We start from the raw sequence: 144,179 nt of genomic DNA on the forward strand, positions 1-144,179 counted from the left end.
AAATTAGAAGTGCTGGAGCTCTATGGAAGGCCATCAGGAAAGATGAATAAATAAATAAATAAAAATAAAATAACTATTACAATAATAAAATAATTAGCAACTAGTATATTAAATGATTATTATTATAATTCAATAAAAATTTAAAGACAAATAAAAATTTAATTAATTCTTAAATTAATGATGAATAACTAAGTAATGAAATAAAATACCAGACATCGTCTTGTTTGGGGGCTGTAGCTAAAATTACAATTTAAGAACTAAGCCGAGCATTAGATAAATTTAGGCTTTTGATGAGCAAATAATGTACTGTTTACCAGAGTATATATAGAAATTTGGTTATGTAGCCCATTCTTCTAAAACGACGTTCCGTAGCTACCTTCCACCACCAATTCCTTTTTTTTTTTTTCCAGTTTCGGTTTATTCGGTTACAGCAAAGCACACTAGGCTATTGCCTACGGGGAGGGAGGCCTTCGTGTAGGATTTTTTAAAGGGAACTGACTCATATGCAAGTTACACACGGGAATAACAATGAAAACGCCCGTGCAGCTAGCCGTTAGCCAGGAATTGAACCCCGGACCGAACTATTAGTGCTCAGCAACTTTACCGCTCGAGCTCTGGTGGGCTCTTTTTTTTTCATTCGCAGTTTGAAAAACGGGTGTTCACTTTACGATAAAGTAAGCACCCGTTTACTTCAATTAAAATGAGTTAGACGATATGACTCTTCCTACTTTAATCTCACTTAGCTTTTGATTTCTAATATTGATTCAATGTTTTCTGTAGACAAAGTATTCTGATTAGAATAATAGATTTCAAACATGTTCAAAAGTTGTGTATCTGAATATAATTAGGTTTTTATAACATAGGGCACATTTTATTAGTTTCACATAGTTCTAAAGCAATTGAACCACAGCATCGCTGTTTTGAAAGAAAGTAAAAATGTGAGAAATGTATAATGAACATTAATATACAGGCTTTATTAAAAGTAGTCAGCCTTTTAAAACGTGACCGTCTATGCTTTTAGAGGATTTTTGGAGCTCTGTGCATTTGCTCTGGCATCTTAAAAAAATGATGTTCAATATCAACGTATGTTTATGTTCTCAAAAATACAGGTTTCTTTCAGAAAGCGACCTCTTAGAAGTCGTCAATAAATGATTCAGTATAGTTATTTTCTAACAGACTATAGAATAAATTTATTTTAACATCAATTTAAAAATGGCTGCTTGTACTAAGAGTTAAGAGCAATAAGACTCTAATTTTTCTTTCGCAATTAGCTATCATGCCAGCTGAATTGTTTTCTGCATAGCCTTTATTGTGTATAATTGAAATCTTTAGCTATGCATTCAACAAATATACAACAAATGTAAGACAAATCATTAAAAAAATTAAAATTTGGAACATTAATGATAATTTTTTGTTATACATAAAATATTATTAATGAATGATGAATTTATATCATATTATATATAAATCAAAATTTAAACTCCTGTTCCTTTATAATAAATTGAAGAAAAGCTATAAAGTGAATTAATTTTTAAAAACAAAACGAAAATTTAAAAAAAATATTTTTCATATACCTAGAATCTAAAAATGACGAATACTGAATTTTACGACTCATGTGTGTATGGGTGTATTTAATTATGGCAAGGTACACTATGGCTATCTGCCTAAGGGGGAATGCCTTCGGGGAGGACTTTCTAAGGGAAACTGGCTCGTATACACGTTACACATGAAGAAAACCACGAAAACACCCATGTAGCCGTACCGTTCGCCGGATTCCAACCTCGGACCGAACTACCAGTGTTCAGCGACTTTACCGCTCGGCCACGTGTGGGCCGTTTTACGGCTCATATAATAATAAATGAATATTCATATTGTAACAGAAATTTTATTAGAAGTCTAGCATATGTATAGTTATTTGTGATCTTTTAAAACTGTCGTAACATGATGCATATTTATCATTATCGTGAACCAAAACAGTATGCTTTACATCCTTACAAATATACGTGATAGATTTTAATATTTATTTCTGCATATACTTACGTTTCCCAAAGACACGAAAGCAAGTCAAGCAGATTTTTGTTGTATTAAGCAGACTTAAGTTTTCTGTTAGCTAGTGTAACATAATTTCGGATGTTAGTATAACATAATTTCGGATTCTATGAGCCTTCCAGAATTATTAGCAAAATAGTGGTCTTTACAAAGTGTTTTTATAAGCAAACAGCAGATGTACACTGAGCAGTGATCAACTGATATATTTCTTAAATGATTTGGTTTAGTTGATTATGACAAAATACACTGGGGCTATGTGCCTAAAAGCAAAAATGCCTTCGTAGAGCACTTTCTTAGCAAAACTGGCTCGTATGGTACGTGGTAAGCTGGCTTGTAAGCTGGTACGGGAAAAAACCACGAAACGCTTATGAAGCCAACCCGTTTGCTTGAGATCGAACCCAGGTCGGAACTACCAGTGTTCTGCGATTTTACCACTCGACCGCTGGTGGGCCATTTCTTAAATGAATAAAGGTATACTCATAGCATTATGAAATAACCCTGATTGAAATATTTAGTGCTTCACTATTATCTCTAATAAAGTAACATAAAACTTTCCTTACTTTTATAGATTTCTAAATTTCTTTTAAGTTCTTATTCGTACTTAACCTATACATTTGCGAATGTTTTTATCGATTTTATTGTTAAGTGTAAAAAGCAAGTTGATATTTATAATATAGCATTCCTTGTCTCAACAAATAACAGTCTCAACAAGGAGTTTTTGGAGAGGGGATGAATCGGGGAAATTTCACCTTTTCGTCATTAGCGGTTCTGATGAAGGGAATGGGGGAAGCAGCAAACGAAATAACGAATAACGGACAAATAACGCAAGCTAATCTTTAATGCGGTCTCCCAGTTTCTGTATTTGTATTTGGGAAAGTTTTATGGTCATTATGAAAAAGTGAAAATTTGGTATGGATTCCGCCTGACTTCCTTCTATGACTATTTAAATTATGCTTATTTTTTCTGCACTTCATTTAAACTTATTTCCTCGAATTATTCTAACTCAATTAAGCGATACCCGAAGGCAAGTTACAAATGGTATCAAACATTGCAAATTTTGAAACTAAATTTCCCGGTCAATCTTTGTCCTACGGAACTCAAACTTCTTGTATTTTTAATTTTTCATAACGAGTATAAAACTTCGCCAGATATAAATATAGAAACCAGAAGACGACATTAAAAGCTAGATTTCATAATTTGTCCAAAATTAATTCTTTTTAAAATCTGACATTGACAAAATATGGATATTTTCGTCATTTAAAATACTTCTGTATTTTTGTTGCACCGTATTTAAACTTGCTTCCTCGAGTTATTGACATTAAATTACATTAATTTCATTACCTATCGGAAAATAATCATATCTAATCATCTATTTACGACATCTCTAAGAGGTCACTTCTTAAGAGATCTCTGTTTTTGGGAACATAAACAAACATTGGTAGTGAACATCACTTTTTTAAGACCACCACATGTAAAATCCTCTAAAAGCATGAATGGTTGCATTTAAAGAGGACCCATTACTTTTAATAAGGAATGTAACATTAATCTTATTTATATATGTTTTTGATGTGTGTGCCAAAATAGTTATACCGTACTTCTGTTGCTTTAGAAATGTGTGAAATTAAAAAAAAATGGATACTGTATAACAAAAATGTTATTATATTCAGATACACACCTTTTGAACACGTCTGAAATTCATTATTCTGCTCAATATAATTTGTCTGCATAAAATATTAACTAGTATTAAAAAATCAAAAGTCGAAGTAGAAACAGTCATCTCTTCTAAACCATTTTAATTGAAGTAAAGAGACGTTCGCCTTATCGTAAACACCTATTTTTCAAACAGCGGATAAAACGGGAAAGAGGGAATTGATGGGGGAAGGCAGCAAACGAAATAACACTTTTTCAAGCTGGGGATGAAATGACGAAGGACGAAACGATACTAAGCCAATAAGACAAGATCTGGTATTTTACTTTATTACTTAATTAGTCATCATAAATTTAAAAATTATTTTAATTTTTATTTGTTTTTACATTTTTATTAAAATTTACTCATAAGTATTCTATATTTCAGTTGCTATTTATTGTGTTACTTTAATTATTCATTATTTTAATCACTATTTTTAATTATGTTAATTATTAAGTATTTTAATGAGTAATTTTTTATTATTTTAATTACTAATTAATGTTATTATTGTAATATTTATTTCCTTTCTTTCTTTCTTTTTTATTTTATTTTTTCCTCTTTTCCTGACGGCCTTCCGTAGGCGCTTCTGATTTTAGAAACTAAGCCCTGACAGCAATAGAAAATTTAATAATGAATCATATCCAGTGCACAAAAAAAAAAAAAAAAAAAAAAAAAAAAAAAAAAAAACCCACAGCCAAAATAAAGTGAATTATTTCTACCCAAAAATACGACGCAAAACTCCTTATCGTAGCACTACTAAGTTCCCGCGGGGTAAAATAGCTCACGTGATTCAATGCGATGCGACGTTTCAAGGCCCTTTTTAGGGCCGTAGACCGATAAAATAGGCTCAGGATACGGATACCGATCGATTTTACCGAAAGTAACGAGTAACGATACGATAGTAACGAGTACTGGTTCACCGAGTAACGAATACATACGGGTACACAATTTCTCGTTACTTCTACAGCACTAGTAAAGATACATTCGATATTCACGTCACGAGATTTCTCTGAGTTGTAGTAACAAAACACACAAGCGTCTACCCCAGGGGTCGGCAACCTGCGTCTCTTTTGATGTAAAGTTGCGGCTCTCCAGTTCCATACAGAAAAATTAATAATTTATTATGAAAACCCTTAAAAAATAAGAAAATATATTTTTAAGTACCTAATTTCTCAATAGCTTCTATTTATCATAGTCGTTAATTACGCTTAACATGACCGTGATGAGATAAATTTGAGCATTAATACTGTACTGTTAATTTGAACTATTGTTCATTTTTTCAGCTCCGCCGTCAGCATGGCAGCTGGTAAAAAAAGAGAACTGAAAAGAAAACCGAGAATTCAATCAGGATTGGGCGGAGTCCTTTGCATTCATATGCAACACAGATGGCCTTCCGAGTTGTGTAGTTGCTTGCAAAGTTCTTTTTATAATAATTTAAAAGGCAAAAAGCAAAAGCAAGAATGTATTTTTTTTCATATATGACATCTTTATTATTCTTTGGGCACAGCTTTAGTATTAGTCCTTTTTGGCGCGATTCTATTTGGCGACTTCTTTTCGCGCGATTAATGACAAATTATGGTAACCCTGTTGTTTACTGTTTATTTATGGTAATCCTAAAGCAGGAGTCCTTGATTTCAGTTCAGTACTCCCCATTTTTTTTCTGTGCAGTGAGCTCGGGATCGTTCGATTGGGATTTTTATTATTTTTTATGGTTTGTATTTCAGGTAAGTTTTTTCTATTTTGTCAGTATGCCTTCCGTTCTAAGTGTGTTTATTAAGTATCAGGGTTTGCTACAGAGTACGGTTAGTTGGACTTATTCCAATAACAATCCAACTTTAGGGAAACAGAGGTTTCCAAATAGGAATTTTGTTACGGCTTTGTGTAACAACAGGGATGTATTTCTTGACTTTTTGAGGGAAGCTGATTTAGTGAAAAGCGATTTAGTATGTTTGAATTGTGGAGGGCTTATGAAGCTTGGTCCTAAAAAGACCGTTTCAGATGGTTGTGCTTGGATTTGTAGGAAAGTTAACGAAGGAAAGGTTTGTGGGGCTCAAAAGTCCTATAGATATGGCTCTTGGTTTTCATGCAGTAAGCTGAAGCTGGAAGAGATATTTCATTTAACGTTTGAAATAGTTAGGGGGACGCGAACGTGAGATATTGTTGACGATTTTGGCTTCTCGTCAGCTACTCTTACGTCATTTCGTTAATGAAGTGAATCTCGATCACGTTGAGCTGACGTCCGAGAAAATAGGTGGTGTAGGCAGGATCGTTGAAATTGACGAATCTAAATTTGGCAAGAGGAAGTATCATAGAGGGCATTGGGTGGAGGGTCAGTGGGTTTTTGGCGGGGTGGAAAGAAGATCAGGTAAGATTTTTCTAGTTGCAGTACCCGATCGAACACAGGATACATTATTAAATGCAATCAGAGAATGGATAGAACCGGGTACACTAATTTACAGTGACTGCTGGAAGGCATACGACGTTATTTCAAGGGAAGGTTTTGATCACTTAAACGTGAATCACTCGATCCATTTTAAGGATCCTGTGACAGAGTGTCACACGAACACAATAGAAAGCACATGGAGGCATGTGCTTTCCATTGCCGTCTTATAAGTTCTTTGCCGTCTTATAATCGGCAAAATGACTTCTCGTTTTATTTAGCTGTGTACATGTTTAGGCATTCGTGCAAGGAGAAGAATATAAATGCGTTTATTGCATTTCTGGAAATTATCAGGGAAGTAAATTGGGAGAATTTTAGGTATGTCCTTTAGTGGGGTATGATTTGATAAATTTCATGTTTACATTTGCTTTCCATTGTACTCGTGATTAAATGTGATAATTTGTGCAATATTATAATCAAGAGTTTGTTTTTTAAGATTGTTATTTAGTATTGATCTAATTTGTGTTGGCATTCCGCTATAAATGTGATAATTTGTGCAATATTATAATCAAGAGATAATTTTTTAAGATTGTTATTTAGTTTCATTGGCGATCCTCCCCGTCAATGTGATATTTTGTGCAATATAATCAAGAGTTTATTTTTACAAAGTCCCGAAACGGTATTTTTACTTTGATAATTTTTGGAGTATATAATCAAGAGCTTATGTTTTAAGAATGTTATTTAGTCCAGATATATCTTTCGTTGAACGGTTGTGTTGACGATCCGCCATTTTTTCCAATCGTCATTGTCGGATCTGCCTCGGCGACAAAATTTTGTCGCCAAATCAAAAATTCGCCAAAAGGACCTATACTAAAGCTGTTCCATTCTTTGTAGCGCTCACTAACTCCTTATTAATTTCAGGCATGACAACCTTAGAAACTAAACTGAAACTAAAGGTGAAGTGAAAGTCGTTATTATCTAGTAGAAGTAGTTGTAGCTATTATGGCCAATAATAATTGTTGCCTACATCACTCCCCTACCAGTAACAAAGTTACGTAACTCTGAAAACATGGTGGGAGAGAAGATACAAATATCTATACAAATAACACTGATACAAATATATAAATTGAAATAATGTACACAAAGAAAAACATAATTAAGTTTTAAATTAATGTAAAAGAGTTATAAATTCAAGAAGAATCAATAACATCATTGAAACGAACCTAAAGTTTTACTTGTCTTCCACAGCGTGTTGATTTTTTAGGTTGTTCTAGTTGCTGACTTGGCACTGGTGTTTGATTACTTGGCACAGATGTATGATCACTTTTTGAAGTTGGAGACAAAAGTTCGTTAGGTTGTAACACATAAGCTGGTTTTAACCTATCCAGAGAGATACTAAGTTGTTTATTTTTAATTGATAGAAGAAAATATTTCGGGGTTCTCTGCAGTACCAAAAAGGGCCCTTCATGTGGGGGCTCCAAAGGTTTTTTTACTCTGTTAACCCGCTGAAACACATGCGAGCATGTGTACAATTGGTCAAAAAAGTATTCGAACACCGGTACCCTATCAGAAAATGACAAGATTGCGTTTTTTTCTCTCTTTCCTTCTTGTCTTTCCATCCTAGGTGTTTCTTCTTTCCCCATCTTGGAAGAACGGAACATGACCGCTTACCACGCTTCTCTCACTCTGTTTGAAACGGGAAACCATTTTTGGGGGGACTTTGGAAGTCTGCACCCCGCTGTTTTTTTTTCTGAATTCAGAAAACCATTTTGGGGGGAAACGGACTCTCTGATTTTGGAGAATTGAGGGGGGGGGAAATGAACGCTCTACGTGATCTTTCCCTGTCTCTTTGAATTTAGAAGGTATTTCGGGACCTTCTAACCTTGAAGAATGGAAATGAACACTCTATATACCCTCTCTCTGTTTTTTTGAATTGGGTAGCCATTTTAGAGGATTCCCCCCTTAACCTTGGAAAACTGGAAATGAACGATCTACACGACCTCTCTCTCTCATTGAAATGGATCACCATTTTTTTAGACTCCCTAACGTTAGAAAAAAATTAAAATGAACGCTCTACACCGATTTCTCTCTGTCTTTGAAATGGATCGCCATTTTACTACTCCTTCTCCCCCCCTAAACTTGGGAAAAAAACTGAAATGAACGCTCTACACAATCTCTCTTTTGAAATGGGTCGCCATTTTGCGACTCCTTCTCCCCCAAACTTGGGGAGAAAAAAAACTGAAATGAATGCTCTACACAATCTCTCTTTTTTGAAATGGAAGACTTTTTTTGAAAAGTCATATTTTTTTAGGATTCTTCCCCCCTCCTTCTAACCTTGGAGAATGGAAATGAACGCTCTACATCCTCTTTCTTTGAATTAGGTAACCATTTTGAGACTCTCCCATCTTGGAAAACTGAAAAATGAACGCTCTACACGCTCTCTCTTTGAATTGGGTAGTCATTTTTTAAGATCCTTCTTATCCTTGAAAATGGAAAAGGAACGCTTTACACCTTCTCTCTCTGAATTGGGAAACTACCAAGATTGGTATCTATAATTTTTTTTTATTTTTATCATGACCCTCTCACAATTTGTTACAAAAAATTATTTTTTTTTGTTTACAACATTTCCGATGTGATTTCAGAAATGCAACCCCATAACAGTTCAATTTCCTCCGAAGATAATTAATCTAAACAATTTTTGACCCACCCATTCGTATTATTATTTCCTTCTTCTTCTTCTTCAGGATGCATCCAACTTTGTAAGTCCATATAATCTTTCCATACGGGAAAGGCTGGATCCTCCCCAATTTGTCTTGAAACTCTTGAAGTCTCTTTAGGATGAGTGGGAGGATCCACGATGTCTGAACCCGGCTGAGATTCTATTTCCATGACCTCTGGACACGTTGGAACTTCTGGACCCGGCTGAGATTTTATCTCCATGACTTTTGGACATGTTGAAGCTTCTGGACCCGACTGAGATTCTATTTCCATGACCTTTGGACACGTTGGAACTTCTGGAGCCGGACGAAGTTGGACGACCTCCATAATCTCTGGACACGTTGGAGAAGAAGAAGAAGATTCCAGGTTCTTGGATGAATCTTCCCCGTCAGGCATGTTACGATAAGTCGACCGTTTTTTAATCGGTAATTTTTCTCTTCTTCTTCTCCCTCTTTTTCCTCCTCTTTCTCCTCCTCCTCCTCATCTTCAATGGTGATGATTTCGATTACTTTCCGTTGACTCGTTCCGGGCCAGGACGGTTTGATCCATCTGCACTTATCATCTAAAGGAGGGATGGGAGAAAGTGGCCGTGGTTCCTCTCGAAACATCATCGGCGTTTGAAAAAGAATCTGTTTTTTTATTTGTTTCCAAAGCGTCCACGGGCATCGATCCACGAAAAAGAGGCTCTTCTGGATCGTGAGGATGAGGCAGCACGTTTTCGGAAGAATGACATAGTTTTGGAAAGGTCTTAAAACATCTTTCTTAAATTTCGTCCTGTCGGCTATGTTAAAACTTCTTTCCTGGAGATGGAGCGACGAGGATTCGTAATAGACGATGGGGGAAGCTGTGGTCTGAACAATATGCACTTCGTCCTTGGCCGTCGTTCTGACTCCAAACGTAAAATATCTTTTCGTGAGAAAAATATTCCTCCATCGAAAACTCATGCGGGGATCCGTATACCTCCGATCTGTTTGAATAGGCCGTCTCAAAGCTCGATTCACCGGCTCCAAGAGATGGGAGATTCCTCTTTCGTTTGTTGAGATTGGAAAAAATTCCTATACAGGTTTTGAACAAGCAAGTCAGAGGATCCGACATCCTGCTTGAAAGAGACGATGGCTCGATGAGTGGGTAGATATGGAATAAATTTGGCAGAATGACATGCCAGAAAGATTTTCAGGTTTGTGATTTCCTTGAGCGTTTTCAAATCCTCTACACCCGAAATGGGTTGAGTCGGAAAAACATCGAACAGCGACATGGCTCCTAATAGGGAAAAAAATTCATCTCGCTCAGTGCTCTCCGCCTTCTTATATATACACACACACACACGTAGAATCTCTATGACATCATAGTTTCATTCATTGTTTTTAGTTTGAGTGGGTCGGAATGCGGAAGTGAAAGTCATCATGAACTTACCATGAACTTCCCGAATTTATTTTTTCAGTTACCCTTTCTCTATCCCAAGGACGTCCAGAGATATATATAGAGAGAGGAAGAAGGGGGGAGGGAACTCTCTCTCTCTCTCTATATATATATAAAATAGAATAAGGAGAGTCAAACAGTTGTTACGTTTTTTTTGGAGAAGTCGATCATCATGAAGAATCCCCAGCTCACCACATGTATCCATATCAAATATAAAAATTTTGAACTTTCTTTTTATATCATCTAAGCCGTTCTTTACTTGAAAGCCTCCGATTTTTCAAAATGTGCGGGATATCATATCGTGGGGAGCTACCACAAGATGCGGCATTACTTTCTGGCCGACGAAAAAATTTTCATGGCTCGTGAAATTTCAACTTTGGATTCACAAATTTTGTCGATGAAAGGAGCCAAATATCATTATACGTCTACCTTTCTAACCCTCCCGCAAATGAACCATAACGTGAATTGTCTTCAGAAGAAAAAGGGGATTCTCGTTCATTTTAGCGATTGGTTGCCCAAATTTCTGCACGAAACTCTCTCGATCGTGAGGACTGGGAAGAATCCATATTATATTCTCGAGAACAATCATCTGAACGAGACCACGACTTTTCAAAAAATTATCGAGCAAGAAAATATAGAATGGTTGAAAAGCTACCCTATCTCTCTCACCGATGATGATGAAGATGAGGAGGAACCTGTTCAGAAGAAGAAAAAGTCTATCCTTATCCATGAGGAAGAGGACACGAAGGATTCTGTTCGGATTCATCTCCTTCCTTTGTCAAACCCCCTCGAGAACGAAAAATCAATCCCTTTGTCAAGACCCCTCAAGAATGAGGAAGGACCTGCCCTCCTTTTGTCAAGATCTCTCGAAGAGGAAAAACCTCTCGATTTGTCAAGACTCTTCGAGGATAATGAACCGAAACTTTTCTCCCTTTGACAAGACCCCTCAAGGAGGAGGAGGAGGGACCACTCAATATCTCAAAACAGGATTCTCCTATATCTCTTGAGGATCCGACAGAAATCATTCCTACTGAAAAACAATGTAGGGACGATCCTCAGAAAAGACCCTCTGATGAAACTAGGCTTCTCTTCCAAAAACGACTCTGCAATAATAATAATATGACATCTTCTTCTCAACACGATCCTAGAGAATTTGCAGATAAATGCATTCAAACCAATCCCTTTATAGTAACATTTTTGATTGGAGAACCTCTGTATTAGCTTTGGGAGGGAAGGAAAAATGAGATTCTACAATGTTTGTATGACAGTTTAGGAAAAAAAGGGAGGAGATGGGAAGTAAAATGAAAAAAACTTGTGAAAATCAATGGGTATGTCTGGCTCAGAATGAAAAAAAAGTAATAAATAGATCAGGAAAAGCTCATTCTTAAAAAAAAGGTGCTGTCTTGCCAATCGAAAAATCGAGTCGGCTGGGAAAAAATTTCTGACAGACAGAAAAATATTTTCTCTGGCTCAGATTTAAAAAAAACAAAAAACAAAAACTTTTTGTTAATTTTTATGATGTCTTAGACATCATAAAAATTAACTTGACATCCCCTATTTTGGATCGAATCAGGTCTCAACATGTTTCAACATGCTTCTAAAGCAGATTTCCAAGAAAAAGATGACTCATTCTTTTCTTAGAAATCTATTTTTAGAAAGGAGGGACATCATTCCCAGGTTAGACATAAAACAGAGTTTCGTTTCATTCAGGAATTTATTTAATGCGAAATGGTGTGATTAATCAATGAAGTCTCAGTAGTAACCCGGGGTACTCGGTAGGCGGAAGTGACGTCACAGAAAAGGGGCGTGGCCTCCGCCATTTTGAATTTCTCCGGAAGTGACGACACCAGCGCCATCTTGTATCACGTGTTGGAATGACATCATTAAACTTTCGTTTTTATGGTGTGGCAACGATCTTTTCAAAGTTTTTATTTTTTGTGGCATCGTATATATATTTTTTAGGCTTTCTGGCAACGAACTCTTGAACCACGTGTTTGGAATGACATCACTTTTAATTTATTATTTTTAATTATTTGACATGTGATTAATATTATTTTGTTATTTGATTAATTTTTAATACGTCATTAATTTTAACTTTTTAATTATTAACTATTTAGTACATCATTATTTTACTTATTACCTTTAATGAATTTTTGTGGAAATTAATATTATTTTCTCTGAATTTTAAAAGTAACTCCACCGCTGGGATTCGAACTCGCTATCTCTAGGATGGGAGTCTAGCGCTTTACCGCTCGGCTACCCTGTCCTCTTATCAGACTTGTTATTTGAAACTCTCTTTGTCCCTTTGAGTTTTTGCACCATTGATGACATAAGGCTGAAAGTCTGCGCATGCGCTTTGACATGAAAACCGCGTCACACATTTGTTTTTACACGACGGCTAGGATTTCTTTTGGCTTCTTAATCATTACTTTATTCATTGCTGTTTTAAATGTAAGATTTTCCCACGGTTTAATTTTTTTTTATTATTAAGATATTTTTAATTGTTTTCAATTTTCATCTCATTCTTACTTTTTTTAAGTTATTAGTTAATTTATTAATTTTTATTTTATTTTTTTCCCTTTCCCAAACATAAATTTTATTTTTAACTTCAACAAAAGTGAATTTAAATTTTCTTTTTACTTTTTATCTTGCAAAGTTTATTTTTTTTTATATTTAATTTTCTTTTTGGTTTTACAAAAGTAATATTTATTTTTATGAATTGAATTTTTCCTTTTCACTTTTTTATTTTGCAAAAGTTTTTTTTTTTTTTTCCAAAATTTTTTCCTTTTTGTATTTTTACTTTATTTTAATTTTTTGTTTAACTTTGTTTTTGGTTTGGTCAAAGAGGGGGCAAACCTGTTTCTGATCGCGCCGGTCTGTAGGCTATATTATGAGAATTTTGGCCCGGTTTTAGAAGGTTAAATCGCACTAATGAGAGTCAGTAAAGAACAACTAATGTCGGCAGTATAGTTATTTTCTATGAAAGTTTAGTCTATACAATTCGTTACACAAAGTGTAATTAGCTCCCTAAAGCTACTTGCAATAACAAATTTTAATCTTAGAAAATATTATATACACTACTGTGAACGTTCATGTCTTGTGAGAATAAATTAATGCCATTAGTTTTTATGATTTTAGTTGGATAACTTATAACACAAAATTCTTTTAATATTCACTGAACTATTCCGAAATTAAAAGTTCAAAATCAGAAGTTTCAAAAATAAATTTCTGAATTTTTGATCGAATAGCTTATTTGACTCCCTTTCTATTTCTTCACCTGACACAAATGCCTCACCTGCCCCACCCCCGTCCGGCCCTTCTGAGAAACAACTTTAATGTTTTTGTTTTTTGCATACTTTGTTGTCCTCTTGGTTAATTTTTAAAGCGTTTTTCAACTATAACACTTGATTTCTAGCGAAGTATCGAAATGATTATTTACTTTCCACTTTTTCCAAAGAATTTCGTAGACACATATGTTCAGTACAGAATATTTTCCTAACTTAAAAATATTATTACCAAAATAGAAAAATATGCAAAATTTTCCTAAAAATTTATATATTTGTTTTTTAAAAACATGTACACGAATATCCACATTTAATTACTTAATGTGTACTTTCCTATATCAGAACTAAAATTTCGAAAGAAAATTTTTTAAATAATGTCATATTCCATAAAATTTATGTCTTTGTGATGTCATCGTCTTTTCGCAAACGTTTTGAGAGTAGACGTTTAGACATTTCGAAACTGTTTTCTCTTTGCTATTGGAAACTATTTTATCTTTGCTGTTGGTATATGCCAATGAATTCTGGATACTTTTTTCTCTTGGTTTATCTTCAGCTTATGAGTTATTTAAATACTTAAAAATATATTTGTAGATCTTTTATGTTGACACTTGTGATAGATTTTTTTTTGGACGTTTTTGGAAAATGTATTTTATTCACGTGAATGAAACTGATGTTTTCTTAAAATTTTATTATTCAGAGTGTTTGTCAATTACGATAGAATGCCGGATTTGTTCTCTTTATTCAACATTCATATGAACTTCGGTATTCCAAATCCCTCACGCAAAATGTAATTTTTCTATCAGTAATAGGAAGACGAATGGAATAAATGCAGGTTAAGCAGACATAAGATAAAAAATCTGGAAGTAAAAGACATTCTCCAGATCTAAACAATTCAGTAGAATGTGCAAATATTCATCCTATTCGAAGCTTATTTTTTCAATTACATAGAATATAAAATGTAAATTTAATAAAAAGAGATATAATGAAGATCAAGTATTCTGCAAAATCTGGATGGTAATTATACAAAATTAGTTATAGAGCAGGTTTTCGTAAAAAGCGGTTCCAACGAAGGAGACATGCCAGCAGTCTCCTGAAACTCCAAGTGGTCATTTGAACTTCGCTCTTACGTAGAATTTACAATTCTACTTAGCTTTTGTAAGAGCAAAGATCAGGTGCTCACTTAGAGCTTCAGAAGACTGCCGGCGTGTTTCCTCCGCTGGAGCCACTTTTTACGAAAACCTGCTCTATGACTAATTTTGTATAATTACCATCCAGATTTTGAAGAATACTTGATCTTCATTATAACTCCTTTTATTAAATTTACATTTTATATTCTATGTAATTCAAAAAATAAGCTTCGAATAGGATGAATATTTGCACATTCTACTAAATTGTTTAGATCTGGAGAATGTCTTTTAGTTCCAGATCTTTTATCTTATGTCTGCAAAACCTGCATTTATTCCATTCGTCTTCCTATTACTGATAGAAAAATTACATTTTGCGTGAGGGATTTGGAATACCGAAGTTCATATGAATGTTGAATAAAGAGAACAAATCCGGCATTCTATCGTAATTGACAAACACTCTGAATAATAAAATTTTAAGAAAACATCAGTTTCATTCACGTGAATAAAATACATTTTCCAAAAACGTCCAAAAAAAAAATCTATCACAAGTGTCAACATAAAAGATCTACAAATATATTTTTAAGTATTTAAATAACTCATAAGCTGAAGATAAACCAAGAGAAAAAAGTATCCAGAATTCATTGGCATATACCAACAGCAAAGATAAAATAGTTTCCAATAGCAAAGAGAAAACAGTTTCGAAATGTCTAAACGTCTACTCTCAAAACGTTTGCGAAAAGACGATGACATCACAAAGACATAAATTTTATGGAATATGACATTATTTAAAAAATTTTCTTTCGAAATTTTAGTTCTGATATAGGAAAGTACACATTAAGTAATTAAATGTGGATATTCGTGTACATGTTTTTAAAAAACAAATATATAAATTTTTAGGAAAATTTTGCATATTTTTCTATTTTGGTAATAATATTTTTAAGTTAGGAAAATATTCTGTACTGAACATATGTGTCTACGAAATTCTTTGGAAAAAGTGGAAAGTAAATAATCATTTCGATACTTCGCTAGAAATCAAGTGTTATAGTTGAAAAACGCTTTAAAAATTAACCAAGAGGACAACAAAGTACATATATAAATTATTTTGCTAATCGGTTATGAACTTTTAAATAGGATATATCCAGAATCTTCAAAATTAATAATGAAACGATCAATTTAACCCTTGAAATTTTACTAAAGAACTCTCTGTAATAGTAAAATGCTGGTTAAAATTGTGCTAACAGAAGGAAAAAATATGCTTTTTTTAAAATATTCGCATGATATGTAATAAAAATGAAAGCATGGCCCCGGTTGAGCAATGCAATACAAGGCGTTAAGGAAAAAAGTTTCTAAACTGAGTTTTTTTATCACGTACGAAGTGTATTGAAAGAGCGAAAATTAGTAATATATTAGCAGTGGATTAGGAAACAAATTTTCAAAGATAATACTGTGGTATGAAAATTAATCAAAAAGTATAATATGTAAAACTTTTTCTTCGTAATAAGTTATGAATGTTTTCGTTTCAGTAGAATGAAGTTAGAAAGTACAAATTTTGTAATGAAACACTCATTTAAGCTTTTAAGATTTTATTAAAATATGCAATAAAACACATTCACTTTGAAATATAATGCAGTAAGGTAAAATATAACTCTGGTTCATCAATACAATATATTAGTTATGTACAATTAATTGTTCATTTCGAATATGATAAAGAAACTTTTGCGTCAAAGAGAAATATATTTACAAATTAGTGATTCTTATTTTATTATTAATTTAAATCAAATCTGATGTTTCTTATGAAGATGAGGTATTTTCTTAGACATGTTTCTAAAGAAATTAGTATATAAACTTTTAAGAAAGAAATATATTTCACGAGAAAAACGTCTATGACAATGCAAGTCTGTCATCGTGGTGACTTAGAGAAAATATTCTAAGTCTGTATGAGCTGAGTTAAAAGTCTCTATTATCTACATACGAATACGTCAATGTCAGAGAAAATTAATCTATCCCCATAGAATACTAAGATAACAATTAGATTTCTTTTCTTAACTTCTGGTTTAGCGTGATAGTAAAGTTAAATCTTCCAAACGTGTAACAAAATTATTAAATCGAATGATATAAGTATTTAGTAAAAATTTGTTCTCAAGACTTTACGAGGTACTGTAAACGATAAAAAAAGGAAAATATTTGAAAATTCAATGATTTGCAGTGGCAGTAAGGTAAAAAATGGTAATATTTAAACTGTTCTAAAGGTTACCAATAGGGTGTTTCACAAAAACGGTTTATGAAAACACGAACACATCACAGCCACTTACAAATAACTTCTGTCAAAAAACTGAAACTTCTACACTCAAAATTTACTTTGAATTCAGGAAAGAAACATTAGGGGTTTCGAAATGAAGGTACTCATGTAAACTTTCCGGAATGAAATGTACAGTATTTCAGGAAATATTCATTTAACTTCTAACTTGTTCGTAATTTTGTTAAATCATATGTAATGAGCGTATGTGAGACACGAAAATGCATTCGTATGCGAAAAAATAACAAACATTTAACTATCTGACAATGAATCAAATTTCATTTGAAATGTAATAGCATGAAAAGTAGTACAATATATCTGTATGGAAAATCTTGATGATAATTTCTGGTGAGTTTTTTTCGAATAAAAAAAATAGTTAAAGGCTCCTAGGTTAGTAATGAACTACTAAATTCAATTATTAATTAAATAAAATCATATTAAAAATTCGGTCAATTTTCATCGAAAACGCCGTCGCCGTAAGAAGTTCTCCGTACTGGTAAAATATTACTTAAATTCTCTAGCTTTGTGACTTCCCTCAGACATTGGCAAGACCAACGGCTGTCTGGTCAATACAAGATAACTATGTGTTTAATAGGTTACTTCAAAGCTATGAAAGAAATAACAGTTGGGTAAAATTATGGACATTTTCAAGAAACAAATGTTCTCTTATGTCCTTTTGTTATTATATTTATAAACAAAATGCAAAAATTTAGTAAATACATAGATAAAATGTTAAATTAACATGAAATGTTTACTTAAAGTCTATGTAAAGTTGGTGATCGTAATACATTTGAAAAATAGTTCATATACAGTGCATTAAAATTTTGCACCCCATCTATGAATTCATGAAATTCAGCCCAAAAAGTCATTTATCACGTTCGCTTGCTTGCAGTATATTCTCTTGTCGTTTTAATCTTTTTGCTTTTGAGTTGTAGTATTTCTGAATTTGAAGCTTTAAAACACAAAATCACTCTGATTTATCAACTTAGGTCTGAATGTAAAGTACAGTCAACCAAAATGGAAGATTTTAGCATAAGTAAATGTACTACAGACAAAATAAAATTAAAAATTCATCATTATTTTTCATGCTCTGTTCATGAAACTAGTCCTGACTTAAACCATTCGGAATATTTTCAGAAAAAATATTCGTTTCTTGTTCATGTTTTTGCATACTCAGATACTAATTTTGTTTGAAATATGGGACATTCTTATTCCCTTTTATATTTCACTGTTAAAAGTCTGGCTTGGAAAATTGTTTTCCTTGGAAATGGCATACTTGTTCTATATGTCTGTGACTGTTCTAATAAATTACAGTACTAACAAGTGTGAATAAAATCCCTAGTTATACAGGAATTATCTTGAATGTTTCCTTAATCTGAAATGCAAAATGTAACCCATGTGCAAAAATAGAGCAAGTTTATCTTAAAAAAGTTCTCCACGAATACATCTTTTTCTCGGTCCTTACATGCTTTTGTGTATTTTTCACTCAAGTTCATTGTGTACCTTTCTTTCATCTAATTTGTGAAGTATTCCTCTTTGAATACTAACATTTGAATTTGTTTAACTGATTTTAAAGTACATGTATATTTTGGTCAATGCGTGGGGAAATGAGGAACTGTGGCCCTGAGTGTTCTAAGCATTCCATACTGCAATTTTCTTAAGAGTACAGTTCAGTTAAAAAGAGAAATGTGTTTCGTACTTTGTGAAAATTTTATTTACTTATTATGTGTCATGCTCATGATAAATAAAGATGTTATGCATGTGCGCAGGACTGCGTGGCTCCAATGTTTAATTAAAATAATGCTTTTCAAAAAAGTGTGGTCTTTCTTATATTAGAAATGCGTTAAAATTTTTAAAGTTGGTGACTATAGTAGATCATTATATGGACTTTCTGTCATTATTACATATTTTGTATAATTATTTGTGTGTAATTTTATTTATTATCTATGAGAAGTTAAATGTCAGTCAAAAAAAGCTGTAAAAGTTCATTAGTAAGCAATGTCAGTTTGAAATTTCTATCTTAAAATTACTTGTGTTAGGTCTTTTATGTTAATTACGTTGTTAGATCATTATTTGGAACTCTACTCAGTATTTCGTGTAATGTATCATAACTATGTAGGAGTCATTTGTCAAGTATGATAAATTAAATTTCCTTCTCAAAAGGCTGTAAGAGTTCAGTGCTAAATAAATTATTGACAATGGGAAATATGAGTATTTTTCAGTTAAGTTACAATGAATACGTTAAAAATATTCCAAGTTAACAAATTTTTATATTCCAAATTGGGAAAAAGGCGATAAAGTTTCATTTCCATGGCTGAATATTAATTCCATGTGTATTATAGACTTTAAGTTCTCCTTCACAAAATGTGATTATAATTCAAATTTAAAATAATTCATTACAATGTGGATATTCTTCTCTGTAGTTAAAATATAATTCAATCTTCTGTACCTTGTTAAGAGAGTTAGGCTGTGATAAGTTCAAATAGAGTAGTGTTTATAAAGTTCTGCGGTAAATGGTGGAATCATATTAAAAATCCGAGTGACGTTTTCACATGAAGCAAAAATCAAGGTTCAGTGTATGTTTGGTGATTTAAGTAGGATGTGTGCAAGAAAATACAAGATATTTTCGTAAAATATTTCAAAGAGTTAGCAAAATTTGTGTTAGTAGTATAAATGAATCTTACTGAATGAAAGGGAGTGTTCTGAATATATATGTATAAATATCTGTAGAGTAAAATAAGAAAAAATGAAGTACTATTGGTATGTATTTAAACTTAACTGGGTAGAAATGCTCCATGCATTGGTTTGAGTGGGCTTCATACCATGAAAATTTATTGCTCCTTGTAAGATTTGTTTTAAAGTTAGTAAGTCTTACAATAAAGAAACATGTGTAAGTCTGTATTTATTGTGGGAAAAAGGAATCAGAAATACAGCATGAATTTGTTTTATAAGTTAAATATAAGGGTAAATGTGTAAAAATTACATTTGCCAGACATAGTTTGGCAAATGTAGACATAGTTTGGCAATTAGACATCCTTTGAATAAAAGTAAGACGTGTAAAAGGGAATCAACAAAGTTTTGTATAGTTGGCCAAAAAAGTTAATACAGGCATTAATAGTTAGTACAATGCATTAGAAGGAAAAGTTCTGAGTATCTCCAACTTAGTAGTAAAAAAGGTAAGAAATGTAGCATTCCAGTTAAACTATATAGTGGTGTGGTGTATTTGATTATGGCAAAGCACACTAGGGCCATCTGCCTAAGGGGAGGGATGCCTTTCGTGGAGGACTTTCTAAGGGAAACTGGCTCGTATACACGTTACACATGGGGAAAACCACGAAAACGCCCATGCAGCCAGCCCGTTCGCGGGATTCGAACCTCGGACCGAACTACCAGTGTTCAGCGACTTTACCGCTCGGCCGCTGGTGGGCCCGTTAAACTATATAGAAAGAGCATTGTGTATATTGGCTTAATGTTACAGAAAATATTATCTAGTGAAGTTATATGCATGTAAATTCCAGCTTAAAATTTCAAAGACACAGAAATGTAGGTAAGTTTACTTTTGGAGAAATGGAAATGTAACATCGCATTGTATTTAAAACAAGGGAAAAAAGTTAAGGGTAAAATAAAAATGTAACAAAAAAACATTTGTGTAAACAAAAAACTCAAAAAAAAATTAAAATTATGAAACTAAATATTACTTTTGTAAAAAAATTAAGTTAAAAATGTAGTAACAACTTTTTTTAAAATAAAAAGCGGAAAGGAAAATTAAATTTGGAAAAATAAATATTTCTTTTGTAAAACCAAAAAAAAAAAGTTTAAACAAAAAATTAAAATAAAGTAAAGTAAAAATACGAAAAGGAATAAATTTTGGGGGAAAAAAAAACTTTTGCAAAATAAAAAAGTGAAAAAGAAAAATTCAGTTCGTAAATAAAAATATTACTTTTGTAAAACCAAAAAGAAAGTTAAACAAAAAATTAAAATAAAGTAAAAATACAAAAAGGAAAAAATTTTGGAAAAAAAAAAAAAAAAACTTTTGCAAAATAAAAAAGTGAAAAGGAAAAATTCAATTCGTAAAAATAAATATTACTTTTGTAAAACCAAAAAGAAAATTAAATATAAAAAAAAAATAAACTTTGCAAGACAAAAAGTAAAAAGAAAATTTAAATTCACTTTTGTTGAAGTTAAAAATAAAATTTATGTTTGGGAAAGGGAAAAAAATAAAATAAAAATTAATAAATTAACTAATAACTTAAAAAAAGTAAGAATGAGATGAAAATTGAAAACAATTAAAAATATCTTAATAATAAAAAAAAATTAAACCGTGGGAAAATCTTACATTTAAAACAGCAATGAATAAAGTTATGATTAAGAAGCCAAAAGAAATCCTAGCCGTCGTGTAAAAACAAATGTGTGACGCGGTTTTCATGTCAAAGCGCATGCGCAGACTTTCAGCCTTATGTCATCAATGGTGCAAAAACTCAAAGGAACAAAGAGAGTTTCAAATAACAAGTCTGATCAGAGGACAGGGTAGCCGAGCGGTAAAGCGCTAGACTCCCATCCTAGAGATAGCGAGTTCGAATCCCAGCGGTGGAGTTACTTTTAAAATTCAGGGAAAATAATATTAATTTCCACAAAAATTCATTAAAGGTAATAAGTAAAATAATGATGTACTAAATAGTTAATAATTAAAAAGTTAAAATTAATGACGTATTAAAAATTAATCAAATAACAAAATAATATTAATCACATGTCAAATAATTAAAAATAATAAATTAAAAGTGATGTCATTCCAAACACGTGGTTCAAGAGTTCGTTGCCAGAAAGCCTAAAAAATATATATACGATGCCACAAAAAATAAAAACTTTGAAAAGATCGTTGCCACACCATAAAAACGAAAGTTTAATGATGTCATTCCAACACGTGATACAAGATGGCGCTGGTGTCGTCACTTCCGGAGAAATTCAAAATGGCGGAGGCCACGCCCCTTTTCTGTGACGTCACTTCCGCCTACCGAGTACCCCGGGTTACTACTAGTCTCTTTTATAGCAGTACAGATTATTATTCAATTCTTCCAAGTATAAATTGGGATTTCTAATAGAATTTTATATATTTACTTTGTCTGCCAATTTCGCCATTTTAATTAACAAATGCTAATTTTTATTGAAGATGATTGGCAATGCCAAGAATCTTCAATAGTATTCAAATTCTCTAGACTAGCATTTCAAATAAAGCTAAAAGCAAGCATAAATATTTTACACAAAATTTATCTCTCGACTTCACTTTCAACATCAAATATTCTCGAAATCTTTATCCAGTGGAGGAAATGTCCCTTATGACAAAAAATAATAGTTTCGATTTCAGAGAGCATTTAATATGCTGTAGAAAGACACAGTTTTATTTTTTTTTTAAATAAATCAAACGTTTAGTCGGAATATTTAAGGAACTGTGTTAGGAATGGCTGTGCATACACGTACAAAACGAATTAAACGAATGTTTAATTCCTTTTATATACTTATTTAATAGAAACAAATTATTTTTATTAATTTAACATTTTTACTAATGAGTCAAAACTAAATATAACTACAAAAATACTAAAACAAATAGAAAGGAAACCATATTTTTCCAGTTCCAATACTAATAATGTCCGAGTTAGGACTAATTTCTTTCAATTAAGTGATAATCTTTCAATTAAGTGATAATTTAGTTTCTATGGTTTGTAATATTTATGAACAATTAAATTCTTGAATTTTTGGATAGTTTAAAATTTTTTGACTCACAAGATATTAAAAAAAGCAATACAGTATAACAGTTTTCTTCAAGTATTTAAGTAATCACGAATTAAAAGCTACATTTAGGGCATAACATTTCTTTTTAGAACTTAGAGACATTTGTGTAATTAAAATGGGCCTTTCATTTGGAACATTCAACAAGGTTCAATATTTGAAGTCGAAGCTTTATCACTTGTACACTATACAGTGTACTATTCTGTATCGTGTTGCCAAACTCTTAACAGCTGCTAAACTATATATTATTAAAACGGGTATTAATTTAGATTATAGCTCCGCGATATTGTAAGTTAGACTGATCGTGGATTAATTGAGCCCCCGTTTTCTATACAGGGTGATACTAAATTGTTTTTACAAATTAAGAAGAATATTACCAACTAACTGAATATTATGAACTTACTCCAACTTTCACTGAATGCCGAGATCAGCATGAAATGTTCAAGCCGCGTTCTGGCCGTCAGAACTTCGTGTCCCATAGAAGGGTGCTTCAAGTAAAATGAGCGCAGAACAGTATGTCCAGGAGGAAAAGTTAGAAGGTGGCAAAGGGCAAAAACTGATACTTTGATATCAAGGTATTCAGCCCCTGATTAGATAATTAACTTGTTGCAATCGTTTGCGAGGTTGAGATCTTTATGAACCAAAGATGTGCATGTGAGTGTTTGTCATCAAAGTTTGAGAACGAATTAACACTTGAACGCCAAGTTTTCGGTTTTATCCGTTTTGTGCACTCTCTGGGAGTTTTTCACTAAACTCATTAAGCAACTTATGGTCTCGTTCATTCACTTTCCCAATATTGTTGTAAGATTAGGTTGAAATTCTAATATTCCTCTTTTCTGCCTCAGAGCTTTGAATGCGACCCAATGTTCTATGGTAATTATTGCTCTTCTGGATGAGTACTATAATCCCTTCTAATCTGTCAAAACTATTTAGAATCACCCTGTATAATCACAGGGACAAAAGGTAGATTAGTGCTTCTAATGAAATGCAAAATTTTACAAGAAGCTCACTCACCCTATATATTAAAACAAAACGGAAAACTTTATGTACGATTACCCGATCATGCCTTATTATGTAAATGATTCATGATGTGTTAACGCTCTTAAGAACATTGTATGTCTTTAACACGTCTTTCACGAAAGCATTCTTTTCTCTAGGTAGATACATAGGCCCTACGGACGCTTTTCTACACTGAAATCAAACCAAAATGTTTTTGGTAGCAATTATAAATATATTATGCTAAAAGTGAAGCAAAGTTACAGGATATGATATTTGAAACAAAGCACGCAATCAGCTGCAAAAAACAAAAACATTAAAGTTGTTTCTCAGCAGGGCCGGACGGGGGTGGGGCAGGTGAGGCATTTGTGTCAGGTGAAGAAATAGAAAGGGAGTCAAATAAGCTATTCGATCAAAAATTCAGAAATTTATTTTTGAAACTTCTGATTTTGAACTTTTAATTTCGGAATAGTTCAGTGAATATTAAAAGAATTTTGTGTTATAAGTTATCCAACTAAAATCATAAAAACTAATGGCATTAATTTATTCTCACAAGACATGAACGTTCACAGTAGTGCATATAATATTTTCTAAGATTAAAATTCGTTATTGCAAGTAGCTTTAGGGAGCTAATTACACTTTGTGTAACGAATTGTATAGACTAAACTTTCATAGAAAATACTATACTGCCGACATTAGTTGTTCTTTACTGACTCTCATTAGTGCGATTTAACCTTCTAAAACCGGGCCAAAATTCTCATAATATAGCCTACAGACCGGCGCGATCAGAAACAGGTTTGCCCCCTCTTTGACATTTTCCTAATGAGAAAAGTCGTTAGTCCCCCTCCATGGATGAAGTAAAATTTACATGTTTGTCGGACGCTTACGTCCCATAGTGAAGGGGTTGCTAGATTTGCAATTTTTTCGTTGATTATTTTGCTTTCATTTAAATGAAGTTCTAAATAAATAGTGCATAAATAAATATGCAGTAATGGATGCATATCCAGTGCACAATATATTTAGAACAAAATGTAGGTAATGTTTACATTTCACTCACTATTTCTAATCAATCTCGTAAATAATTTGTGAATTTTTTAACTTTGTTTTAACTCTTCATTTATATTCGAGTATTTTCGTATTAGAAATTAGAAAGCGAGAACAAAATTTAACAAAATATAGTAAATACGGACTAGATTTGTAAGTCTGCAGGCTGGAATGCGATTTTTAATAACATATTTTCATTAATAAAATAATGTTAATGACTAATTAATTGAAATAATAATACTTATTACCATTAGGTGATTAGAATGAGATTCAATACAATTAGATTTTGAGATGAACTTACAGCAATAATAAAGCTTTACATAACAATAACAGAGATTTAAATCTTCTTTTTTCGATAATTTTGTTATTATAATATAAAAATCAAAATCCGAGATACATTGGTTGCGTTTAATCATTTAACTTTAACAAATATTACATTGGACTATCAGGCAAAGAAGGTATATCTTTAACGATAATTTTTCTTTGTAAAATTGGCTTTTGTTTATGTTAGCAGAGAAAAAAAATCCGTGACCTATACATGCAATCATCAAAAGAATTTTGAGAACAGTTTTAAATGTTCATGAAGAATTAATTATACGTGAATTTCTTTTCATAGGTAGAAATTTCGTCTAAAACCATCGTTATATCCAAAGGTTGAAGTCTATTTCATTTTCAACGAATATTCTATTTGCACATAATATATTTTCTAATTTATTTTAGAAAGAGTAATCTTTCACGTTTTCAAAAGAATAAGGATATACTGAGTGTTGACACAATGTAGTAAATCTGTTTTTCATATTTCTTCCAGTAATGAAAACGATTACCCTGGAATATTTTCAAAGCAAAATTAAGAAAACCGTTTAAGCCAAATTTTGCATAAAGTATCTTCTCGCGTATTTTTTTATTTAAAGTGTGGAATTTTCTCTTTGAAAATATCAAAAATCATGAACGGAGCAAAATTAATTCATGAGAAATAACTTTGAAATGCAATAATTCCATCGTAATATGAAATAGTGGAGAAAAGTGCAATACAGTTTATTTATTCACAAATAATCCCCCTCATATGCGTAATTTATGTACTGTCGACTGAGAAATATAGGTTAGTAAATTAAACCGGTTATTTCAATACTTTTCCTTTATGAATATTTTTACAGGTTCTTGAGTAGAGCGGTAAAGTTGGCTAAACACTTGTAGCTCGCTTGGGTTTGAATCCTGGCTAAGTAGTTGGATTCACGGTTTTTGTGTAACGTAAATGCAAGCCAGCTTCTCTTAGAAAGTCCTCCGCGAAGGCATAACTCCCCTTATACAGGTAATTGTTGTGTGCTTTGATGTAATTCAGTAAGCGAACAAAATTAATCCAATCAAACCCGATGAACGGGTTGATTACATGTGGAGTTTTCCACCAGGAACGTAAATGCGAGCAATTTTCTCTTAAAAAGGTTTACACGAAAGCATCCATCCCCTTAAGATAGCGTTCGCGTTCTTTTCCGTAATCCAATCCTAATTTTTATACATTTAATAGTAAGTTGACATACACCTTATTACAGACAAAATAACAACATTTTTTAAAGATATTTTTTTTATTAACTTTTCTGAATTCCCTTTATCTCTTGAGGACTATAAGAATTCCAGCAAATAAAACTGGCCGAAATTTTATACAATGTAACTGATGTTTTGATTCAATTTAGAAGTAACGTGAGCTTTACTGATATTTAAATACTTTTTGGCAGATCTCATCCTAAAAGAGGGTCTAAATATAAATTGATTTTATTTAATTTACAATCAATGAAAATCATTGAAAGCAATCACTGAATGAATGAAAATCAGAAAAACTATTATGCATACAATTGTCTCTTATTTATCTCCTGATAAATCAGACAAAATTGCCTGCATAATAGAAGCACTTTGAAAGAGTTGACAGTTCTTAAGGGTTTTATGCACTCCACAAAACAATGTCAAAATAAAATCTTATTATTCATAAGTATGAAAAGAAAGTAAACGATAAAAGCGATTTTACCTATTTTCTAGAAGGGCATTAAATCTAAAATATTAATCTATTCTTATTTGTTATGATTAAAAAACATTAAATATGGTAAGCTTAAAGAGCGTGCAAAATCGCTGACGTTTTAATCATAGCAAAAGTCAGTACTAAAAAAATTAGCATTAAAGTTATGAGACAGATTGAAAAAGACATGGCCTCTATTTGATTTTTAAGTATAATGGCGCGAGACAAAACCTGCCATTTTTGCCAAAATGTAGCCAAACTGATAACAAGAGGGAAATAATGCGTAGCCAGCGGCTACTCTGGAGCAGCGACAATGGACCACCCAGAGATCTACAGATAGGCGATTCTCTAAAATGGGCAGACTGAGACGGTGTGCAGAAAAAATGTCACCCGGAAAAAAAGGAAACGGAAAGAATGTCCCCGGAAAATAAGGAACGGAAAAAATGTCACTAGGAAAATAAGGAACGGAAAAAAAAGAACTCTAAAATCTCGCCAAATAATGTCGCCAAATGGAGTTGGGGAAAACTGCCAAATTCTAATTTAACCGGCAGGGTTATAGCGGGCTCTCTTGAGGGAGTTGTTAAGGGTAAGCGTTGAGTTGGCTGCAGCCGAGCAAGGTCATTTCGATAGCAGGTTTTTCCAACTTGCCTGCGGGAAAATCGTATGTTCTCCCCCGAGTTTGCTTCACCCGCTTCATTTAAGAAACCGGTCCACGTCACCCGGAAGGAAAGAATTCATGGGAAGCAAATGTTTTTCCTCTGTTGATACCAATGATTGCCGGTCTTTAAACTAAATTTCATCCATTCCTAACTGGAAGCTAACAGCTTGTTCACATTAAAGTGTTGATATATGACGACTTGTCAGTAAAGACGGCACGCGAAAGCTGCTTGTTTGCAGGACTAAATAGCTTAATAATTTGATAAGCTGTAAAAATTTAAACAGAACTATTGGCGTAGTATAGTCTGTTATTTTTTATTACGGTTTAACGAATCTAGCAATAATATTATATTATGCATTCCGTTATTATTTAATCTATCTGTAATATGAAATATAATTTTCTAAACAGTAACGGTTTATCATCAGTTAATTTATAAAACGACAGGTATTTTATAGTGTCATTTTTTTTCCCACTTTAACGGTTTATCATTAGGTGGTTTTTTTTTTTTTTTTTTTTTTTTTTAAGTCCAAAGAGACTTTGATCCTGGAGGACTATTCTTTTCGTTTTGCGATTTTGCGTTGAATCGCTATAAACGGCGAATCACTTTTCAAACTGTTGCCAACAAATGTTAGAGTCCTGCATTATATTCGAAGAAATTAAATAATGAAAACTCTGCATAAAAATATGCATATTTCTCGCATTGTGATAAAACAACGGTACATAGAGCCATCGAATTTTGAATGACGTAATCCTCCTGCGAATATGGGCATCTGGAAGCCCAAATTTGAAATTTGTTTTATTATCTATTTCATATTTTGTAAAACTTTAACGAATTTTTGATTAACAAACTCAACGATTTAAAAGCGAGGAATGGCAACACTATACGAAAAAAAAATTATCTCCAGCGCGCGGAACTGTGTATTGGAAATTCTTCTAAAGATATGCTTTTTTTTAAATTCTTTTGCGACATTGCTATTTAAATGAATTTTATGGTTGAAGTGCGAAGAACATGATATTTAATAAATAAAGGTAGCACACAAAACGTTAAAAAAAAAAAAACGCCCCCTTTGGACGTAGTTTAAAACCTGAAACCTTTAAGATTTTTTTTTTGTTTGTTATTAAGTTTTTTTTTTTTTTTTTTTTTTTTATATGAATGATGGTCCCTCAGCCGACTTCGACTTGACCAGAAGCAGTTGTCGCTTTATTATGCAGTCACCTAATAGGTGGGCCACCTTCGCCTCCTATGAAGGGACGGTCCATTAGAACTATGCATTCCCCTGGATTCGAACCCAAGCCGTAAGGTATCGCAATTGGCTCCCCCAATCACTACACCGTCTGAGCGGCATTTATCATTAGTTAGTTTATAGAATATGATATTCTATACTAATTAATATAGTTATTTTAAAATTATTAGCTAAACCGGCTTGGCTAGTTCCCCCCCCCCCGGTAAATACTTTATTTGAGGAAATAACTTTATTATACGCTTTAACGGTAACATATATTTTACACTATATTTATTTTATATTAAAATTTTTCCTGTATATAAATAAATACGGGGATACACGCAATCGAATCGGCTTAATATATTTTCATTTATAGAATAATGCACTTCAGAATGTGAAGAGTGAACTTTCTTCTGGTGATTATCTTCCTATGATGATCAGTATTTCTGAGACTTGTGCTGAGAGCTATTTCTCTAATTCGCAAAAGTCCAAAATCTTATGAACCTGTGGTCATCTTAGAAAGGGTTTACTGTACTTTCTGTCTCTAACTGTGGCAATTTATTGGTATGAAAAAATTTCTTGTAGTAGAATATAATCCATTCATGCAAGCCCTGTTATAAGAATAATTTAATAAAAGAAGCAAAATTATCATTTTATTCAAAATTGCATTTTTCGACCGAGGTAGTAAGGAGTTCTATCGGTTAAATGTTGCTATTTCCGATTTTAACTTGCTAATTTAACATTTATTTATTTATTTATTTATTTTTTACCTTAAAGGGGCGTTAGTACCAAAGGGCTATTAGTCTCAAAACGAGATTTTACGTGGTTTCACTTTCTGCGTTGATTCATTTTTCAAACTGTTACTACAAAATATTATTGCCATGCATTATATTTAAAGAAACTAAATAATGAAGATTCTGCATAAATGCATGAATGTTTCCGCATTTTCAAAAAACAACAGTACCTAGAGCCATCCAATTTTGAATAACGTAGTACTCCAACCAAACATGAGCACTTGAAATTCCGAATTTGGAATTTGTTTTATTAGCTATTCCCAATTCTGTAAAATTTTAACGAATTTTTTAATTAACAAACTCATCGATTTAAAAGCGTGCAACGGGAACACTGTACGAAAAAAGAAATGTATCTCCAGCGCCCGAAACTGTGTATCGGAAATTCTTAAATTTTGCGCTTTTAAAATATTTTGTGATATTGCTGCGTGGAATTGAATTTTATGGTAAAGTGCGAAGAACATTATATTTAATAAGTAAAGGTACCACACAAAACGTTAAAAAAAATCCTTTTGGGCGCAATATGAAATATGAAAGCTTTCAGATTTTCCTTTAAATAATGAAAAATCTGCATAAATGTATGTATATTTCTCGCATTGTGATAAAACAACGGTACATAGAGCCATCGAATTTTGAATGACGTAATCCTCCTACGAATATGGGCATGTGGAAGACCAAATTTGAAATTTGGAATTTGATTTATTATCGATTTTATATTTTGCAAAACTTTAACGAATTTTTGAGTAACAAACTCAGCGATTTAAAAGGGAGCAATGGCAACACTCTGCGGGTGGGAAAAACCTTTTTGTCTCCAGCGCGCGGATCTGTGTATCGGAAATTCTAAAGATATGCTGCGGCATTGCTATTGAATTGAATTTTATGGTTTAAGTGCAAAGAACATGATATTTAATAAATAAAGGTAACACACAAAACATTAAAAAAACATAATTTGGACATAATTGAAAATCTGAAAACTCAGATTTTTTTTTTTTTTTTTCCCCAGTGGCGTGGTAAAATGAATCATTAAAAACGAAGCTGAGCTTCTTAATTACATTTTGCAGCTTTAGAATGATACCGCTAATTTGATTATCCAGAACTCGAAGTATTGAATAAATTTGAGTTAAATAAAATTCAAAATTAATGCGAAAGAATTTGTTTTAGCAAATTTCGTGAGATAGATTATGTTCTTCTGTTCTGTAATTTTTAATTAGGACCGTAAAAGAAATGTTTCTTGACGAAGAGGTGAAAATTGTTGAAAACAGTCAATTCCCTATTTATGAGAAAACTTTATTATGACTTTGGAGATTAAAAAGTACATATAAATATTATAGTTCTCATTTTTCATGTTTAAATAATTAGTAAGAAATATGGATTCTAAGGCAGCAATTGTAGTGTAATTCTAAATGAACTATTTATAACATTGTTATCAATGAAGCAACAATCGTATAATTAAAAAAATGAATGCAAAATTCTATTATTATTGTTTTGAGCTCAAGTTCTATGTTTCAAGAGCTTTCAAGTCTGAATTAATTACTTTTCAGACTTAAAATTGCAGTATAACTTTTGTATTTAAAATTTTGTTAGCAGTTTCTTAGCAGTTCTAAAACAAATATCATGCAGAATTTTAGCAGTATTAGAAAAGGACTCAAAAAGAGCTGACAAGGAAACTTCCTATCTTTTGGCTTTTTTAATTGTTCAAGTGTATGGAGTCAAAATTAAAGCTACTAACCAGTTTTTAAGGTTGTTATTAATTAAAATATCTGTAATTTTTAATAAGCATCATGTTTATGAGGAAATGGCAATTCGAATTATCGTTTCCTAGTCATTCCTAGTATCATCAGGGCCGGTGCCAGAGCATATGCAATCGGCGCGGCCGCACCGGGCGGCAGAATTGAGAGAACGCAAAATTTTTAGAACTTTGGAAAGAGCTGGGCGGCAGAATTTTGAAGGCACCGTGCGGCAAAACGTCTAGCGCAGGCCTTGAGCATCATTCCAAGTCTTAGTAAATCAGCTTAGAAACTTAGTAAATCAGAACTTACTAAAATAGTCGATTTGTATAATTCCGCTAAGAGCTAGTATTGCTTAACTTAAAACAGTATAAAACTTGTTCTTTTCCTGCAGTGATAACTTTAAAAGTATAAATGAATTATTTTGTACACTTAAATAGAATTGATGCTCGTTGATTGAACACGTTAACTTATTTTGTTATTACACATTGTACTGTAATTAATTTAAACTTTTGTTACCATCAATGCTTAAGTTAATTATAATGTTACTGTACTGAAATTAATTGCTTTTTCGTAGTCTGTTGTTGCATCTGCACTGCATTGTTAATAGTGTTACGAATTTGGTATTTAAAAAGCTAATGTTAGTTCAGTTATAAATTAAATGGTTTTATTTCTCGCGCAGTGCAGCGCGTGACGAATATTAAAAGAAAGCTAAGCCGGAAAATTGAAAATACAAGAGCGCGTGCATTAAATAAATAAATATCTCTTTTTGATTTCGAGAAAGTACTGGAAAATTCTAGCGCGTGATTTTAAAATCTTATAAAAGGAGGAAAACATCTCAGTTTGTAGTAGTTGCTTAGTTTGTTGTTGTTTAGAAAACTACTGTTGTTGATTGTAGCGAATTCGCGGATTAGCGTTCTTTAGCTGTTTTGAATTACGTTCTATTGGACATTTGAGTAGTTAAAAGAAAACTACTGTGAGATATTGTAATACTGCGTGATAATTTGAGAAAATTTAAGCATTTTTGTTGTGATAATAATAAATTTTTGTTCATTTTTTTTTATCGGACTTGTGCATTCATTTCATAACGAACCCGTACGCACGCAACAATTTTTGGTGTCAGAAGTGGGGTTTTGAATGCCAATTACAAGAGCGATGGAAGAACAATTCAGGCAAATGATGACTGCATTTTCTGCTTTCCAAGAAAAGATGGAAGGGGCCGTCAACTCCGTTAAGGAAGAAATGAAATTGAGCCAGGAATCCGTTAAGGACGAAATGAAAGCAGTTCAAGCTGGTCAAGAAAAGATTGAAGCACATCAAGAAGAAATGAAAAGAGAAATTACCTGCATAATAAAAAATAAATTTGAAGCTATAGAAGGCAGAATTGAGACAGTTGAAAGTAAAGTTGGACAAATTGAAGAAAAAGTTTCTTCCGTAAAAGATCAAATTGAAGAAAGAGTTTCTTCGGTGAAAGAAGAAATAGAAGAAAAAGTTTCTTCTGTAAAAGAACATATAGAAGGGAGAGTTTCCGCTGTGGAGGAACGAATTGAAGGAAGAGTTTGTGCCGTCGAACACCAAATCGCACAACAAATTGACGATAGGGTTTCTGCAGTAGCCAAAGAAGTGGATATTTTAAAGAAATTCGTAGCGAAGGCAGGGAACAATAATGATGGTTTTAAATTCTTACCGATGCCTGCTCGTCCGTCTCGGAAGATATCCACATATGATGGGAAGACATCCTGGCAAGTGTATAAGACCCAATTTTCTATCGTTGCGGATGCGAATGGATGGGATTCCCAAGCTAAGGCCTGTCATCTCGCCGCTTCTCTGATAGCAGACGCAGCGGATATCCTGCAGACGCTTCCCGAAAACCAGAGACTAGGCTTTGAAGCTCTAACAGGCGCATTGGAGCTGCGTTTTGGTGAAAAGTGTTTGAAAGACTACAGCAGGCTTCAACTAAAATCCCGTCAGCAGAAGCCCACCGAAACACTTCAGGAGCTCGCCACGGATGTTGAAAGGCTGTCACATCACGCCTTTTCGGAGTCCCCGACAGAAACAAGAGAAATCCTGTCACTGCAATATTTCATCGACGGCATCTGGGATCCTGAAATACAGAAAGCTCTTCGAATGACAGATGTAAAGGACATAAAAAGCGCTCTGTTGTACGCCATGAAGTTCGAGGCAGCCCAGCAAGCAACTAGTAGAGATCGCTACCCAGTTAGAGCTGTGCGAGTCCATGAGCCAGTGGATAAACTGATGGCTCGTTTAGATGATTTAGCAAGACAAGTCGACGCTTTGATACGGAATAGGAGCGAGAAGAAAGTGGCTCTAAGGTGTTGGAGATGTGGAAGTGAAGGTCACCTACGACGGCATTGCAGAACACCCCAGGGCACGGATCATAAAACGAATGAGTTGACAAGCCTAATGAATGCTTTAAGACGGAAAAGTGGTGAAAAGAAACCTACGCTAACGTGCTGGAATTGAGGTATTGAAGGCCACCTACGAAGGAACTGCAGAACAGCCCAGGCCACGGAAACTAAGGCATACGATTTAAGCAGACAATTAAATGCCACGGGAAAGAAAAGGACTGACAAGAAACCAAAGTGCTGGAACTGTGGAGCTGAAGGCCACGTACGAAAGAATTTCAGAACACCCCAGGGTACGAAAATTGAGACCAGTTCCCAGCAACAATACAGAAAACAAATTAGTGACTATATCAAGGAACTGAGGTTGCCACAGAATGAAAAACCTTGTTTTAAAGCGCTTAAAATTTATACAGTGAGTGGCAAGAGTAATTGATTTTCCATTAATGGGAATATCGATGGAGTTTCTTGCAATATGATCATTGACACAGGAGCTAATGTTACCATCATTAGGAAAGATTTAGCTGAACAGTTTAAAGATAAACTTATTTGGACGCCATCCTGTGTTACCCTTCAGACTGCGTCTGGTGATAAGATCGACATAACTGGGAAGTTAAACGTAAGCATTACGTTTGGAAGTGCCGCCTACCATCACACGACATATGTGGCGGATATCACAGATCCATGCATACTCGGATTGGACTTTTTAAGGAAATACAATTTTTCCTTAGACTTGAAAAACAATAAACTGCTTTCAGCATCTGATGGCATGACTATCCATCCTCAAAAGGGATCCTCGCCTGGAAATGTCGACGCCTTGTCCGAAAGATCCAGCTCGGGAAGCTGCCGAAATCATACCAGGGTCGAAAAGAAACGCAAGCTATTCTCCATCTCAGATGCTCTTCGGTCGAGACCTTCGTCTGCCTTGTGACCGCCTGTTTAGTCGCCCTACGGATGCGCCTTCATCGCCTGAGGAACACATCCAAGATGCCCAGGCCCGGTTTGAGGGGATGCACCGTTCTGCACGAAAGCGAGTCAACTTAGCGACGGAGAAAATGAAGACCAGATGCGACACAAGAGCTACTAGACAGAGATCCAAAAAAGGAGACAAGGTGTGGTTGTGGAACCCAATTCAACGAAAAGGACTGAGTCCTAAATTACAGTCACCTTCGGATGGTCCATATACAGTGCTGAACACGAATGACGTCGTGGTTCGGATCCGTGAGTCTTCGAACTCTTACGACAGGTTAGCTCATTACTATGGCCATAGTACATAATGTAAATAATTGTAAATAGTATAAGACCATGGTCCATTTTATTTTTAAATGTGTATTTGATTTGTATTTGATAGCATTTGATTTGTTTTATGTATTGCATTTATTGTTCATGTTGTTTATTATTGTAATGTAATGCTTATTAATGCATTTATGCCACAGTTGTAAGTTTAGCTTCCTGTCCAGGGATTGTACTGCCCGGGACGTGCAGTCCTTGGGAAGGGGGAAGTGTTACGAATTTGGTATTTAAAAAGCTAATGTTAGTTCAGTTATAAATTAAATGGTTTTATTTCTCGCGCAGTGCAGCGTGTGACGAATCTTAAAAGAAAGCTAAGCCGGAAAATTGAAAATACAAGAGCGCGTGCATTAAATAAATAAATATCTCTTTTTGATTTTGGAAAATTCTAGCGCGTGATTTTAAAATCTTATAAAAGGAGGAAAACATCTCAGTTTGTAGTAGTTGCTTAGTTTGTTGTTGTTTAGAAAACTACTGTTGTTGATTGTAGCGAATTCGCGGATTAGCGTTCTTTAGCTGTTTTGAATTACGTTCTATTGGACATTTGAGTAGTTAAAAGATAACTACTGTGAGATATTGTAATACTGCGTGATAATTTGAGAAAATTTAAGCATTTTTGTTGTGATAATAATAAATTTTTGTTCATTTTTTTTTATCGGACTTGTGCATTCATTTCATAACGAACCCGTACGCACGCAACAATATAATTAAATAATTTATTGTGTCTTTCTTTCTTAAATGAAATCTAATTCCATTGCATTGTATTTTTTCTACGTGAATTCCTTTGCATTTCAAAAGCCTTATATTTTATTTCTTTCTGTAATAGACAGAGTTTTATGGATTTTTTATGGTAAGCCTGACTGGCTCTAAATCTCAGCGTGTGATGAATTTTGTAAGAAAAATGCTACTTTAAAAACAGGCAAAACTTAAACGAGAAAGGTCTGAGTTTAGTAGTAAAATTGTATGCATTTCAAAGAAATATAGAGTAACTGTTGTAATATAAAGTACATAATATAGAGTACATAAAGTTATTGGATTCTGCACTTTAACTAGTAATTTTATAGAATAACGATTTCCTAATCGTTAAAGAATTAGAAAAGACCCTTCGTCAAGTTGTTAGTAAATGCCTAATCGTAAGTAAAGATGGTGTTAAAGCGTTAGTAAATGACGAATTTTTAATAAAGATGGCACGGGAAAGCCGCTAACTAATATAGCAATAATATTATATGTTCTGTTTTTCTTTATTATTTATAAATTATTCTATTCGTAATATGAAATATATTTTTGGAGAGAATTTTCCGCTTACCATTAGTTAATTTATCAAATAACGAACTTATTTTAATCTCAAATTGTTTATTTTTCACTTTACCGGTCTATCATTTGTTAGTTATAGTATAACTAATTAAAGTGTGAAATTATTTATCAATTACATACTTTAACCGATTGGCTAGTTATTTCATTAAAAATCAAGTTTTTCAATGAAACAACTGAATTATACGCTTTAAGGGTAACATATATTTGTGAAGTTGCATCATTAATAACGTCCACTCGTAAGACAAGATTCATGATGCGAAACTTAGTTGAAAATATCCTAGTCCTATCTATTTTCATGGTTTAAAATTTTAGCCATTTATGGAGGAATATTTTCAATTATAATGTATTCTTGGCAGTTATTAATTATGAATGAAATAAATCCTAATAATATCGGAAATACGGAAAATAAGACCATTTCCCAGCAACAACGCAGCAAACAAATTAGTGACCATATCGAGGAACGGAGGTTGCCAGATAGTGAAAAACCTTGTTTTAAAGCTCTTAAAATTTATACAGTGAGTGGCAAGAGTAATTGATTTTCCATTAATGGGAATATCGATGGAGTTTCTTGCAATATGATCATTGACACAGGAGCTAATGTTACCATCATTAGGAAAGATTTAGCTGAACAGTTTAAAGATAAACTTATTTGGACGCCATCCTGTGTTACCCTTCAGACTGCGTCTGGTGATAAGATCGACATAACTGGGAAGTTAAACATAAGCATTACGTTTGGAAGTGCCGCCTACCATCACACGACATATGTGGCGGATATCACAGATCCATGCATACTCGGATTGGACTTTTTAAGGAAATACAATTTTTCCTTAGACTTGAAAAACAATAAACTGCTTTCAGCATCTGATGGCATGACTATCCATCCTCAAAAGGGATCCTCGCCTGGAAATGTCGACGCCTTGTCCGAAAGATCCAGCTCGGGAAGCTGCCGAAATCATACCAGGGTCGAAAAGAAACGCAAGCTATTCTCCATCTCAGATGCTCTTCGGTCGAGACCTTCGTCTGCCTTGTGACCGCCTGTTTAGTCGCCCTACGGATGCGCCTTCATCGCCTGAGGAACACATCCAAGATGCCCAGGCCCGGTTTGAGGGGATGCACCGTTCTGCACGAAAGCGAGTCAACTTAGCGACGGAGAAAATGAAGACCAGATGCGACACAAGAGCTACTAGACAGAGATCCAAAAAAGGAGACAAGGTGTGGTTGTGGAACCCAATTCAACGAAAAGGACTGAGTCCTAAATTACAGTCACCTTCGGATGGTCCATATACAGTGCTGAACACGAATGACGTCGTGGTTCGGATCCGTGAGTCTTCGAACTCTTACGACAGGTTAGCTCATTACTATGGCCATAGTACATAATGTAAATAATTGTAAATAGTATAAGACCATGGTCCATTTTATTTTTAAATGTGTATTTGATTTGTATTTGATAGCATTTGATTTGTTTTATGTATTGCATTTATTGTTCATGTTGTTTATTATTGTAATGTAATGCTTATTAATGCATTTATGCCACAGTTGTAAGTTTAGCTTCCTGTCCAGGGATTGTACTGCCCGGGACGTGCAGTCCTTGGGAAGCGGGAAGTGTTACGAATTTGGTATTTAAAAAGCTAATGTTAGTTCAGTTATAAATTAAATTAAACAATATATATATATATATATATATATATATATATATATATATATATATATATATATATATGCATATTATTTATAAACATAAAGTCTTTTTTGTCTTTGTTACTCTAATTATATCAACTATTTGACATTTACTTCTCATTCACAAATTTTACAAACTGGCCGTATAAACACGTGTATTTTGTATATTAGCTTTCTGTTTAGATATTTCATTAGTTAATGCAATAAAGTTTCCTTAGAATCAAAAGGTATTACAATAAATATGAATTCTTCACAATGTAATTTTCCATTTTAAACATTTATAATCTATTTTTGTAATGAAGGAATGAAAAAAACTTTAAGCATTATAAATCTGAAAACGTATTATTTTCCAGACCAGCGTTTTTGTCAAAAAATTATTAAATGTATAATTAAACTGGACCTGAAACATTATGTTTTGTTTTATTATTTTTTCCGAAAAGACTTACGTCTCCGACACGTATTGCAATCTTAAACACTGGGGATCAAATTCTTCTAGTAATTGTTCGATGTAGTATATTTCTGCTTCTCCTTCTTCTTCTTCAAATACACGTCGATAATTATTTGCGCTGAAATATTTTTATTTCATTAAATATATATGTTCATATGTTTGAATTAATTAATTTAATAAATGATTACTTATACGTTTTTTGTCAAAAGTAGTAAGTTACAGTTTGAGAACATTTTTACAGATTGTCAAAGATTTCTAAACGCTCTATGTTGTAAAATATCTTTACTTATTCAAAATCTTTAAAAAACAATAAATATGGAAATGAATATTCGTCTTATTAACCTAAATTCCATTATGAGGATATACAGGTATAATAGGAAATAAAGTTGCTGGCACCAGCAGCTCAAGATGCCATATTAAAAGGTCTGATTGACACCTATCATCTCAAATCAAACCTTGTAATGAGGGAAATAATTTCCAAACACGTTTTAATAAAATAACAAACAGGATGGGACGAGGCAGATACAAGAAGATTGCTCGACGGTTACCTCCCGCAAGTATCCCTATAAAGAATAAATTTTTTCTCCAATTAGATTGGCAACAAGTCACGGAAAGTTCCCATTTTATTTCCAGAGATTCTTAAGAAGCACGTAAAATGCGAGCGCGAAAAACCTGCAAAACTAGTAAAATTTAAGCTTTATAAATGGCACACTTCCTTACTTTCCCTTCTTAGAAAAAATAACCAGGATTTGCATCAAAAATTCCAGAGAAACGTTTTTCTACAATATGAAGTGTGTGTCTGCACTTCAACAATTTATGAAATATATTATTGAAAGTGAAGGAACCGTGATTATAAGTATCTAGTCATATTACAAAAGTGAATAAGCATATATTTAAGAACAAGAAAATTTTTTAAACGGTGGCTTCCGTTGACCATGCTGATCAAATTTCCAGTCGAGCGCAATTAATCAATGTTTGGGATCTCAACCTGATGGCTGCGTATGCTGAGTCGATGACTGATCAGTCATTTGGACAATTTCCGCACAGGATTAAAAATTGCCTTCCTACAGACTTCTTCACTTAACGGGCCATGCGTTCAAAACACAGATTTACACGTTAACTGAAATGTATAAAAAAATTAGCGAAAACAAAAGAAGTATTTAAACGCAAAATATCTCTTCGGATCTTCCTATGTTCCTGATTATTACATCTGCTGAAAACAATTTAATACGTTTAAATGCAATTACACTTCTTTGAAGTGATCTATTAATTGTTTAACAGTTTTCTGCTGTTGACTTCAATAAATTTATGATGTTTGGTATTTCATTTGTTTCCAGCAACACCTAGTCTCCTTTGCAAAGAAAATTAATATTAACTTTTGTAATTAAGAAATGATTTAGATGAAAAATTAAATTGGACTGGAGGTAATGTCTCGGTTGTTTTCGTTAAAAGAAGTTGGTGCTTTCTTAATTCAAAAAATATCTCCATATATATACATAACATACATGTAATTAATTTACACACTTAAAAAAAGTATTCTTCACATGGTATCTTCAAATGGGTAGATACGATAGCTGAAAAACAAGTGTCGGACAAAAGCGGAGCTGCAAAGAGCGATTTGTTGTACTGATACTTCCGTTTATATAATTCTTGTTATTCGATGCATGTAGTTTTGTTGAAATTCGTGTTACAAATTGCTTTATTCTCTGATGTAAAAGGAATTATCCCAAATTTTATTCAGAAGATTTAAATAACGGTTTTGATCACAATACGCGGCAGTTACTAGAAAAATATCTGGATCAGTGACTATTTGACGTCATTTAAAACGCTTAATTACAGGGCCGTAGTACAATTCACAACCGGCCCCAACCCCACGGGTATAGCGATATACAATAGTGACGTGATCGAAGATTCTTTGGAAATAATCGCTGTCATCGAATGACATGCATATTCTATTTAAGTAATCATAGTCATCAGCTTTTAATATTCGTTGTAAATAATCATTGTCATCGAATAATCATTGTAAAGAATCATTCTCATCGGATAATCATCGAAAATAATCTTTGTCGTTACATAAAGGGGCATAGTAGCTGATGTATAAAGAATTGTACTCAAATTCTCATCAAAACAATCGAATATGTATTGCAATTTATCATATGATCATTATTTACAGCAATGATTCTTAAATGTCTTCGACCTACGGCTCCTAATGACGCCGAGGAAAACTTGCGCAAATGTGACAAAAAGAATATTTAAAAATACAATAAAAGCTTGAAAGGTAATAAAAATGCCTGAATTTAATTTCCTTTTATTTAAATGAAGCTTAATGTTTTAAAGGAAATTGAATATTGTACACAGGAATCAACAATATAAATATCTGTGGATTTTTGTCTCCTTGTTTTCTTCTTCGTAGCATCATATCTCCGGAACGGGGAGTTTGACTTTGGAAGGAGGTACTCCCGGATTTCAAAACTTCTTGGTAAAACTTTCCGACTATTGTTATCTTCCTACGACTATCACTCGAGATATTATATAAAATTTCGGAAAACGGTAATTTTTCGTATTTAATTTTCCAAGTGGCCGAAGTCTAGCGCACTGGACATCAAAATGCTTTACTTGGAAAAATGTTGGCCCTTCTCACTTTCAAATCGTAGAGTTTGTTTAAGAGATATTTTTAAGTTAAAAAAAATATGAAATAAATAGTATTGCCAAACGTGAAACTTATTGTTATTATTATTTACGGTTATATTCTGAAGTTGAAGAAAGCACGTGATTCCATATAACGTCATTGTATGTCGAAAATCTTTCGTTAATATCAGTATTTTAAATGAATAGCTGCTTTTGGCAACTTTTATGTTTCACCTGTGGATACGTGACACGATATGCTATCGCTACGTTAATTCCTTTATTGAGATTTTGAAAATTTGTTATATTGAAATAAATTTAAATCATAACTTTCAATGTATTACCTGAAGTGTCAAAGGTCTTTGTTTCCTGAGTTGGCAAGAAAAATGTATTTACGAATCGCTGGTTGCTTGGAAAGAATGAATACATTTTCTTCATAATGAAATGTTTCTATGCATTTTCTTCATAATGAAATGTTTCTATGCTATTCTAAATTTATTTATAAAAATTTAATTTCTTTTATTGTATACTTACTTTCTGAGTAGAAGTTTAAACATCTGTAGATATTTAACGTATTTTAGATGCAATGTTACTTTACTACAGTTAAATAATTTTTTTTTCCCAATTTACTAAAATGTCTGAACGCAAGAAGAGAGCACAAATGGTACAGCGAGCTACAGAAAAATGAAGTAAAAAACACTAGGAGACTCAACAGGCAAGTACAATAAAATTTGCGAGCTTCAAAAATGAATGAAGACACAACTAGAAACTCAGCAGGCAAGCATAATGACAAGAAAGCTTACGCATTTAAGAAAGTGAAGAAGAAACGAATAGGAGTTCCAGCAGACAAGCAGCAACTCAAGAAACTTCGCGTGCTCAAACTGTATCAGAAACTAGTAGAAAACACAAAAGACATTCAGAAAACCAAGAAACACTGCGTGCTCCGGAAAGGGAAGCAGAAGGGAAACGGAGGCCCATTAGGCAAGTGGAACGTCAACAGACTATGAGCAATGAATAGAAGTAGCAAGTAAACGAAGGATACAAGACTCTCCGCGTCATCGTCAGATTCGACAGGAAATACCAGAACAGCTCAAGAACCTATATAAACAACTCAAGACGCTGCAGTTTACGGACAATTTTTGTTCGAAGAGGCAGAGCGTATACGAGGGAACAAGCTTCTCATGAACGCATCAAGACATACACGTAGTACTCTTCACAATGCAGGAAGTTTACTTTGAGCAACACACTGTATACATAGAGCTCGTAGACATATATAGTAAAGATTTTGCTTTGGCAACAGCCCTCTAGTAAAATGTATGAAGTTTATATTAGCATCTCACAATACCTGAACGAAATTTTTCTATTTACTTCTTCATTTACTATTTTCTGAAATTTTTTATCAGTAATCCTGTCTATATAATATAGATATCAAAATCAGAAAAATTTAATTAATTATCTTTAAATGTATCTAAGTAATGAATACTTCGCCCCTGTTCATACCGAAACAACATGATGTAATTGTAGATAGCTAGAAAGTAAAATGTATTCAGCAGGCTGTGCAGCAAGCGACATCTATAAATGGTGATAACACAATAATATTATATAATGTTATATACTGGCAGAGTTTTAAATTAAGAACATATACATCAGTGTTTTAATAATAAGAATTTTGCATCAAATTGCAAAACAAATATCTTAACTTCTGTCTTTTCATGCATAAGAGTTTTCATGCATAAGAGTTCGGAAAATTATATTTTCGTAAATGGTTTAGCAAAAATAACGAAAATTATTGCCCTGAGAAATGGATAAGCTTGGTATGAATCCGAATTACGCCAAGACTACCCGTCAATGGTTGTTTTGAACACGCCCTTAATGAATATATATAACCCTTAAAAAACGTAAAGTCAGTGAATCTACTATCCGAGTGTGTCTTTATATCTTGAGTATTTAAGAAATGCATTTATCTATCTGGATAAAGCTAACGCTATTGCCTGAATAACAACGTTTATTTAACATTTGATATAACCAACTTCATATACATCTTGAAATAAAACATAAATTTCTTAATAAGATACTAAAAATTGCAGAAAAAATACAAAAATAATGGAATTTCTAACAACACTACAAGTAACATACCGAGGAATAAATTGCGCAGCAAAACTGATGCAATCTACAATATGTATACCAAAAAATTTATGTACCGCAATAGAAATGCAATAGAATGAGAAATGAAACTATCATGAGATTTATAATGAAAAATTTACCATAAACTATTGATATATGTTAATAAATATATACTTTTAATACTATTCATTTAAATATGCTGAAACTTTCATAATATTCATTACTTACGAACGCTTTTTCATCCATCGAAGCATAGCACAAGCCATTCTCAATTCAGTGCTGGTGCACGTCAATAAAATAAGGATAAATCCAAATTTTTACAAAAAATCAATCGCCTTGACTCGTTTCTCAGAAAACGTATATCTACAAATGCAGTATTAATATATCACATCAATATAATTCGGGATCATAAAATCTCCAAACAACGCATTAAACGCAAAAAATCGCATTAAGGCAGAATGAAGAATTTTCACTCTTACAATGGCTTTTACAACAATATACAATAGAATCTAATTTCTAAACTAAGTGTTCATTGTTACACCATATTTCACTTTTGTGGAATCTTTCATGGTTGTTCAGTAATTCTAACTGTTAACGTGTTTAAATAGAATTATGATTTCATATATATGCACAGACTTATATATGTATATATTAATGCGTATGTGTAGTAACATACATCATCTTATTATATGTAGGCGTATAATTCTAAATTAATTATACTAATCAACATAATTTATATATTGATAGCATCAGACTTTTAAAATTATTTATTACTATCTGCTTGCTACCGATTATATAATTACGTACAGTGGTACCTCGACATACGTGTTTAATTCGTTTCGTAACCTTGCTCGTATGTCAAATTGCTCGTATCTCAAAGCAAATTTCCACATTGAAATTAATCGAAATGCCATTAATCCGTTCCAGATCCCAAAACACGACCTCAGTTGTTTAAGTGTTTTTAAGTAAGAATCAAAAACAAGAAGAAACATTTATTTATAAATAACAAATACATATTCTATATAAACATAATTAAAAGAAAAAGTGAAGTGCCTACGGAAGAGCTTAATTTTTGTCACTGGTCTTCGCTTTTTTCGTCATGATCTGCTTATTTCCACCCGCAGATCATTTAAAAAAACTTTCCAAGGAGGTTTGTTTCTTCCTCCGTGTCTAGGATGCACGACTAGTTGCAACGTTTTCGCGGTGATTTTTATCCACGAACTCTACAACTTTCTTCCACATTCCCAAGACCTGTTTTATATCTCTTGTAGCGATAACATGCTCCACCTCTGGCTCCTCTTCAAAACTAATTTTTCGTTAACCCAACGTATGCTGCTGCAAATACAGATCGTGTAACTCCTCCGTTGTCAGCTCCTGAGACTGTTGTTCGACGAGTTCGTTCACATCTCTCCCATCCACCTCCAGACTCATGGATTTTCCCAGAGAAACAAGCTCCTCTACCTATGCCACTTTGGGTTCCAGTCCTTCGAAGGCCCTTTCAGCAACAGCCTCAGGCCACAGCTTCTTCCATGCAGAGGTTAAGGTCCTCGTTGTAACACCCAGCCAGGCCTGATCAATAATTCCTAGGCATATGACGATCTTAAAGTGGCCTTTCCAGAACTCTCGAAGGGTAAGGTTTGTGTTCTCCGTCACCTCAAAGCAGCCCCAAAAAATGTGCTTGGTGTACAATTTCTTAAAATTAGAAATAACCTGCTGATCCATGGTCTGCAGGATAGGAGTGGTGTTGGGTGGTAGGTAGGGAAATTTTATAAACTTGAACTATTAGAGTAAATCATCTTCGAGATTTGGTGGATGAGTAGGGGCATTGTCGAGGAAGAGAAGGGCTTGCATGGGTAGGTTGTTTTTCTGTGGGTATTTTTTAACAGAAGGGCCAAACACCAGGTTTATCCACTTCACAAAGAATTTCCTGGTGACCCAAGCCTTCGGATTTGTCCTCCACATACCTGGCATATTTTCTTTTGAAATATTATATGACTTAAAGACTCTGGGATTTTCCGAATGGTATACTAGCAGAGGCTTGATTTTACAGTCGCCAATCTCATTCGTGCAAATTACTAGAGTTAATCTATCCTTCATGGTTTGTGACCTGGCATCGTCTTCTCCTCTGGCGTTATGTAAGTTCTATTCGCCATCCTTTTCCAGAAAAGTACTGTCTCGTCACAGTTAAAGACTTGCTGGGGGGATGTATGCTTTGGCTAGTATCAGTTCGGAAAACATTTTGATGTAAACCTCAGCTGCCTTCACATCGGAACTTGCTGCCTCACCATGTCTGACAACGGAGTGAATGCCGGTACTTTTCCTAAAGATGTCAAGCCAGCCCTACTGGATTTAAACAAGTCTTTCGATTCCTCATTTTTAGAAGTTTGTGGGATCTTCTTTAGCAAATAACCGTAAATTGCTCGTGCCTTCTCACATATGATGCTTTATGTTAAGGTTCCTCCTTGAAGCTGCTTTTCTCTCACCCACCCCATCAGTAGTTTCTCCATCTATTCACGGAGAGAGGTCCAGAGTTTAGACATTATTTTATCGGCCTTAGATGGCGTTATACCCTTTATCAGCTCCTTTTGTTTAAGCACAGTACATATCATTGATGTGCTACGACCGTACATAATCGCCAAGTCAATTACTCGCACACCTTGCTCATGGTTTTCTATGATTTCACGCTGTAATTCAATAGACATCATCTTCTTCTTTGGACCCATGGTTATAAAAATAAATATGATAATGTTTTCTAAATGTACAAAACGTAAAAAGCGCCAACCCAGCTTATCAAAGATGCTTCCAAAACGAGGGAAACAAGCACACAGACTGAGATCTTGTCTGAGGTGGGAGAAACTGATAGACGCTGCATCTAAATATAAATAACCATCGTCTTCACTGCCGAAACCCTCTAATCTATTCTATAAATCACTATCATATCAGCTATAAAATCGTCATTAGCCAAATCTATATCATCATCAAAATCATCTAAATATTCCTCACCACACAAAACACATCATCATTTTAAACCATCGTATCTCTATCACCATCGTCAGAATAAAATAAACCACCATCACACAAATTACATCATCATTCCATACTAATCAATCGAAACTATATATCATATACACATATATCATTGAAGTCGTCAAATAATAAAATCACTTGAATACAATTTACTATCACCTAAAGTTTTATTACCATCATACTCATTTAATCACATTCTTCATCACTATAACATATAATCACGATAACTTAAATAAAAAATAATCAGCAGTTAGTATAAATCCTCATCCTTAAAATACCAGCTAAATTTTTTAAATCAAGATTTTTTTTGGTGTTTCGCTAGTATAACATCAAAACGAACCAGTTTCATTTAGGTACAGACATGTACAGGTAAAAGTGTTGGAGCTTCATTAAAGATTGCACAGGTATACATCCCAATAACTAACCGAATACAGCACGGAGGGAAGGCCAGAAGAGGAAGGATCCTACTGGTAGTTCTTTAAAGAGAGATTTAGAAGTTAGTTTTTAAGTGAGGAGGACAAAAAGGGAGAACGGGTTATAGAAGAAATGAAGAAATCTAGAAAAAGGTTCATTAGAAAGTAGTAATAATATTGTAGTGGCTAAATCAATTATTAGCCCAATGGATGAGTCCAGATCTCGAAACTTTGTGCTGTTGGGAAAGGAGGGAAATCTAATAAAACAAGTTTCATATCAAGCTTGTGCAGAATACTAGCAGCTTAGCTGCCAGCCTTCGTCTGGCTTTTAAATGTACCGGGAAAATGGCTGAAAGAAACACCAAACTTTAAACTTGAAAACAGCGTAGAATTTAACTCTGCAGAACAACTTCATAAAAAAAAGTTATTACGTGTAACAAAATTACCATGAAATAAGCAATATCCCTTAATTCAAATATTAATGATCCTAATAAATAAATTAATCAACTTCCCTTTGCAAAATCTTAAGAACTCAAATGGTATAAAGGAGGTTAAGAACTTTGTTTCCTAAAAAAATCACTCAAAACTTTTCAGTATCTTAAAATCAGTGAAATGAGCAACAAAGAACACAAAAGAATACAAAAAACAAAAAAATTCTGGAAAGCAAAGTATAATTAATGATAATGCAAAGTATAATTAATGATATCCCTTGTAATGTTGCGCGCTTCCAACCTGCACGCAACAATAGTGGTGACTGCTAAGAAGTGGAAAGTAGACAAATTCTTGAGAAGGGTTTAAATCCCTTTTCATTCAACTTTAGAAATTACAAATGCGTGCTCTTGACGCTCGCAAACTACGCCGACCCGGCGGTAAAATAAAAATAAGAAACTAAAAAAAGAATAATAACCAGTGACTAACTACGAGGATCTCTAAACGTAACTAACCTCACCTCTTTCTAAGATACCGCTGATAATTCAGCAAACTTCTGAATATTACGTTGAAAAATTAACAATCTGCCGAGGCAAGCACACAGGCCTAAACGCGTGGTTCTTCAATTTCTAACTAGCCACCTCCACGCTCGTGCAGCAAGAAACACACTTTCGAACTCGTTTCCCTTCTATTTAACTCAGATTACTTCCGCTGACAATTTGAATCCTTTGCGCGTTCTACTAAAAGTTACATACTCTGGCATTGGCAATTCCAGGGGAAAGTAAGCCTTAACAGGAAAGATAGTTTAAACTTAAAATAAATGTTAGTTAAAATAAATATAAACCCTACATTTGCCGCTGCCAGAATTTGGAAAACTTGGAAGCAGGTCCTAGAAACGACCTATTGGAAAGTTTCCACAATTCTGATCTAAATTTTAGGAGCCTCGTTGACATAAAAAAAAATCTGTTATCTCACAAAAGGTAGAACAAATTTCTGTAGATACTTATTTAATTCTCTCTTGTTACAGCAACCTTTCCCGGACTTCAGCAATCAATCTGTTCTCTTCCTTCCAGTATCTGGAAGGAATAAGTATCTGTATCTTTCTAAATACATTATACTTTACACTTTCTTGACACTGAATAAGTTTTTGTTTTTGAACGATTTATTTTCCTTAGTTACTGCTTAATTCACATTCATTCAAGTATTCAAACATGAATTTAACTTTACCCTGGCTCACCACCATGTGTGGTGTCAAACGGGAATATTCGTGTTTTAGTATTGCAACACTTCTCCTAACCACAATGATTTGTTAGAATTCAACGACCAAATAGACACACCTTACTCGACATTCTACAACTCGATGAGCTACTTTAACATTCTTAAAATTCAAGTGTAGGTGGAGAACCCTACAAAACACTTTCATTCTAAATTCCCCCTCATTTATCTTTAGACATGCAGGCTTTCGCTCTAAAGCATGATTTTATCTACAGTTTAATACTTAAATTTGAATTCATTGCTTTTGAGCATTTACTTTTAGCATCTAAAATTTTATGCTTCTAGATTAAATTCTACTTTTACATAACTTTCAAGCATTTACGTATATTTACCAAATTCTAATACATATGATTTTTACAATTTACCATAAAATGAATAAGAGAAAAATAAATTTTTACTTTACTCATTCTTCGCCAAGCTGGAGGCACTGAAACTAAAGTTGTTATTAATACAAGAATACGAAGTTATTTTTATCTTCGGCCAAATTTTGGCTTTAACATAACAGAATTAGTCTTTCGACCAACAGAAACTGCTTGTTCCTAGATTTTATACTTAATGAAAATAATACTTTTGCCTTAGCTAAATAAAGTAAAAGAAAACTAAATCTTAACCGAGACACATTGACTTCCGTCAAAACATAGAACTTTGTATTTACGCATAACATTTCGGAACAAAAGAAAAAAAAAATTATAGAAGATTTTTAACTTATCTTTGATTTTTCGATGATTGTAACTCCGACATCCTCTTCTGGCAGAACTGCTCCCACGTTATAGATTTCATCGACGTCAGTCGTCTCCTTAGGGTCCTTCGAGTGTCGTCCACGTTCCTTCTTCTTTTTCGCCCTCTGCATGCTGGCCTCTTGGAGTGGTAGTCGTCGGGTTGCTGTCTTTTCCGTTTTGCCCCTGGACGGCTGGTCTTGGCGTCCTCCGGTCTGGAATAGTGCTTGGATTTCTTCTGTTGGTGGTGGTCTTTTCGTTCCTCCTGCTGTCTTTTCGTTCTCGGGAACGGCGGCCTTGTTTGCACCTGACTCTCTGGCCCTGGAAGAGTTCTCCTCGATGTAGACTTTCTACTGCGATAAGTTGTAAGTGGTGTTTTCCTCTTTACCAAAGAGTCTTTACGCGGCGGCTTTGCTTTCTTGTATTTCTTAAATGCTGGAGTCTGACGTTTTCATTTCTTCTCTTCGGTACCGTCGCATGACTTATAGAACGGCTAGGTTTCTCTTCTTGTTCTCTGCTTCTTGGGTTGTGGAACGGGTGACGTTATTTCTGGACCTTCTACTTCTTTTACGCTTGAGTCCTGCAAGAAACTTTCAAGGATTTCAAAATCATTTTGATTATAATATTTTCACCTGGTCGGGACTTGCTTTACAGATTTCCCCTCTCTCGTTCTTAAGGTACAATACGACTCCCTTGATTTCCTGAATTACATAGGGCCTTCAAATTTTGGAGCTAACTTTGCAGTAAAATTGTCTGGGGCACTTGATAAAGAAAATTTCCGCTTCAACACTTTATCTCCAACTTTAAAATCTGCTTCACGGCGTTTTCTATCATAGTATAACTTTTGCCTATTTCTTGCCGTATCCGATCTTTTAACCGCCTGGTCAATAAGTGTTTGCACATCTTTCTGTTTAAATTCTTGGTCTCTTTGTTGCACAAAGAATAATTTATCTAATGGCGTAATTAACTTTCGTCCTAAAAATAATTCTGCTGGGGTTTTCCCGTAGTATCGTGATTTGCCGTTCTTAAAGCATAAGCTAACATATTTATGTAGCCATCCCAGCGCTTGTGATGTGTGCTAACATAACTTCGAATTATTTTTACAATGTTTTTATTAACTCCTTCTGCTATGTTTGCCTGTGGTCTATACGGAACCATTTTGATATGGCGTATGCCAAGTCCAGTGCATATGTTTTCAAATATTTGGCTAACGAATTGTTTACCGTTATCGCTATGTACATTTTTCGGTGCACCGTATTTTAAAATGTATCTGTGTAAGAATGCATCTGCGACTGCTTTGGCTGACGCGCGTTTAAGTGGAAGAATTTCTGGCCATTTTGAAAAATGATCTACAATTACTAAAAGAAAACGATTTTTATTTAACTCACTCTGGGGGAAAGGACCAAGAAGATCTATGCCTAAAATTTCATTCGGAAATGTAGCGCGAATGTACCGGCCAGGCTGTAATTAATATCATTTATTAACTGACATTTATTGCAGGACCTGACATACGCAGTTACTATTTTGTATAATTTCGGGAAATATACCGCTTCGCGTACCCTTTTTAAAGCCTTTCTGACCCCTAAATGACCCACTGTTTTCGCGTCGTGTAATTCCTTCAAAATGCTTATACGAAGCGAGGCTGGGATGACTGGTTTGTATTCCAGGTTTTCGTTTGTTGTTTTCGTATAAAATAATAAATTATCTATTATTTCATAGTTTTCTGCTCTATTTCTTATCTCATCGATATCTGTGTGTTCAAAGATTTCGGGGTCTTTCAAATACGCATAGATACTTCCAAATTCAGGATCAGCTTTAAATTCAGCAATAATTGTATCTCTAGAATCTAAAATTTTTGAAGTCAACACAGCGCATTTAAGTTCATTGCCTTCATCGTCCAGTTTTATACGAGAAAGTGCGTCAGCTACATTGTTTTCCTTACCCGGTTTATATTTGATTATGAGATTATATTCTTGGAGTTTTAAAGCCCATCTTATTAACCTGGGCGTTAGGTTTTTCCCCGAGTAAAGTCTACCAACAGCCGCATGATTCGAAAAGTCTGTTACTGGCGCTTTGCCGAAATAAACTCGAAATTTGTGTACAGCCATTAATACGGCTAATGTTTCTCTCTCTGTAGCTGTATAATTCCTTTGTGTATGATTCAACGTTTTACTAAAAATTGCCAAAGGATGGCCATTTTGCATAAGAACCGCACCCACAGCATAGTCCGACGCATCTGCTGCAATTTCCAGGTTTTCGTCCCCCTCCGGGAATTTCAAAACAGGGGCATTGATAAGCGCTTCTTTTAACCTTTCGAATGCGGTATTTGCTTTTGCTGTCCACATGAATTTACTTTTCTTTCTTTTAATTACTAACAAGGGTTCAACAATATTAGCAAAATCTTTTATGAATGGCCGATAATAAGAACATAACCCAAGGAAAGAAGAAATTTTCTTGGCGGTGTTGGGAGGTGGGAAATTCTTGATTGCTTTTATTTTTGAATCTTGAGTTTCTATACTCTTTTGCGAAATTTTATAACCCAGATATTTAAGTCTTTAGTTGCGAACTTGCATTTTAAGGCGTTAATTGTAAGACCGGCCTCTTTTAATAATTTAAAAACTTCTTCTAGATCTTTAATATGTTGTTCCAAGATACTACTCTTTATAATTATATCATCTAGATAGATTAAAGTCGATTTTCCTAGGACAAGCTTTAGAACAATGTCCATAGCTCTCTGGAATGTTGATGGGGCCCTACACAACCCAAAGGACATGCGTAAAAATGCATAAGTGCCCGATTTTGTTATAAACGCGGTTTTATGTATGTCTTCGGGTCTCATAGCTATTTGATAGTAGCCAGACGTTAAGTCCAAAGCAGTCATGTATCTTGTAGATTTAATCTTTCTAATAATTTCCTCTAGAACCGGCAAAGGGTAAACTGGGAATTTAGTAATACTATTAAGTTTTCTGTAATCGATAGCAAACCTCCAAGCCCTTTTATCCGAAGGAGGAAACTCGTTCTTTTTCTTACATAGTACGACTGGACTCGCGTACTCACTATTTATGGTCGTTATTATTTTGTTCTTTAACATTTCCTGAATATGTTCTTCTATGATTTGGTCTTTTTGTTTATCATAGCGGTAAGGTTTAGTCCTACAGGGTTTGTCGGCAGTTAACTGTATCTCATGCGTAACTATTTGACAGCTACCAGGCCGTTCTGAAAACAAGTTTGAAAAAGTACTCACCACTTGCTGGATGGCTTGACTTTCATGGTCATTCAAATGGCTAAGGTCAACTTGCGGTTGTTCCACTGGTTCCACACCCTCCGATCCATCTCCAGCACGATAGAACTTTCCTGAAAATTCAGTTTGGCCTTCGCGGCTTTTAAAAACTCCATACCTAAAATAAGTGGATTAATTATTAATTTTTTACTACAAAAATTAATACTTTAAGGCTTTCGTTTTGAACTTGAATTTTTAAAGATAGTTTTCCAATACAATGATAAGTTTGTCCTTGCGCTGCTATGATTTCTGTGTTTTTATTTTTAAATAATCGAAACCTATTAAAGTTCTTAAAAAAATATCACTCATAAAATTACCTTCTGCTCCTGTATCGATGAGGGCTTCTACTGCTACATCGCCAACCAGGACTTGTATAATTGGTAACTGTGAGTTCTTTACGATGACCGTATTTAAGTGTCTTCCTGAGGGTTTTTTCGAAACTTCCGGGGTCTGAACCCTCGCTTTCACAGGCCCCTCTACTCGTTTAAAGCTTTTCTTTCAACTTCTGCCTTCTGGGTACGCGGACGGTTGTTTTCAAATTTCCTTTTTGGGCCTTGACCTTCGAGCTTCGATGACCTTGCTTGATAGCTCTTTCCCCCATAAGAGCGGTTGCATTTCTGGTCTGCTCATTTGGAGATTGCCTTCGGATACTTTGAGAATACGATGCCCCTCTAGCTTTTTCCGCTATTCTGCGATTTTGGAACTTGACCGCTAATTCGAAGAGCTCCTGCAATGTGCTTGGATTTCTAATTTCGAAGTAGTCTTGAACAGCAGGTAACAATCTTGGTAAGATTATTTCAATAATCTCCGCGTCGGGTTTCTTCCCATACAGCATATCCGTCAGCTTAATTTTTCGCAGAATAAAGTCCGTCAACTCTTCTATATTCCGTTGATAAAAACTATACAGTTCGGCTTCTAGCCTTGCTCGATCTTTCACTATGGGGAAGGCCTTTAATAACGATTTTTTGAAATTTTCAAATGTATATGTCTGGCCTCCGAATTCCCCTAATAAAAATTTGCCTATGTTCTTCCACCATAGCGCGGCCTGTCCTCTTAGTGCACATGTGGAGATGGCAACTTTTTGTCTTTCAGGCACAGGGTAGAGCTGGAAGTGATTGTCGAGTCATTCTAGAAATATCGCCACCGAATTTTTTCCTTCGAAATTGACGTTTGGCTTGATTGACGCTGTCATCGTCTGGACCAGGTATCCAAATCCTTCCAATTGGCTTGCCATTTCTTGTTGTTCTCCAGCAACTTCCATCCAATTTTCGGCCATTTCAGTTCGACAAGTGTTAAGGCGCTAATGTTATGTTGCGCGCTTCCAACCTGCACGCAACAATAGTGGTGACTGCTAAGAACTGGAAAGTAGACAAATTCTTGAGAAGGGTTTAAATCCCTTTTTATTCAACTTTAGAAATTACAAATGCGTGCTCTTGACGCTCACAAACTACGCCGACTCGGCGGTAAAATAAAAATAAGAAACTAAAAAAAGAATAATAACAAGTGACTAACTACGAGGCTCTCTAAACGTAACTAACCTCACCGCGTTCTAAGATACCGCTGATAATTCAGCAAACTTCTGAATATTACGTTGAAAAATTAACAATCTGGCGAGGCAAGCACACAGGCCGAAACGCGTGGTTCTTCAATTTCTAACTAGCCACCTCCACGCTCGTGAAGCAAGAAAGCACACCTTCGAACTCGTTTCCCTTCTATTTAACTCAGATTACTTCCGCTGAGAATTTGAATCCTTTGCGCGTTCTACTAAAATTTACATACTCTGGCATTGGCAATTCCAGGGCAAAGTAAGGCTTGACAGGAAAGATAGTTTAAACTTAAAATAAATATAAACCCTACACCCTTAATGCAAATAATTATTATCCTAATAAAAAATTAACCAACTTTCCGTTGAAGAAAAAAAAATATGCAAAACTTTTCAGTATTTTACAAACAGTGAAATAAGCAAAAATTAACATGAAAACAACTCAAAAAGCATAAAATTCCGCGCAGAATTTTACTCTAAAGAACAACTTTATCAAAAAAATCAATAAAAATGTATTATATATATATATATATACATGACAATGAAATATGCCGATTTCTTAAAAACAGTGACATAAGAAATACGATGAAAAATTGTTGCCAAACCCTTATTTCTAAAAGAATGAAACTATTCAAAATGATGCGATTTCATCAAAAATATATCAACAACAATATGACAGGAAAATTGTTGCCAAAATCACATTTTTAAAGATGTGAGATGTGCGAAGTGTACTCGGAAGCTTCATTTAAACATATTTTTAAAAGTACAAAATATTATCAGTTTTCCAAAATTTTTATGTAAAAGCAGGCGTAAGGATGAATGCTTAACGTGTCCAAAAATCAAAGAAAAATAAACTGTACATTTTTAAAAATAAACTTTTTTAGAAAATATCCCGTTGAAAATGTGTTAAGCTCCATTTGTTAAATAAATTCGTATTTAATCGATTTATTGAAACAAGAAATTTATTTTAAGTTCGTAAAATATCTAAGTGCTTACGTTTCATGACGATTTGAAAATGGAGTGTGTAGAGTAAAATCTCGCTTTCCTATAGCCCATTATGTCTCAAAATGACGCGGTTTCGTCACAAAACATAAAATAAAAAAAAAAAAATTCGAATTCGAATTTCGAAAAAATCGCTCCGAGGTGCACTGGCCCTTGTCTAGATACACCTCATGTAGCAAATTTTGTAGCCCTGTGTCTATTAGCTTACGCGCAGCGCGAACGAAAGAAACACACACAACACACAGACAGACTCTTTCTTTTATTATATGTAGAGATATCATATGGCAAATTTGGAATAATTCTTAAAATAGAAGAAAAATATATGTAGAATAATACATCAAGTATACAATAACACATAATGTGCCATTATAACAAAATTTTGAATTTTCCAAATTTGGAATAAAATGCTAAAACAGAATATATCATGACAAATACTGAATAATACTTAAAATATGGGAAATAAAATATAGCTTAATACATAAAGTATAGAATAGTACATAATATATCATATAATAAAATTATAATTTTGAATAAAGTGCTAAAGTATAGGATAATATATGATATATCATATAATAAAATTAATAAAATAGAAGTATAACATGTAGAAGAGAATAAAATTGTATTTTAGAGTTCATGATCACAAATAGTTTTCAGTATTCATTAGGCAGAGTTCATAAGTCACTAAAGTGTTCATGATTACAGAGATCATAAAAAGTTTCTCGTTTAAATTCATATATTTTACATGACTCATACAATATTCATAGCTCATTTTTGTCATGACACAGCAAATCAATATCATGACTCACCTTTTCAGTTCTAGTTTACTCTGACGACTCAATTTTTATATTTCATTCTGTTTATTATGGATTTTGCAAGGCTTTTTTTATTACGATTAGTACAAATAAGTATTTGTGACAAAGATCGATAATTATCTTAAAATTCTACAAAGGTGAAAATTAAATATCTTGTTATATTTCGTCTGTTGTAGATGGGGTTACTCTGCATAGATTTAATCCAATTGTGTTAAGTTTTGGCGAATTTGTTTCATATTAGAATGAAGATGTTGAAGTTTGCTGATCGTTCTTTTGAATTATATATCAATATTTCTGGGTGCGCGAATATGAAACGTTTTCTTGAGAGGAGATGAGAAAAGATAGTGATCACTGTCTCCTTTCTAGCAGCATATACAGAAGTCAGTGTCTATTAAGTTTCTTTGATGAAAATAAACACGATATGGCCCATGGCCAGTAATATTAATGTTAAAAAGGATTATGTACTCTTGGTGTCAGTATTGCAATAGGGGTAGAACTAGTAATTTCATCGACCTGTAGATGCGTTATTCCATTGTTCTTGGCACATTTGGGTAATTTGTTCTTTTATGGGCAGTCGAAGATAAGATTTGGGAAATTTCGTATATAGAAAATTGCTTTCTTGATTAGGAACAGCTTCTTTGCAAGTTTGTCAAATGTTAAGTTACCGACATTTCTACTATGGCCTCTTATCCATGATATATGAATTTTTAAATTATCTGTTGTTTTAGAGAGGTTATTGATGTCATAAACAATAGAAGTCTGATTTTCTGGGTTAGAGACAGCATAGATGGCAGATTGGCGGTCAGTATTAATATTTGATTCTATAATTAAATACTTCAATTGAACTGTTTTTAGTTTTAGTGTTTATTGCTGTTTTTATTTTTGTGTGTGATACAGCAGGAGATGTCTATTGTAAGGAGCAGGGCACATTTCGTAATCCTCTGTGATGTATATGGTTTTGTTATAAGTAATATTATGGCGAAGTTCATATATTGTAGAATCAATTGCTTCCTGAATGGATTCGACATGGAGTTGAATAGTTCCAGCTAAGATATTAAGAGTAGTACTGGAAGTATTTCGAAAGCCTCTGGAAATATTAAGATTAAATTGTCGTTGTGTTGAGGTAAGAATTTTTTTTTCTTGTGGTTATAGGGAATGCCCAGATAGCAGAGCCGTAGGTAATCATTTTGGTTATTACTGTACGATATAGTAATTTGGTGATATGGCGATTTAAACCCCAGTTTGTACCATGCACATGTCGAAGATTTTGACTTATAGAATGTGTGCGAATTTTAAGTTCTTTGAGATATTCGATAAGATGTTGTTTTCATGTATTACAATTTCCTAGGTATTTGATTGATTTAGTATGCTTGATTTTTTTCGCCATTTATTTTAACAGAAAGTTGCTTAGTAAGATTTTATCCAGGTTTATTATTTGTCATGATTCTAAATTTGAAGGATTAAATTTCAAGCTTAATTTTCTTGCATTTTTGCTGGAATATGGCTATTATTTCTTGACAATTTCTTCGAAGGATTAAGTAGGACCTTCCACTGATAACAAATGCGACATCATCGGCGAAAGCAGTAATTTTAGGAAAAGGAAGCCAGGCACTTTTTATAATTTTATTAAATGTAATATTCCATAATTCTGCGCTCATACATGCGCCTTGTGAACATCCACGAACTTGTTTTCTTCTGATTAAAGTATTATTATATAAAATGAGATTATGGCGATTATCAAGGAAATTATTGATTATTTGATAGGAATTATAATTACATTCAATATTTCTAAGTGCTTCTTTAATTGAAGGCCGACATAATGAATCAAAGGCTGATTCAAGATCTAAGCTGATTATTGCGGAGTGTAGGTTATTGATTTTATTAACATCGATTTGATTTAGGACTGCACTGGTTGCATGAATGGTAGATTTTTGTTGCCTAAATCCATACTGATTTTCCTTGATGAAATTTTGATGTTGAAATTGGTATTCAAGTCTTCCTATAATACAACGTTCAAGAATTTCTCCAAGAGCTTTTATGTATAATTTGAATGCAGATTCTATCTGGTCCAGGAGCATTTTTGTTATTGAGTTTTTCAATAATTCGATTGAGTTTCATGGATGTAAATGGGATATCATTTTCGTGGAATTAGATTAAAACGAATTAATCTTTGTTCAGTTGAATCATCATATATGGTTTCGTTTGGTAGAATAACATCAGGGATGTTTTATAAAGTGATCTTCGTAACATTTTTATCATTATTTCCCGTATTAGTGACTGTAAGTTGCGTTGGGTGGAAGATTTTGTTGGTTTCAATTTTGTACAATGAGCCATACGTATCCTGGTTGTTTGAACAATAGTTGCACCATGCTTAACGTTTTTCAGATATTATTTGCTTTTTATATGAGGCTTTTCGTTTTTTGTATTTTTGAAGTAGGTTGAGTCGTTCTTCATCAGTTTGCGATGATTTGAGTTTTCTTCGTAATGCTCGTGTTTTGTGTGTTTCTTTGCGGAGTTCTTTCGTCACCAGTTGATTTTTATAATGGGAATTGATGATCTTTTGAAGAAGGTACGTTCTTAGGTATCTTGAAACTTTCTGATAAGTTCCTTGGTAATATTATTAAGTTCTGTTTTTGTTGTACACAGAATAATAGAATTTAGAAAGTCATTTGAAATTGAATTGAACTTTCGTTGAAATTTCTTTTCTTTGTTATTATTGATTTTATATCTTGTAAGTGCAGTAAAGGACGTATATTCAGTTATATCAAAAGAGATATATTTGTTATCAGATTCAGTGTTCATCTAGTATTGATCTGTTGTTAATTTTATTATCAAGATGTGTTGTAGAAATAAGAAGATCAGTCCAATCTTTATTGTAGGTATTATCAAAGGTAGGTCGGTCAGTAAAATGATTATGTAGAATGAGATTGTTTGCATTTAAAAATTCTTCAAGTATTTCTCCTCTGTGATCGGTTTGTAAGTATCCCCATTAAGTACTATGGGAGTTAAAGTCTCCACTAATAACATGCGGACTATTATTATTGTTGTAAGATTTCATTTAGTATGGATAAGGTTTGATTTGGATTTTTGACGGAGATATATAGATACTAGTAATAAGAAGCTGAGATGCATTAGTATTGATTGAAATTGTGATTATATCTCGAGTATTAATCATTATTGTAGAATTCCATTTATTGTTTGGAATGAATATGGCTGTACGAGGAGATAAAACACCGGTTGAAGCATGACGTTGAATAATTGTCCAGTTATTTGGAATTCTTCCTACTTTGCCAGTGATGCAATAAGATTCTTGTGTTATAATAAAATCTGCCAGATAATCTACTTGATACTGACTTAGTTGGTCGGTGACGGTCTTCTCTCTTTGAAGATTTATTTTGAGAAAGCGGATGACATTATTATTCTTTTTATTGATGGAAATGGTCTATATATAGTCTGAAGGATCTTGTATTATTGTTGATAATATGTATTGGATTTTACTCGTCTAACTTCTGTTTGATATGTGGACGAGGAAATAGCTAAAGCTGGATGTTTACACTCAAAGTTTGCTTCATACATTTCATTGTTAATCCAGCAGTTTATGCAGTACGGAGTTTGGGAAGAACGCAAGAAACATGATAATTTCCGATGAAGAATGAGCATTTTGGTTTGTTTGTCTTATGGGAGAAATCCTGGCAGATTTGACATCTGCGTACACCGGTAAACTCGGTTATTTTATTGGTGCGCCATCCAATATATATTTGTTTTTTACTCATAAAATTTTGGAAAGTTTTACCGTGACATTTTATGATCCATTTATTATTTTGATCATTCAGTTTAAATAAAGGTCTTAGCTCGGAAATATTATGTTTCTTGGGCGATAATTTGAATCAGTTCATCAGAGTTGAAATTTTTTGGAATATTACGAATTGTGCATTTTGGTATTCTGGCTTCAGGAAATTTTATGTTAACTATATGTTTTGCATCTGTTTTGGCAATGAGGTTATAACTGATTTTTTTCTATATCTTCTGGATTATGACAGTGTATTGCAAGGCCCCCTTGAAGAAGGGTGTTTACTTTTTTGACGTTGATATTTAATGTTTGCAGTGCTATTATTTGCAGTGGTATATGATTTATTTGTTCTAATTTTCTTTTCCGGTTCTTGCTTCGTTTGGTCATTAAATCAATCGTTCTACAGTCGTTATCCAGTTCTGGCTCTTTTCGCAGTTCATCCAGTTTCCTTTTCGGGTTTGACAGTTCTTTTCCGGTTCCAGCTTGTTTTTCAGATTTGGATTCTTTTCCGTTTTTTGCTTCTTTTCCAGGTATTGCGTCTTTTCTGACTCATCTATATTTACCAGTTCTGGCATCTTTTCCGGCTCTTGCTTCGTTTCCTGTATTTGCATTTTTTCCAGTTTCTTCTTCGTTTTCAGTTCTTCTTTGTCTTTTATTTTTTGCATTTTTTCCAGTTTCTTCTTTGTTTTTTAATTTTTGCATTTTTTCCAGTTTCTTCTGCCTTTTCAGTTCTTCTTTGTTTACTTGTTTTTGTATCTCTTCCAGTTGTTTCTGAATTATTAGTTCTTCTTTCTTTTCTAGTTTTTGAATCCATTCCAGAGTTTGCTTCTTTTTCAGTTCTTGCTTCTTTTCTAGTGTCTGTTGCTTTTCCAATTTTTGTTTGTTTTTCAGTTCTTCCTTCTTTTCCAGTTTTTCTTCTTTTTCTGCTCTTGTTTCATTTTCAGTTCTTGCTTCTTTTCAAGTTTTTGCTTCTTTTCCTGCTCTTGCTTCTTATTCAGTTCTTGCTTATTTTCCAATTCTTGTATGTTTTCCAATTCTTGTATCTTTTCCGGTTCTTGCTTCTTTTCTCGTTTTTGTATCTTTTCCAGCTTTTGCTTCTTTTTCAGTTCTTGCTTCTTTTCTCGTTTTTGTGTCAATTCCAGTTTTTTCTTGTTTTCCAGTTCTTGCTTCTTTTCCAGTTTCTCCTTCTTTTCCTGTTCTTCCTTTTTATTCAGCTCTTGATTCTTTTTCAGCTCTTGCATCTTTTCCTGTTCTCGCTTCTTTTCTAGTTCTTTCTCGTTTTCCAGTTTTTGCTCCTTTTCATGATCACAAGGAGGGTTTTCCAATCTACAAAATAATCAGTATGTCTTTATTTCAGTAGTAAAAGAGTGAAAGTAATGCAAAGAAGATCACGTTTAACATGTACAACACTTCCATATTTAGATACTATATAACACTTTTGGCTCAGTTTCATAGGGAAAAATCTAACCGTAGATTCATTGCCTGACAGAATGTTTTTCTACAAAGGGCGAATTTTTAGTTTTTGTTGTTAGGACCTAAAGCCAAGCAGAGAAATTAACTCTTTCGCATCGAAGTCGCCCGAAACGCGCGTCCATTCAGGCAACAGCAAACCGCCGCAACGCCTCGTTTATTTTCTACCTAGTTCTTTCCCCTCCACGTTAGTATGTATGGCTCATTGGTTTCGCGAGTTGTTAAAAGGCATGTCAATCATTCTTTTGAAGCAAATAAAGGAGAAAAAAGGAAAGCTATTGACGTTCGCAGGTGCAAACCGGCCCTAAGGTGAAACTGCACACAATGGATGAAACCGGAGGGGGAAAGGAAAACTATTCCAAGACAAATTCGTAAACACGGGTGTTTTCGATGTTTATTGAAAACAGATTTGGTCGTCCCTCGATGCGAAAGAGTTAAAGCATTTGGCATGATTTGTATGCAATAAGCGACCACCATGAATCTCACGTAGAGCGTAATAAGTTGCAAAGTTTTAGTGCCTTACTTTTCCTTACTTAATTTTTACATAAGTTGTAATATAAATAATAGTACTAATAAACAGGTGGCTTAAAAGCAGAGGGAAAGAATGGCGAAAATTGCAAAATAGGAGGAAAAAATGAAACTGAAATGAAAAATGAAACAACTACAAACAAAGGATGGAAAAAGCATTTTAGAAGATATACAAGTAACGTACTTTCTGAATCAGCAAAATCTGTATTTAAACGAGTATAAGTTTGAAAGCTTTGGATTCATTTACATTTTTGAATCAATTACTATTTCTTACGCATGCCAGATATATTAAATTTCTTCAATTTTTGTATAATTTACTTACGTATTTTGTATTTTAACCTTTTCTTATTATTATCCCAGTAGAGGTAACCTGGCACCTCATTAAATTATCTCCGAGTTTCCTCATTTAAGTCATCTTCCTGTCAGATAAATCTCTTTGCATCGCTGGCTGCAAAGGTTTCAAATTTTTTCTCGTTATTCCAAATTCGGAATATATTGCTGGTCTATTTCGTGGTACAGCAGAGGAGCACTAGGGTTTTTGCCACCATTCGTTTTCAATTGAAAATTTTATTCTCATTCTTCAGTTGCATTCTTAAAGTTTTAATTATTTATACAGGAAGAATGAAAGAAATCAAAGAAAGCAAAATAAATTACGAAAAGATATATCTGTTTTCTCCTATATTTATTGTTCCCTGTAATTTCTTTTGTCTGTTCCATTAAATTTATTGAAGGAAAATTTGCGAAGTCTTACAAAATGTATTTCCTAAATCCTAAGCGAATTAAGCCTTTCTGAGCGTTTCGGCTACACTTTAATGGCTTTTAAAATGTAATGTTAGAATATTGACAGCTGCCTATACTGAAATATTTTCTCCATAGTCCTCGAAAAAAGAAGAATTAAAGTTCCAGGAGGTTATACAATGAAGGACACACATTTCTTATTTGAAGGGCAAGAGAAAAAAAAGATATTTTCGGATGGGGATATGTAGCATTTTAAACACTATGTTTGTAAATTTCATGATATAGTAGTAACACTTGAGTCATAGGTAATTATGCACATATATGAGAGAGACGACGACGACGAAAAATGAAATGGCAAAACATGACCGAAAACACTTTCCTGGTCGGTACAAACAACACGAAACACAAGAAAGAACGGACACCAGTTATGCTTAGCACAAGAGAAATTAAAAAATAGGAACAAAATTAGACACTTATGGACCTCAATGAAATTCTTCGAAATTACGACCTGAACCCTGATGCAGGTATCACATCTCTCGCACATCAAAACATAAGATGTTCTGGAAAATACCGTGCACCCCCAGGACTTTCCCAGCAGCTGACACGATATGTGCCACAAGTTCCTGTTGGAGTTCTAACGGGGGTTTCGTGCACTAATGTTTTGACGTACCCTAGAGGAAGTGATAATGCAAGTGAGGGCTCGTGATCTTGCTGAACAATGCACTGGACTACCCCTACCAAACCCATGTCTAGGATACTTCCCGAAGGAACTTTCGAATACTTTTCTTGATGACGATCCAATGTTTTTGTTCTTATTTCTTAGTTTCCGCTGCGCTAAGAATAACAAACAAATATCTTTACACTGTTCGTACCCTATTTTTCTTGTGTTGTCTCTCGTCACTATGGCGCCAGGAAAGCGTTTCCGACAATGCATTGCAATAAACGATTATATATATATATATATATATTCTGTTTAGATATATATATATATATATACCATTAGTAGATGGTGAATGTCGACATTTACCGGTGTAAGTCAGAAATAAGAGTATTTGAAAATATTTCGGACATACAACAAGCGACTATGTGAATGTTGACATTCACCGGTAAAAGTCGACATTCTCCAGATTTCGGTGTTTCACCGTAACATATATACGATAAACGTATATATATATATATATATATATATATATGTATGTATATGTGTGTGAATTAATGTTAGGAATTCTGATCGCACATGTTGATCTATAATACAGAGCAAATTTGGCAGATGAATAAGATAAAATATTCAGATTTATTTCAATTCACATTTGCGGCCCCAGTTCATTTGAAATTCCAAACTTACCTATTTCTAGAATATTTATATTTCTCATATTGTTGGAATAGGAATAAAGTAGTACGACGCCGTGTCAGCGGTGACAGAGATAGAAAAAATGTGCATAGTTCGACAATATTGTGGTTTAGTAAGAGAAATATTTGATTCAGGAAATTTTATATTCCCACTTAGCTAAGTCATCATCTTTATGTAAAAATCATGTGATGGGGATATATATATATCTACATAAACATATATTTTAATTAATTAATTTTTATTTTTTAATTTGCTATTAATTCAAAATCATTTAATATTACATATTAAAAAGAATAATTGCAATGTAAAGTTAGAATCTCGAAATTTTTATTATGTTTGATGAGTACATTGTCAAAACTCGAGCTAAATAATATTATAAATCTCTGTAAATGTAGAAATATATAGTCTAACAGAAAGAGGTGAGGAGAACAATTTATATTAGATTTGTTCCGAATAGAGTATGGGATGGATTTCAGTGTTTACTTAATTTGTTTTACATATATATATATATATATATGCATATTATTTATAAACATAAAGTCTTTTTTGTCTTTGTTACTCTAATTATATCAACTATTTGGCATTTACTTCTCATTCACAAATTTTACAAACTGGCCGTATAAACACGTGTATTTTGTATATTAGCTTTCTGTTTAGATATTTCATTAGTTAATGCAATAAAGTTTCCTTAGAATCAAAAGGTATTACAATAAATATGAATTCTTCACAATGTAATTTTCCATTTTAAACATTTATAATCTATTTTTGTAATGAAGGAATGAAAAAAACTTTAAGCATTATAAATCTGAAAACGTATTATTTTCCAGACCAGCGTTTCCAGACATTATGTTTTGTTTTATTATTTTTTCCGAAAAGACTTACGTCTCCGACACGTATTGCAATCTTAAACACTGGGGATCCAATTCTACTAGTAATTGTTTGCTGTAGTATATTTCTGCTTCTCCTTCTTCTTCTTCAAGTACACGTCGATAATTATTTGCGCTGAAATATTTTTATTTCATTAAATATATATGTTCATATGTTTGAATTAATTAATTTAATAAATGATTACTTATACGTTTTTTGTCAAAAGTAGTAAGTTACAGTTTGCGAACATTTTTACAGATTGTCAAAGATTTCTAAACGCTCTATGTTGTAAAATACCTTTACTTATTCAAAATCTTTAAAAAACAATAAATATGGAAATGAATATTCGTCTTATTAGTCTAAATTCCATTATGAGGATATACAGGTATAATAGGAAATAAAGTTGCTGGCACCAGCAGCTCAAGATGCCATATTAAAAGGTCTGATTGACACCTGTCATCTCAAATCAAACCTTGCAATGAGGGAAATAATTTCCAAACACGTTTTAATAAAATAACAAACAGGATGGGACGAGGCAGATACAAGAAGATTGCTCGACGGTTACCTCCCGCAAGTATCCCTATAAAGAATAAATTTTTTCTCCAATTAGATTGGCAACAAGTCATGGAAAGTTCCCATTTTATTTCCAGAGATTCTTAATAAGCACGTAAAATGCGAGCGCGAAAAACCTGCAAATCTAGCAAAATTTAAGCTTTATAAATGGCACACTTCCTTACTTTCCCTTCTTAGAAAAAATAACCAGGATTTGCATCAAAAATTCCAGAGAAACGTTTTTCTACAATATGAAGTGTGTGTCTGCACTTCAACAATTTATGAAATATATTATTGAAAGTGAAGGAACCGTGATTATAAGTATCTAGTCATATTACAAAAGTGAATAAGCATATATTTAAGAACAAGAAAATTTTTTAATCGGTGGCTTCCGTTGACCATGCTGATCAAATTTCCAGTCGAGCGCAATTAATCAATGTTTGGGATATCAACCTGATGGCTGCGTATGCTGAGTCGATGACTGATCAATCAATTGGACAATTTCCGCACAGGATTAAAAATTGCCTTCCTACAGACTTCTTCACTTAACGGGCCATGCGTTCAAAACACAGATTTACACGTTAACTGAAATGTATAAAAAAATTAGCGAAAACAAAAGAAGTATTTAAACGCAAAATATCTCTTCGGATCTTCCTATGTTCCTGATTATTACATCTGCTGAAAACAATTTAATAAGTTTAAATGCAATTACATTTCATTGAAATGATCTATTAATTGTTTAACAGTTTTCTGCTGTTGACTTCAATAAATTTATGATGTTTGGTATTTCATTTGTTTCCAGCAACAACTAGTCTCCTTTGCAAAGAAAATTAATATTAACTTTTGTAATTAAGAAAGGATTTAGATGAAAAATTAAATTGGACTGGAGATAATGTCTCGGTTGTTTTCGTTAAAAGTTGGTGCTTTCTTAATTCAAAAAATATCTCCATATATATGCATAACATACATGTAATTAATTTACACACTTAAAAAAAGTATTCTTCACATGGTATCTTCAAATGGGTAGATACGATAGCTGAAAAACAAGTGTCGGACAAAAGCGGAGCTGCAAGGGCGATTTGTTGTACTGATACTTCCGTTTATATAATTCTTGTTATTCGATGCATGTAGTTTTGTTGAAATTCGTGTTACAAATTGCTTTATTCTCTGATGTAAAAGGAATTATCCCAAATTTTATTCAGAAGATTTAAATAACGGTTTTGATCACAATATGCGGCAGTTACTAGAAAAATATCTGGATCAGTGACTATTTGACGTCATTTAAAACGCTTAATTACAGGGCCGTAGTACAATTCACAACCGGCCCCAACCCCACGGGTATAGCGATATACAATAGTGACGTGATCGAAGATTCTTTGGAAATAATCGCTGTCATCGAATGACATGCATATTCTATTTAAGTAATCATAGTCATCAGCTTTTAATATTCGTTGTAAATAATCATTGTCATCGAATAATCATTGTAAAGAATCATTCTCATCGGATAATCATCGAAAATAATCTTTGTCGTTACATAAAGGGGCATAGTAGCTGATGTATAAAGAATTGTACTCAAATTCTCATCAAAACAATCGAATATGTATTGTAATTTATCATATGATCATTATTTACAGCAATGATTCTTAAATGTCTTCGACCTACGGCTCCTAATGACGCCGAGGAAAACTTGCGCAAATGTGACAAAAAGAATATTTAAAAATACAATAAAAGCTTGAAAGGTAATAAAAATGCCTGAATTTAATTTCCTTTTATTTAAATGAAGCTTAATGTTTTGAAGGAAATTGAATATTGTACACAGGAATCAACAATATAAATATCTGTGGATTTTTGCCTCCTTGTTTTTTTCTTCGTAACATCATATCTCCGGAACGGGGAGATTGAGTTTGGAAGGAGGTACCCCCGGATTTCAAAACTTCTTGGTAAAACTTTCCGACTATTGTTATCTTCCTACGACTATCACTCGAGATATTATATAAAATGTAGGAAAACGGTAATTTTTCGTATTTATTTTTCCAAGTGGCCGAAGTCTAGCGCACTGGACATCAAAATGCTTTACTTGGAAAAAATGTTGGCCCTTCTCACTTTCAAATCGTAGAGTTTGTTTAAGAGATATTTTTAAGTTAAAAAAAAATATGAAATAAATAGTATTGCCAAAAGTGAAACTTATTGTTATTATTATTTACTGTTATATTCTGAAGTTGAAAAAGCACGTGATTCCATATAACGTCATTGTATATCGAAAATCTTTCGTTAATATCAGTATTTTAAATGAATAGCTGCTTTTGGCAACTTTTATGTTTCACCTTTGGATACGTGACACGATATGCTATCGTCAACAGTCCATGCGCGATGAATAGAAGAAGTAGCAAGTAAACGAAGGATACAAGACTCTCCGCGTCATCGTCAGATTCGACAGGAAATACCTGAACACCTCAAGAACCTATATAAACCACTCAAGACGCTGCATTTTACGGACAATTTTTGTTCGAAGAGGCAGAGCGTATACGAGGGAACAAGCTTCTCATGAACGCATCAAGACATACACGTAGTACTCTTCACAATGCAAGAAGTTTACTTTGAGCAACACACTGTATACATAGAGCTCGTAGACATATATAGTAAAGATTTTGCTTTGGCAACAGCCCTCTAGTAAAATATATGAAGTTTATATTAGCATCTCACAATACCTGAATCAGTAATCCTGTCTATATAATATAGATATCAAAATCAGAAAAATTTAATTAATTATCTTTAAATGTATCTAAGTAATGAATACTTCGCCCCTGTTCATACCGAAACAACATGATGGAATTGTAGATAGCTAGAAAGTAAATGTGTTCAGCAGGCTGTGCAGCAAGCGAAATCTTTAAATGGTGATAACACAATAATGTTATATAATGTTATATACTGGCAGAGTTTTAAAATAAGAACATATACATCAGTGTTTTAGTAATAAGAATTTTGCATCAAATTGCAAAACAAATATCTTAATTTCTATCTTTTCATGCATAAGAGTTCAGCATTCGGAAAATTATATTTTCGTAAATGATTTAGCAAAAATAACGAAAATTATTGCCCTGAGAAATGGATAAGCTTGGTATGAATCCGAATTACGCCAAGACTACCCGTCAATGGTTGTTTTGAACACGCCCTTAATGAATATATATAATCCTTAAAAAACGTAAAGTCAGTGAATCTACTATCCGAGTGTGTCTTTATATCTTGAGTATTTAAGAAATGCATTTATCTATCTGGATAAAGCTAACGCTATTGCCTGAATAACAACGTTTATTTAACATTTGATATAACCAACTTCATATACATCTTGAAATAAAACATAAATTTCTTAATAAGATACTAAAAATTGCAGAAAAAATACAAAAATAATGGAATTTCTAATAACACTACAAGTAACATACCGAGGAATAAATTGCGCGGCAAAACTGATGCAATCTACAATATGTAAAGCAAAAAATTTATGTACCGCAATAGAAATGCAATAGAATGAGAAATGAAACTATCATGAGATTTATAATGAAAAATTTACCATAAACTATTGATATATGTTAGGAAATATATACTTTTAATACTATTCATTTAAATATGCTGAAACTTTCATAATATTCATTACTTACGAACGCTTTTTCATCCATCGAAGCATAGCACAAGCCATTCTCAATTCAGTGCTGGTGCACGTCAATCAAATAAGGATAAATCCAAATTTTTACAAAAAATCAATTTCCTTGACTCGATTCTCAGAAAACGTATATCTACAAATGCAGTATTAATATATCACATCAATATAATTCGGGATCATAAAATCTCCAAACAACGCATTAAACGCAAAAAATCGCATTAAGGCAGAATGAAGAATTTTCACTCTTACAATGGCTTTTACAACAATATACAATAGAATCTAATTTCTAAACTAAGTGTTCATTGTTACACCATATTTCATTTTTGTGGAATCTTTCATGGTTGTTCAGTAATTCTAACTGTTAACGTGTTTAAATAGAATTATGATTTCATATATATGCACAGACTTATATATGTATATATTAATGCGTATGTGTAGTAACATACATCATCTTATTATATGTAGGCGTATAATTCTAAATTAATTATACTAGTCAACATAATTTATATATTGATAGCATCAGACTTTTAAAATTATTTATTACTATCTGCTTGCTACCGATTATATAATTACGTACAGTGGTACCTCGACATACGTGTTTAATTCGTTTCGTAACCTTGCTCGTATGTCAAATTGCTCGTATCTCAAAGCAATTTTCCACATTGAAATTAATCGAAATCCCATTAATCCGTTCCAGATCCCAAAACACGACCTCAGTTGTTTGTTAAGTGTTTTTAAATAAGAATCAAAAACAAGAAGAAACATTTATTTATAAATAACAAATACATATTCTATAAAAACATAATTAAAAGAAAAAGTGAAGTGCCTACGGAAGAGCTTACGTTTTGTCACTGTTCTTCGCTTTTTTCGTCATGATCTGCTTATTTCCAACCGCAGATCGTTTAAAAAACTTTCCAAGGAGGTTTCTTTCTTCCTCCGTTTCAAGGATGCACGACTAGTTCCAACTTTTTCGCGGTGAGTTTTATCCACGAACTCTACATCTTTCTCCCACATTCCCAAGACCTGTTTTATATCTCTTGTAGGGATAACCTCCTCCACCACTGGCTCCTCTTCAAAACTAATTTTTCGATAACCCAACGTATGCTGCTGCAAATACAGATCGTGTAACTCCTCGGTTGTCAGCTCCTGAGACTGTTGTTCGACGAGTTCGTTCACATCTCTCCCATCTACCTCCAGACTCATGGATTTTCCCAGAGAAACAAGCTCCTCTACCTATGCCACTTTGGGTTCCAATCCTTCGAAGGCCCTTTCAGCTACAGCCTCAGGCCACAGTTTCTTCCATGCAGAGGTTAAGGTCCTCGTTGTAATACCCAGCCAAGCCTGATCAATAATTCCTAGGCATATGACGATCTTAAAGTGGCCTTTCCAAAACTCTCGAAGGGTAAGGTTTGTGTTCTCCGTCACCTCAAAGCAGCCCCAAAAATGTGCTTGGTGTAATATTTCTTAAAATTAGAAATCACATGCTCATCCATGGTCTGTAGGACAGGAGTGGTGTTGGGTGGTAGGTAGGGAACTTTTATAAACTTGAACTATTGGACTAAATCATCTTCGAGATTTGGTGGGTGAGTAGGGGCATTGTCGAGGAAGAGAAGGGCTTGCATGGGTAGGTTGTTTTTCTGTGGGTATTTTTTAACAGAAGGGCCAAACACCAGGTTTATCCACTTCACAAAGAATTTCCTGGTGACCCAAGCCTTCGGATTTGTCCTCCACATAACTGGCAGATTTTCTTTTGAAATATTATATGACTTAAAGACTCTGGGATTTTCCGAATGGTATACTAGCAGAGGCTTGATTTTACAGTCGCCAATCGCATTGGCGCAAATTACTAGAGTTAATCTATCCTTCATGGGTTTGTGACCTGGCATCGTCATCTCCTCTGCCGTTATGTAAGTTCTATTCGCCATCCTTTTCCAGAAAAGTACTGTCTCGTCACAGTTAAAGACTTGCTGGGGGGATGTATCCTTTGGCTAGTATCAGTTCGGAAAACATTTTGATGTAAACCTCAGCTGCCTTCACCTCGGAACTTGCTGCCTCACCATGTCTGACGACGAAGTGAATGCCGGTCCTTTTCCTAAAGATGTCAAGCCAGCCCGACTGGCTTTACACAAGACTTCCGATTCCTCGTTTTTAGAAGTGTGTGGGAACTTCTTTAGCAAATAACCGTAAATTGCTCGTGCCTTCTCACATATGATGCTTTATGTTAAGGTTCCTCCTTGAAGCTGCTTCTCTCTCACCCACCCCATCAGTAGTTTCTCCATCTATTCACGGAGAGAGGTCCAGAGCTTAGACATTATTTTATCGGCCTTAGATGGCGTTATACCCTTTATCAACTCCTTTTGTTTAAGCACAGTACATATCATTAATGTGCTACGCCCGTACATCCTCGACAAATCAATTACTCGCACACATTGCTCATGGTTTTCTATGATTTCACGCTTTAATTCAATGGACATCATCTTCTTCTTTGGACCCATGGTTATAAAAATAAATATGATAATGTTTTCTAAATGTACAAAAAGCAAAAAGCGCCAACCCAGCTTATCAAAGATGCTTCCAAAACGAGGGAAACAAGCACGCAGACTGAGATCTTGTCTGAGGTGGGAGAAATTGTTAGACGCTGCATCTAAATATAAATAACCATTGTCTTCACTGCCGAAACCCTCTAAACTATTCTATAAATCACTATCATATCAGCTATAAAATCATCATTAGCCAAATCTATACCATCATCAAAATCATCTAAATATTCCTCACCACAGAAAACACATCATCATTTTAAACCATCGTATCTCTATCACCATCGTCAGAATAAAATAAACCACCATCACACAAATCACATCATCATTCCATACTAATCAATCGAAACTACATATCATATACACCATCATCATTGAAGTCGTCAAATAATAAAATCACCTGAATACAAAGTACTATCACCTAAAGTTTTATTACCATCATACTCATTTAATCACATTCTTCATCACTATAACATATAATCACGATAACTTAAATAAAAAATCATCAGCAGTTAGTATAAATCCTCATCCTTAAAATACCAGCTAAATTTTTTAAATCAAGATTTTTTTTGGTGTTTCGCTAGTATAACATCAAAACGAACCAGTTTCATTGAGGTACAGACATGTACAGATAAAAGTGTTGGAGCTTCATTAAAGATTGCACAGGTATACATCCCAATAACTAACCGAATACAGCACGGAGGGAAGGCACAGAAGAGGAAGAATCCTACTGGTAGTTCTTTAAATAGAGATTTAGAAGTTAGTTTTTAAGTGAGGAGGACAAAAAGGGAGAACGGGTTATAGAAGAAATTAAGAAATTTAGAAAAAGGTTCATTAGAAAGTAGTAATAATCATGTAGTGGCTAAATCAATTATTAGCCCACCGGATGAGTCCAGATCTCGAAACTTTGTGCTGTTGGGAAAGGAGGGAAATCTAATAAAACAAGTTTTATATCATGCTTGTACAGAATACTAGCAGCTTAGCTGCCAGCCTTCGTCTGGCTTTTAAATGTACCGGGAAAATGGCTGAAAGAAACACCAAACTTTAAACTTGAAAACAGCGTAGAATTTTACTCTGCAGAACAACTTCATAAAAAAAGTTATTACTTATAACAAATTACCATGAAATAAGCAATATCCCTTAATATTAATATTAATGATCCTAAATATTAATGATCCTAAATAAATAAATTAACCAACTTCCCTTTGCAAAATCTTAGGAATTCAAATGGTATAAAGGAGGTTAAGAACTTTGTTTCCTAAAAAAATCACTCAAAACTTTTCAGTATCTTAAAATCAGTGAAATGAGCAACAAAGAACACAAAAGAATACAAAAAACAAAAAAATTCTGGAAAGCAAAGTATAATTAATGATAATGCAAAGTATAATTAATGATATCCCTTGTAATGTTGCGCGCTTCCAACCTGCACGCAACAATAGTGGTGACTGCTAAGAACTGGAAAGTAGACAAATTCTTGAGAAGGGTTTAAATCCCTTTTCATTCAACTTTAGAAATTACAAATGCGTGCTCTTGACGCTCGCAAACTACGCCGACCCGGCGGTAAAATAAAAATAAAAAACTAAACAAAGAATAATAACAAGTGACTAACTACGAGGCTCTCTATACGTAACTAACCTCACCGCGTTCTAAGATACCGCTGATAATTCAGCAAACTTCTGAATATTACGTTGAAAAATTAACAATCTGGCGAGGCAAGCACACAGGCCTAAACGCGTGGTTCTTCAATTTCTAACTAGCCACCTCCACGCTCGTGCAGCAAGAAACACACTTTCGAACTCGTTTCCCTTCTATTTAACTCAGATTACTTCCGCTGACAATTTGAATCCTTTGCGCGTTCTACTAAAAGTTACATACTCTGGCATTGGCAATTCCAGGGGAAAGTAAGGCTTAACAGAAAAGATAGTTTAAACTTAAAATAAATGTTAGTTAAAATAAATATAGACCCTACATTTGCCGCTGCCAGAATTTGGTAAACTTGGAAGCAGGTCCTAGAAACGACCTGTTGGAAAGTTTCCACAATTCTGATCTAAATTTTAAGAGCCTCGTTGACATAAAAAAAAATCTGTTATCTCATAAAAGGTAGAACAAATTTCTGTAGATACTTATTTAATTCTCTCTTCTTACAGCAACCTTTCCCGGACTTCAGCAATCAATCTGTTCTCTTCCTTCCAGTATCTGGAAGGAATAAGTATCAGTATCTGTCTAAATACATTATAATTTATACTTTCTTGACACTGAATAAGTTTTTGTTTTTGAACGATTTATTTTCCTTAGTTACTGCTTAATTCACATTCATTCAAGTATTCAAACATGAATTTAACTTTACCCTGGCTCACCACCATGTGTGGTGTCAAACGGGAATATTCGTGTTTTAGTATTGCAACACTTCTCCTAACCACAATGATTTGTTAGAATTCAACGACCAAATAGACACACCTTACTCGACATTCTACAACTCGATGAGCTACTTTAACATTCTTAAAATTCAAGTGTAGGTGGAGAACCCTACAAAACACTTTCATTCTAAATTCCCCCTCATTTATCTTTAGACATGCAGGCTTTCGCTCTAAAGCATGATTTTATCTACAGTTTAATACTTAAATTTGAATTCATTGCTTTTGAGCATTTACTTTTAGCATCTAAAATTTTATGCTTCTAGACTAAATTCTACTTTTACATAACTTTCAAGCATTTACGTATATTTACCAAATTCTAATACATATGATTTTTACAATTTACCATAAAATGAATAAGAAAAAAATAAATTTTTACTTTACTCATTCTTCGCCAAGCTGGAGGCACTGAAACTAAAGTTGTTATTAATACAAGAATACGAAGTTATTTTTATCTCCGGCCAAATTTTGGCTTTAACATAACAGAATTAGCCTTTCGACCAACAGAAACTGCTTGTTCCTAGATTTTATACTTAATGAAAATAATACTTTTGCCTTAGCTAAATAAAGTAAAAGAAAACTAAATCTTAACCGAGACACATTGACTTCCGTCAAAACATAGAACTTTGTATTTACGCATAACATTTCGGAACAAAAGAAAAAAAAAATTATAGAAGATTTTTAACTTATCTTTGATTTTTCGATGATTGTAACTCCGACATCCTCTTCTGGCAGAACTGCTCCCACGTTATAGATTTCATCGACGTCAGTCGTCTCCTTAGGGTCCTTCGAGTGTCGTCCACGTTGCTTCTTCTTTTTCGCCCTCAGCATGCTGGCCTCTTGGAGTGGTAGTCGTCGGGTTGCTGTCTTTTCCGTTTTGCCCCTGGACGGCTGGTCTTGTCGTCCTCCGGTCTGGAATCGTGCTTGGATTTCTTCTGTTGGTGGTGGTCTTTTCGTTCCTCCTGCTGTCTTTTCGTTCTCGGGAACGGCGGCCTTGTTTGCACCTGACTCTCTGGCCCTGGAAGCGTTCTACTCGATGTAGAATTTCTACTGCGATACGTTGTAAGTAGCGTTTTCCTCTTTACCAAAGTGTCTTTACGCGGCGGCTTTGCTTTCTTGTATTTCTTAAATGCTGGAGTCTGACGTTTTCATTTCTTCTTTTCGGTACCGTCGCATGACTTATAGAACGGCTAGGTTTCTCTTCTTGTTCTCTGCTTCTTGGGTTGTGGAACGGGTGACGTTATTTCTGGACCTTCTACTTCTTTTACGCTTGAGTCCAGCAAGAAACTTTCAAGGATTTCAAAATCATTTTGATTATAATATTTTTCACCTGGTCGGGACTTGCTTTACAGATTTCCCCTCTCTTGTTCTTAAGGTGACTCCCTTGATTTCCTGAATTACATAGGGCCTTCAAATTTTGGAGCTAACTTTGCAGTAAAATTGTCTGGGGCACTTGATAAAGAAAATTTCCGCTTCAACACTTTATCTCCAACTTTAAAATCTGCTTCACGGCGTTTTCTATCATAGTATAACTTTTGCCTACTTCTTGCCGTATCCGATCTTTTAACCGCCTGGTCAATAAGTGTTTGGGTAAAAGCGCAGAATAGGCAGCATCAACAAAGTTCAGTAGGAGGAGCTTCGTGACGTCATTAAATGGGTGGGACTCAGCTTATGACGTCACAATGTAGTCTCACATTTACACTATGTGCACTTTCTATTTTCTCTTTAAAATAACAATAATAAATTGTTTATTATTGTAAATTAATATCAAATTCTTTACTTTTAATTTACATTTATAACATTTAAGCTTAGGCGTTACTGATAATAAGTATAATAAATTGTTTATATGTAAAATTACCATGATACAGTGAGCGAATTCTACCAATTATTAAAACGATAAACAACGTCGCAGTCTCTAATAGTTGTATAGCTTCAATATATTCAAAGATTTTTATTAAATTATTATTATTTTTTTTATTTATACAAATTAACTTTTTTTTAAATTTAAATTCATATTGTGGAACATTTCAATTTTATCATTTTTACAAATTACCTTCTTGCTACGTAACGACATAATTCCTTACATACCAATAATTAGACAATTTTCATTATTTCTAAAAATTTTCAACTTTACATTAATAAAAAAAGAATATTTTTTATTGCATGTGAACATCATTACACTGCTTTCATATCAGTTTATAAAATTCCTAAATCACGCCATATTCTGTGTAGATATGCTACAATTCTACGCATTAATAAATAAAAAAATCTAATTTCTCAGAACATCTCTCAAAGAAAATAATATAATAAAATAAATACTACAAACTTGGAACTCTAAGTAATGCTTCACATACGCACACACACACATATTATCAATGAACTCATATTATCAAGTGCAATTACGATACCAAACACTACGTATTAAAATATGAGGTAAACGTTACTTCAAGAGTTAAAGTTTACAGTTTTGCTACTGTTGAGTCGATCGTCGAACTATCCATATATATCGTAAGTCGGAAAGCGTTATAAACATATCAAAAAACAAAAAGTTAAAAATACAATTTAAATGAAAAATTATGTCTTAAATATAATTCACAATTAAAACAACAATACAAATTTAAAATACACAAACGATATGTTAAACATTGCACGTAAATAAAGTTACATTACTCCTCGACATCACGCACAACCTCGTTTTCCCTTTTACACAACGATCAGTATTCCCTCGAAAAACATCAAAGAATTCCACAAACTCGGTGTCCATGTGCTCATTTATCTATTTTCACTTGAAGAAAAATCAGAGAATTGCTCAAACTCGGCATTGCGCACCACATTGGCTTTGCCCATGTGCACATCGATCTATTTTCACTTAAAAAAACATCCCAGAATTGCACAAACTCGGCATTGCGCACCACATTGGCTTTGCCCATGCGCACATCGATCTATTTTCACTTAAAAAAAACATCCCAGAATTGCACAAACTCGGCATTGCGCACCACATTGGCTTTGCCCATGTGCACATCGACCTATTTTCACTTAAAGAAACATCCCAGAATTGCACAAACTCGGCATTGCGCACCACATTGGCTTTGCCCATGTGCACATCGATCTATTTTCACTTAAAAAAACATCCCAGAATTGCACAAACTCGGCATCGCGCACCACATTGGCTTTGCCCATGTGAACATCGATCTATTTTACTTAAAAAAATCAGACATTAAATAAATTCTCCATTGCTCATATACTCAGAAATTTACTTTCACTTTAAGAAATCAGAGAATTTCAGAAACTCGCGCGGAACCAACTCCATTGATTCGAGTTGCAAAAAATGTGTCCAGAAAAATTATACAAAACAAAAATAAAGCTGCCAGAATAATGCAACTATCAAACATCCAAACTGCCATATTAGAAAAGCACCCAATATTTTACTTAAGTCAATAATAATAAATGAAACTTACCTTCAGTCCTCTCCTTTTGCAGAATATATGGCTGTGATCTCACTGAGAAATATACGCATCAGTTGGCTGGCGTCAGATTTCTTGTGTTTCCTTCTCCAAATATATTCCGCAAGATAGGAATCAAACTGTCCTTTTGCCTTACTAGAGCCACGGAAACTTCTTTTGATTGCCGCCCAAGTTCCTTCAATACTATTGGTATACGCACCTGTTTCTGGATCTTTAAAACTCAAGCTATGATTGACTTTCAGGTGCGCATACCCTTCGAACTCGAGACAGTCGTACGCTTTCCAACAATCGGATATAATAATCGATCCTGGTAGAACATTCTCTTTAATGATTTCTAGCAATGTTTCGGCACCTCTGTTTTCAACAACTCTAAAGACGCATTTATCTGTTCCTCTCTCAACCAAACCAAAAACCCATTTTCCTTCGACTCTTTTCCCTCTATGATACTTTTGCTTGCCAAACTTGCTTTCGTCGATTTCGACAATGACACCTTCCCCACCCAACTTAACATTCTCCTTCAAACATAACTCCATGCATACTTCTCTACAAAAACTTTTCCAATCTGTCACCGTATTTTTAGCAATACGTAATTCCGTTCGTATAAAATCATTCCCACACTTACCCAACCACATATAGGTAACTCGCAAAACATCACACATGCTCAATTTACTCTTCGCAAACCAGGAGTTCTTTCGAACTGACCTTGAAATTTGATGCCTACATTCGCCTCCAGTAACTCTGCACATCCACTCAAAACCGTCTATACGGTTTTTTCGCTCTACTAGTTTCATATTTGTTCCACAAATCGGGCACTTATACGATATTGCAATCAAACCTTTCTCCATACACCACTCAATTACGCGCTTTTTGCTTCTTCGCTCCAACTGATTAAAAAAATCCAGATTCAGATACTCATCCATTCTGCAGTAAGCACCGAATTAGACACACTCATGAATAATCAAAACATTCTTTAAGCAAAAGAATTCTTTTCTGTATTTTCAGAAGTTACGGTTATAATTTTTAATTCATGCATTCAATATTTTCTAATGATCATTTTCAATCGTTTGGTATCTTAATAATACATTTGTGAGAGATAATTCGTTGCGTTAAATGCTAACAATACCACAAAACACACAAAAGTAGATTTATAATTTAAAAAATCTCGCACATAACATTTTAAACCTACCATTTCAACTTAGTTAAAATATAATTTAAGTTTTCTTTAAATACGAAGCTATAGCATACTTATAACTTGTTTTGAAGAAGAGGCGTAACCAATATTACGTCATAAAAAGGCGTGTCCAAGCATAAGAGAAGTAAACACAGCATCGACTGATGCAGCCTATTCTGCGATTTAACCAATGTTTGCACATCTTTCTGTTTAAATTCTTGCTCTCTTTGTTGTACAAAGAATAATTTATCTAATGGCGAAATTAACTTTCGTCCTAAAAATAATTCTGCTGGGGTTTTCCCGTAGTATCGTGATTTGCCGTTTAGTTGCCTTGAACTAAAAAGCATCAGCTTTGTATAATAAACTTTATTGTTATTCTAAAACATAAAATTCTTTAAGAGAAATATTGCCTGCAGCGCAGTGCGGCTAAGAACGCTATTCTACTGAAACATAAACATGAACAACTGTTGCCATTCACACAAACTTTATAGTAAAATAAAGCACGTTGCCAGTAACAAGATTATTGCAAAAATCATAACATAAAATTAAGCAGTGAGGAAATAAAATATACGAAAAAAAAAAAAAAGAAATGCAAATATTAAATATGCATCCAACATTAACTCCCACCCTTGCCATTGCATTAACATAGATCATTCCCGATGCAATGGCAACGGTAAAAGTTTTACTACGGGTATTTTAAAATAACCATTAACAGTTTTCACTGTAACAACTCTAATATTGCCATTAATTGATTACTAGATGACAATTTATATCTCTGACAAACAATACATTTATGGATAAAAGACTGAATAAGTTTCTTACCATTTACAATCCAATAGCTTTGCTTTAAAATGTTAGCTAGTAAACTGGGCCCTGCATGCATATAAGTTACATGATATTGTTTAACAAGCAACAAAGCAATCCTGTGTTGACCTGGTATAATTATGGGATGCTTAGCATTGAATGACAAGTCAGAATTTTGCAGCCTACCTCCCACCCGTAAATCACCATCATCATCTAGAAAAGGAAAAAGTGAGCTTAAAACACTTTTAGGACTTAAAGATGAATTATTTTTGAGATCCTTTATATCTTTATGGAAGTGCACAAACTGGATCCATTTAATGATCAACTTCATAGCTGCTTGCCTTTCATTAGATGAAGGTACTACTGCAGGACTTTTTAACCTATTATCTTCAGAACCAAAGACCCGTTCTTTGCACCTAGAAATAAATCTTAAACAAAAAGAAATTACATTAACTATTTTAGATAAAGAAGAACAGTTCTGAAATAAATTGTCCAGAGTGTTATTAGTCAAATAAGCTGTTGTACAAAAAATTGATTTTGTCCTTTGTTCAGTTAAGACAGTTGCATCGCTGTTAGTCTCATTACTGACAGAACATTGTAGAGGCCACTTTGAACTGTCGAACGCTAAGAATGATGGCCCATGCCACCATAGGGATATGTTCGGTAGAACTTTAGGATCGATTCCTCTAGAAGGAAGATCGGCAGGATTCTGTTTCGACGAAATATAGCTCCACTGTTGATAGGGAACAGCATCTAATATTTCTGAAGTCCTGTTTGCCACAAAAAGCTTCCATTTTAGAGGATGAGCTGCTAACCAACAGAGAACAACCTTAGAGTCAGTCCAAGCGTGAAAGGAAATTTCAGTGGTGGAGAAGGCTTTACGAACAGCTTTGATTAATCTGGCAAAGAGCAATGCACCTAGGAGTTCCAGTCTAGGTATGGACACTTGTTTAATGGGAGCAACTTTGGTTTTAGCAACCACCAAATTGACTTCATTTCTGTCGTGAGATGTTGGTTGAACACAGTAGATAACAGCAGCGTAAGCAGATTCTGACGCGTCACAAAAACCATGCAGATAGATGTGGTTAGACGTAGTTTGAAGCCACCTCGAAATTTTAACATTTTTGAGAGCCTTAAGATCTTTTTGAAGTCGCTGCAACTTCTCTTCCCATTCTTTAGGCAGTGGGGCATCCCAGTCAAGTTTTAAAAACCACAATTGCTGATAAAACATTTTCAACTTGACTGTACATGGTGATAGCAAGCCAAGAGGATCAAAGATTTTAGAAGATTGAGAAATGAACATTCTTTTAGTAATTTCAGTCCCAAAATCCATAGAAATGTTAAATAAAAATACGTCTTCTGTAGAGTTCCAAAACAGCCCTAAAGCCTTGGCACATTCATCTGAGTGAACTTCCAGGTCATCTTCTTCATGATTATCAATGGATAAATTTTCGAGAAGCTTTGAGCAGTTTGACCTCCATTTCCTTAAATTAAATCCACGTTTCTGTAATAGCTGTGAAAGCTTAGAGCATAGGTCAACTGCTTCCTCTAAACTGTTTGCTCCAGATAAACAATCATCTACATAGAAATCATTTTTAAGAACGGAGGATACATGAGGATGATCCTGTTCTGCATCCAAAGCAATTTGCCACAAACAGCGTGTTGCTAAAAATGGTGCAGATGCAGTGCCATAACTAACTGTACATAATTTATATGTCTGCATTTTTGAATTAACAGATTCTCTCCAAACAATTCTTTGTAAATGTTGATCCTCATTATCTACTAAAATCTGGCGGTACATTTTTTCTATGTCAGCAGAAAAAGCTATTTTATGTATATAAAAGTTGAGCAATATTGAAAATATATCTCGTTGTAGTCTTGCACCTACCCCTAAAACAGAGTTCAAAGAAACTGAATTGTTAGGTTTACATGAACCGTCAAATACTACACGAAGTTTAGTGGTAGAGCTACTTGGTTTAACAACAGCATGATGCGGTAGATAATATACTTGCTTATTTTCTTCATTCTCAACAACTGGAACCATCTGATACATCTGATGAAGTTATCCGTGGATTAAAATCTCTTGGCGAAAAGGCTTCGTCTAGAGAGGTTTGGCTAATTTATTTTTTGTTAGAAAAAGTCGATCCAGAAACGCGCCATTTATGGTCACAAAAAAAAATGGTGAAGAAGAATTTCCTACCTTGGAATGTTTTTTGGAATTCTTAAACTCAAGATGTGTTTCACTTGAAATGTTAAACACTTATAATAATGAAAAGCGAGTATCGCATAAAAATCAGTGCTCTGTTTCGAAGAATGTTTCACATAATAATAAAAATTCTGTTCTAAAATGTAAGCATTGCAATGGTTCTCATTTTTTATCAAAGTGTTATAAATTTAAAGGTGCAGATATTACGACTAGGAAAAATATCATTCGCAAGAATTTATTATGCTTCAATTGTTTCGGAAATCATCAATTAAAATTTTGTTCATCGCAGAATGTGTGTTCTATTTGGAAAGCAAAACACCATACTTTACTGCATGAAGATATTAAAAGTGTTAACGTAGTTGTGTCAAATTCATCTTCATCTGATGAACAAATTTCTAATTCAGACGAACAAAATAATATTTCGAGTTTTTCTATTCAGGGTCAGAGTACTTCATTTTTACCAACGGCGGCAGTAATAATTTACGATTCTGCTGGTCAAGGTCACGAATGTATCATTCTTTTTGACAGTGGAAGTGAAGCTTCTTTCATCAGTGAATCATTTATTCGACAATTAAATATACGCAGACAAAATGCCCGTATTTGCGTAAAGGGACTTGGTGATTCTGAAACAGCTTTGACTCGTGGTTATGTAAATGTAAAATTGTTTCCGAAATCTGAGTTGAAAAAAAATGGTGTTTTAATACAAGCATATATTCTTAAAAAATTAACTTCGCATTTGCCTTCAGTAAAGATTGACAGCGAAGACCTTGATTATTTGAATTCAATTAATCTTGCAGATCCGAATTTCAGTACGCCGAAGCAAATAGACATGATAATTGGAGCTGACTGATTCTTTTCTCTGCTTCAGCCAGGACAGATTGTTGGCTATAAAAATGTATTTGCGCAAAATACTATTTTTGGTTGGGTTGTATCGGGCAGAATTAAAACAGAAGGGAATACTCCGCATCCCATTAGTGTTAATCGCATTAGTTTACATATTGAGGATAACGTCGATGCAACACTTAAGCGTTTTTGGGAGTTGGAAGAATTAACGTTCCAAAATCAGAAATCAACGATTGAAGAAGAGTTTTGTGAGAAGCATTTTAAAGAAAATTATCGAGTAAACGGAAATGGCAGATTTGTTGTCCGACTGCCCATTTTCAGTAATGCTGAAGAGTTAGGCGACTCCAAACCTTTGGCTATTTCTCGTCTTCTATCCATGGAAAGAAAATTTGATTTAGATAAAGAACTTGGTAGGCAATACAAGGAGTTCATGCAAGAATACGAAACTTTAAATCATATATATAATAAACTTTAAATTATATCATATAAATATATAATCAACACTAATGGGATGCGGAGTATTGCCTTCTGTTTTACTTCTGCCTGATACAACCCAACCAAAAATAGTATTTTGCGCAATTACATTTTTATAGCCAACAATCTGCCCTGGCTGAAGCAGAGAAAAGAAATAGTCAGCTCCAATTATCATGTCTATTTGTTTGGGCGTACTGAAATTCGGATCTGCAAGATTAATTGTATTCAAATAATCAAGGTCCTTGCTATCAATCTTTACTGAAGGCAAATGCGAAGTTAATTTTTTAAGAATATATGCTTGTATTAAAACACCATTTTTTTTCAACTCAGATTTCGGAAACAATTTTACATTTACATAACCACGAGTCAAAGCTGTTTCAGAATCACCAAGTCCCTTTACGCAAATACGGGCATTTTGTCTGCGTATATTTAATTGTCGAATAAATGATTCACTGATGAAAGAAGCTTCACTTCCACTGTCAAAAAGAATGATACATTCGTGACCTTGACCAGCAGAATCGTAAATTATTACTGCCGCCGTTGGTAAAAATGAAGTACTCTGACCCTGAATAGAAAAACTCGAAATATTATTTTGTTCGTCTGAATTAGAAATTTGTTCATCAGATGAAGATGAATTTGACACAACTACGTTAACACTTTTATTATCTTCATGCAGTAAAGTATGGTGTTTTGCTTTCCAAATAGAACACACATTCTGCGATGAACAAAATTTTAATTGATGATTTCCGAAACAATTGAAGCATAATAAATTCTTGCGAATGATATTTTTCCTAGTCGTAATATCTGCACCTTTAAATTTATAACACTTTGATAAAAAATGAGAACCATTGCAATGCTTACATTTTAGAACAGAATTTTTATTATTATGTGAAACATTCTTCGAAACAGAGCACTGATTTTTATGCGATACTCGCTTTTCATTATTATAAGTGTTTAACATTTCAAGTGAAACACATCTTGAGTTTAAGAATTCCAAAAAACATTCCAAGGTAGGAAATTCTTCTTCACCATTTTTTTTTGTGACCATAAATGGCGCGTTTCTGGATCGACTTTTTCTAACAAAAAATAAATTAGCCAAACATCTCTAGACGAAGCCTTTTCGCCAAGAGATTTTAATCCACGGATAACTTCATCAGATGTATCAGATAGTTTTCTTAGATTAACAGAATCAGAGCTAGTAATTTTGGGTTGCTCAAGAAATGTTCTGACAAGCGACATTACTATTTGATTTTTTCTATCATAACGATTCATCAATTTGTCCCAAGCCTCATCGTATGTAGTTTCGGAAATCGGAATGTGCTTAATAATAGCAGCTGGTTCGTCTTTTAAAAGTCCTATCAAATATTGGAATTTCTGAATTTTCGCTAATGACTGATTGGTATGAACTGTCGCCATGTACAGATCTTTAAAATTAAGCCAATCAGTATATTTACCATTGAAACTCGGAATGTTTAACCACGGAAGTTTAAAGCTAGCTTCAACTGCAGTGGGATTTGAAATCAAAACATTTCTGGCCGTTACGGATTCAATGGCGGATTGATACATTACTTTCGTTTCAAAATATTTAGCTTCGAATTCAGCAATTTCAGAAGCTTCTTCGGGTAAAGCAGCATCATATTGATCAAATTCTTTAAATATTTGTTCAATTCTTTCTAATCGTGCTTTTAATTCCGTTAAACTTAACTGATTACTGAAACTATTGTGAAGCCGCGTTAGGGTAGATTTCGTTCGTCCTCTTAATCTTTTAAGATCAGATTCATTTAATTCTGTCATTATTACCATGAATAATGATTAATAATCACAAATAACTTCAACAAGATACTTAAGCAGCAAAAAATATTTCCGCTTATCTTTCTGACGTCACGCAGACGATTCGCAGTACCAGTACTTAAAAGTTCGTTAAACACAGTTCTAAAGCATATAATAATAACACATTAAATAGCATTTAAATGCCTCACCTGGGGAACCAAATAGTTGCCTTGAACTAAAAAGCATCAGCTTTGTATAATAAACTTTATTGTTATTCTAAAACATAAAATTCTTTAAGAGAAATATTGCCTGCAGCGCAGTGCGGCTAAGAACGCTATTCTACTGAAACATAAACATGAACAACTGTTGCCATTCACACAAACTTTATAGTAAAATAAAGCACGTTGCCAGTAACAAGATTATTGCAAAAATCATAACATAAAATTAAGCAGTGAGGAAATAAAATATACAAAAAAAAAAAAAAAAAAAAAAAAAGAAATGCAAATATTAAATATGCATCCAACACCGTTCTTAAAGCAAAAGCTAACTCATTTATGTAGCCATCCCAGCGCTTGTGATGTGTGCTAACATAACTTCGAATTATTTTTACAATGTTTTTATTAACTCCTTCTCCTATGTTAGCCTGTGGTCTATACGGAACCATTTTGATGTGGCGTATACCAAGTCCAGTGCATATGTTTTCAAATATTTGGCTAACGAATTGTTTACCGTTATCGCTAATGACTCTTATCGGTTCACTGTATTTTAAAATGTATTTGTGTAAGAATGCATCTGCGACTGTTTTGGCTGACGCGCGTTTAAGTGGAAGAATTTCTGGCCATTTTGGAAAATGATCTACAATTACTAAAAGAAAACGAGTTTTATTTAACTCACTCTGGGGGAAAGGACCAAGAAGATCTATGCCTAAAATTTCATTCGGAAATGTAGCGCGAATATACCGGCCGGGCTGTAATTAATATCATTTATTAACTGACATTTATTGCAGGACCTGACATACGCAGTTACTATTTTGTATAATTGCGGGAAATATACCGCCTCGCGTACCCTTTTTAAAGCCTTTCTGACCCCTAAATGACCCACTGTTTTCGCGTCGTGTAATTCCTTCAAAATGCTTATACGAAGCGAGGCTGGGATGACTGGTTTGTATTCCAGGTTTTCGTTTGTTGTTTTCGTACAAAATAATAAATTATCTATTATTTCATAGTTTTCTGCTCTATTTCTTATCTCATCGATATCTGTGTGTTGAAAGCTTTCGGGGTCTTTCAAATACGCATAGATACTTCCAAATTCAGGATCAGCTTTCAATTCAGCAATAATTGTATCTCTAGAATCTAAAATTTTTGAAGTCAACACAGCGCATTTAAGTTCATTGCCTTCATCGTCCAGTTTTATACGAGAAAGTGCGTCAGCTATATTGTTTTCCTTTCGCTTTGCCGAAATAAACTCGAAATTTGTGTACAGCCATTAATACGGCTAATGTTTCTCTCTCTGTAGCTGTATAATTCCTTTGTGTATGATTCAACGTTTTACTAAAAAATGCCAAAGGATGGCCATTTTGCATAAGAACCGCACCCACAGCATGGTCCGACGCATCTGCTGCAATTTCCAGGTTTTCGTCCCCCTCCGGGAATTTCAAAACAGGGGCATTGATAAGGGCTTCTTTTAACCTTTCGAATGCGGTATTTGCTTCTCCTGTCAATTTTCCATGCCTATTTCAATGTCTATTTAATTTTCATGCCTCACGTAAATTACGTCAGACTTCTAGCACATATTTGGTTATATATTTGGTTAAAATCAACAGGAATGGCTTATTCATTTTTATTTGGATTTTCACTTAACTTACATTGTGATTACATTTAGCAGTTGTTAATTTGACTAATATTTCAAAAGGTTAGGATAATTTTGAATTTTAACCCGTTATGTTGTGTGTTCACAGTTTTTTTTTTTTTTTCCATTGTAAAAAGGTTTACCCAACTCAAGCGAACATTGTTTGTAATTAGACTCCTTATATTTTCTACTATCTGAGGTTAAAAATAGAATGTGATTTCCGAGCTGATGATACAACATATTAGACTAAAACTGTGTTAAAAATTAGCATTTCATAGGACGAAGAGACACGAAGACAAAGCTAGCGGTCTTAATCTATAGGCCCTTGGTGAAATTTTTGCGACCAGCCAACACATTTTTCGTTCAGTTAATTTGCATTATTATCATATTAAGTATTATGACAATGAATTGTAGAAATTTTAAGATTTTAGTGGTTTTGTGTCTTCTTTCACATTAGTTTGATTATCATTAAAAATGAACACGAGTAACGTCTCTGCAAAATATGCACTTTGTATAAGATTACAATCAGAGCTATAAATCTTATTTAAAGATATGAAGTCACCTGTTTGATTATTTATGCGACCTATCATTATAGTCGTTTTTAGAATACAGTAAGACCCCGCTTAACGCGGGGGATACGTTCCATCGAAGTAGAGCGTAATGCGAAACAGCGCTAAGCGAGGCTATCTTAACATGTAAATAATGGGGTTAGGGGAAGACGGATAAAAAATGGTTAGGCATTAAATTTAATAATGTTTTTTTAATAAAAATAAAATCAAACATTTATTTCTTACAAGAATAAAAACAATATAAACGCATATACTTTTAAAAACAAATAAAATTCTCAGTCAGATCATTCAGTCTATTCTGGGTTTCCAATTTTCTGCCTTTTTGTTAAGAAGGCATTAAAATAGATTGGCTTAATGGCATATTTCGTTCAATTTCGTCGTCAATCCATATAGACAGTCGTTTTTCCATTTCCTCTATAATGTTATTTCTAGAACGGGTAATTCTAGTTGCAGAGCTTGACGTAGTTGCAGTTGCCGATGATAGTATTTTTTCTTTATTCTTAAGAATTGTCCTTATTGTTGAAGTTGCCAAAATCAATGCAGCACTAATTTGAGATTGACGTTCACCAGAATCTAATCTCTAATCACTTGCATTTGAGTTTCCAGTGAAATGCTTTTTCTGGTTGCTTTCCTTTCTTGTTTTTTATTATCACCCATGATAAAAACTAAAGATCATAATATTTGTCACTGTATTAATCGTTATAGTATTATACAAATTTAAACTTACAATAATGTCAACAAATGTTTCAAATGATAAAAATGCGTCCACCAAGCAAGAAACACAACTACACTGTTTCGGATATGTTATTTGGAAACCTAGCGCTGCGCACAATTTCGGAGAATCCCCGGGTTACTGTACTTCTTTTTCGGCGGGGTTTTTATGCTGTTTAATGTCGTATTGTGTGTACTTTGTATCATTGTACTGTTATGTTTTGTATATTTTGTGTTGAACTGTGTTTTCTCTATGTATATTTATTTGTCATGTATTTCAAATGTGTGTGCTTAATTATGTATCATATTAATGTGTAATGTGTATATGTAATAATGTATGTATATAATGTGTATGTAATTATGTATCATATTGATGTATAAGTAGTATTTTATGTGCAAGCAGCAACCCAAGTGTAAGCAGTAATTTATGAGTAATAATATGTAATGTAATGCATATATTTAAGTATATTAATGTGTAAGGTAATGGGTATATGTAATTATGTATCATATTAATACGTAAGCAGTATTGTCTGTACAAGCAGCAAATCATGTGTAAGCAGGAATATGTGTGAGCAGTAACTTACGTGCAAGCAGTAATTAATGAGTATTTTTGTATCATACTAATGTGTAAGCAGTAATTAATGAGTATTTACGTATCACACTAATGTGTAAGCAGTTACTTATGTGTAAGGAGTAATTTATGAGTATTTATGTGTCATACTAATGTGTAAGCAGTATTTCATATGTAAACAGTAACTTATGCGTAAGCAGGAACTTATGCATCATCAGTAGGCAGCAATTCCTGTGTACGTAGTAATTTACGTACAGTGCAACTGAATATGTATGTAATCTTATACATGTAATTTATGCATAAGCTGTAACAAGGTGCAAGCGTAGGCAGTAATGTATCATATTAATGTGTAAGCAGTATTTGTATTATATTAATGTGTTATCATGTATCATATTAATGTGTAATGTAATGAGTATATATAATTATGTATCATTTAAAGTGTAAGTAGCATTCTATGTGCAAGCATTAATTCAAGTGTAAGTAGTAATTTATGTGTAAACAATAATACGCAATTCATGAGTACGTAGTAATTTATGTACAATGCAACAGAATATGTATGTAATGCAATGGTATAACGCAACTATGCACAATGCAGCTATGTAATATAATCCCTGACTGAAACAGCATGCTGTTTCATACTCCGCACTGAATAACCAAATACGTGTAAACTGTGATCCGAATGTTGCCATATGTACAATGCTATATGTAATAATGTATCATATTAATGTGTAACCAGAATTTTAAGTGTAAGCAGTAACTTATATAAGTAATAATTTATGTGTCATCAGCAGGCAGTAACTTATGTGTAAAGTAGCAGTTATGTATAGTGCAACAGTATATGTGTGTAATGCAACGGTGCATTGCAACTATGTAATATATTCTTTAACTGAAACAGCATTTTGTTTCATACTCCGCACTGAATAACCCAATATGAGTGAACTGCGATCTGAATGTTGCCATATGTACAATGTATTATGCAATTGTGTATCATATTAATGTGTAAGCAGTATTTTTCAGTATTTGTATCATAACAATGTGTAATTATGTATCAAATTAACGTGTAATGTAGCATGTATATCTAACTGAGCATCATATTAATGCACCATATTAATGTAGTCATATTAATGTAAGCAGTATTTCATGTGTAAGCAGTATTTCATGTGTAAGCAGTAATTTATGTGTAAGCAGTAATTCAGGTACAAGCACAAGCAGTAACTTATGTGTATGCGATAATTTACGAAAAAGCAGAATTTATATGTTATCAGTAGGCAGTAATTTATGAGTAAGTAGTAATTTATGTTGAAGTATCGATAAACTCCCGGAGCGTCCTTATGGGGCCACAGGGAGTTGTTGCGTCTAGATAGGGGAGGGTGTGGGACATATGCCTGTTTACCTCTGTTAGACGCCAGGCGTCCGCGTCCTCCGTCACCTGTCACCTGTCACCTGTACTACTTTTTCAAAATTATTTTTTTTTTTTTGTTAGCTTGTATAATGATGATTGAAGTTTCAGTGTTTTTCCAGTATTAAATGGGTGCGCACAATGATTACAGATATGTTGTTTAAAAAAATCAAATTTAAAGAAAAAACGTTGTAAGAAAATGCAGGTCAATTTTTTTCCACAGTGTGACTCAATTTTTCATGCATGTTTGAGCAACCTAAATTATGTCGGACTTATAGCGATTAATATTAAAATATGAAATATATATATCTCTGCTTCTAAAAATGTATTATATTGTCGTTCATTGCTTTTGATCAATATCAGCATTTATCTCTGATAACATTTTCAGAAAATCTGTGATAACCGTTTACTACCTTTTAAAGAAATGAATGCAGCTTATAAAGTTGGGCTCTCAAATACTTCGAAAATTGTATTCTTAAAATTATTAAACATATTTCGTATTTCTTCATGAAATGCGCCTGACATGGAAACATGTTTCCATTCAATGATGCCATCGATACTTAAAAATGTACTTACAGTTTGAAATTATAATTATTATAATAAAAAATATAACCAGTTTGTTACTCACTAGTTTTCGCGTATAGTCTTGAACTTTGTGTAATTTAAAATTCAGAAGTGTGCGAATTGTTCGATGTTTCCGAATTTTTATTAATGAAACTGCTTTATTTATTTAAGGCAGAGCAGTGGCTTTGGAATAACATATCTTATGTCTACTACTTTGTTTTGTGGTTATAAAATTGTTTTTTCCGTTTGTTATTCCCCGAAAAACATTCCAGATAGGTAGTTTAGATATCTGATTTAGACGTGCAACGATGGTTCTACGCTTGATATAAAGTCGAAGGAATTTTAAAGAAGTTCTAAAAGTTCTCTTCTAAGGATGCGTGCTCAGTATTAAGGACAAATGCACATGCTTCAAGCAAAACAAAATTACGAAATTAGCAGTTTCAAGATTTTGAAGTATTTAAAAAGATTGAAATATGTTTCATTCAGGGCAGTGTTTCAAAATCTTCACAAAAAGGATTTATCATTTAAAGTTTTAAATAACCGTAAATCTTTCCTGCTAAACTTTCAAACAATAAAACGTCTATGTTAATCATTAATATAGTTTCCTCAGGAAAATGACTTGATTTTTTAATTTTACGAAAATCCGCCTGATTCCGTTTTTTTTATTTGAGCTAGATCAAACTTGTAGTATTCAACAATTTTATTCCTTGGCTGATGGTGGGTCTCCCTCACTAGAAGCCACATAGTGGTAACCTTCAATATTCTTAGATGCTCCAATAATAGACAAAGCTGCATATTTATTTGGCAAATAATCCAAGGGGCAGAAATCCTCATAAACTGATATTCCCCTTAATACACTCATTCAGCAGCTATATTATAGAGACTATTTGTTTGACGCTTTAATGCAGAGGAGTCCGACGTTCAGCTTTCCTGGGCCACACTGGAAGAAGAGATATTTTGGATTACACAAATAATTTCTAATGTCAGTAGCTACCCATGAACTCCCAAATAAGTAAACCACATATTAGCTTGGGTTTAATAAAAAATTCCCATATAAGAGATAAATTTATGGGGTTGACTGCATTATTCAAATTTGCACAATATGTACTGTATACAAGAAATCACAAATATAGAAAACTTAAGTAAATCAGTGATTTACTAGATTTTAAATGGCGAGGCGTATCTGCCTTACTCTAAGGATAGATGATGACAAAAATGACAAAAATGCATTTAAATAATTTAAAAACTTTATTAATTTATGATTCTTTTAATGTAATCATAGCAACATAGAATCATTTTTGACATTTTAGTTTACACTGTACACATAAAATTTAATTGAAAATTTGTTTGTCCTCGTAAGAAATAAAATTTATGTAATTTTCCCTTTAAATTTGTGAATATCTGGTTTGACTGGAATGTTTGCAATTTTCTGGGAGCTCTTAAGATATTCGTTACGTGCTTTGTTTCTCATTTCACGCTTAGTATGATTTACTATTAAAAATATTTTTTCTCAAATATTCTAGCTTCCAAATAATGATAACGATAAATAACACATGACAATGAGACATATTTATTTACCTTTAGTCATGATTTATAAAATTCCAAAAGAAAGACGTCATCAGTTTTCTCTAATCTGAATCTCACATACCAATTGTGTGCATTCTGTTGAAAATGTTTTGGCAATATCTATATCAACTGTAAATAGAGTCGCAAAAATGCAGAAAAAGATTATTTCTTTTCAGCATCCTGAATAGTCGGCTAAAGCCAGCCGAAATAATTCAGTCATTTACATTTCAGCACAATAGACTAATATAAACCTAAAACTGGAGAAAAATACGCTGGATTATGTTTTGATTGGATACAAAAATATCAAAACCAATTTCAAGATTTTAGGGAAAGAAATCAAAATTTGTATACTTTTACAGTCGATACAGATATTGCTAACAAATGTTCAAGTACAAAACTCGGAGGTGCTGTATGGCATTTAGCTGAAGGGAAAACTGATGGCGACTCTTCGTTGGAATTGTATAAATCAAGCCTACCGAGAGTTAAATATGCCTCACTCCAAGTCATGCGTTATTCCCTGTCGTCATTATTTGGTACCACATATATTTATGAACAAATCCTTTCAGTAGTGAAACACGCTGAGAGTAAAATTAGAACCTGAATATCAGAGGAACACCTTGAGAACTTCGTGAGAAATACAACCATTTCAATCGAAACAGACGTTAGTTTCATTTCTCAAATTTGAAGTCAGTTGTATAATATTGTTGCGTACGTACGGGTTCGTGATGGATTGAATGCACAAGTCGATAAAAGGTTAATAAAATTTATTCTTATCCCAAGCAATAAAACAAAATACTGAAATTTCCTCAGAGATATTCGTACAATATCGAAGTTTCTCACAGTATTTATATTTTAAACTACTAAAACATTAAATAGAACTCAATTGAAAACGCAGAAAAACAGATAAAATCCGATCTCACCGCGAATTCGCTACAATCAATAACAGCACTAAGTAAACAACTGAACTGAGATATTTTGCTCCGGCTTTTATAAGCTACCCAATCATGCACGAGAACATTCTGGTAAAATCTATTTTCTCGAGGCTTCTGGAAAGCAAAAGAGTACAGTTACGAGATATATATTTATTAAATTGGCGTGTTCCTGTACTTTTACATTTACACTAATACATTTTCTGAAATATTTGACAGTCCAACTTGCATAAGCTGCATTCATTTATTAAAAAGTTAGTAAATTCTTTAACAAGTTTTCTTTAAAATGTTTCAGAGATAAATAAATGACTGCTTGAGAACAATGAATAAAAATATCATGCATTTGTTTAGAAACATATACGAAGTACTCTTGAGATTTCCTGAACGATTAAGTCTCCATGTTAATACTTTTCTGATAATCTGTACAAATTTGACATAAATTACGAGGCTCAGCTTGGTAGGAAAAATTGATTCTGACTGAAATTGATCTGCATTTTGCTACAAGAATTTTTCTATTTTTTTTTTTAATCACTACGCCTATAATCAACGTGTACATTGATTTTATGCTGGAACGTCTGTGTCACTTTGATCATCAGTATACAACTTGCAGTAAAAGTAAAACATAATTATGAAAGTAAATATTCTAACAATGATTGTAAGGCTAAGTCCCATAAATAATCAAATCTGTCCTTTCGAATCTTTGAAAAGGACTTGTATCACAGTTTATAGATTTTCAGAGGTGGTACTCATGTTCGTTAATGGATAATTACTATAGTGTGAAACTGAGCTCCAAACTAATAAAATCTTAAAACTTTCTCAAAATTCTTGCCATAAAAATAATTTCCTAATAATGCTAATTAACTGAATGCAAAATGCATTCGCGAGCCACATAAGATTGCTTTAATGGCTTCTAGTTTCAGACCACTGGCTTATATGATTAGTGTTTTTTCGTAATATAGGTATAGAGTGGTAGCAAATACACGCTTTTAATTATGCACTTTTAAATTAAACCGAAATTCACAAACCTCTCACAATTTTCTGCCATATAATTTCAGATTTTAATGGCCTTTTAACCTTTTTTTTTAATCTGCGTTAAAAGTAATCCTAGTGATAAAAATAAAATATTCTAAGAACAGATGATTATGAATATACATAAATGATGTTCTTTTTTTTAAATATTTCATTACAGCAAATATGAATTTTCATTCATAGCAGAAATGATCGCAAACTGCCGAATACCAGATTCATAGTTGTTTGAAAATACGAACGGACTATTCGTATCTTAAATTAATTTCCCAATTTTTTATCTGTGACTAAAGTTCCCTTATCGCCCACATTTTAAAATTTCATTAAATTCTGGATTACATACATGTTACATCAGGTATGTTACATCAGGATTGCTAGTAAAATAACTGCATTATGAAACTACTTTACTAATCTCTGGGTTCGCCTTTGTTGAAGTTGCAATTGCTAATTATTTAAAACAGTGTTATTCAAGTGGGTCGCGATCACATTCGGACTTAATTTTACTTCCATTCGAAAATTTCGAGCGAGATCGCAAAGTGAATAAAAGTCCTGAAAAGTCTTTATTGATGTTATATAACAATAAGTCGAGTCTCTGACCAATGCGCAGCCCAAATTAAGTATCAGTGCGACCCAAGAAGCGAATGGAGAAGCATCAGAGATGTAACAAGAATCCGCCTCCGATGACATATTTTACGATTGCGATCGTAAAATTTCCCTTCAACACGCACAAAGTTCTGTTTGGCGCTCCGATTTGGAATGAAATAAATCGCCTGCTGAATGGGGAGATAAAGGAAGCCCAAAGAAATGCATATATTGTTTTTACATTTCAACCATGTGGTTGCACATAGCCCTAAAAACGGAAAAAATAGGCAGAATTACTTCTTAGTTTGACACAAAAATATCAAAATACATTTCAATACTTTCGGGAAACAAAAAGGTATTACGCACATTTGCTACTCTATTTACAGTCGATATAGATATTGCCTACAAAATTTCAACAGAATACACAGAATTGCCATGTGACTTTCAGCTCAGAGAAAACTGATGACGTCCTTTGACTGGAATTTTATAAATCATGCCTAACGAGAAATAAATATGCCTCATATCATATGCTATTTATCGTCATCATTATTTGAAAGCTAGAATATATGAGAAAAAATATTTTCAATAGTAAAGCATACTAAGAGTGAAATCAGAACCAGAGCACAGGACGAATATTTTGAGAAAACCCTGAGAATTGCAAACACTTCAATCAAAACAGATATTCACAAATTTAAAGGGAAAATTACATTAATTTTATTTCTTGCAAAGAGAAAAAAATTGTCAATTAAATTTTATGTAAAATAAAATGTCAAAATAATTCTATGTTGCTATCATTACATTAAAAGAATCATAAATTAATAAAGTTTTTAAAATTATTTTAATATCTTTTTAAGCTAATTTTTGTCATAACCCATCCTTAGATTAGGGCAGTTACGCCTCGCCATATAACGCAAGTAAATCACTGATTCACTTCTTAAGTTTACTATATATGTCATTTCTTCTATATAGTACACATTGTGCAAATTTGAATAAATGCAATCAGCCCCATCCTTTTATCTCTTATAGGGGAATTTAAATAATTTCTTTCATGATTCAAATCTGAAAAAATCCGAGAATTTTCGATTAAACCTATGCTAATATGTGGTTTGCTTATTTAGGAGGTCATGAGTAGCTACTGATATTAGGAATTTTTTGTGTAGTCCAAAATACCTCTTCTTCCAGTGTGGACTAGGGAAGCTGGACTCCTCTGGATTAAAGTTTCAAACAGATAGTCTCTCTGCTGAATGTTTGTATTAAGGCGAGTGTCCTACTATGAGAATTGCTGTCCCTTTGACTATTTGCTAGATTAATATGCAGCTTTGTTTATTATTGGAGCACTTGGAAAATTGAAATTTACGTCTATATGGCTTCTAGCGGGGGGGGGGATCTACCATCAGCCAAGGAATAAAATTGCTGAATACTACAAATTTGCTCCAGCTCGAATAAAAATAAAGGAATCAGGCGAATCTTCATGAAATTTAAAAAAATCTAGGCATTTTCCTGAGGAAACTATATTAATGATTAATATATACGCTTAATTATTCGAAAGTTTAGTAGAAAGGATTTACGGTTATTTAAAACATTAACTAATAAATCCTTCTTGTGAAGATTTTGAAAAGCTCTCCTGAATGAAATATAATTCAGCTTTTTAAAGCCTAAATGCATTTTTAAATATTTTAAAATCTTGAAACTGCTAATTTCGTAATTTTGTTTTGCTTGAAGTATGTCCATTTACTCTTAACAGTGAGAATGCATCCTTAGAAAAGAACTTATAGAATTTCTTTAAAATCACTTCAAATTTATATCAAAAGCAGCACCATCAACGCTCACGTTCTAAAACGAATATCTAAACTAACTTCCTGAAAGATTTTGCGGAGAATCACAACCGAATAAAACACTTTTAAGCGCAGAGCAGTAGATGTAAGATCTTTTATTTCAAAGTCACCGCTCTGCCTTAAATAGGCAAAGCAGTTTCATTAAAATACGTTAAATAGATGCAACAATCTCTCGCACACAGGTGTAATTTTAAATTATATAAAGCGCACGGCTATGTGAGAAAACTAGTGAGTAACTAATTGGTTGCATTTTTATCATAATAATTATGATCTCAAACACTTAATACATTTTTTAATATCGACGGCATCATCGAATGGAAACCTGTTTCCATGTCTGCTTCATTTCATGCAGAAATACGAAATACTTTTAATAATTTTAAGAACACAATTTCCGAAGTATCTCAGAGTCCAACTTCTATAAGCTGCATTCATTTGTTTAAAAGCTAGTAAAGGGTTATTGCAGATTTTTCATGAAAAGTTATCAGAGATAAATGCTGATATTGATCAAAAGCAAAGAACAACAATACAATACACTTTTTAGAAACAGAGATATTTAGATTTCATATTTTAATATTAACCGCTACAATTCAGACATAATTTAGGGGACTCAAATAGGAATGAAAAATTGAGTCACAATGTGAAAAAAAATTGATCTGCATTTTCTTACAACGCTTTTTTTCTTTAAATTTCATTTTTTTAAACAGCATGTCTGTAATCAATGTGCGCACCGATTTAATACAGGAAAAACACTGAAACTTCAATCATCATTATACGAGCTAGCGAAAAATAAAATATAATTGTGAAAATGAAGTATTCTAGAAACGATTATAATGGTAGGTCATATAAATAATCAAACATGTAGCCTCATATCTTTGAATAAGGTTACTCAGATAGAATAAGGTTATTTTCAGATGCATTACTCATGTTCATTTTTAATGGTAATCAAACTAATGTGAAAGAGGACACAAAATTTCTACAAATCATTGTGATAATACTTAATTTCATAATAATGCGAATTACCTGAACGGAAAATGTATTCGCTGGTGGTGAAAATTATACCAAGTGCCTCTAGATAATGACCACTAGCTTTTAGTTTTCGTGCTTTTTCGTCTTATGAAATGCTAATTTTTAAGAAAGTTTCAATCTAATAAGTTGTATGATCAGCTCAGAAATCACATTCAATTTTTAACCTCATATAGCACAAAATGTAAGGGAGCCTAATTGCAAAGTATGTTCGCTTAAGTTGGGTAAACCTTTTTAAAATGCAATAAAAAAACATGTAAAACTGTAAACACACAACATAATGGGTTAAAATTCAAAATTATTCTAACCTTTTGAAATATTATTCAAATTAACAACTACTAGCTGTAATCACAAAATTAGTTTGGTTAAAATCCAAATAAAAATGATTAAGCCATTCCTGTGGTTTATAATCGAAAATACAACACAACTCAATCACGATGACTGGTAATAAAAGAAATATGACAAGGATGAGTTTGTTTTCGCTTGCAATTAAGTTTGAAATATTATAAACACAAAACTGAAAGATGAACATATTATAGGTTTACACTACTCTTGGCGTTAGCTTCCCTAAATATTTGTGTGTGTGATTATGGCAAAGACTCGAGGGATTTTTGCCTAAAGGGGCGGATGCCTTCGTGGAGGACTTTCTAAGGCAAACTGGCTCGTATACACGTTACATATGGGGAAAACCACGAAAACGCACATGCAGCCAGCCCGTTTGCGGGATTCGAACCTCGGATTTGGCGTTAGCTTACCAGTTAGCAGTGCAACTATTTTTTTTTTTTTGGCCCTCAAATGGATTTAGCATTAACTACCTTTGTCAAACACCCCATTACCGAGCTAAATTGTAACTTTTGTCGCGTGTAGTTTAAATGCCAATTGTCGTTTAAATATTTAAAACTTTCTGATCTGAGCAAAAATTGTGGCGTGAACAAAGAATTGCCTACATCGAAATGTAAGTGTTAGTGATACATATAAATAGTTTTCGCAAACTTCCTAAATGTAAAATTCTTCTACCCGCTTCCGAAACTTAAAATTAGTTTAAATTTTTCAACGCAAGATTTCAACTGGAAATAAAGGAAAGTTTCTTGTTAATTAGAAAGCTCAAGGACTCCAAGCAGTAACGATATAGAATTTTTTATCTACATAACAAGATTTACATCTTTAATTTGCTAAAAGAATGTTTAGCCTTTTATTCGTCAACAAATGGACAGATACATCTTCTAACAGACTTCACTCCCAGGCAATCGAAATAAACTTTCTACTTAGACTTCACTTCTTTGAAGTATTAATGGGTCGCATAATATGGACTTAGACAAATGTCTAAGTACGTATAAAATCATGGAGTTCGTTTAACTATTCAACACAAATTTTGTTATACATAAATAGAGGTTGATCAGAGTTAAGGTAAGTAGAGTTTAATTTCTCCGATTCAAAGTTAAATAATGATTGATCACATTTAAGGCTCAGACTGGAGTAGGAAGACATTGAAATTTATTATACCGGTAAATTTAGATAACAAAACTTATAAAGATATTAAAACATGAATCATTAGACAGCATGTGTAGCGGAAATGAAAAAATAAGTAAAAGTATATCTGAAATTTGTTAATTCACTGGTAGCCGCTGTAAAAATTCAGTTTGCGAAAGCTTAGGAATTCTCCTGACATTTCAAATTGCTTTGAAGAGAATTTTGAATTTTTTTCCCAATAAAATTGTTCTTTTATTTGTTAAATTGTCCTCTGGTTCAACATATTTTAAATATTATATTAGAATTAGGGGAAGCCAGAATTTAAAATAAAGCCATAGCGCCCTGATATGGACATTGTCCAATAAGATGTGACTAGGTTCCCTCTCAAAAAGGGCATTAACAACGAAGAATCAAAAGAAGAGCGTCCGACTGGCGGACCAAAAGTATGAATAAGACAGAAGCGAAGGGAAATATCAAGACCCATCTCCGATGACGTACTTTACAATTGCGATCGAGATTTAGCAGGGAATGCTTTGCTCACCCGGCCTCTTCTTTTTGAGGGGGGCGGAGATGTTCCGCAATTTAGAATTTTCCCCGTAGACCAGTACCTTTTATAACATTCTATTATATTACGTAACCATTTACAAATAACGAATGCGTGCCATTTAGCGATACAACAACAGAAGCTCTTGTCCTCCTGCGCTATCAAACCTCGCTGCTGCTTTTCTGCCTTTCTTTGTTCAAAGTATGACACATTAAATTTAAAGAAATCTTAACTAGTGACAAATATTGATCTGCTTCTTGAATTGAAATAAAGCATGGAGCTACAAAATTAAATCCTATTGTGTCGTTATTTGATGTCAGCCACAGCAATGCCGAGCTTCTTCGTTCATGTGCCACTGCTGCGGTATCATCACATGTACATAGTTAAAGTTAGACATAAAAAACAATTAGAGTCATTGTTTGGTTGCATATATGTAAACTGCGCAAAAAATGGGACAGTTCTATATCTCCTGTTCTACTGGGCCTATTGACGGAATTCAATTTGCGTTTTTCATGTACCGAAAGAGAGACCAAGAATATGTATTAGATTTATATTTGGCATTGTTCTACTATAGGTATTTTGACACAAAATTGGACTTTTTTTGAAACGACATATCATTTTTTTTTCCTTTTTTCGATACTACTACTCAAATTATGCCAAACTGATAAGCTTTCTAAAAATCGCACAAGTAGTTTTTGAAAACTAGCTTCTTCATGTTAATTGAATTTAGGATGTATTTATTAATATCTCTTTTTTATCACACTTATTTGGTTCTTTCTTTCACATTTGGAAATTTAGTTTCATTCCGAATAAAATTCGCCCATTTTTAAGAATTACTTTTAAAATTTACATTTTAAAATATTTTTTATAAATTTTTGGAAAAGCGTTTTGTATCATAAGCTATAAAATTTTTAACATCATCTTAAAGTAGATATACTTCTAGGCACACCTGCAAAAAATAGAGTTTTTTATTCAAGATTACCTAAGATATACGGGAATTTACATATTGGTGTATTTTGAAATTTGGCATTTTCGTTACAAGCAACAATAACGTCAAATGTGTTTTACGCATTTTTTAAGAAAGTGGCCTTTTTTAGGCTCGTGCACAATGAAAAAAACGGAAAGAAAAATAGGTATCTATAAACTAAGAAATTTGTCAAGCGAAATATTCTTGGCGCAAAGAGGAAAAAATGCGCCAAGATAAATTGTTAAATATCCACGTAAATTGCGCTCCAAATTTCACCAAATTTAATATTTAGGCATAATTTGATTCGTAGAATCGAAATATGGAAAAAATTTCGCGTGTTATTTCAGATGCGATTTGTGGTCAAAATACCTATATTAGAACCAATTATGTATACAAATTTAGTAAATATCCTAAATCGCGTTTTCGAGACATGAAAAACGTAATTTGAATTTCGTAAATCGGCCCAGTAGCATGGGAGACATATAACTGTCCCATTTGTTTTCGCAGTGTACATACATATTGTGCGAATTTAGTATGCAGGTAAATAATTTTAGTGAAATTTTGTGTGAAACTCCAGCGTTTTTTGTGCAATGGAAAACGAAATGATTGAAAGGAGCGAAGTTCTGACGAAAAAGAAGTCTACAGGATCAAGTCTATTTAAAACTGAGGTAAATGGCCATCTCGTTAAATTGGCGAGATATTGCCGAGTTGACGATCTTCAAAATCGCGAAACTTGGCGACCATTTGGCCACCTGTTTATCCGGTCGCTGCATAACTCCAATTGATATGGTAACCGAATAACTGTAATTGATCCCTATATAACCGCATTCAGCCTTCATACGTCTTTTACAAATATGAGCGCGAAAGTCACTGAATACTAGGCCTTTTTGTGGCTTTCCCCGTGTGCAATATGTATACGAGCCAGTTTCACTACGAGCGTCCTCCACGAAGGCATGTCTCCCATCAGGCAGATACGAACGCCTCCTTACCCATAATCAAATAAACTAAACCAAACCAACCAGTCTTCTAGTAATTTCGAGAAATGGAAGATACTAGAGACTTCTCGGCGGCCGGTGTAAAATTATATAAGCGCGCAGAGAGCATCAATTCTTCAATTTCCTATTTTGTGAAAATTTTAAATTCATGAGCCGATCACCGGCAGGAGATAAGCAGAACTGGTAACATCGCGTCTCATGCGATAACTCAGATTAATTGAATGATAGTATTACAAGTTATCAATTCACAGCCGACTTCGGATTACTCAGAGAACTCCGTGTGCTTTCCTCTTTAAATGCGCTTTATATTGTCTTGTATATAATGTTCCGCGTAGTTTCATGTTTTAATTACTGATTGTGTTCTGTTATACTGATAAGATACTTGCAAGTAGTTTTGTGGAAAGTTCCAAAACTGTAAAGATTTCTTTTTAGAAAAATTAATTCCATCAAGCTATCATCAGTTCTATTTGCATTCAATCCATTACGAGTCCGTAGGAACGCAACAAGTTTTGGTATCAGAAGCCGGGTTGAAAGGCGGTGACAAGAGCGATGGAGGAGCAACTAAGATAGTTGGTACCGGCCTTTGCTGCACTTAAAAAAGAGACGAAGGCGGACCAAAAATCCCTTTAAAAGAGGTAAAAGCACTCTAAATATGCGGTAACCCGAAAATCCTCTCGAGTGACTGCAGTAGAGAAAGAAGAGTGGGAGATCCTCAAAAACGTCCCACAGGGGCGCTATTCTTCAAATTGACTGCGGAAATGAGAAAAGCCGTATTATTAATTCTATGGTGCCCAAGGTTCTTGCGAACGACTGGAGCAATTTTAACACCTTGCCACCATAAATTTCGTGGGTTTCATCTGATTCAGACAAGCCATGTTAGTTTAAACAACAACTAATTTAATTATAACGAGTGACTGTTTTAGATTTATTTAAATTTTCATCAAATTTGTTTTTGATTGCAGTTAAATAGTTGCTAAATGCACTATGCTTTCAAATGGCTTAGATTATTTCGCATGTTAGTCGTTCGATAGAGTGCTTACAGTTCAAATTTGTAATAAGTTTTACCCAACTCAAAGATAGCTCAGTTTGTAAACCAGTTTCCCGTGCTGTTTGCACTATCCTTGCGCTAACAAAAGAAATGGAATTTCTCATCAAACTCCATGATGTATTAAACTGAAAGTCTGTTACGAATTATCATTTCAAAGGACAGAAACACTAGTCCTGTAACTCAGCGGTCTGAAACAAAAGACCGTCGAAGTAATCTTACCTGGTCGGCGAACACATTTTTGCGTTCAGTTAATTTGCAGTATTATGACACTAATTTTTATCAAACGTTTAGAGAAGTTTTAAGATTTTAATGGTTTTGAGTTCAGTTTTATATTAGTTTGATTCGTGTTAAAAATGAACATGGACAACACCTATGAAAATTTAAAAACTCTGGCAGAAATCTCATTCAAAAGTTGAAGATAAAGAATTGATTATTTAGAAGACTTGGCATTAAAATCTTAGCAGATTTTAGTTTCATAATTAAATTTTAGTTTTATTGCACCTTGTATAATGATAATTGAAATCTGGTGCAAAAATTGATTGCAGACATGTAGATTAAAAAAAAATTAATTTAAGTAAACGAAATCTTGTAACACAATGCAGATCAATTTGTTCGTCAGTCAGAATACATTTTCCGCACAGAGTTCATTCACGTAAATTATGTCACACATGTAGACTTAGATAAAAAAAAATTTTAAAACTGAAACTTTGTCACGCAGGAAATTCCACAAATACTTCGTTTCTCTTTCTAAACAAATGCATGAATTTCTCGTTCATTCCTATGAATCAATACTAGCATTTATCTCTGATAACGTTTTTTTGAAAAATCACTGATAACCCTTTACTAACTCGTAAACAAAGGGCCCACCAGCGGCCGAGCGGTAAAGTCGCTGAACACTGGTAGTTCGGTCCGAGGTTCGAATCCCGCGAACGGGCTGGCTTCATGGGCGTTTTCGTGGTTTTCCCCATGTGTAACGTGTATACGAGCCAGTTTCCCTTAGAAAGTCCTCCACGAAGGCATCCCTCCTATTAGGCAGATAGCCCTCGAGGCTTTGCCATAATTGCACACACACACGTAAACAAAGAAATTCATCTTATACAGTTTGGACTGTAATATACTTCAAAAATTTAGTTCTTTATGTTTACACAAATTTCAGATTTCTTCAAGAAATGCATCTGACATGGAAACAGGTTTCGATTCCACGATGCCATGCACTTTTAAAGTAATGTTTGCAGTTTGAGAGGATACTTATTGCGAAAAAATAAATTATAACTATTCGTTACTGACCACTTTTTTCGTAAAATTTTGCGCTCTATACATTTTAAAATTAGTAATACCTATATTGCAGTTTGGTGGTTGAATACTTAAATAAAACTGCGATGGCCTGTTTGGCGTAGCGGTGACTTTCAAATAAATTCGTCAGCTTTAATTTCATCTGCTGGGTTCTGCAGTCAAGTATTTTCAGGTTTGTTATTATCCGGAAAAGCTATCAGAGCCTAAAAGTTAGATATTTGATTTAAAGCTCGTTTGACGTCTATTCAACATTTGGCGTGAACTTGACTAAATTTCAAAGAAATTTTAAAAGCTTTATCTAGAGATACATTCTCAATATTAAGGGAAATGCAATACTCATCAAATGAAACAAAATCAGCAGTTTCGAAACTTTTAAAAAAAAAAAAAAGCGATTTATGCTTTAAAAACTTCAATTATATTTTATTCAGGAGCGCTTTTCCAAGCGCCGCCTGAAGCTTTTATTAGTATAAGTATTCAAATCGCAGTAAAGGCCTTTCTGATAAATTTTTAAATAGTAAAACATCTTGTAAGTCTAACGTTTTAAGTAGTAATTTAATTTGGCAGAAAAGTAGCTATATTTTTAACTTCACAAAGATCGTCTTATTATCAGGCACGGACCAAACTACCAGTGCAATTCAGCAATTTTACCACTTGGCTGCCGGCAAGTGACCCACTATAAGCAAAAAATTCCCGGACATTTAAAGTTTGCTTGCTCCAATAATACAAAAAGCTTCATATATAATCTGGCAAATAAGTAAATAATCAGAAACCTCTCTTATTTGGATACTTGCTTGAATACAGGCATTCAGCATATATAGCACAGAGGCTCTATATTCTGTTTGATGCTTTCGTGAAGAGGAGTCCAAACTTTTAGCTACACTGGAAGCAGACGAGATTTTTTCTGCTACACTAATAATTTCTATTATCTGTGAAAACTCCCAAATAAGCAAATCACATAACTGCATAGGTTTGATTGCGGAAACAAATTTTTACGGGTTTGACTGCGTTATTTCAAATTTACTTAGAGTGTACTATATACATAAGAAAGCGCATATATAGAAAATTTAAGTGTATCAATGGTTTTCTTGATTCATACGTCCAGCCTTCACCAACTAACACTAGCGATAGATGATGACAAAAATTAGCTAATATATATATAAAAGTAATTAAAAAATTGTATTAATTTATAATTCTTTTAGTATAGTGACAGCAATCGAGAAGTATTTTGGCATTTTATTTGACATTTCATATATAAAATTTCATTATAAATTTTAGTTGTAATTACAGCAAATCATAAAATTAATATCATATTCAGCATAAAAATTGCGAAACTATTCCTGATAACCTAACTGTTCCTAACTAAATAAATAATTCCTAGAACCATAGAAGTAATAATTCCTAAATATTACGAAACTAATTCCGTAATAGCTAGTTTGATTGTAGTGGTTGTAATTCTTAGCGAGTTCTCGAGAAGTTTCTTCAGTGTTCTGGCTTTAATTTTATTCTTAGTATGCTTCTTCTTTAAAATATTTGTTTACAAATACACGTATTGCCAAATCATGGTGACAACCAGTTACGCATCATTGTATAGTGAAGTATATTTATCTCTCGGTAGGCATGATTTATAAAATTCCAACAAGGACACTTTATCAAATTTTTCCTGACCTTTATCAGATTGCAAATATGTGTATTATATTTGATAATTTATTGACAATATCTATATCAGCTGTAAAACGAATCCCAAAAATACAAATATTTTTTATTTCTTTTCCGAAAATCTTAGAATATATTTTCATATTCTTTTATCAAACACAAAAGTAAGGCTGCATATTTTTTCGTTATATTTGTCTAGGTTGTTGAAATGTAAACAGTTGTATGCATTTATTTGAGCTTGCTTTAACTTCCCATTCAGAAACCAATTTATTTCAATCCATTTCGGTGTGTCAAATAGCCAGTCCGTCCATGGTGAACGTCAGGCTTGCATCCCGATAGTAAAATATTACATCAGCGATGAGGCGGACTCTTAATATATACCAAAAACTTCACGATCATTTTTAATAGCACTTTTATTGCTTGCGGTCGCCTACTCAAAGCTGTCTTTTACGCTCCGTTATTAGTTTTGATGTTCAGCAAAATTCTGCGCGCTTGCTATTATGACTTATGACTTACTTTTTTCTGGGCATTAACTACTAAAGAGTTTTCGCCAGTAGATCGCATTAAAGTGCACTAGGCAAAGATATTTTCAAGTAAATGGGACTAGGGAAGTACCAACACCCGTGGGCGAAGAAATTTCAGCTGCGTGAGCAGGCATATCTTAATACTTACGAAAGTAGGCGTTCATCATAAAAATTGTGCAGTGATAAGCAGTGGCATTAATTTGAAGCATGCAGGCAGGTGCAGTGAATTGTATGGCAAATGCAGATGATGAGTGCAATATAGCTATTAAGAGTGCAGGATAAGCAATAGTGAGACATCATGAAAATGGCGCGAAGACACTTTGAAGCTGTGAATTGCATAAGAGTTCAAAGTCTTTCAGAAAAAAGCAATAGCTAGATAGGCCGTAAAAAGTTCAAAAGTTCGTAGAATTATATCAAGTTCGTAAAAATTCATACAAAATAATTAACAAATGAAATAGCAACATAAAAATCAAGATTCAACACAAATAATAGCACAGAGTCCAATTTCAGAGTTCACGTAAAATTTTAAATTAAAATTTGCAAGTTACCACCATGACGAATTGCGCCTGCTATTGAACCACGAACTTAATATTTTACGTTAATAATTTTTTCGTTAACAATAAGACCGTTCGGTAATATACTAAACATTTTAATGCATTTTATTTGCATATTGAAAACTGAAGAAATTGGTATTTTCAGACTCTTTTTAAACCGAGCCGATTTCATGAATAAGTCATGAAGACAAAAATAACCGGCAAATTCGCGGATCGGCAAATATTTCTTGCGGACCGGCGGTTGAGAAACACTGCTGTATATAATGCATATACATTCTGATGCAACGGACAAACAAAGACCACGTTAGTCTATAAATCTCGTTATACGTAAAATGAAATTAAAAATTTACAGAATTAAACGTTTCCTACTGATAATCTAAACGTTTCTTAAAAAATTAATTAATTCACGAAATAAATATCAAAAGTGAAAACTGTACCAAAATTTGAAACCCAATTAGCGCATTGCAAATTAGCTTATATAAAATATTTTAAGCCAGTCGTATTCAAACTTTATGGCAATCTGAACTCCGAAAAATGCAAGAGACACAAAAAACTATTTCACTACCACAACTGGAGACTCGACCCTTAGTTATATGCCATCATTTCAGATTTTAGAACTTTTAATCACTTTACGATCCTACTATGAATTACGAACCACACATATAAATTCTCTCGATTCTATAGTAGTACCATATGATTACTGCAAGAATTTACACACGCTGTAGTTTGTCAGCCATGTTCGGAACAGACGAAAGAAAACAGCGAGACACAGGCCATGTGTATCTTACGCGAACTCTTGGTAATAGAGAAACCCTAAGATGAACACTGAATAGAAATTTTCATTACTATAATCAAATTTTTACTGTTCTAAACAAAATTTTGTATAATAAATCAAAGTAATTAGTGCATACATATATTGTTACGAATTTTGCATTAGTTAAATAATTTTAGTCAAATGTGAGATTTTTGTATTTTTTTTATGTAATGGAACAAGAAAGCGTTGAAAGAGACGAAGACCTGCAGAAAAATTAAGGTTACAGGATCAAGTCCATTTAACACTGAGATAAATGCTTATCTCGCTAAACTGGCGAGATATCGTCAAGCTGACAAGAGTTTTAGCGACACCAAATCATAGCTCAAGGCGATATCCCGATACCAGCAAGAGCAGATATGTTGCTTTCTGGATCCATAGTTTAAAATGGATATTTTAAGTAGTGTATCCTGGAATATCCCATGAAACTGAAACTGCACGAAATGAGTACTAGCAGCCTGACTGTCACTAGTATCACTACTAGACAGGACTTTTTAAAGCATTTTTATCTCCACCGTACAAGACTGTCTATCGGAAATTCAGCCCAATGCTCTCAGAATGATTATGAGTGTGTAAATGAAAAACAAAAACACTCTTTAGGCGGAATATGATATCTGTAAACTCTCAGATTATTATTTTGTTATTATTTTTATTATAAATATTAATTTTATTATTGTTATTATTTTGTATGTGATATTGTGTTTGACTCTCCTGTGGAATGCTAATACCAAAGAACGTAATTATTGATACATCACATGAGAGATTCCCTACATGTACGGACAGTATATCCCGCCCACTCATTTATTTCGTCTCTTTCGTATAATGTTCATAGATGAGGTTATTCATCATCTTTTACTGATGTATGCAAGTTAACTCTTCAAAAATTACTCTTCAGAATTTAGATTTACTTATTAGACATAAATTTATAATTTTAACTTATTAAAATGCACTTTGAAGTCTAAAGGAAACTTGGTATTTTTAATTTAAGGGTTGATTTTTATTTATTTTAAAGGAAAATTATCCAGCATACTGTTAAAAAACTATTCCTGAATACTGTATTTTTCACGACAGAAACGGAAAGCACCTAGTTCGAATATGAGGCACACAGTCGGACACAAGAATGAAAACATTAAATTGCTTGCAACCGAGCGCCCACCAGCGGCCGAGAGGTACTTGCTATGCATTTACAACTACATAATACCTCATATATAACGTATTTTAATGTATGTGGATTGGTATCTGCATGCTGTATGTCATATGTTCAATAAGTACACCACAACATGTATATTTGCATCTCTTATCCTGTGCACTATTAACCGCTCAGTGCACTATTAGTATCTTCGCATCATGTATCACCATCATCACATTACATCACGTATATATGAATATAATTTTTATGTGCACCATATTAATGTTTATTTTCTTCATGTGTCTGCATCATTTAATCGTCTGCATCGTTTATATGTGTACTATTTGTCCCCGAGTATATGTTCTGCTCATATGTGTGTACTGCATCGTACAGTGTGAACTATTAGCACCATTACGTCAAGTACTCTTGTCACTATGCTGTAACACGTATCTTTGTATGCTCACATGCGTGTACTATTGCTTGTTATGTGAATTACTAACTTTATTGCATCATGTACTATTACCATTATATTGCATCCTGTATATCATTGTATCATGTACCTTAGTCCTTACTTTGCATCTTGTATATCTACGCGTTTTCTTGTGCGTACTATTATTATCATGGCTTCATGAACTACTGTCATTACATTGCTTCACGTATATATGCGTGCCTTATTGAGTGTCCTCTCAGTATCACACGCGCTATTTAAATAATTACGTGCTATTATGCGTCTCATAACATCATCAAGTGTTTCGTTTTTATGTGTCCACATTATTTAATTGTCTGCATCGCGTTTATCTATGTGTGTAAGGTGTTTATTTAGTTACGTGTATTTTAGTGTATCTTAGTGTACCTTCTTGTGTTTTTAGTGCTTTATGTGTTTCTTCATGTTTTTCTTATATGTTTCCATTTATGTTTTATGTTTATGTCTTATTTTGTTCTACCTCTGTAACCATAACCTTCAGTTGTCTCACGTTCTTACAATGTATTACATGTAGTCTAGCCCTTGTATGGCCATGTTAACTTTTAAGATCCTAATAAACTCCCGGGGCGGCCTCATGGGGCTCCAGGGAGTTTTTGCCTCTACACAGTGGAGGACGCGGGGTATATGCCTGTTTACCTATGTTAGACACCAGGCGCCCCCGTCCTCCGTCACCTGTCACCTGTATGTCATATGTTAACAATTACTTCATTTCAGTTACGTCTTCGGACTTTAGTTACCAGGAATAACTACTTAAGGATGTAGTCTTTGCACTCTTAGCGCTTTCGACCTCTCCAAAGCAAATGCTCTTAGCCTCGAAAATCCGAAGTACTTTTCAGAGCTTTCAGAACAAAAGTAGTAACCATTTAAGTGATAATAGAGAAGCCATTTACTTTAACCTGCACTTATTTCTAGATAACATCACCTTGAGACAGATAAACATAAAAGCAATTTAAACTACTTATAATGTCTGCCTCATAAAAAGTATATTCCTGAAATTTTACAAAATGCTAATACTTAAGATAAAACACTTAATTCTAACTACTTTGATACAGAAACACAGTATGCAGACAATTTTGAATCTACAAACGTATAATTCCAAAACGCTACAAAAACGCTTTACGACAGCTATCATTTTCCTAGAATCAATCTCTGCGTTGAATCAGTCAAAAGATACGGAATATCAGTTTTTCTCTCGATATCCTCCATCATGAGGTTTACAAACTCAGGTCGCTGATGTAAAGGTTTCAGTAAATTGACTTGATAATTGATGTCACTGTTACACTTACCAGGAATCTCTACCATATAATTGGTATAATATATATAAGAAAGCTCAGGTCAGGGCTCCCACTGTTGGGTTAGTCCACTTAGATCTGAGTTGAATAATTGAGAAAGGGATTGATAAGTCGTTTTTCACAAAAATATCTCATTTCTGTGTTTTATTGGAAATTGCTAGATCAATTTAATTAAAATTATTTTAATTTCTTATACATACAATAATACATTTAAAAATAGTTTGGAAAATTTTATGCTTATATAGTAGCAATGCTGGTCCTAACACGATATCTTTCAAGCGATTGTACTACAGATGTAAAAGGATCTCCAAGTTTCGGAGGTTTAAAAACTATAGCTTCGTTCATGTTATACGCGAAGCTTATTGAGCTAACGGAAAGTGGTATTCACCACAGACATTCGTGATTGTTTCCTGTGATTATTGCATTTTTTCGTGTGATATTTGTATCATTGCGAATTTGACACGTTATAATTGTCTATTTTGCGCGAAATGTAATTTTACCAGCTCTGATGAAGTGTGGGCCATTCGTCGCTTGAGGTTGTATGTTTCTTGAAAGAACATCTCATACAAACGGAAAATTGAATAGTTAAAGTTCCCAGTTTTGAATTGTGCGAGTGCTACACTCAGCATTTTTAAAAATCAGGACTACTAACTAGCCACGCAATGTCTGAACCTTGTTACCCACAGAGTAGAAAATGTAAACATTGATCTCAAAAAGGAAAAAATAACTTTCAAACGTTTAGGCATGAATATTTAGATGCAATGGAATTAAATGGTTGATTGAAAACGTCGTTAAAAAAAAAGATGCAGCTTGCTATATTTGTTGTAAAATTAAATTAAAAACTGCCAACATATGAATGTTACGAATCAAATGTGCGAAAACAGCAAATATATAAGATCAACGTTAGAGAATTTCTTGGCAAAAATAACGTAAAATAAAAGGAAGTAAAAAAAATGGTTAAATATTTAAAATAACCATTTTTTTCTGTTACATTAGATAGAAATTTACAACAATCTCACACATCAAATGCACTAAAATCATCCATCTATGTAATGCGCGTAGTATCCAATGCGCCCATGCTAAATTATTCTGATTTGTTGGCAATTTTGATGTTTTTGCTTTACGTTTATAGAATACATATTAAAATTAACATTTTAACTTCTATGCCTCAAACAGCCATTGCATCATCACTCTCGAAACGTTTCATTGACGAGCGCAGCCGACTAAAGACGCACCCAACCCCCATAACACAAGACATCCTCAGGATATCCTATTTAAGTCGCAATGTCAAGGGAAGCAGTTAGGATATCCTGTGGATGTTGATTCTCAGATATCCTGAGGACTTCTTAAGTCAACATCCTGAGGATATCTTATTCAAGTTTCAAGGTCCCGGGATATATGAAGATATTCTCAGGATGTTGATTTTCAGATATCCTGAGGACTTCGTAAATCAACATCTTAAGGATGTCCTGTTCAAGTCGTAATGTCCCGGGATATATGAAGATCTCCTGAGGATGTTGTTTCTCAGATATCTTCAGTACTTACTTTTTATGGAAGCTCATATCTGAAAATATTAAAGTAAAGACCACATGCAAGTCATGTTATAAGAATCGAAATCTTACTCTATGGATTACCTATTCTGCATATGAAAATTTAATGCTGTAAGTATTAAGCAATAATATTTTCAAATTTTTGTTGTTGTTTCACAGTGCCTAGTGATCAGAGTACTTTCTTACAAATTATAGGCACGCGTTTTCAGCCGTTTTAAGTTTCATACTGAAAGTGTGTTTACGATTAAATTCTAATTGCTACACAATATATTTTGAAAATATTATTTTAGATACTTTTCTAGTATCTTTGAACACAAATATTATTTACGTTACAGGTTAGCTCAGAAAATCTTTCCCAAAGACATTTATCCTATGAACATATGAGCATGATGTACATCCATGCCTTATCTGGCATTCGAGCTTGAGCCCTTCTGTACGGCAATCGGTCACTAATCACTTACCCGTCTCTGAGGCACTAATCAGAAATATCAAGTTATAAAAGTATTCTATTAAATTCATCGATAGTTCTTAGCATAGAAATAACTATACTTTGAAACTGCAAAAGAAAAAAAATACTTTTTGATCTGTTACACTATTATATTAGTAATGAATGATGTTTAGTGCTGTGCAGTAATAAGTAACAATAATTTTTTTTTTTTTTTTAACAAACGAAGTTTTAGTTTACAGACGCAGTTAAAAACGAGGTTTAACTTGATTTAATTTGAATTTATAAACAGAAAAATAATTTTATTGGGCTAAAAAATTCATTGCAGTTTCTTCGTTCATTTTCTGGTAAGTTCTTTAATAATGAGAATTAGTCTTTCAAAGCGACTGAGGTAAGAAGTAACTTATTTTTTACCTCTCTGTAATAGGAAAATAAGGTTTAAGAATGGGAAGAACTAACATTAAGTTCTTACTCTCCTCAAACCTCACTTTGCTACCTCTTTAACCATACAAATATTCGGTCTTTTCTAAACAAAGCGCGAAAAAAATATATCCAGCGCTCTGCAGTCTTATACGTTATGCCGACAATGCTACATGGCTCCTCATAATTTAACAATAATTGCTGCTTTATTAATTTATTTGTAACATCCAGAAAATGCAGTAAACACGTTTCTTCAAGGTATATAACACAAAGTTAAATGTTGTTATGAAAACTCAAAATTAGATAACGGATTAACTAGATATTCAAACTTTAAATTAAAATGATTTAATTTTTAAATTAAACGCGTTCTTTAAACTCAGCAGTTTTATTACTTTATTTTATACTATAAATAACAATTGAAGTTGAAAATCTTAACTCTTTGTTTCAAACATTATCATTGGCGTAAAACTGCTTCTCAAATTTTCTTTGCTTTTGAGAAACCGAGCTCTGCTCAGAATCTAACACCTCTGAGCACTTCTTCTGTAGCCGATGCCCCAAGAAGATTTCTCTTTTGTTAACGTGGCAGATTAATGTGTCAGACCTGCCCTTCTTTTTGTATCCCCCTACAACGGAAACATCCCTCACACAAAGGACACAGAATGCCCCCAACGGTTTTAAATGCTCTGTAATAGTGATATCCTTGAAGAACCCCACAAAGTGGAAAGTACACGTACTTACTTTCTGATTTCCAGAATTCAGCTATTCTGCTAAATATTCTGCTAAACGTTAATAGCCGTCGTTCCAAATTCTGTTTCAGTTACGAACTGACTTGCTGACGCTTGCAAGCGTTGCATTGACAGAGTGTGAAAAGTAAGTTTCAAAATTTTTCCTTTTGTGACGAGGTCACATTGAATTAATTATTTACTACGTTATGGCAATATTTAGATATTTGCATCAGATTCCTTTGGTAACAGTTTCATTTTTTTCGCCAACTTGTGTTGTAAGGTGAGAAACAGATTTCATCAGACAACTGTTGTAAGCGGAGGAAAGCATTGCATCAGACAACTGTTGTAAGCGGAAGAAAGTATTGCGTCAGACAACTAGCGTCTTCACTTCTGTTTGCCTGGGTAACTGAAGGTATTTTGCGATTGGTTGCCTTCTGACGCTGGATCTTTTTTTCATTGGGCGGCAAAACTTAACTGTGGAACTTTATAAAAGGCGGTATTTTTTGTCTACCAAGAGGGAGGAGAAGGAGGAGATTGTGAAGGTGCGAGATGGAGATGCTGCATTGAGAAAGACAGTAAGAGTGGAGTAAAAATGCAAACTTGTGGGAGTTTATCGTGCAAGCTTTCTTTGGTCTCCCAGTGTGTATGAAGGAAGTGATTTTCTTTCTCTTTGATGTTGTAGCTGCAAAATTTAAGCTAATCTCCTTTTTTCCCGGGCTTGGCATTTTCGCCCGGCATCCCGATGAAGAGTATCTGCACGTGTATGAGCTGAAATACACCAAGTCTTCGAAGGGCTGTGTGGAAGAATTGACCTATCCTTTTTTGTACTGAGTGAGGAGGCCTCATATCATCATGTGACATACCGGATTTAAAAAAAAAAGGGAATATCTCTTCAGTATTGTTAGTATCCAATAAAGCAAGAATTAAATCTATTTTCACGTGTTTGTCACTCTCTCGTCACGGCGGGCTATAGACCTGGATCTTGTCCTGGGGTAAGTTACCACTATATTCCTGTTTATCATAACATATGACATATACGTTTGCCACCACAACCAACGGAAATAATCATTACCACACTTGGTGCCGTGCCCAACCGTTTCGTGTGCTGTGGCAATTACATTAACGTTGCATTGAACTGTATCTATTCTAAGACTGTATTTAAAGCAGTTGTATTTATGAATGTATTTAAAGTGAATATAGATTGTATTAATCACATGAATGATTCAAAGTCTAACTGAATGTATTTAAGATGAATATACATTGTATTAATCACATGTATGATTCAAAGTCTAACTTAAGTCTTATGCTGCAGTGGTAAATTTGTTTGATATTAATTTTTTTATTTGTATTATATATATGATTTATAGTATATACCTTTATTTGGCAAAAATTTGCATATTTATCATATGTGTCATTTCATAGAATGTTATTTTGTTTAATTGAGTATGCCTAAGACACGACAACAATCTCCTGAACAAATGGAAACTAAAACATTCACATTTAATATTGCATCATTTTCTGGTGATCCTGATACCGTTCGCTGGTTCACTAGCCAGATTAAAGAATATAAAACTCTTAATAATTGGAATGATAAAGTTGCACTATTATATCTGAAAAGTAAACTTGTTGGTGCTGCACAGCAGTTCTTTGCAGAATCGCCTGCTTGTCAAAATGTGACTTCCCTAGACGAGGCTTGTGAAAAACTGATAAATTTCTTTTCAAAGGATTCTAACTCTTCATCTAATTTAATTGCTTTCCAGACCATTCAGCTGTTACTTGGTGAGTCAATGAAAAGTCTTGCTCATCGCATTGAAACTTTGGCTCATTCTACATACAACCATGTTCAAAATAGCAAAGCATTAAACCAAATAAAATCTTTGCAGTTTCTAGCTGCTTTACCAATAGAACTCAAAGAAAAATTAATTAGTGAATCTACAGATAATTTTGATCAGCTTGTGAATTTAGCTCAGCAACATCATTCTAATTCGCAAAATTTGAAAATAATGCAAACACATTCCATTGCTTTGAATAGCAAAAATGATGCTATTGAGAGTTTAAGAAGTCAAGTTGAAAACCTCAGTCTTCAAATTGCATTACAGAATGAAAAATGTCAGTTTTGTAATTTAGATAAGCATCCCTTAAATCAATGTAATGCTGTTTTGTCTTTACGGACAAGTAATCCCACACATGCTCAAGATGCAAATGACCACTGTGTAAATTGGATGCAAGAAACTCCCATATATCCTCCATATCCACTTCCATGCTTATACTGTCATAAATTTGGACATTCAATGTCAGTATGTCGTGCGTATTTGGCGATGTGTAGCCCTCGTCAGAACCAGGTTAGAAGTTCGAGTAACTGTGTTAGCAGTCGTCCTAATCCCACTAGACCTCAGTTCTATAGCAATAGTTCGCGACAAGGTGATAACTCAAATGTTAACAGATTTCCATCTTATGGTCGGAGACCAAATTATTATAATCAGCCAAGATACAGTACCCCTTTAAACGCAAGGGGAGTTCACAAGTAGTTGGCGATGTGACCTCTAATGTTTCAACCAAGTCACCAAAAACCAATTATCATACGAGCAAAGAATCGGAGAGTATTGAAACATATTTAAATAAGCAAATGATAATCAGTGGTAAACCCTCGAGTTCTATCAAAGAGTTTTTACAACAATTTCATGTCAAAAGTAAAAATAATTGTTTACCTATTGCGCATATAAATAATGTCTTTTCTGATTGTACTCTTCCTTTGATTCATGTAACATTTGGTAAAAATTTGTGCACTTTATTACTTGATTCAGGAAGTTCTGTGTCATTGTTATCAAAAGCTGTGTTTGATACAATAAGATTGGATACTAAAGTTAGATTTTTATCCAGACATGTTCAAATTAAAACTATCAATTCCAATTTACATTTTTCAGCCTGTGCAGAAATATCATTTAAGATAAACAAGCAGCATTTTAAACACGCCTTTTATGTATCTGATGCTTTTCAACAAAATTTTCATGGAATTTTAGGTTATGACTTTTTATCCAAACATGATGTCTTAATATGTGCTAGAAGTGCAGTTGCAAAATTTAATAATTTTGATGTATCTCTAATTAATATGACTAATGTAAAAAATTATAATTGTAATCCTGTACCTTCAGAATGTTATGCAATTTTGAAACACAAAATTATGTTAGATCCTGGAGAATCGACAATTGCGCACTTAAGAGTCAATAGTCTTCATGCTAACAATCAACCTGTCCTTTTTCAACCAACTGTAAGTAAACATGATATTGAATTGCATCCTGCGATCCACACTCTAAACGACAATTCCTTCATTACTGTCATCAAAAATATTGGTTCGAACAATGTTCATATAAACAAAAATCAGAAGCTAGGTCAAGTCACATCTGATATTGAATTTGCTGAGACCATACCTGATTCTGTAAATTCGGATACTCCTCAAAATGAGTATTGCAATCTTATAACTCCATCAAAAGAGGTTTTAGAAATAAGGAAACAAGAATTGTTACCAACTGACTTTGATCTTAACCATCTTTCTCCTGAACAAAGGCAGTGCTTATTGGATGTGTTAATCTCTAATTATGCAGCTTTTTCCAAATCTTTAAAATCACTTGGCTGCACTGATAGGGTAACCCCACAAATTTGTTTTAGGTCTTCGAATCCCATTAGGACCCTCCCTTTTGAAATTCCTTATTCATTGCAATCCCAAGTTAAAGAAGATCTTCAGGAATTGCAGGAAGCTGGTTTAATTCATCGAAATGTTGCTGAATGGGCTTGTCCCATGCTATTAGTAAAAAAGAAGCCAGATCCCAAATACCCTAATAATCCACCCAAATACCGCATGGCTCTTGATTTAAGATTGCTTAATTCTATTATTGAACATTCAACATATCCTCTTCCAAAGATTTCAATGCTTATAAACAACATCTCCACTTACAAGTACTATTCAGTACTTGACTTAAAAAATGCTTATTGGCAAATTAAACTTCCCGATCACTTGCAGGATGTGTTAACATTTACTACACCTTTTGGATCCTTTGCTAATAGAAGGCTAGTTTTTGGCTTAAAGACTGCCGCCAATACTTTTCAAGCTTTAGTGGATACGCTTATTGATGAACTAAAAATGGACGGCATCGTAGGTGTGCATGCATATCAGGATGATATTGTAATAGGTGCTTCTGACTTTGATGATATGATGACTAAGTTGACTGCAGTATTGAAACTTTTATCTAAGTATAACATAACACTGTCTCCTACAAAATGTGTCTTTTTCAAAACAGCTATAGATTATTTAGGATTTCACATCTCTCATAACTTAATTAAACCCATTTCAACTAATATTGCTAAGATCACTAACTTTCAACCACCTAAGACTGTCCGCCAGGTCAGAAAATTTCTAGGCCTTTGTGGTTTCTATAGGCATCTCATACCAAATTATGCTGAACTTACTGATATTTTGACACAATTGACCAGTAAGAAGAATAAATTTAAATGGACTGATGCGCATAGCGTTGCATTTGAGAAACTTCAGCATATATTCTTTTCTGAACCTTTTGTTATCTTACCACAATGGGACAAGGAATTTATACTGAATACTGATGCCAGTGGTCATGCTATTTCAGGAGTTCTTCTGCAGGAACACAACAATGAATTGCATCCTGTGTCATATTATAGTAGAACATTGTCACCATCTGAAAGAAAATACCCAGCTATAAAATTGGAACTTTATGCCATTTATCGGTCTGTTACTGCTTTCAAATCATATTTATATAATCGAAAGTTTACAATTTTGACTGATAGTAAACCTCTGTTGCATTGTCAAAAATCTACGTCACCTGCTGACAACACGACTAGGTGGCTTATGGAGTTAAGTGAATATACTTTTGAATTTAAGCACATTCCTGGAAAATTAAATTCTCTAGCTGATTACATGTCACGTATGCAAGATCCTGATCATAATCAGCCAGTGTTGGCTGAAAACTCTGAAGATAACTCAGTTATTCTTCCGTTTGTTGAAACAAATCTTGAACGACCCCAAGTGAACGCCCTGGTTTCTCCTGGAGATCCTGCTCATGAAATTTCTGAGTCAACGTTTCTTGCTGAGCAAAGTTCGGATTCTTTTACTTCAGAAGTTATCACAATTTTGAAAAATCCTTCCTTGCTTAATGCTGCAAAGGTACATAATTTCTTCATTAATGAGTCAAGCAAGCTTCTTATGTTTATTTCAAACAAACAAAATAATGCTGAGTTAATTGTTGTTCCACAAGCACTGAAATCTAAAGTGTTAGAAATTTCCCATATATCCCATCTTGGGGTGCAAAAGACTTATGAGATTTTATCGAAACGTTACTTTTGGAAGGGCATGTACAACGACACAAAGAACTTTGTCCTCTCGTGTCATTTATGCAACAAATATAAGTCGTTCACTCCTAAACAAGCACCATATAAAGCCATCAGAATACCTAAGTACCCAAATGACTTTATTTCCATGGATATTGTCGGTCCTATAAGGAATTGTGGCCATGTTCTTACTGTTTTAGATCATTTTTCTAAGCATCTTGCTTTATATCCACTTAAAAATCTCACTGCTGAAACTATTACAGGGCATTTATTACAATATATATCTGTACATGGACGACCGGAAATGATCTTGACTGATTTGGGCACACAATTCACTTCATTAGTGTTTGAATCAATTACAAAATCATTAGGTATTAAATTATCTCATTGTACTCCTCAGAGACCGGAATGCAATGCACAAAGTGAACGAGTTAATACTTCAATCAAAACTTCTTTACTTACCCTTCATGAAAAAGGTGTTTCATTTCAAAATGCATTGTTAATCCATCAGAATATTTACAATGGTACTATTCATCCTTCAACAGGCTATTCTCCTAATATTTTGCATTTTGGAAGAAACTTATCTTTAATTTTTGATACATTTCAAGGCCAGCTCAATTGGATAAATCCCATTATGTGTGTGATCTTCTAACGCAGCTGAAATTAACTTATGAACATGCCTATGAGACGCTTGAGCGAAAACAAGTAGAACAAAATACTCGTCAACTGAAAAACGCCAAATTAAGATCATTCAGTATTGATGACGTAGTGTATCTGAAATCTAAGGATACATTTAAACCCAGATTTTCTGGACCATTTTGTATTGTTTCAAAATCAAGTGATGTAAACTACACTATTCGAGCACTTGACAATGAGTTTGCTCAACCATTCAAAATTCACATCAATCGCCTTCGGTTAGCTCCAAAACGATTCTCTCATTTAGTTCAAAATCCACCTCCTGCTCCTCAAGTTGCACATCAGTATAATCTAAGAAAAAGACAGCACGTTTAAATGTTCTTCTCGTCTTAACATAGTAGTGTATTGGAGAATGTTGATATATATGAAAAGTTATGTATTGTTAAGTAGTGTGTTTATATCTAATTGTACCAAATTTATTCTATTGCGCCTCTTTTGTTGAATTCTTATGATTGTGCAGGCATAAGCATTTGGGTTTAAGGCTTGATCACCCTTAAATATCAATTATAGATTCAACAACATTGTGCCTAACATATTTAAAATGATTAAAGATGTTTTATTTTTTCAAAATCTCTCTGTATGATGTGATTATAGTTGTCTTATAATATTTTGTCATCATAAATGCTATTTATTAAGTGTAACTAAGAGTATGTAAAAATTGCAATTTTGCTTTATCATAAAGAATGTTTTCTTATTTTATTGTAACGGTTCTCTAATCTTTAGTCACCATGAGATTTTATACGCCCTACTTTTATCTTGAAACTGTATGTGTTATACTACATATTTATAGCATGAAACATGTTTTGCATGAAAAGTTGGTATGTGAATTTTATTTGTTGTATAGCATGAGAAGTATTGTATGTCATGATATATTTAATTTCGTCCAAAGTTTCGATTCATATTAACTTTATTCTAAGGGTTTGTGCTGCTCCCTTTTAGGTGCTAATTCACAATGTTGGTAATATCTAGCTGCATTGCAGTAGCATGTAATAATATATATTAAACTATATTACATGGTGCTACTAAATTACTATAGCATGATATTCTATTACTGTGCCTTTGAGGACTCACTGTTAATGCATTTACCACCACAACTGTCTTATGTCTTGCAAGTTAACTTTGTTTACACATGATATTTCTGTGTTTGTGTATCCATATATCCTCTTAAATGCTGAATTCTGTGCAAATAGAACAGAATGTAGGTTATGAACTATATGAACAATGTTCAAATTGTTTGACATCTCGACTACTTTTGTGGACTGTGTACTTTTTTTAACGCATACTTATTATCAATTATGTGCCTAGTTCTTCAATATTTTGGACAAATTATGTGAATGCGCAATGATTATATCACTTATTACTGAGTACACGTGTTAGAGACTGTATCTGAATACTCAGTACGGTAATTATGCTAAATGTATAGACTTTTTGATATTATCGACTCTAATATTTTTCATGGACTTTTAAAATGAATGCTTCCATTACTGTGCGTGATGCACAGAAGACTATCAATTGAACTTTAATCATCTGTGCCAACAGTATAAAATTGGATTCTTTGCACAATTATCCATATACTTTGGTGTTAAACGATAACAATTTAACCAAGTGATCTCCATGTTTTAATATGTTAGAAATTGTATGTTTATTTATAGCGCATTTGATTATGTTATTTGTCTGTCATTTGTATACTATGTACTTTTATTTATTATGTAAATAGCAATTTGTGTGTAATATATGTATTTTTAACCAGCAATTTCACATGAATTGGCATGTGTTGATATGAGGCTCCCTCTTAACACTAGGAATGTTCTTCGTGTACATAGGAATTTTTTTTTTTTTACCCTTTTTTTTTTTCGAAGGAGGGGCGGATATGTGACGAGGTCACATTGAATTAATTATTTACTACGTTATGGCAATATTTAGATATTTGCATCAGATTCCTTTAAAGACAGTTTCATTTTTTTCGCCAACTTGTGTTGTAAGGTGAGGAACAGATTTCATCAGACAACTGTTGTAAGCGGAGGAATGTATTGCATCAGACAACTGTTGTAAGCGGAGGAAAGTATTGCGTCAGACAACTAGCGTCTTCACTTCTGTTTGCCTGGGTAGCTGAAGGTATTTTGCGATTGGGTGCCTTCTGACGCTGGATCTTTTTTCATTGGGCGGCAAAACTTAACTGTGGAACTTTATAAAAGGCGGTATTTTTTGTCTACCAAGAGGGAGGAGAAGGAGGAGATTGTGAAGGTGCGAGATGGAGATGCTGCATAGAGAAAGACAGTAAGAGTGGAGTAAAAATGCAAACTTGTGGGAGTTTATCGTGCAAGCTTTCTTTGGTCTCCCAGTGTGTATGAAGGAAGTGAATTTCTTTCTCTTTGATGTTGTAGCTGCAAAATTTAAGCTAATCTCCTTTTTTTTCCCGGGCTTGGCATTTTCGCCCGGCATCCCGATGAAGAGTACCTGCATGTGTACGAGCTGAAATACGCCAAGTCTTCGAAGGGCTGTGTGGAAGAATTGACCTATTTTTTTTTTTTTGTTCTGAGTGAGGAGGCCTCATATCGTCATGTGACATACCGGATTAAAAAAAAAAGGAATATCTCTTCAGTGTTGTTAGTATCCAATAAAGCAAGAATTAAATCTGTTTTCACGTGTTTGTCACTCTCTCGTCACGGCGGGCTATAGGCCTGGATCTTGTCCTGGGGTAAATTGCCACTATATTCCTGTTTATCATAACATGTGACATATACGTTTGCCACCACAACCAACGAAATAATCATTACCACAGAAGCACACTGGTCCGGGTGGTCAGACACCCTCAAGAGAAGTAAGCTCGCATTTAATCAGATTCATCGAGTAATGGACATTTGTGCTCGTGAATTCTGTTGAACAGAAGCGGGGTCAACAGCAGGCAATTCTATACCAACAACTTTCATAATTCTTACCTTACAAATTTGGTATCTTATTATATACGATAATATTCAACTACTGAAATTAGGACAATTTCAGAGACATGCATGACAGCCATGTTTAGTGCAGTACATGAATAACTTTGCTGGAACGTGTTACCTTGTTACCTCCTAGATGCAGATTACCACAATCAATGTCTGTCTATTTGTACTTCAGTGTCGCTTCTATCCATTATTAATCTTTAAATTTTATTGTGTTTACTTAATTTTTGTATTGTATTCTGTGTATTTCAATTTACATATTGTCTTAGTGTATTGACCTGCTAAGTAGTAAGTGCGTTGTGTTATGTTTTCAAATTAAGTTTGCGGTATAATAGTAAATACATATATAGAGCTCTCGGCTAGTACCATGAAATATTGTGTGCAAATGTTTTGTAACAGTTTCTAGTATTGTGCAAAATGCAACAGTTTATAACAAATATTCGTGGCCGCAGGACCAACTTTCTGATAAGCACATTGTATATTGATTGTTATTTTGTAGTATTCGCCATTTTATTTCAGTGTATGTACAGTATTCCATTAAGTATCTTGTATAATGTTTTCTATTAATGTGGAGTATAATAGTTTAGGGTCGTATAATGATAAGTAAGTGTGATGTATAATAGTAGTATTGAACCAGACTTTCTTGGTTGTAGAATTTTATAAATATGTATTGAAATATTTTGCTGGATTTAATGTTTTGAAATGACTCGTATTCTAACTCTGCTACAATATATTATATTCCTAATTTCACTGTGACTGTTTCCAAAGGTTATTGTCTAGTGTTCTTTAGTTTTAGCGTTACAGTACAGCATCATGTACAGAATTGTCTACTTTTCTGATACGAGCAGTGTATATGTTGTGTTTTATTTGTAGTATCAGTTTTACTATGTTAGTGTGTTTTTCAGTATTATAGTAATATATTGCATAATATGTTGTAATGTGCGGAATTATAGTAAGTGTGTAATAGTAAGTCAGTGTGATGTATAACTGCAGGCTTGAAATTCCAATGTTAGTCTTAAATTTTACTGTTTTTGTTTTACCTTTACCAGTTTTGTATCAATGCAGCTTTGTACTTCTAAGTATTTTTTTTATTTATTATTATTTTTTTTGTAACCTATACTATCAGGAATGTCATATGTATTCAAGGTAGTCCTTTGTATTCCCTATCTAGATGTGACTCTGTACTCTTCCTTTCTTTTTTTTTTTTTTTTTTTTTTTTTTTTTTTTTTTAATTTAGACTTAATAAATGTCTGCAGGGCGGACATCATACTGCAGGGGCTTGTTCCCGGTCAGTAGTCCTCCTTAGCAGTGTAAAAGTAAAAGTAAAAGTATATAAATGTTCTTACAATTAACGTTTTATTTTGTTTAAATGCCTAATGCCTAAAATGTGTTGTGAAGTTTTGCATATCAAGGACTGTGAAGACGGTAGTCTTTTTTCTTCGAATGTGATTGTTTTAATTTATGACCCCTCGAGGAGTCGATTTGAAGCATTAAAATATGAATATTTCATTTCCATCGTCATAGGTTCTGTTTAACACATTTCTAAAAAATTTCAATATATTTAAACATTTCAATTTACATTTGACTTAGTTAAAAAAATTTTACAGTTTCTTATGATTTCAATTTCTTTTAAAATCGTTTTCAAATTTTAACTAATACATAAGATTTAAAATATATTTTAATTATCAATGTTTAACGAAAGAAGGATACTCTATTAGGTAAACTTAAAGTGCGCAAATTCATTAATTTTAAAGTCAAGAAATGTGTTTTCAACTTGGATAAAAAATATAAAATTGAATTTTTTTTAAACTAGCTTTATTTCAAAGAAGTTATGGATTTTAAAATCAAGAATAATTAAATCAAATACTAAGAATTATTGCCAAATTGTTGTCCACCACTTTTTGTCATCTTTTATTGGCATAAACTTTTGAAAATTATTTAACTTTAACCACCCATCCATCATGTAACAAGACTATCAGACATCGATTTATACTTAGCCTCTCCATGCGCGCGGCCTTCTTTCTTCTAGTGACGCTGGTAACCCTCTCTTTCTCATTTCCGACGCCTTCTCACTTCCCGGTCAGACCGTTCAACGTCTTGTGCCCTACTGGGATACTTAGTCAGAGAGCCGGCAACGTCGCTAGCTCAACAGCGGCAGCCCAGCATAAGAGTACCAAAAAAAAAAACAATTATTTATTTGTACCTTGCATCTTGTATGGTCATTGTCATAAATCGATCCTTTGATCAATTCATCTTTGTCGGTTCGTTTCCATCCACTTATGAATGTTATTAGTCTACTCTATTTGCAGGAAATAAACTGGGACACTTATGCAGGTTTCACAATAATAACATGAGGTATATTTTAATTTTGTAAATACACATTAATTTTTCACAAAGTATTGCTTTTATTTACATTTACATCAAACGCACAAGTAATACATTGCATCTCTCAGTTCTTAACAAAAAAGAAAAACTCCACTCTCGGAATACAGCCAAACTAATTTCAAATTTTTTTCTCACGAGCATGCCATCCTTCTCGCATCAAGCACGCTTCTTCTTCTCGTTGCCAGATTTTCTTCTTTCTCCTTTCAGCTATAAGTCGTTTGCTTAACTGTTCTTCTGGCAGGTTTGGTCGGTAGCATTTCCTTACTGAGCATGTGCATGACAGTCATTTTCTTAAATAAGTCTGCGTTGCTTATTAGAAGTAAAGCGGTGGTTTCGGAACACATTTTAGATCTTGTTTTATTTCTAAACTGGTTAATCTTTAGAATGCTGTTTATATCCAGAACTCTCAGTTCGAGTGAAGGAAATTTAGTTCAGAATTAGCGGAAAACTTAACAAAATTTTAAAATCCTAGTCTCTCTGAAAAAAAAAAAAAAAAAAAAAAAAAAGTTCTTAAACCGGCATATTTTTCTACTGACATACAATTATCAAGTTCAGAGTTTGAAAGCTTTTGCATAAAATGTAGCTAGGCAAGATACAAAAGTTTCATTCAGGAATGCATTGAAAGGTAGGCACTAAACCGATTGATTTATAAATACACTTTTTTAAATAACAGTAGAGATCATTATTCATTTTTCCCAAATGTAAACTGGGATTTCCAATAGCGTTATTCTACCTGTGCAGGTAAAAGCCCGAATTCTAAATAATTTTTTTTAAATATTGTTTTGCTCTATGTAAACAAAGGGGTTTTAACTGACAATCACAGTAATTAATAGAGGAATTTTAGCTAACGAACTCATTAATTTAAAAGACAAGCGTCGCCATCGCTGCCCGAAATAAAATATTTTCTTTCAAACTAAATTTACTACTTGATCTGTACTTGAGCATGTACTAAATATACTACTTGAATGTCTGTGTTTAGACATATGCATTGGGAGTTTACATAGATTTAGCATCGGAGTGCAAGAGATTTTATGACGCTGAAATGTAAAAAATGGTAACTCACCATTGTACAATACATTTATTGAAATGAGTATAAGAGATTAGGTCAACCGGTGTTTAATCTCTGAGACTTTATTTTCACTAATTTATTTTAATTTTTGGATGAATTTTATTCATTACTTATTTCCAGACAACAAAAGTCTTCGGTGAGCTCTTGAGTTTGAAGCGAAAAAAAAAAAAGATTTTTTTTGACTTCTCGATAAAAATCGTGCTTGGTGCGACGCCTGAGGAAGACCAGGCCGGTTACGCGGAAGTTATTTTTGTTTTCTATTTTCCAGACTTTCCATACCCTTCTATCTTCGAAGTAAGTGTGTCGATATCATGTTTTATAGTGAAGGTTTCAAATTCAGAACTTTCAAACACTTTTGGATGACATAGTTTCCAAGATTCGAAGTATAAAATAGATTTTTCATTTAAGACAGGTTTTAATTGATTCACTGAGTATCTCTTCGGGACAATCAGATATTTGAAGAATAAAGAAATGATTAATTTTACAGCACATACCTCTAAAACTCCCTAATGACGTTGAAATTTATTTCTATATTTAGTAAATAAGCTTATTTTGCATTTTTATGCGAAAACATGGTGCTTTGCATTCATGTGACAACTTCTGTAATGACGTGACTCAGGTCACAAGCAAATACTTATTCCTGCCTATTTCTTTGGCTTTTCCCCTTTCACTCTGGGTTTCGAAGAGCTTCAGTGAAATTCATTTTTCATTTCTAGAATTCAAGACCATAAAACTGGATCACATTATCATTACGGCAACTCTGCAAAGCTTGCGCAGTTTTTGTTGTTGTTGGCTGAGTAAGTCATAGCTTGGAAAGTTGGCTCGCATGTGATTAGAATAAAATAGTGATATCGCAGTCCACATTTCGTTAGATTCGAGTAATTGGTTAAGGTCAGTCACGCACGCAAAGACCATGACCCTGTTTATATACTATATATGTGTTGATTTATGCATTTTTAAAGATTTAGCATTTGATTTCTTTTATGGTATTTATTGGAATTTCTTTAATTTCCTCTGCTTTTTTTAATTGTAAGTCTGCCTTCCTGTCCAAGAAGTGTGCTGTCCTCGTGAAGGGATCAATGTTACGAATTTCGAATACAGATAGATAATTTTAGTGAACTCATATGTGAAATTGTTGTATTTTTCTGTAGAGTAACATGAAAGTCTGAGAGGAATGATGCTGTGTCCGAAAAATAGTAAACGACTATGTCGCTAATGTGGCGAAATTTCGCCAATGTGGCAAAGGATTCGGTGTCTAATTTTCTGTCGTCAAATTTGGTGACAAATTGCCAAAAGTCGCAATATTTGGCGAACATTTGTGTCCGTTTTGGTCCGTTCCCTGTATAACTGCAACTAATATTGTAATTAAATAGCTCTAAATGATTCCTATATCAGCAGTAACCGTATTGGGTTCTCATATGCCTTCCAGTGATTTCGCGAAGCAGAGAAACCTGCACATTTTCCGGCGGCTGGGGGAAAACTGTAGAAGACCGTGGAGAGCATCAGTTTCTCAGTTGTCAGTTCAGAGCGACTTCGGAGAATTGAGATCTTCGCCATTTAGATGCATTTTACACTGCATTGAGTCGAATGTTCTTAGTAGTTTGTTCTGTGGGATACTGTGAACATTTTTATGAATGGCTTCTTTGGAAAATTCCAGACTTCTGAAACATTTCTTTCGATAAAAATAAATTTTAAATAAATTGTATCATCCTATTATCGGACCTGTACGCATTCAATATATTACGAACCTTTCGCACGTAACAATATAATTACTTGAGCAGTATTAAAAAATAAAGAAAACGCACAGTTACAAAATACAATTGAATTGAAAATTAAGAACGTACTAGAATATAGTACAACTTGAAAATATGTACAAATATGTAAATATTAGCTATTAATATACAGCATTATGGGGAACCGTCCTAAGATGTTCAATTGGATGCTCAATGGTAAGATTGTTCTCCGATAAACTGGTTACATGGACATAAAGAGAGTTTGAAATTCTTTCAAATAGAGTATTATGAACTTGCGAGGATGTAATCAAGAGCCGGGAAAATGTCGAGAGCATTATGAATAATCTGGTTGCGCACAAAACAGGATGCATTCGTAAGATTGCTAATTAGTTTATTTTGAAAACCTAAAGTTTCTTCCGATAAGATTTCGGTGCCTAGCCCCAAGCTGGTATAGCCTAAAAGAGAACTGAGCAAATCATTGAAAGGTAGAGAGTCCTTTTAATTTTGAGGGTTAGCTTTGACCGTCTTCCCAAGAGGCTCTATTATGCCATAAAAGCGGCATTAGCCTTGCTTAAAGCTTAATTAACATGCCTTTGAAAGTTAGCTGAATCTAAGATTAAACGCAGATATATTGTAGAATTTATAACTGGAAACATTTGGTTTTCAGTCCGCATGTTTAGGTTAATTGGGTGGTTTATCTTGTACTTTCTAAATAGAATTATACTGCATTTACTTGTATTCAATTTGAATTTTTCATAAGTGGCATCAGAGAGAGATTATATTTAGGCTAATTTGTTAGTTTTCTATTACATGATTTGGATTAGCTGATTTGGTCGTAACAACTGTGTCGTCGGCATCCATTGCAATCTTGTTGCTGATAGGTTCCGGCAAATCATCGATGTGGGTGTTAAAAAGAATAGGCCCTTGAAGAACTCAAGCACATATAATTTTTCTACTAAATAGTGCGTCTCCACACAAACTTGGAATGTTCGACAACGCAAATGTGATTAAAAAAAATTATCATTATAGTAGGAAGATTGAAGATGGAAAGCTCACATAAGACTCCCTTATGCCGTATTCGGTCAAAGACTTTCTCAACATCAAGAACGCAAGCTCCTATATATTGTTTTTAGTGAAAGTCTGCGAAAAGTCTCCACAATGTTGAGAATTTGTAACGTTGTACAGTGACCATGCCTGAAGCAGAATGGATCGTTATTAATAATATTGTGATGTACTAGAAATGCATTCTGTCTTTTAAGAAAAATAACCTTTCGAATATTTTCCCAATGCACGGAAACAAATTCAGAGGCGATAACTGGCTGGCAGCCTAGAAACTTTCCCAGGTTTTGTAAAGGTAACATTCACAGCATGCTTCCATTGAGCTGGAAAGTAAGCCAAACGCAGGTAAGCATTTATGATGTAGTAATAAGTACTGTTAAATTTCTTGGTGCCTCTTTGATAGCTGTGTTGGTAATCTCACAAAAACTTTAGACTTTTTAACATCTAATTTTTTGATGATACAATTTCTTGAGGAGTTGTATTTGGGGTTATTGTAGTAGAACCTGTTTGTAAATATAACATAAGCTCATTATGAAAAATAATTGGGATAATTTTGTTTTAAAATTAATGATAAAAGTATTCCACACATGAAATTATATCTAGTAAAGATATTGATTCTACATTTTTCACCTAATTTGTACTTAACATTAGCGTACAAAGAATTTTTCATGGAGCTAGGAATTCAAATTTTAAAATTCAACGTCTTATTTTGCAGAATGAGATCAAGACGTCATGTGACCAGTTCTTGCAATCACAATATTCAGAACATATAAAGTCCCTAACGACCAATGACAGCAGTCTTTGGCGTAACTCTGCCGGACTATGCACACATAAAGCACTGATTGCATTCTTTGCTACCGATGCAGTGGTAGCTCATACAAACACGGAAAAATTTGAGCTTATTGCTAACAGTCTCGAAACCGGATTTAGTAACTTAACGTTTTGAGATTAGTAATTATATTGCTTAATATAATCCTAAAAATACACGTTGACTGCACACTTCCTCCAGTCGTATTATCAAAAATATTCCCTGCAAATTTGTTCTTTTCCATATTAAAGATAATTACTAATTAACTTTTTGTACACATTACAAATTAGTATTATTATTTCCATAAAAATTTTAATTGCTTATTAAGTGCATTGCTATTTTCCAGAAGGCCAGAAACGTAAATTAATTAAGCGTATTCTAAACCTGGCCAGTACCATTCAAACGCTCAAAATTACCGACCTAGCAGTCTTCTTGCGTCGTTATCAAAGGTACATTAATTTATATTGTTTGGAAACTTGAATGTTTTCCCCCGGAACTAAAATATCAATACTGATGAAATGTTTGGATTCCGAATTAAAAAATACTGTACAACTAACTAGTTTCTATGGACTGTAGAGTATATTCATGGAGGCTTCCGCATATATACATAAGATGTAAGGAATATAATTAATATATAACGAAAGAGAAGCCTGCTTATATTATTTGGTGAATGGAAAACTGGGCAAAAGTACTTTTGAAGTCATGTTATGCAGTTTAACTTTAGATGAAAAATGTGAAACTGAATTTTTCGACATAAGTTTTGATTCGATGGAGAAAAAATTTTGTAATCAAATACAATGCAGGGAATTGCTGACCACCAGTTTTTTAGTAACATCTTGTGATATAAAAAGTTGAACATTACTGGCATTAATTATTACAAAACAATGTTAATAAATAGATTCTTTTTTAATCAAACTGCTTTGTCATTTTAAAGCAAAGCGGTGGTTATGAATATAAACAGGCTCGATATTTGTTTTCTAGCTTAGACTGCTTTTAGCTTCCAAATGTCTGCGCGTTATATTTCGGTTTTTTTACTTGGAACATAAGTGACGACAATTCAATTAATTTAAAATTGACGGAAGTTATAACAAAAACCTATAACTTAGACATTTTTCCAAAGAATTATGCTTAAAGCAGATTTCAATTGATAAACAATAAGCAATTTGAGAGTTTGGAAGCTTTAACAAAAAATAAAGTTAGGCCAGATATCGAGTTATGCTTTATTATGGAATTTATATAACACTAAACGGAATACGAGTTAAATAACAGGAAGGATTATTATTCATTTTCCGCAAATATAAATTGGGATTTCTAATTGAATTTGCTAGGTTGTGTTGCATGGCGGTACTCTAAATATGTGGTGAGCCGAATGTCTTCTCGTGTGGTTGTTGGAAGGAAAGAGGGGGGAGACCCTGTATCCCCTCCACGGAGTTCTCTCCCTCAAAATTGGAGGGGGATAAAAGTCTAATCTCTATTCGGAGTAGGCTGCGGCAACCATTGTTCCATGTAATATGAACAAGACAACAACAATAACAATAGAATTGGCTGATATTTAATTTGGAGACAAATTTCGTCATTTCAATCAGCTAATAGCAATTATTATTGAAATGATGATTAATAACGCCAAGAATCGTCGACAAGATTCAAACTCTCTAGACCAGCATTGAAAATATAGCTAGAAACGTTCACAAGTAAATACACAATATTTACTTCTAAATATCACTTTCAATACCAGTATTTTCGAAACCTTTAACCAATGAAGATAATGTACCATATGGCAAAAAATAATAACTTCCCTTTCTAAAACATTTTATTCGCTGAAGAAAGGAAAAGATGTGTTATTGGTGCATTTTATTAAAACGTACGATTCCTTTGAAACATTTATGTCTTAAGTATTAGCAGCATTTGGTATATATTACTGCTACTTACACTCATCCATTATTGGTTCTAAATTCGGAAAGGATCCCTTCGTGAAGAACTTTTGATACTGTTTGGTTCATTAAATTTTGAATAACGCAGTTCTCCACCCGAATATGGGCCTGAGGAAGCCCCAGTTTGGAATTTGGGATTTGCCTTTATTTTCTGTTTCACATTTTGTAAACTTTAACGAATTTTTGATTAATAAACTTAGCGATTTCAAAACGAACAATGGCAACTCTGTTCGGTTAAAAAAATTACCCCAAAGCGCGAGACTGTCCATCGGAAATTCTATACATATGATGTTTTTAAATATGTTTAGTCCAAAGGGGTGTTACCTAAATGCTCTCGGGCGTGACGTAAAATCGAAAAGGTTTCAGATTTTTTTTTTATTATTAATATATCAGGGATGGCTAATTTTTAGTTTAAGGAGACTGATAACTTCTCTTCGAAAAGAAATCTATGCACAATATTTCTATAACCGCTGCTCCTTGAATAGAATTTTAAATTTTCGGAGTTTTCGTTTCAGTGAGCGATTTGTCGTTGTACGAGATGGGCGACCGTCGACGTGTAATGCATGATTTTCCGCTCTGGTGAACTTATTCTGTTACAAGTGCTATTTTTGCTTTATTCCTTTTCGGAAGTTAGCCAAGGACAATAAAAGATTTGCAGCGACAATAAAAAGGATGGCTCTGACTATTCATTCGACTATCTTGGTTTCAAAAAATAAACTTCAAGACTTCATCAAAAATCGCGATTCTGATAATCGCTTCAAGAAACCGCAAAAGATAAACCATGATTTAAATTCTCCTAAACCTCCATCCCAACATACTAATGAACTCGAAATAAAAAAACGTACTAAAAGTTCAAGAACTATATTTTCAAACCGTATAGCCGGACAAAAACAAAATAATCATAATTTTAATCCAAACGCAGACTTGCCCTTGTACGTTCGAGTTAAGTAAGCAAAATTAAGATTAAAGGAAACAGACCTACAGTGCCTATAGATGTCAGGAATACTGGAATTCTCAGTATTCATGCTTTAAACAAGAAAAGTACTGTAAATGTGGGCTTAACACCCTGAGTGGCTTGGAGTTTCAGGAAACACCATTAAAAATAATCGCGTGTACTCTACTGGTCTTTCGCAAAAACTATTTTGTGTCAAACTATTTGAAGAGCGGGCGTCCCTGCCTATGGATATAATTAAGGTAATTCCTCCCCTCCGTCGAATTTAGCGAGTGAAATTAGTTTTTCTCCTTATGGATATCATCTCCAAAGAATTGGTTGCTAAGAATGATATTACTAATCTCGTATTTGGCTACTTACAGTTTGCATACTAACAGCTATGCTATATATTATATTACTCGTAGCTTAATCAAGCTATGTGCCGAATACAGAAAGTTAATCAATATGCACCAGTAATTGAAACTGCATAAAATGTTTTAAATTTCCAGTTTTTTTAGGGAATTAAATAGGTTAATCTTGCATTCTTTGCAGACAGTTTTTAAAATTACTTTTTAATACGAATATTCAAAATGAATTTGTGAGAATGTTTTCCTTCGTATTCCAATTTTTCGAAAGTAAAGTACTCGCCACTTTATTTAATATTATGATTATATTTAATTTTAAAATATTATAATTTTATTCCAACTTAAACTATTAGATTTAAATAATTTGTTTGACACTTTAGGATTCAGAAGGAGGGAGAAAATACCTTACATATTCCCCCTTTTAAAAGGCAACTGGGGGATAAGAGACCCAATCGCCAAATGTTGGTGGTGAAGAATAATCATCCATCTCATTTTTTCAATTCGAGTGCCAATATAGAGACTTTAGGTTACTTGTGCTGGAGATACATGAAAAATGAGCAATGCCCTCGCCGGGTCTCGAACTTTGGACGTCTCGAATACGCACCGAGTGTAAGAACCGGATTCCTTGAATTGGAGAAAATACCTTATAATTTTAGGAGAAAAAATATTGTTTTAGAATGAATATCGCACAATACTTTTCCCCTTAAATGGTTTTTTCTGAAAAATATTTTTGCAACATTCATTCTAAAGCAATATTTCTACCATTAAATTTGATATATCAATCACAAGAAAGTTGATTTTAGAAGAACGATATTGAAATTAAACATTATAGAAAACACTGATTTAAACGTTGTAGAAAATAATGTTGTTGTTAAACTGAAACAAAATTTTACCTATGGTTTAATTGGAGTAGGATTTGCGGCACATATTATCCATAAAACTATAAGAACATCGGTGATGCATTGATATGAAAATGATCGTTTCTTAGATTTACTTTAAATCTTATATTGTTAGAGTAGAAACCTTGAAAAATTTCTGCAACTTCATAGAAACCGATTTTTCATTGACGCCAATATATTCGGAAAGAAGACGGTTAGCATTACTGACCGCCATTGAAGGTGTACTCCAAATGTTTTTACCTGTTGAAGGCTTAATTTCATTCTCAAGCAAAGGATACCATGATTATTTTAAAATTCATTAAAAATCCAGTGGCAGAAGCTTGGCTAGCCTACATTTTACTAACACTCAGAGTTCAATATTTCATAAAGTTATTACAACAACTGCAAATCAAACTGCGTCTGTATTGGATGTAATTGCTTCAACGGATGCCCTGAAAGCTTCACAATTGAGCAAGATAAAGGATAACTTTATTCCAATAAATGTTAAAGAACTCTAGAAAAACTTAAATGGAAACGTGTCACAATACGAAGTTATCGTTTCATTTTATCAAACGCTCTTATATACATGGAGAAATGGTGTGTGTGTGTGATTATGGCAAAGCCTCGAGGGCTATCTGCCTAAAGGGAGGGATGCCTTTCGTGGAGGACTTTCTAAGGGAAACTGGCTCGTATACACGTTACACATGGGGAAAACCACGAAAACGCCCATGCAGCCAGCCCGTTCGCGGGATTCGAACCTCGGACCGAACTACCAGTGTTCAGCGACTTTACCGCTCGGCCGCTGGTGGGCCATGGAGAAATGGACAAAAAAAAAGTGTTTCAGGAGATGGAAATCTACAGCTGGATCATATTAAATGAAACGCCTTCTGGAGTCAAGTTCTTGTTTATTAATAAAATGGTACCACATTATAAACTGTTGGAAATTCATAGTATATGAAGAATATGTTAAATTTAAACAATATATCTCGGAATATCACGGATAGAAAGATATTGGAATAGTCAGTAAATAAGATATGCTCTGTTCAGGGGTAACTAACTTCATACATTAATGAGAACCAGATTCCTGGTTCAAATATTTTAAATTTATCAGTATTTCTTTTGTCTTCCGGGCACTCATTCTGCAACTGATCGAGTATTTAGAATTATGAAATACTTTCTGAACTAGTAATAAGACATAGCTTAAAGTGGGCATTTTCAAGGCTATGCAAATGATCCAAATAAATTTTGATGAAATTTGCATGGTCTTTTATAAGAAAATGAACAAAGAGAAATATGTTCAGTAAAATATAAGACGACTTCATCAAAATAATTTAGAAGGGTTACAAATTTAATATTTAAAATTTATATTTAAATATTGTGCATTTTGATTTATCCGTTAATAGCCGCTACGCTTTAAAATGGCTTTTAAATGTACCGAAAAATTCCTAAAAGGAGTACCAAATATTAAATTTAAAAACTGCACAGAATTTTACTCTCCAGAAGAGTTTATCAAAAAAAAAGGCAAACAACAATAAACAAAGACAAAAAAACCCACAAATTTTTATAAAAATGTATTACATATAAAAAATTTACTATGAAATAAGGAATATCCCTTAATACAAATATTAACTATCTTAGTAAATAAATTAACCAACGTCCCGTTGCCTTCTCTCAACAAACACCCAGTATCCTAAAAAAAAAGAAAAAAAAAAAAAAATTGAAAAATAGCACAGAATTTTTTCCCCCTTATTTTTCCGAGAGGCAAGAGTGTTGATATCAGCAAAAGTTTACGCAAAAATGCTACATCAGCAAATATGGCTGCGTGCCATTGTTGCTGATATAGTGAGAGAGAATTATCGATTTGAAGCGATTTCATCAAAAAACATAAAATTAAAAAAAAAAAAAAAAAAAATTAAAAAATCTGAAATGTTTCAGATTGTAAATTACGTCCAAAGGGGCGTTTTTTACATTTTGTGTGTTACCTTTCTTTATTAAATATCATGTTCCTCGCACTTAAACCATAAGATCCAGTGCAACAGCAATATCGCAAAATAGTTTTAAAACGAGCATATTTTTAGAATTTCCGATACAGAGACTCACGCGCTGGAGATAAAAATGTTTTTCCTGCACAACGTTGCCATTGCTCGCTTTGAAATCCTTGAGTTTGTTAATCAAAAATTCGTCAAAGTTTTAAAAAATAGGAAATCAATCATAAAACAAATTTCAAATTTCGAATTTGGTCTTTCACATGCTCATATTCGTTGGAGGATTACGTTATTCAAAATTCGATGACTCTATGTACCGTTATTTTATGACAATGTGAGAAATATACATACATTTACGCAGATTTTCATTATTTAATTTCTTCAAATATAATGCAGGACTCTAACGTTTTATGGCAACAGTTTGAAAAGTGAACCGACATTTATCCGTCCGACGCAAAATGCCAAAACGAAACTAATAGTCCTTCGAGCTTCAAATCCCTTTGGACTAAAAATCTTACTAGAATTTTACAAAATTGCTTCGAGATGCACCCCATGTACCCAATTTCGTAGCCCTGGTCTATTAGCTTACGCGCAGCACGAGCAAAAGACACACACACACAGACAGACTCTTCATTGTATACAAATAGACTTATTAAAATATAGAGTAAAAATTAGTTATTTTGAGTTATATACACATATATATAGTGATCTACATACTACCTCTACCACAATAACAATATTAATAAAATAATTTTATTTGTAAAACAAATTATACATATATACACTCTTTTGCAAAAAATTCGAAGCACCATGAAGGACGTAGCTGTTTTTGATGAAACTGAATACGTGTATAGCTCATACACAGATAATAAAATAATTAAAAATCAATGTCGTAGTACCTGTTCACGGCTCACAATCACCCATTGAGTGTTTAAATTAGTTGGTCGAACCGCCCCTAGCGGCAATGCATGCTTGAATTTGTCGAGGCAAGACGTGGTAGAGGTTCCTAATGTTATCCTGCGACATATTCTGCCAGGCATTCTTCAGTTGTCTCTCCAGCTTTGCGATAAGTTGTGGTGACCGAATCTGGCGGCCTACCGTGTCTCAAAAATGCTTAGAGTATCAACCGCACGGAGACAGTCCGGAGATATGAGAGCGATATGTGGCATGGCATTATCTTGTTGGAAAATGACCCCAGGATGACGTGCCATGAAGATTAATGCAACCGGCCGCAAGATGGTATCAACATATCGTTTAGCTGTTAAAGATGTACGGATGATGACTAAAGATGACCTTCTGTCATAAGAAGTAGCGCCCCACACCATCACACCAAGAGTTATGGCTGTATGCCTTTGTAAAACAAAGCCTGATTTGGACAGCTGGCCCCGTCCTTTCCAGACACGAACACGGTAGTAATGTGCTTCAAGAGTGCAGCAGGATTCATAGCTGAACACTATACGATGCCAGTCTGATGGCAGCCATGATGATCGGCTGCGACACTACTCCAGAAGACTCCGCCGATGTTGTGGGCTCATAGGGAAACGTCTTAAAGGCCTCTGTGAGCGTGACCCCGCCTCAGACAAGCGCCGTGAGATGGTGGATGGTACCACGGAAGGTATCGACGTAGCTGTAAAGTTCGTTGAACAGTCGACAATGATACCGTTGGAATGGTTCGGGCCTGGCGAACAATCATCCTATCTTGCCTCTCATTTCTGCTTCCTTGGCTCCATTTCGTCGGCAGTTTCCTTGTAGCAATCATTGCTGCCAACATCTTTGTACAGCAGTGCCTGTATGCTACAGGTGGCAGCTTATTGCTCGGTATAACCACCCAACTTCACCGTATAATGCGACCACGTTTGAAGTCGTTTAGTTGTCTTTAAGGTGTTCGATATCGTCGTAATGGCATCTTTAGTTGCTTCTTTACGGAATTACAACGGGACCAACAAAAAAAAAAAAAAAATGTTTTTCCGCCTCTGTTACTGGTTTTATATTTTGCGAATTGCGCACTATGATTAGAAATGTGCTCTATGATCGCTGTTCCTGTTTATTTGCCTTGAAACTTTTATCCGTGCAATAATAAATGGAGCTGTGCTGATTTGGTGCATCAAGTAAACGAACAATATCACTTAGACTATAATCTGAATTAACAAAAATTTTGATCGTATAATGTTATGCTGATAGAAATTATTTGGCACCGTGATATAGCGCTAATATTACTTCTATATATTGAACAAGAGCTAAAACTTCTATTTCAAGTATTGAAGTCTTATGTGCTCCAAATGAAAGACCTATTTTAATTATGCACCTGCCCATATCACAGTCATTTATAAAAAACATATTGTGTCCTAAACGCAGATATTAAATCGTAATTACATATTTAAATACTTGGAGAAAACTGTTATTGTATTGCTCTTAATAATATATGGTACATAAAAAATAATTAACTGTTCAAAACCTGAAGAAATTCATATAACATTACAGATCCAACACTATATTAAATATTATATGTTCATATAACATTAAGGATCAAAATTAGAATTTAAGTGTAGTAAATTTGTGTTACTTCGGACATTTGTTTATTTATAGTTCGGCATCCGGAAAATATAGAAACTTTCTTTCCAATGATTCTGTGTGTTTTAGTCATGCTTATTTTTAACTCATTTTGTAAAAATGTAGCATTATCTATATCAATTAGCCGCTGTAAAGTAAACTGAATTACATTGGTTAACTCATTTTTTATATACACCCGTTTTTAGTACAGTTGTTTAAATTTTCTAATTGACATTTTGATTTAATAAAGCTGAGTCTTTCTTCAGCAAATTAGAAGTTTTCGGTAAGGGGGTATTTTTATTTACCATATGGGACATTACCTCCATTGGATAAAGATTTGGAGAACATATAACATTGAAAGTGCTGTCGAGAGCTAAATTTTGTGTAAATATTTATGCCTGAGTCTGGCTTTAATCATAATTTTAGTGTAGAGCAGCGATTCTAGACAATCTAGTATAGAAAATTAATTTGAATCGTATTGAAGATTCGTGGCATTATCAATCATTATTTCAGTAATAATTGACAGTTGTTAAGTAAAATACCAAAATATGCCGGCAAAGTAACTATTTAAAGTTTAATCAGAAGTCTTAATTTATATTTTGGAGAAATGAATGAAATATCTACTGATATTTAATTGGGTTGTTTGTTAAATCATTCCACTTAGCATTTAACTCTAAATAAATTCCTGAATGAATCGTAACTCAATTTTTTTTCATTTTTTGAAAAGAAAAATGTCTAGATTAGGACTTTTGAATTTTATTACAATTTCAAATTAACTGAATTCTGTTCACTGACGTTACAGATCAAAGTTCCGAAATATATCGAGAACGCATTTAGCAGCCAACATCATTCTAAAGACAAGCTAGCTTCAAAGAATACAATAAAATCTAGTATTTTTCTAAACCACCGCTTTGCCTCAAAGAAGCAACGCAGTTTCATTTAATAATCACAGCAAGGAACTTGAGACGCTTTGTTACTGCAGTTGTTTCCCAATATTTATATAACAGGAAGGAATGAAAAAACTGGTGGTCAGCAATTTGACAATCCTATATGTTATTTATCCCTTTGCGACACGCATATTTAAAATATATTTTAATCTTTAAAAAAATGCCTTAGAATAAGTCAGATGGACTTACTTAAGTGCCTTTAAGGCTTGAAAAAAATTCTGCGCTTTTATTTTTTACGGTGGAAGGTGGGATACCGTTTGTCCCACCATGCAACTAGCACATGTCTTATAGCATATTGGTGTATAGCAGGAAAAACAAATCATATGTGGAATGAATAAACAAAATAAAGCGTGCATTTTAAAATATTCATAATAAACACACTAAAATGCATTTTGTACTTATTGCATATATGCATGACTTGAAAAATTTTGCAAAATGCACATTTTGCTTATATATTTTTAATATTTTTAAATTTTAGGAACAAAAGAAAATATTTTCTTGAATATTATTTTAAGATTTAAATTTGATACTCGTACATATGATATTAAATAAAATATTAAAATTGATACTTCATTCAAAAACATTTATATATGATAAAAATTGAAAAAAAAGTCATTTTTCATGAAACTTTGAAAAACATGTTGTTTCATTCTTTTGTAAGCATAGAGGCACTTCACATGTTTCACACATCCAAAATGTTCGTCGTTCTTCTTTCGATGTGCTGCAATATGCACATCTTCTCCTGCTCGTTCTCTTTGGCGAGTGACTTACATGTTTTAGTCTCTTTTCTGGTTGTACAACCAGGTTTTTAGTTTTTGTTTGAACTGGGGATTTCAGTTTTCTTTTCAGCTCTTTCTTGTCTGCAAGTGCCATTAGACCTTCTATAACTGAAAGAAGAAAATCTTTCATTGTTTTTACATCATGATCGGGTTCTCGAACAAACTTAAATAGAATAAATGCGTTTACTGTAGTCGAATCTAAAAAGTAAAAAAAAAAATCATGTGCCACCATTTCTTGCTTTTGAGGTCTGTTTCATATAGTCCTTTCAGTTGATCAATCAGTCGACATATCCCATATTCTTATTGTATGAAATAATGCTGTTTGGACACAGTACTTTTTTTTGTCTTTCCATCTCGTTCTTTTCTATTAATTTCTTTCATTTCAATTGTCTTTTCCAAGCAAGACAGGATAGAAACGGATCTTTTATCCTTCCATTTTATGCAATAAATTGAATCATCACTAACTGAAAAGTCTATATATTCTCTTTACATAAATTTGTCTTTTAAATTTTTGGGTAGATACTTGCAATTCATATTTAGTGCCCACATGCATAGATGGGTCTGTGTCTTTAAAAAGCGAAACAAATTATAACTACTTCCCTTTCTTCTTCAGCAATAACTTCAACCTCAGTTATCTATCTTGGATTTCAATCATCTATCTTGGATTCATCTATTTTGGAATCATCTATCTTGGAATCAACTATCTTGGATTTCAATTTCATCTGAATCAGAACTGACATATGAAGCATTTGAGTCGCAATCGGATGGCAATTCAGCAAAAAGATCCAAAGCTTCCTGAGTTGTTAACTTTTTTCTAGACATTTTAGTACATCAGAGCGTACAACGGATGTAAAAGCACGCGCAATCGCGAAAAAAGTAGATGCAAAAAAGAAAAGAAAAATAATCGTGAGTGCTGCCATCTATTGAGCGGAAATTCAAGAGTGGTGAGACAAATTTTAACCCACTTATTTCAACTGCAAAATTACTGTTATAAAATATTGGATCCAATTAAGATTTTTGAAAATAAAATACCTTTGAATATTAAAAAGAATCATACATATCATAAATTGTATACCAAAATTTTTAAAATATTGAAAAATGCGAGGTACATGGATATCACTCTTGTGATCCTATTTTGAAAATTTTTTGCTTATAAACTTAAGCCCTGGTATAGTAGTAACATCTACTGAAAAAAAGTAATAACTAAAATAGATTATTTTTAAAAGATTAGAAAATTTCTAACGGAAATTGCTAAGTGAGAAAATAAATATTAATTAGGTGGGACATATATTGACCCACCATGCTGCAAAGGGTTATTAGACTGTGTTCTATTTCATTTTAAATTCCGTTTTCTATTCGCGATTCAAGCTTGTGTTCAAAAATACGATTTTAGAATTTTTTTCCAATGTGAAAATGCATATCTTGATTAAAACTCAAAGAATAAATTTTTCCAGTTTTCCATTCACCAAATCGTGTAAGCTTGCTTCTCTTTTATTAAATATTAGTAGTTTAAATACATGTCCTGCTATTTATGTACCTATATATAATTTAATTTTAGAGGAAAAGTAGAAAAAGAATATAGTATCCTAAAAAATTAAATGGATTTTAAAAGTAAAACATGGCAAAATATTAAATTTTAGGACAAGTAAAATGTAAATTTAAATGTTAGAATACATCGACATTTTTTATAAATATTTTAAAATAAAGTGAGAAATAATTATTTACATTTTAATGCAAATAATTATTTGTATTGTTTTAAACTGATTCATTAAAGCGTAATAATTTAAAACATTAAAATTTGTACAAATATGTTCTTCGGACAGCACGTTCGTTCCACTTGAATTTTGAGCGCCAAAAAATTCAAAAATAAATATAAAGATAAAATATAATACTTAAATATTAATAACTATATAATAATAATAATAATAATAACAATATAATAATAATATACACACATAGAGAGAAATGAAATAGAGAAATGAATAAATAAACTGATAGATACACAAAAGAAAATGCAGGCGTTAATCTAAAACAAATGTAAAAGTAAGTGAAGTACAACTATCATGCACATGGATGCAGAATATTTAAAGTTTAAGATTAAAAGTTCGAATATACTCAGCTAAAAGGCTAATAGCCTCAAGTAACCGGAAAATTTTAGAATTTAAAATCTCTTCTGTTTTTGGAAAACTAAACAAGTAAGCGACAAAAGCCTTTGAAAAGTCTGTATCACAGGTAAAACTAAGCGTAGTAAAAACGTCGCAAAACTGGTCGCACACTTTGAATGAGGTAGTCGTGACATCCCCCATTTTCTGTAATGATAATTTCGTTCCTGAACTAAACAATAAATCCTTTCTAATCTACCAAAATAGGTACTTTTTCTGGAACACGAAATACAAGATTCTGTAAATAAATAAAAATTAATTTAATTCACGGTTTTTCACATTTCACGTTTTCACATGCTTATTTTTCGAATAACTCCTCTAAGTGAGCCCGTGGCCGTCATTTGCCCAGTAAAAAGTATACCAGCTATTTTGAGGATCTGAGAAATTCAAATAAACCTTAGAAAAATAGCTTTTGTGGGGAGGGGGTGTAAATATTAGATTTGTTAAGTTTTTCGATTAGATGCAATAGTTACGGAATAAAAGTCTCAAAGAATAGGATCGCCTCTCTTGCGGTGACATCAAATAACATTAAATAGGTACTATAGAGCTTTCATAATGATTCATACGGTAGTAACACATGTCCGGAAGAAAATACACCACTTAACACAACAATGTTTTGCAACTAATTCATTACAAGGAAACTATTTTTAACGTTAGGTACATACATTTTCAAATATTTCTAATGTTAGGTTTATGCATTTAGGTGTCACACGCTTTGAAATGCAAGGAATAACGGTGCACTGCATTCTGAGCACATACTTGATAAATCGACGCAACCACTAATTTGTGATAGCGTTTCTCGTGATGAAAGTACAAGAATTAGTCAAAACAGGCTTCTCTTTCTATCTTCCGCTGATCGTCCGTTTTGCAAGAATTTTTCCGGTTGTCAAATGTAGTCGACTCTAAGAGGACTTAAAGTAGTTTAACAGAACGTAAGCCCAGGTAGACAAAACAGAAGACTACAAAGTTTTTCTGGAAGAACAACCAAAAATGTTCCGCGTTCTCTACACCACTATTTCTAGAGGAGCCAAAAAATTGGCTTTTCTGGAATACTGCAAGAACATGAAAAACCGTCTAAATTTAACCGAGAGGAAACTGAGATGAAAAGTGATAAGTATACTAATTTTATTCCTACAGCGGTGAATGTTCTTATATATTATATGTATACTTATTTTGAAAGACGTAATAGAAAGTAGAGATTGTTTCTCAGTTATAATTATAGAAAAAGAAAAGAGCTATTTCACTACAATATGGTTTTATTCACTCTTAGTTGCTTAGACAAGAAGAGTCATTATGCGATATTCTCTTTCAAAATAAATCTGCTTGATTTGAACTCTAAAATAACTTAAAACTTCCATATAACCACCATTCGCAATCATTTACCTTTTTGTATTGGATTAGCCATCAATTACCTACCAATTAAAAACGCAGTGACTCTTCTAGAGAGCAATTCTGAAAGGCGGCAAGCAAAAATAAAAGACTTACACCTCAAGGGTCTGAAAGCTTTTTTATTAGTACACCCTTAATATGGTTACATTACATTTGCAAATATTAATCTTTATTTTTTATTTTGAGCACTTTTGCAACGTTGTACTGGTCATGTTGCCGACGACAAAAATCTCTCTAATATCGGTACTAAGAGAAACAAAAGGTTTCAGTTCTTGAAATTTTGAGTTCAAGTTATGGATCAGCTACGACGTCAGTATTACGAAAGCCATACGAGACGGATTCACCAACAAATTACACAGGCTAGAAAATTTATTTCGATTTTTAGAATATAGAGGGGGGAATTCATTATTATTAGTAATTATATTTTTCATTTACATAATTGTTATCTCATAATTTTGATTTGCAGATTTTGTATTCTTACACATAAAAATTTCCTAGCTACTGCTCTAATACTTTTGCTAAATTGTTTTTATGTAGCGAAGCCTTTTCCTCTTTGAAGGGGGGATATGTAAGAGTGAACTCAGAATATTGAGATAGCTCCCGGTTAGATTCGCTCTTTAAATGCGCTTATCTTAGTTTGAAGATAAATTACTGATTGTACTCTGTGATACTGTGAAGAGTTGTACAATTGCTTTTTTTTGCAAACTTCTAGAATTTGGAAGTGTTTCTTCTGGTAAAATAAATTTTATGAACCTATCATCGGACACGTGTGTATTCCATCTATTACGAACCCGTATCCATACAACAACATATTATAAGAAAGCAATATGTAAAACATAGCTGACGGCTTTTGAGCAATATTATGCTTTAAATAATATTATACTTGGATCGTGATATCAATATGTTCATCAGCTGTGTGTTATATGTTAATTATGTTTGAATTGTGAGTTCAATATATTAATCATGTGTGTGTTATGTGTTAATTATGTTTGAAATGTGAGATTAAATAATACTTCTTGTAAAATATTTTATGAAAGAATTGCAACTTCGAAATAAAATTTAATTTTATCATTTGCAATGTTCAAAATATTTGCAAACAATTTATTTAAGTTTACACGCGTTCATCTCTATTACATCAGTGTCACGCCATTTTTATTTTACTATTATGATACCTCGAAATTAATTTTTCAGGATTTACGGATACGTGCTGCTGCTCGAACAGAGAATATTTGTGTACATTCTAATCATTCCCTCTCTCTCTCTACATATGTATATATAATACGTAAATATATAATGACAACATATATATGTAACAAAAACGGACTTTGCCATATTTATGGTATTGAATGTCGAAGGTTGAATTCGTAAAGAAGAGCAAAAATTTTAATTGTGTGAAATGCTTGTCTATAAAGAATAGGAAACTGCCAGCCGAAGCAACTTAAATTTTCATTTTATTTTCAACAAACATTTTGCTGCCACAAACCACCTGACACATTATTTGTGCCTATTTTAAATATGTTTG

At 33.4% G+C, this 144,179-nt stretch overlaps 1 protein-coding gene across 1 annotated transcript; it reads right to left on the bottom strand.

The window, feature by feature from the left end:
* Positions 1–9,620: 9,620 nt before the first annotated feature.
* Positions 9,621–77,815, bottom strand: LOC146993901 (uncharacterized). The gene is made up of 2 exons (XM_085826272.1): positions 76,933–77,815; positions 9,621–9,889 (listed from the first exon to the last, which is right to left on the bottom strand). Exons 1-2 carry the CDS (start codon positions 77,813–77,815, stop codon positions 9,621–9,623), a joined length of 1,152 nt encoding a protein of 383 aa, XP_085682398.1.
* Between the last annotated feature and the right edge of the window lie 66,364 nt (positions 77,816–144,179).

This window comes from Stegodyphus dumicola, chromosome 11 (assembly GCF_044657685.1).
Source record: "Stegodyphus dumicola isolate Sdum_Otavi_A_Nest chromosome 11, ASM4465768v1".
NCBI lineage: Eukaryota > Metazoa > Arthropoda > Arachnida > Araneae > Eresidae > Stegodyphus > Stegodyphus dumicola.

Bases quoted from the DNA above. Each gene is read 5' to 3' on its own strand.
- LOC146993901 (XM_085826272.1), bottom strand. From the start codon at position 77,815: ATGGATGAGTATCTGAATCTGGATTTTTTTAATCAGTTGGAGCGAAGA. The intron at 9,890-76,932 runs GTGAGATCACAG...AAACCTGTATAG, and splicing joins ACTGATGCGTATATTTCTCA to GAATTTTTTCCAATCTCAAC.